General features: G+C 42.6%; 2 protein-coding genes across 9 annotated transcripts; both read left to right on the plus strand.

Moving 5' to 3' along the window:
* The first annotated feature begins 12,186 nt into the window (after positions 1 to 12,186).
* On the plus strand, positions 12,187 to 14,120 carry prmt6 (protein arginine methyltransferase 6). The gene has a single exon (XM_084034016.1). It carries the CDS (start codon positions 12,231 to 12,233, stop codon positions 13,284 to 13,286), a length of 1,056 nt encoding a protein of 351 aa, XP_083890142.1. The 5' UTR covers positions 12,187 to 12,230; the 3' UTR covers positions 13,287 to 14,120.
* A 10,479-nt stretch (positions 14,121 to 24,599) lies between these two features.
* ntng1a (netrin g1a) lies at positions 24,600 to 121,304 on the plus strand. 8 transcript variants are annotated; one of them, XM_084034082.1, is made up of 10 exons: positions 26,516 to 27,197; positions 34,159 to 34,817; positions 72,052 to 72,695; positions 94,218 to 94,390; positions 105,499 to 105,525; positions 109,221 to 109,265; positions 110,321 to 110,380; positions 111,885 to 112,052; positions 114,221 to 114,355; positions 119,631 to 121,304. In XM_084034082.1, exons 2-10 carry the CDS (start codon positions 34,569 to 34,571, stop codon positions 119,885 to 119,887), a joined length of 1,758 nt encoding a protein of 585 aa, XP_083890208.1. In that variant the 5' UTR covers positions 26,516 to 27,197; positions 34,159 to 34,568; the 3' UTR covers positions 119,888 to 121,304. The 8 variants fall into 8 exon arrangements, with proteins under 8 accessions (XP_083890209.1, XP_083890210.1, XP_083890211.1 ...); XM_084034084.1 differs by lacking the exons at positions 26,516 to 27,197; positions 111,885 to 112,052 and adding an exon at positions 24,603 to 24,836; XM_084034085.1 differs by lacking the exons at positions 26,516 to 27,197; positions 111,885 to 112,052 and adding an exon at positions 24,603 to 24,836 and having other exon boundaries at positions 110,324 to 110,380.
* The last annotated feature ends 592 nt before the right edge of the window (positions 121,305 to 121,896 follow it).

Below are 121,896 nucleotides of genomic sequence, written 5' to 3' on the forward strand. Positions count from 1 at the left end.
ATCAGCCGATTCCCCTTGTGGGACACGTCATGTTCACATGCCACAAAAATAAGAAACATAACATTTAACATGTGACCTAAAACCAAAGAGACAGTTGCTGGGAGGCTTCTTTTAAATGTGAAAACAAGTGTGTTTTGGGGTGGACAGTGGAACTTTGTTTACTCTGCCGGAGGACACTGGTTTATATTTGCCTGCGGCCCACATCGTGACCATGAAAGGTTCAAATAAGGACATCACAACCACCCGAGGCAAGACTGTACATTTTACTTTCTGTCTGCTTTGTGGAACAAAAAGCTCACATGCTGGGTTAACAACGCTCAAATACAAACACTGCAGAGGAAAAGAGAAGGTTTAGTTAATATGACTCGTCACTGATAATGTTTCATTAAGCTGAGTGATGCACTCCAATTAGAGTTCTTTGAGAATATTCTAAGGGGTCCTCTTCTATTATTACAAAAAGAGGGGTCATTGACAGCAGGGTATTGGACTGATTTTTAAATCTCATTTTAAAAATTCAACCACTTCACAATACTTTTCTCTATCGACAAATTGTTTTTCTACAAGATTGTAAGATTTTATTTGGAAATCTTACTTTATATGTCATTGTAGAAATTTGAAAAGAGTGTGGAAAAGACTCATTGGGACGAGACAAAGTGTAGGTTTGTCTGGTTTCACAGTAACGTGTGAAAAAGCTACAGACCTAAATCAGTTTGCATCTGGAAGTCAATAGCAATAATGGTATAAGGTGCAGGTTTGGGGCGTGTCAGCCTCGATTGACAGCTCTTAGCCTGTCAAGTCAAACTCGGCTGTCTGGGTTGGCTCTAGTCTGTCCCACCTCGACTTCTTCCAGGTATTAACCTGAGGCAGAAATTTAGATTGTTCTCATAAGATACATTTTCACAAGCTGTTTGTTGTTGGCCACATATGTTATGTAATGATGCATTGCAAACAGTTGAAGCTGAGTACCAGCAGCTAAAACATCACCATCAACACAAAACCAAGGAGACAAGTGATCCCTGCACCAACGTTGATCCCAACAGTGGAGACAGTACAGCAGCCGTGGATCACATACCGGCCCTCAAAATGCCTTGGTGGAAAAGGGGTATATTCCAAACCCTTTGTACTGGATCTGAAATGAAAATGGGATCAGTGAGGCTGGATTAACACATTAGTTCCAGTAGTATTTTTGGCTGCATGTGGACAGTGGATACAGTTAGAACAGGCTGTTTTTAAATAAGACGTCTAGTGCAGGAGTGATTTGATTATGCTGAATTCTGTGGAAATGGCACATTCATGTCCTTGGACTTGAATCATTTAAGCAGAAATTTAACAGCACATGTCACTCTAAAGCGATTTGATGCTCTAGGTGAACATTCAGGCTTCAGAGCCACTATTTCTATTCATCATCTCTGAAAATCATGTGGCACAAGATTCTTTATCTGTCCACTAAGTGTCTTTAATTTCACAATTCCATTTCAACTGGAGGAGGTTGTGGACAGATCAATGTGTGCAATGAGACACACAGAGCCTAGCAATTAGCAGTTGTGCTAATGTGCTTGAATGGATTTTCTGATTTGGTTGGAGGAGAGCAATACTGTAGAGCTCAATCTTTCGCCACTTGTCCTTAGTCAGTACAGCCAGAGCACCTCTGCCTCCCTACAGTAGTTTACCTTGAAGCATATATATATATATATATATATATATATATATATAATATCGAACACCATCCCGAACACCATCCAATATAAAATAAAGAATTTCCAAAGCATACAAAAGACACAGGAGAGACCAAATATAACTGCTGCGTTGTTGTTTTTTTGGGGGTCATTATTTCCTGCAGGCAGAGAAACGGGGATGCAGTCAATATAATTTAATTTGATCTAATAGAAAAGATAAGTGAGATTATACTGGTGCACAGGATGCCCAAAATGATTAACATAGCCTATACAGAAATTCAAGTCAATTAAATCCTTAACAGCTTTGTGAAATGGAGACAGTTAACAATATCAAACACATATTTACCTTTAACATGTCACATTTTAAATTCATCCAGAGTTACTGGATGATTTTTGGTCTTCATATTAACATCCATTCTAATAACTTTGTTAAGACGACTACTGGATCCCTGTTATCATTGGTTTCAGTATGACTTTTAAGGTGACTTTATATATATATATATACAGAATTATGGGATGCCAAAAGTCTCTATTCAAGCGTTTAGCTTTGAAGTCATTTAAAGCTGCTACTGAGGTTCTCTCGTGTGCATTAGCAGCTCCACAAGGCAGCAGGAGGCAGGTTTTATTTGAGATGGATGAAGCTAACTGCCTAATACCTGACTTTAAACAATATGCCACTATTGCTGAGCTATTCTCCAGCCTTAGCCTTTAATGTCCATGCCGGTGTCTCCGTGTGCACATGTCTGTGTCTATCTGTTCAGATAAAGCCTCCACTGACACGCCAAACACCACAGGCCTTCTCTCCCCCCGTCTCGCCTTGTGTGGAAGATGCACAGTGCCTTAACAGAAAGTGAATACTGCCTTCTGTCCTCCTGAAAGAGCATTGATTTTTACTTTGCAGCACCCAAGGTCAGTGCAAAGAACAAGCCGGGAGGATCTTATCACCTCAGAAGTACAGGCCTCTCTCTCAGTCTATTTATCGGAAGGGAAAATAAACACAAATGAAGTTGAGAACACAGCTGTCTGACTTATCGTGACCTTGCATAATGGCAAAGCAGAAAAAAACCCCTGCTAAACTGAGGCATTTTGAATTAAAAGAAAATTGATCAATGCATTACAATGCTACATATCTTTTCATTTTATGGCTTCCGCTGTAAGCCATGCGTCTCTGTGTTTTCAAATGTCTCTGTGCCTGTTTATCTACTCCTTCTCAGTCAGAAATGTACCCCATAACCTCAGACTTAGCATTTCCTCAGCCGTTTGTGATATCATGCTCGGGCTACAAAAGGCAACACACACTGCCTCGGAGGCAGTAAACAAGTAATGGGCCTAATCATGGCAGGTGACAGCAATTCCAAATGAATTCTTTCCCAGCGAATGACTTTAACTTGGAATAAAGAGCATGAGCAGAATTCAAACTGACAGCAGGACACGGGAGGTAACGTCGCATCAAAGAGGGAACGAAGGCGATGCAAATACAAACATTGCTCATTATATGATTGTGTTGTTGTTTTAATGGAAATGCGGCACACACGTGCAGTACCACTATGGGATGATGTACCGTGTGAAAACCGCTTGCTTTCTTTGATCTTTTTGTAGTAGAAATTAACACATGAATAACATGCTCATAATGGATTCCACAAATTATTACAATTCAAGTTGTATTCTTCACGAATATGATGCTCCGCATTTTTTCATTTGACAAGTTGACAGTCAACAATGCACACAAAACATGCTGCATATAATCATTTTCATAATTAAATGGATGTATTATCACATTTGATATGGTTTATGACAAAATATTACAACCACTCTAAAAAAGTTTTTTTTTTCTAAATCTGAGAGAGAGAGAGAGAGAGAGAGAGAGAGAGAGAGAGAGAGAGAGAGAGAGAGAGAGAGAGAGAGAGTGGAACTGGTAAGTGGATTTCTTTACCTTGAAACCGAGCCATGCTAGCAGTTTCCCCCTGTTTCCAGTCTTTATGCTAAGCTAACTGTTGTAACTTTATATTTACTGTAAGAAATCCCAAGTTGACTGAACTTAAAATAATGTGTAACCTCGCTGCCTTAAAATTTTGATTAAGGCTGACAAATTATTTAAGATTATTTCAACTCACAACTAAATTTCTCCAACTCCAACTTTATTCAACATCTACATGCTCCCACTAGGACAAATCATGCAAAATAATAACATTGACCACCATTGCTATGCCGATGACACCCAAATCTATGTAGCACTATCACCAAACGACTATCGCCCCATAGATCTTCTGTGCCAGTGCATTGAGCAAGTCAAAGACCGGATGTGCCAAAACTTCCTACAACTAAATGAGGACAAAACTGAGATAATTGTTTTTGGTGCTAAAAAAGAAAGGTTTAAAGTAATTCAACACCTTCACTCTCTGTCCCTGAAAACCTCAAACAAAGCCAGAAATCTTGGGGTTATTATGGATTCTGATTTACATTTCGACAGTCACGTTAAATCAGTAACAAAATCAGCCTACTATCACCTAAAAAATGTAGCAAGACTTAGAGGGCTCATGTCAGCTCAAGACTTAGAAAAACCTGTACATGCCTTTATTACTAGTAGGCTAGACTACTGTAATGGTCTCCTTGCAGGTCTTCCGAAAAAAACTGTCAGGCAGCTACAGCTTGTTCAGAACACTGCTGCTAGAGTTCTTACAAAGACCAAAAAATGTGAGCACATTACACCAATTCTTAAATCCTTACATTGGCTCCCTGTATGTCAGAGGACTGATTTCAAAATCCTCCTGCTCACATATAAATCACTACATGGTCTAGGACCGAAGTATATCACTGATATGCTCCCACTACATAAGCCTTCTAGACCACTAAGATCTTCTGAGACCAATCTGTTAGTGATTCCCAGAGTAAACAACAATCACGGGAGAGCATCATTTAGTCACTATGCAACAAATGGCTGGAATAAACTTCCTGAAGATGTAAGACTTGCCCCAACTCTGACCTCTTTTAAAACTAGACTGAAAACTGTTATGTTCACCATAGCTTTCTGCTAATTCTTTTAATGTCTGCACTGTTTTTAATTATTGCAAATATGTTTTTATTCTATTTTCTTTCTGTAATGCATTTTTAAAATTTGTATTATTTTCTTTTAATTCTTCTATTTTTTTTTCTTTTTTTTTCTTCTCACTTTGTTTTATGATGTGAAGCACTTTGAGTCTGCCTTGTGTATGAAATGTGCTATACAAATAAAGTTGCCTTGCCTTGCCTTGCCTTAAAACACCAAGTTTCCATGACCTTTTGCTTCGTTTTGGGTACTTTCTTTTTTTAGTCAAATGAAAAAAATGTTTTGTTGCATCAACAACAGAACTCAAATTATCCCAACTCACCTTTGATTAAGGCTTACAAATAATTTTATTTATTTTCAGCTCACAACTAAGTTTCTCCAACTTAAAACACCAAGTTCACATGACTTATTGCTTTGTTGTGGGAATTTAGTTAAATTAACAAATATTTTTCACCAACTGAACTGAGTAATCCCTATTCAATTTGATTAAGGCTAACAAATTATTTAAGGTAATTTCAATACACAACTACATTGAAATTACCTTCAATAATTTGTTAGCCTTAATCAACATTTTAAGGCAAACTTAGTCTTTATGCTAAGCTAACTCTTGTAACTTTATATTTAGCGTAGAGACATGAGAGTGGTATCAGTGTTATCTAACTCTTCGCATGAAAGTAAATAAATCCTATTCCTTGAATCAAGTTTACTGGTAAAAATGTGTTGATAGCTTGTGTTGATCCATTGGGAACACACCCCAGAGCTGGAGAGAATGAGCTCTTACAACACCTTACAACGTCCTCGTCATGACAACGTGTGTTAAAGCTGCAAGAAGCATTACAAACAATGTTATCCTCTTTGGCCAAATGGATTGATCCTCTCATGGCAAACACAGCATGCATTTGCATGAAGTTGACTGAGTTTTCAACTCATCTCTTGCCCTTTGCCTCGTGTTGCGTGCTCGCTTCACTCCACAAGTGAATTACTTGCTTCTCATAGAACGAGAGTGGAGGCAGAATTGATTTCTTAGTGTTCTGCAGTTGGAGTGGCTCTCTGGTGATCCATAGTCCTCGTCCTGACATTATTGTAGAAGTCGAGGAGTCAAAGTCTCACGTACAAAACAGGATTATCAGGTAATCCTGCCTTGTACAGAACACAACTGGTTCCTGAGCAGAAAATCCCAGACGCCTAACTACAAACCTGTGTCTGCATATATTAGTCCCAGCCAGATTTTACTTATCCGGTATTAGGAATTTACTGTAAAGGGCTGATCTGTTGTGGAATTATGAGTCCTCTGAAAGGAACAAGTTGTACAAAATGGTTTTACTTTTATATTCCTTTACCAATAGAAACCATCTGTTGATGTAGCAGGTTGTGTGTGGTGTTGCAGGTGTCTCATAAGTGGAGTGGTTATTGGTACACGTCTTCCAGCTGAGGAAAGGAATATTTTGTGAAAGAGTTGTGCAAAAGTCATTTTATACGTGTCTGGAATTACAAGTGCGTTCTACAGTGAGATTTTGGCATTTTGGTGTGACCATATTTGGACTGCGGCGGAGCGACGGGTGGATCTTACGAACACAAAAACTGCACCCCGAGCAGCAAGCTGAACAAGACCCGAAAAAAGAAATTGATACCATAAACTTGTGTTTACGATGTTCTAAGATTGAAGTGAGAAGTAGGGTCATTTTCACATAGACTTCCATGCAATCAGACTTTGTTTTACAACCAGAGGAGTCGCCCACTGATGGCCAGTCGAGAGAATGCAAGTTTAAGACACTTCCCCCTTGGCTTCACTTATCCCGACATGGTTCTGGACATGACAATGTCAGACGGTTCACTACTTTGGTTCAGACTGAAATCTCAACAACTATTGGATGGATAGGTGTTAAATTCTGTACAGACACTCATGGTGCCCAGAGGATGAAGTTTCTAATACTTTCTCAAAAAATTGGTTTATCTAAAAACTGCAGACTCTTGGTTATGATGTGGAATCAGCTTAGGGACCTTTTATATAAGCAAATATACATCCTGAAAAAGCTGTTGGGAATTAAGTTGGGGATAGCACACCTTGTTTTGTTTGTACGATATTGTAAAATGATTATTTTCAAGCAGCAGAGCTACCTCAGAATTTGGGATTGTTATTTCTGTCCTGATGGGACTATTGCAGTATCCCTTTATTTCTGTACTTATCAAATAACTTCCATTAACAAGCAGACAATATTTCCATTTTACAAATTGCGCAGTGGGTTTGTCATGGAGTCAGCATAAAACCCCCGATGCTGCCATAACGGCTGTCATATGCAGGTTGTTCTTAGTAATTTAATCTAATTGCAGTGTAATGTAACTGATACTGGGATGGCATGAGGAGTCTGCTGGGAGAAGGATGTAATTAATGAATTGATTACCAGGGCTCTGGATTGACAGAACACGATCCTTTTAAAGTGGTTGGTTAGGGCAACTGAACGAAGGAAGGCTTGGGAGTTGTGCATGTGTGCCTGTGGTGGTTTGTGGACCTTACAAACAAGGGGAATGAAAATGCCTGGGGCTGGAAATTTTGCTCTGGCCATTGTTATAACTTTTCTACTGATAAGTACTGGCACACACTGTGTCCATATAGGGAGATGTCGAGGCATGGAAACTGATAACACACTCTTGGAAAGGCATCCAGATGGATCCATGCGTGAAACTGTCTTTCGGGGCGAGATGAATAATGTTTGCTGTGAGAAACAGGTGAATAAGGAAGCAAATAAGAGAGGGAAAGTGTGTTATGACACAGCGGCATTCACAGATGTGTGTCCTTTCTCTGGGAGCGAGATATCAAAGTAGCCCGCTATTGATCCCCGCAAACAATCAATATGAAGCCATTGCACCTCTGTATGTGTTGCTCAGCAGGCTGCCTCCCTCTGAAATGGATGATCATGACACCAAAACTGGTGGCAGTGTGTGTGTGTGTGTGTGTGTGTGTGTGTGTTTTTGCACAGCATGTGTACGTGTGCATCCTGCTACTGTGGGTTGAAGTGGCCTCTGCGTGCTGTTTGTACAGGTTGCTCTGCATGCATGTAAGTATGCGATGTTGGGTTAGGTGTGTGTGTGTGTGTGTGTGTGTTGGTTGCAGAAGCTGACAGGTCCAGTAATACTGACAGGACGCAGGCAGTTCCCATGAGGCTGTGCATGCTGACAGCAGCTGGCCACGAAGAAGAGCAGCAGCTGCTGATGGGCTTCTAGTACAAAGAGCCCACACTGTGCTTCCCCTTTATCTCTCTCCTCTCTACATACATCTCTTTCTCTTCACAATATGAATGCATCCCTTCTTTCCATTTAAGACACACAGGGAAGTCATTCCTCGCGGAACATTTGAAGCTTGAGGGGGAAGATGAAAAAATGAATGCTGCTTATTGATTTTGCAGCGAGACCCCTCATTGTCCAAAGTGATCGGTCTTCGGCCCATCCCGCCATGCTTGACCAATCCCGGCCTTCGCTGCTTTCTCCACCATCTCTCCTGCATTATCTCTGGAAGTACACGTTTCAACCACAGATAGGGCACTGCATACAATAAGGACACACGCTCAAGCACTCCTTTACCCTTCCTTAGACCTGATGGTAGTCCACATCAGTCCTGTGTGTGTCTGTGTGTGTGTGTGTGTGTGTGTGGGGGGGGGGGGGGGGGGGGTCTCCTTATACGTAAAGGAAGACATGCTGTGTGATTTACATCGTACACAAATGGTGCCAATGCAGGAAGCAGTGTGCCCTTTATGTAGCGCGGCAGGACATGAGTGCGTGGCGTTTGAGCCTTTCTCAAGTCTAACTTGCGTGTAGAAGATTGGAGTTAATGATGTGAGCATACATTGCTATATCAGCTTTTATTGATTCAGGATATTTCTTTTTCATGAATCCTGACTAATAGTTAGAATCAAACAACAGCACACAGCAAAAAAATCTGAACAAAACCAAGGCAAAATAGAAATGTGACGAGGCGAAACATTTTTTTTTACAAATGACACAGTGAGTTTTGAGTTGAAACAGTGGTATTGATTGGATATTAACTGAAACTTAAATGAAGTAAAACCACACTGAATAAAAGAGTGTGATTTGAAAGGTTTGAAAAAAGCATCCCCCCCCTCCCCACACACACACCCACCCCTCCCCTCTGTGCTCCTCCGAGCTTGTATCGTTCTCCCCTCGCAGCCTCCCACCTCCCTCTTATTTTACACAAATAGTTCAATAGTTCAAAGGTGTTTCCGAAAACATTTCAGGCGAGAAATAAGCTATGCAGTTGCTGAATCTGTCTTTATTTTAGATCGACAACGCTCAGTTTGAAAGATTTTCGAGAGCTTGTGGGCGGCGGCGGTGTCTCTCGAAACTCGCCGCTGGGAACATTCCCTCCGCTATGAACTCAGGCAGGACGCCGTTTAGTTTCCCGGTGTGTCCGGGACTTCCACAACATGTACAAAGCATTAATAGTGTTTATTACGGCCACGAATGATGAAACATTATCGGTGTAAATGCAGCGCGCGCCACAATCCCCCCCCCCCCCCCCCCACCTCCCTCCATGCGGACCGGATGGCTACTATTGGCTAAAGTTTGGCTCAAGTGAAAAATCGTAGACTACGGCTTTAATTCTAATGAAAACATCATTTACAGTAAACTCCAGTTCTAGAAACTGGAACGACTATAGTCTGTATGTTGAGAATTCAAAAAGGACATGAGGACGACACACCAATCATTTTATTAATCAAAATGTACTTAAAAGGCCACGTGATTGGTGAAGGCCAGCTTACCTCAGCATGCAAGGTGCACCGTTGGACTGCAGCCTTTCATTGCAGAGGGATGCCTCTGATGTTTCTGTGCCATTGTAAAATGTACAATATGGGAAAGACGTCTTAACCTGGTTTCCCACAATAAGAGCGTGATCTTACCGTGTTATTGTGTCCGAGCCATGATGCACGTGCTAGCTGGGTGGATGGCTGACTTGTCTCTGCATGAATACAGACACGTTGTCATTTACTTAAAGGATAAAGGTAAAGCGTGCCAGGCGTCTCAGTGGGAGCTGGGTGTTAGCTGTGTCTGGGTCTGGCAGCAGTTCTATGTGAAGCTTGAGAGGAGAAGAGGACAACGTGGCCAACAGCTGCCTTTCTGTCTGTTATGTCTACTGGCTACATTACCACTTGCCAAGTGAATAGACTCACAATTTGAATTCTGTCTGTATTTCACGCTTCAGTAATCTATGCTATTGTATATTTCCTTTCCTCCTTTGCACTTAGTCCAATTTTGCTTTTGACCAGTCGGTTGTGGGTGTTCAGCTTTGATATTTGGCTGACTTTAGGATTACACTGCATCTTTAGATAATGTCTGGTGTTATTGTGATTCTGGTTTAACATAAATCAAATATATCCAAAAGGGAGAACTGGAGCTTTGAATATCAAGTCAGTGTTTACTACAAAGGTATGGCTCATTTCCCCTTGATGGCTGCCGTTTCCATTACTCAAGCTGAAAACATATCAGTTCATGCAGAATTATTTCCCTGCTTTATCCTCTATATCGTTTTGAAAAGACTGAATTATTAAATGCACACATTTTCCCAAGAGTGCTTGTTATTTAAAGGAGTCATCACCCGGAAATCGCAATTTCTCTTGTTAAAACATGCATATCTGTGTTTGACCTCAGTTGAAACTTGCCTGAAAGGCTGGAGTTTGAAAGTGGCGCCGTTTTTTCGCTTCTGCTCTTTTTCCGAACAGGAATAGCACACAAGGGTGTGCATTCCTAAAGCACGAGATTTTGATTCTGCGCCTTCGGTGACGTCACCGTGGCGGCTACTTGCATAAGCCCACCCCTCTTTCACCACCCAACCCCGCCCCGTCCGCTACCTGAAATCGCCGAAGCGCCGCCATTATGTTTTGGAGTCTGCATGCAGGCAAGCCCCCCCGGCTCTGTCCTTCCTGCGGCGAATCAACGCGTGCCTCATTACATATTATACAATGCACATCCGGACCAGTCAAAACCTCGCGCGTAATCTCGCGTGATAAAATCGCGGTACGAAAAAGGGTCAGAACAAGCTCAATGTTTGATTAAAATTTTTTTTTTTTTTTCTAATAAGTTTTACGAATTGATCCAAAGCGATCCAAGGGGGGCTGGATACGTATAAAACCAGGTGATGACTCCTTTAAAGGCAGCATTGGATTTTAGGAGAACCAGCCAAAGATACACAGACATTTGCAGCATTTTTCTTATTATTTTGTAGTGCTATATCATTTCACATATCTTGCGTTACACTGTGCTGTCTTCGTGCTTTAAAAGCTTGTCTCGAAAACAACAAAAAATACCTGGCATCTTGCTACATTTCTCATCTCAAACTACTGCTTTCTTCTCCCTTTTTTTGGCCCTCGTCTTTATGAAATGGGATACAGCTCCTGCTCATTTGTCCAGTATCTTTTGCCAAAGATCTCTGAAACAGAGTGCAGAGGGTCCCACAGGACCGCGAGGAAGAGAGGAGAGTTGAGACACAAGCAGCTGTGTTCTGCCTGCCATAACTTTGAGAAGAGCTCAGATGCCGTGTTGTGCAGTTCTTATGAGATAGACACTGTAAAGCAGATGTTTTATAGATGATTGGACCATATATTTATGATAGAGACTGAAAAGCTGACAATAATGTATTGCTTCTATGTTCTCTGAAATGTAAAACCTTGTAACGATAATATGACAAGAAGGTGATGTATCAACAATCTGATAAAGCGGCGATGCACGGTATGAATTCATAAATTAATTCATGAAAACAGGCTTCTGTAATGTTTAGATTACAGTATACAATGAGTTGGTGTATTGGCTAGCCCAAATGGAAGCGATAAAGTATAAATACATGTCTTCTTTTACGGTTGTGGTGATGTTCATGTGACTCCAGCTTTCTACGAGCTTGTTATTTAGGTGTTAGTGATATCTGGGTCTACAAATAATGATATATTTAACAGGGAAAGGCAGCTTTAGCACGTTTACGGGTCTGCTTCATTATATGGAAATTGCTTGTAGCCATATATATATATAGTAACAGTAAATTAATTAATTAATTAATTAATAAAGGCTTATAATAACGAAACAAACACATGCATAAAGGGAGTTTCCAATAGGTCTTAAGGAATTCCATAATTGGCATATTGTTTTCGAAGAAAATTCACGACTACCGGGGTATTTGTGCATATGATTGTTTTATTATGAAGACATTATAGGGGGCTTTATTCGGACCCATAAAAGCCCAATGAAGCGCGTGCCACATCTGATATGGCAAACAAGATAAAGACATTACATTACACGCTACTATACCCAGTAGAAGCCACGCTCTCCATCCTCGACAGTGAACGCAGCAATCCGACCACCGCGTCACTGTCGCTTAGTCGTGGGAATTGTAGTCTATTTGAAAATGTGTCTCTCGCGTTGGGTGCGTTGGAAAACTACATGTTCCAGATTTCCTAATGCGGAAGTCGCGCAACAAAACACTGTGAGGTGCAGCAGAACACGAGAAGATGTCCCATGTCGTTAAAAAAAGAAAATTGGATAAAACCCGGCAGGACCGGCTGTACTTCGACAGCTACACCGATGTGACTATCCACGAGGAAATGATAGCGGACCAGGTCCGGACGAACACGTACCGGATGGCGATACTACGGAACAGTGAGTCCATACGGGGTAAAGTTGTACTGGACGTCGGGGCAGGAACCGGCGTTTTAAGCATGTTCTGTGTTCAAGCCGGTGCCAAGAAGGTCTACGCCGTAGAAGCCTGCTCTATCGCCGAGCAGGCGGTGAAGATAGTGAAACAGAACAACATGGAGGACAAAATTGAAGTCATTCGAGGCACAGTGGAGACAGTGGACCTACCGGAGACGGTGGAGGTGATAGTGAGCGAGTGGATGGGTTATGCCCTCCTGCACGAGTCCATGCTCAACTCGGTGCTCTACGCGCGCGACAAGTGGCTGAAGCCGGGCGGCGTCATCCTGCCCAGCAAAGCCGAGCTCTACGTCGCGCCCGTCAGCGACCCGGTGGTGGAGGACCGCTTACATTTCTGGTACACCGTCAAAGACAACTACGGCGTCGACATGTCCAGCATGTCCGACTTCGCCAGGAGATGCATCATGAACTCCGACATCACTGTGAACTCGGTGACCGTCGAGGACGTGCTGTCCCACCCGGCCCGCTTCGCCGAGCTCGACCTGTACTCGGTCACCGTGGAGGAGCTGCGCTCGGTGAAGGGCAAGTTCAGCTGCGAGTCGTTCGGCTCGGCGGCGGTGAACGCCTTCTGCGTCTTCTTCACGGTGACGTTCCCCTGCCCGGACAAGCCGCAGGCGCTCGTGCTCTCCACGTCCCCGTTCAAACCGGAGACGCACTGGAAGCAGGCGGTGCTGTACCTCGACGCCCCGGTGGATGTGGTGCAAGACACTGTGGTTACCGGGGAGATCAGCATGTTCCCCTCGGAGGAGAGCGCCAGACATATATGTATCCACGTGGATTACACGATAGGAGACCAGAAAACACAGGCCAAGACTTTCTCCATCCCCGACTGGAGCAGTGAGGCTCAGTCATAGTGTGACATTAACTGTTACTGTTTCATCACCAACACACTCAACAGGCCTAAGTACTTGTGTAAATTATCTGTCAGATTCCCAAGCTGGAGGAAGTGGAGCAATCACATATGTTGGCCAGTGTGGTAAATAATCCATATTTTAAAAAACTATAGGGTCTCTTGGGAGAATGCATGATGCAAAGTTAGGTTTTTAAATTCTTCTAACATTGAGTGCATTGTTGAGTCCAGGTACACATCACTGCAGTATGTGAATTACAGCATGTGGTCTTAGTTTGGAGTTATGTTTGTTTGTTCCTGTTTTTACACGTAATAAATCATTTAAACACGAAATTATACCAGATAAAATGCAGATCCTTGACGCCCTTTTTCAATGTTTTTATTATCCTCATTTAACAGTCTGTGAAAGCAAACGCAGATGTGTTTTGTATTGCGTGCTGTATATTCAGTTTACAGCTTTTACGACCCATTTTATACCATATCATTGCTCTAGGGCAGTAAAGAACCAATACTTTCTCTATTAATCATTTGGTCATAAAAATGTCAGAACATGGAAAAATATGTTTTACCAAACATACAGTACAAATCCCAAAGAATGCTGATTTACTATTACTAATACTGTGCTTATTGCTATAATATTACAGACAGATCTGCAGTTCAGAAGCTGGAATGAGGAGCGTTACTGGAATGTTTCCTTCTAAGTCATCAATACATGTTGCCAATTGACTGATTTTTAATCAATATATTGACTTATCACTTCAGCTGTAGTTTTAAGGTTTTAACAGTTTTTTTTTTATTATCAGGGTGGAAAACATTTGAACCAATAAATATTTGACCATCACAATAACCTCAGTCTCCTCCTGACTGGCGTATAGCTGCAGGTGTGTGTGTGTGTGTGTGTGTGTGTGTGTGTGTGTGTGTGTGTGTGTGTGTGTGTGTGTGTGTGTGTGTGTGTGTGTGTGTGTGTGTGTGTGTGTGTGTGTGTGTGTGTGTGTGTGTGTGTGTGTGTGTGTGTGTGGCTCTGTAAAGCAGGGCGAGGCAGGTGTCATCTGAGGTTTAAGGAATTGCTGAATAAATTCAGCGGCGTGCTGCAGACATCTGATATTGTAATACATTTAATCATGTAAATTGTGTGGAATCTGATGAAAATGCTGCATTGAAATGAGGATTAGACCGATATATTGACTTGGACGACTGCAGTCCGACAGGAGCTGTTCTACATTGGCCGGTTGTCAGTTTTTAATCAAAACTAAATTGGCTCATTATTTTGGTTTCAAACTAGGACAAACTCCCGTCTGTTGCCAGAAACAACTGACTTACTCTCAAATTGTAATTCTACTGCAGTATTCTGCCAAATAGCAAAGACTATATTATTCTTCCTGAATGTTAAGGATCTCACTGTCTCTAAGTGAAAATGGGAACGGTTTTTAACAACAGCAGCAATCAAAGATACATCTTTTCTATGAAAGTTAATAGTTTGTTGGCCACATTTAATAATAAGTCACTCATTTATTGAACAGAATTGCTCAATCTGGTCACTGATCAGTCTTTGATTCACTTTTGGTCATTGAATTGATGCGTTTCAAAGAGAATTTATTACCAACTACGTTCATTATTGAAGAAATGTGAGCTAATCCTGTCCTGAGTCCTGACTGAAAACATGGCAGCTAAACCCGAGAAAGAATCCTGGCCATGTGTCAAATTTTACTATAGTTATTTTTGCACAGCTTCATTCATATATCCTGAACTCGCCACAAGGCATCTGCAGGTTGAAACATTCATATGACTGTACTGAGAGTGAACTGCCGGCTCTCAGGAGAACTGCACCTTTTTTCAATAAGCTGCATTTTTAGCATCTATTAGTATTGGAGAATGCAATTCATTTGCTGAACGACTTACCAATACACGTCTTTTTAAATGACATTATTACAAATACTGACTACTGTGTTCATAAAAATATGGATGTTGAGTTTTGTTAAAATGAGAAGGGCTGCCATAACTATATTGCTGAATGATTATAATAACATTGAAACATGTCAACCAAAAATAATAACAAAGATTATTATCTTTATATTATTAAGATTTCTTAGTCCACTTAAGTAAAATGAAAAAAAGATACCAATTATGTTTATACTGATGAATAGAATTGCTCTTTAGCAGTATTTGTTCCACTAGATTTGATACCAATATAACACCCACTACTACATTTTATGCACTATTTTTTCTGGTAAAAATCACTATTTCTGTAGGTGCAACACTTTGTATGTTTTGCGTGAAATATTGTCCCTCCCAGGTGAAACCAAGGACAATGTGTTGATTAAATCTCTACGCAGCTAAGGTTGACACGAGGACTGTGCTGAGTGAGTCGATCTCAGTGTGCATCGAGTTCAAGCCATCGCATGTGAATGAGTCTTAAAGCACAAATCACCTTACCTTCATTCTTATTATGCAGCAGATAATAAATACACAGAGATTCCTGAAAATGTTAGACGATAATCCAACTTTCACACCCCATCATCATTTGAAATATGGCGTTAATTTATTTCTGTGTCATCAGTACTTAAGAACCCACTCTGTAATGAACACACTGAAAATGAATAACAAGCTACACAGCAGTATAGCCTCTACAAATCAAAAGTATTGTCTGCCGGTTTGCCAAAGAGTGAGTAATGGCAGTAGTCGCATTTTGAACCACCGGTTTCATGTATCAGGATGACATGAAACCAGCTGATTAAATATTAGTTATGGTCATCATGAATAAGGAAAAGGTGACTGAAGTTATCCAACCCCCCAATCAAATCCTCTTGGAACAATCTGAAGTGTAAATCTGGCCTTAAGCTTTCTCTAGTGGATTTATTTGACCCTCGTTTTTCCTGAACATGAAAGATTTAGCAATTCAACTCCATTAATTCTCCATCTGAGTGTGCTGGTGATGTTTGTGTGTGAGACAGTGGGTCCATACAGAAATGTGCGTGATCAGCATTAAAACATGGAGACGTGCTTCCAAAGTTCTAGGAGAAAATCAATGGCGACTGCCTCCACGCCGATGACTGATTAAACAATACAACATCGTTCGGTATTTAATTTTCGACAGGACATCCTCCGTTACATAAGTGCAAAGTGACAGCAGCTGCAACTGCAAACGGTATACAGTACAGCAGTCAAACTCATGATGCATGTGATCAGTAAACAGTAAGAACACACAAAGTAGATGGTTGTCAGGGAGACAGCCGTCCTCTGTGAACTTTCTTCTGTCACTGAACATGAGTGTTTCTGTAGGGAACGTCAGCTATAGCATCCAGGAAGTGTTGGGACCGATCTTACAGTTCCATGTAAGACGTTGAGTACTGCTCAAGAGAACAGTGGAAAGGGTAATAGGCATGGTGATTTATTCCACACCATTAGGCATATGTTGGTGTCTTTGCAGTAGCAGTGATTGCTGGTTTTTTTTAAGTCGAGCTGAAATGGCGTTTAATGACTATTTAGTTTCTAGGGGTGGGAAAAATAGATTTTTCGATGCATCGCGATTCTCTCTAGAATGATTATGTCTCGATGCAGATGAGTTAATAATCTGAATTTTAAACCTAAAATGAGTTTGCCCACTGCAACATTCAGTCATACAGAAAGTGCCTGCTGATTCTCTGCTGTACATGCATGCGCACTAAACATATGTGCACGTTGTTAACACCGATAATGTTTCATCATTCACAGCTGAAATAAACACTTTTACTGCTTTGTACATGTTGTGGAAGTCCCAGATACACCGGGAAACTAAACGGCGTCCTGTCTGAGTTTATAGCTTTACCGGAGGGGGATCGGTGAATCTCATACAGCTGTATGCAGCGATTGCTATGCCCTGAAATAAAAAAACACGTTGTGATTTAACTGCAATACCCAGATAAAGAGTATGCCGAAGTAACAATGATTGGTAAAAAGTCCGGTCGTTAAGTCTGTCCGTTAAAAATGCGTAAAAATGCTTGTTTTGGCGTTCATCTCGCTCAGAGCTAAGCTAGGCTAACACGGTAGCTGCTACGTAAACACTGAACATAACGTCTTCTTGTCATAAATACAGCAGCCACGTTCTTTGTTCCTCAGAGACTCTCTGGTTTTACTCATAGTTTGTTCGTCTCTGGTTTGTACTCAGTTTGGTTTGGTCTCTGTAGCCTATGAAATGGAAGATACTGTCCCGCGGCTCCGGTAGACCACAGACCGCTACGCTGTGTTTCCTCCATTACCGATTCACTGATGAGAGCTGAATTCCAAACTATACTTTTTGCACAATGTGTTGAAATGCCAGCGGCATAAAGTAGCATAGCATGGGGATATGCTGCTTATTACCCATAACAGGAGGATTTTGTGATAAGAGAAGTCCTATTTGACTGAGAGCAGCTTTTGCTTTAATGCCACATAAGAAAAATGATTATCAATGACCAAAAGGAGCCATGTTTTAGTGTGAGAGCTGATACAAAGTTCCATATATGTTGAAATGCAAGCTGTATTGATTATTGCATTGAAAGATTTGATTTTTTTTTGTATATAGGCTACAGTATACTGTCTTCTCTCGGGGATATGCTGTAACAGGAGGACACTGTGTTCATAGAAAGTCATCACTTGGTGACAAAGAAATGCCTTATTAGAAAATGTACTTTTCTTTAATAATCATCACAAAAGTAGGAAGTGACTAGCAAACTCTGATAGCAAACTGATTTAATTATTTATTCTTTTAAAATCATGCATGGAAATGTACACCAATACATTTTTGCATCGAGATGCATCGATCATCGGATTAGAATCGAATCCTCTGAATGGCAATCAAATAGTGAGGTGCCAACAGATTCACACCCCTACTAGTTTCCGTACCGTGTAAAACCGGATCGGCATGCAGGACATAACGGAGGAATTTCATTTGATTGCTAAAAAGATCAGCTCACGACCTTCTCCAGCTCAGTGCAGAGCCGAAGCTGCAGATAGATTGATGGATGGATGTCATGAGATTATTGTTTGCTACCAGCTGATGTAAGCACGTGTCATATTTATTACAAAGAATGCATTTCTATTTAAACATATATATATATATATATATATATATATATATATATATATATATATATATATATATTTATGGTTAAATAGGTGTACAATATGACCCGGGATTTGATCTAAAAGAGTTAAAAGGCATTTATTTTTGTTCTTCAATTGAATTCAAGCATGTTTGAAATCAGGACCTTCACATTTTATGGCTGGGAGATACTGCAGTCACAGCGGTTCTACAGTGTGTGTGTGACCCATGTGCACTGACTCTTTCTTTTAAAAGTCAAGCAGTCAAAGGGACTTAAAGCCCTGGTTGTGACCACGTCTGAACAAGGTCAGATCCTTGTCGTCAAATGTCAAACAGGATATTTTCCCGGGTCACTGCGTGGCTGTGAAAAGGCTCTACAGTACGAGGTGGGTCTTTCAGTCTCTTTGTTGCCCAGGAAGCACTTTTTGGTTGGCGAGACAGAAATAAATTCCTCCTCTTTTCATTCAAATTAAATTCTACACTTGCAGCTGGCCTAATGTGCACGGACAGTGTCTGAATAACTCCTTCTACAGGTGCCTGGGAAAAAAAGAAGCCCCACAGACAGTACAAAGGAAGGTGAAGAAGGTGTTTGGAGAATGGAAATGTCAAATGCAGCGCAGGCAGCCAGTGTTATGCCCAGAATCAGGCTCATACATGCAGGGCCACTCTCGGCTGCTAAATGCTAAACTAATTGTGATCCGTTCCTGCCTGAAATGGTTTGGAAACAATTAGAAACAAGCATAGAAACTTGAAATGGGATTTTTTTGTCTTGTATCGTACAGCAATTTAGGAGCCAATCAATAGATAATGTGCTAAATCTAACTGATATTAAGAGTCGTTCAGTGTGGGAGTGGTGAACGAGACTGAGAGGCAGCCCAGTCCAGAGCCCTGGTGTAACAACATCAGTTGTCCCAGACTATGACTGTGGATGGAAATAAAGTGATAATAAATTACATCACAATTTCATATTCTGGTTGTATCTGGAGCTTCACTGTACGCAGATTGTGTCACCAAAGCATGTCATGAATACACTTAAACATGTTACAAAAGTGTATATTTAATATTCAGTTTGAATTAAGTAAAACAATACATTAAGCATTAAACACATTGAGCGAGGCCGCTGCTTCCCGATCCTTGAAAACAGACCTGAATTCCCCGACAGTAAGCAGCTTTGACGGTTTGAATTCCTTCTGTACATTGTCTCCACCGACGCTTCGGGAACTGACGTCTGCAGAACACCGAGAGCACACAGGCCATTGATTTTGCTTATTTCATATTCCTATTTTATGTACACAGGTGAGGAGGAAGCGGCCCGAGGAGAGATTCATATACAGCAGTCAACCACTGGGAACAGTGACAGTCACTCAGCAGAAGCACACACATACAGTGGTGCTCAGCATAACGCCAGCAGTAATAACAAGGCGAGCTCAGTGGTGTGCCACACAGCATCCAGCATGTGTGTGCAGGTGCATTGGTGAGAGCAGAGCGGGGATGAAGAGGAACTACTTTTTCTTGCTGATAGAGTTGTGATAGTCTACACAGGAGCCATTTCAAGTGACTCACTAGCGGCAATGTAACGAGTCAAAGCACTACACGACTGTCTGCTGCGTGTTTTTCACGCGGCCGCGGCGATATGTGTTTTGTCCTTGAGATGTCAGACTGTAGAGAGATGGGAACGCAGTGTACGGCTCGTCACATCTGCGTCGACCACAGACGCTCGGCTCGTTTTACACGGCCCCACTGTATCACCGCGGCAATTACAATATTTAGTCTGATGTCTATCTTCACAGCACTCCATTTAAAAATAACACAATAACAAACTGACTTTTGGGGTGGAAAAATATGGAAATATGTAAACCAGTTCCCAAATTGGAACATCAATGGTGCTCTAAGGTGATGGCTCTCAGGGCGTTTCACCATCATATTCAACACCTCGCTTGCTGTCACCTTGCTGTCTGTGATGGAGGTTATGAATTATGTATAAAACCGGGACAGGAAAAATTCCATAAAGCAGTTTGGTTTGATTTCAGATCATTGTCGGGAGTGTCTGCCCATTTAAATTCCTGCAGTAGTTAGTTCCTGTATGTAGATGTCCAATCATGGTTGATGGTAAATCTCAGCTTTCTCAGTCAATACAGCACACACTGGGGAATGTGTTGCTTCCATTAACCACATTCACCAGCACTGATTGGACATCCTCATAAAAGGTGGACATCCTTCCCTTCAGCATGCTTATGAGAACAGTCCACAGGTCACACAGTGTGAATCCTAAAGCTACTGAACGTGTTTCTACAGACCCGGCTGGACTCCGGTGGTGCACAGTGTCTAATCATGGCTGCTCATTCATCGTCGTGTGCTAATGGCACCACCAATAAGCCAATAGGATTCAATTCCCACACTCGGTTACAGTAAGCAATATTTCTGTCAGCATATCCGGTGAGGACAATTTGGGAACATGGTATTGACAAAAGCTAATTTGGTGAGCAGCCCCCAGAGAGGTGGACTTCATTTTCTTTGGCCCAGCAGGCCAGAGCATTTGTCATCATTATCATTAGCAACAGGAACTGACCCTTGTGCCCGCTGCTAAACCCCCAAAATAACTCCGGCTCATTGTATGTCTGCATTTTTTTTCTCAACAGTAATAAAACAGTACTCTTATTTAAATGAGGAACAGTATTTATTCAAGCCCTGAGCTGTAAATCTCGGCTGAAAGAAGAAAAAAAAAAGCCACTGCCTATCACAAATGCATCCAGCGGAAAGCACTGAGGCGTGACTTCATGGACGGACACACATCGTACAACAAGGACAGATCTGGACGGTGCCTGTTAAGAAAGTAAATCCCAAATCACTCGCAGGGGCACGTAAATCTGAACGGGATGGCCCCGATTCACAATCAGCCCGAGGCAGACGGCTCTCAGACTGTGAGCAAAGTACAAATCCACCAAACTGTGTGACCACATCCCCCCTCCCACAATCCCCTCCCCGCTAATCCTTTTTCAATCATGCACTTTTTGGATTATGCCTCTATGTAATTCTTCTCAGGTATTGTTTTATAACTTAATATGATATTTCAATGTGGGCGAGTCGGGTTATGGGTTTAGGACACAGTGCAGGATTGGATAAGCAGCACAGGTCTGCAGGCAGCAGATTGGAGCGGCCGGTTAGTGCCGGCCTGAAAGAAGCGGGATAAACCTTTGACACAAAGTCCAAATGTAGCAGGTGCATAAAGGTGCTGAGATTCAGTCCTCCGAAATCACCCCAGACTGCAATATGAACCTTGTACTTGTACTGATTCTTACTAAGTGTTGCACCTTCCGCCGCCAGGCAGTTTATGAAAGAAGCAAAGATAGCATCTTATTTCAACGTGTCCGATTCATGCAGGCGAAATGAAAAGCTCACAAAGTCAGTGGCGTAGACGTGAAAGAAGACACATCCCTTTCATTGTGAAATGTAGGATGAGATTCAAGCTGCTTAATACAATGCAATGTTTTTGTGACTTGAGTTTAAAATGAATAATTGAACAATTTTATTTTTACCCACCACCATTGTTTCATATAAGGAGTTAGGACCAACTGTGCCCAAGTCTGAATGTTGTACATGTTAAATGACTTGCTTTTAAGATTTCACATACAAAATGTATGATCAGTAGATTAAACTATACAATACAGTATATAGCTACAAAGGAAGCTCCAATTAGACCTGTAATACATATTTGCATCAGTATATAGAGAGCGTGATGTGGATAAAAAGTTTGTTCACTAATTGTGTATCATATGTATTTTCATGATGTAATGAATCTTTTAATTGAGATTACATAAATAAATCAAATATATATAGAATGACCAGATTGGAGTGTCAGTTTTACTTCCTTATCCAGCCAATTAAATACACAAACCAGGTGTCATAAAACCTCATTCAATCTCAAAAACAAGGCAGGCAATTGGCTCAAACTCATCATTTCATACATTCTGGCCAAAAACTAAATGAAACTAAGCCGATGAGATGCACTCAGCTGGGTTATCAATAACTTAAGAGTAGTGAGTGAGGTGTCAGCAGGCAGTATAAAACAGGCAATAAAATAAAAGGTATTTTTTGAGAAACAGTAACAGTAAGTCGAGGTCCTCGAGCATGCGGCCATAACTGGCCACACAACATAGCATGCAGTTTGCTGCAGCAGAATGCGAGATTATCTGTGGACAGACAGAGAGATGCACGGTCACGGTGTATCCACGCATGCCAGCCTTTGCTCAAATCTCCCAACAGACATACCGGTAATCATATTCCATAATACTTTCGGTACATTTCCCTGTTAACACTGAAGTAAACATGATGAATGACTTATGATGGAGTGTTTCATATGTTGTATTGTTACTTCGGAGGATCTGAATTCTGCATAAAGGTCACCGCTGTCTGTCCTGCAGATTTGCCTGAACTTGCATTTGTCGGCCCCGGCTCCCTGCACTCGCAAATTTATGTTGATGACACAGCTGTATCTTGCCACATAAAAGTGTATCGAGCACAAGCTTAAACACAATATGTATTTATGAATAACCTAACCCCGCCAATGAACACACCATCCTCCGGATGAAGGCAACATTACCCTTCATTGAACAGGCGTAAAAATCCAATACCTCTGTGCCTGGCGTCCGCCAGGCAGGGATGTGCAAAAACATCTCCACCCATCAATTTTCTAATAAGCATCATGAAATATGACAAGAATGGAAAAAAAAAAACAAAAAAAACCTAATGACACACAAGGGTGGAGGTGAGAAATCGGGCCTCGTGATTATCGGTCTGTCGAGTTAAGAGCCAAGTATTGAACCCAGTGATTGATTTGAAGACACACGTGTGTGTGTGTGTGTGTGTGTGTGTGTGTGTGTGTGTGTGTGTGTGTGTGTGTGTGTGTGTGTGTGTGTGTGTGTGTGTGTGTGTGTGTGTGGACTAACCCTCCGCATTCAAACACATCCTCCTCTCATTCTGACCTCCAGCACATCTTGTTTGACACATGTCATAAAGTGTTAGGCTAATATATTGGTGTTTAAACAGCATAACCTTTTATTAGTGCCCGGCTTCATTTAGAGCCACGGAGCAAACCCGGTCTGTCCGACCTTGTTTTTTTAAGGCCTTGAGGAAGAGACCGCAAACTGCTTAACATTCCGCCGGAAGAGCTTCAAAAATGTATTGTGAGTGAACACATTATACTGTGTCACTGTGTCGAGTCAATAAGAGGGAAATAAATGTGTTCTTTGGTAGCTTTCCACTGTGCACTCCTATTTCCTGTCGCTGAGTGAATTAGAAATAGAGCTCCATGTAAAGGCACGTTGCCCTTGGGCTCACAGCGAAGTAGAGAGGCAGCTGTGTGAAGAGCTGTCTCCAGAGTCGACACTGTATCCTTAAAACGTCCACTGATTCACTGGCCACGTTGGAGATGAGCTCTGGAGTGCCACATGAACCAAGACCACCACGTTCTCGTACTTTACATCTACGGGGGTTTGGTTGGCTTTGTTGAGAAACGGACTTACTGGTCATATCCTGCCACACTCTGGAAAAAGAAGTCAGCATTTCTATCCGTCTATTAAGAAGCAAATATATAGACAACGCCATCACTCTTTCTATTAGATTTCCCAACAGATCTGATTTTCTGCCTGAAACCCTCCACGGTCATTTTGTACAAGCTAGATAGCTGCAGTCTTCCTTCTCCAACACATTTCCTAGTCTGACTCTTGAAAACACTACATTTAGCACTTTTAGAAATTGTCATCAGTTGTTATAGCTCTGATTAATGACTCTAAACAACCAGAGGGAGAGTGGCAGACTCTTTACCATAACGCTCTTTGCTTTCTGCATCTTGGAGGGCTGGTTTTACATCAGTCCTTAGAGCCTTAACTTTTCGGTCTCCGCTTCATGCAAAACAACATTTTCATCCATCCATCCATCCATAGTTTCCCTACAAACCCATGCCACTAATGCTGACATTGCCTTTTAGCTTCAAATGAAAATGATGTGTTTGAGTCTTACAATGTACCTGAACGGTTAATAAACCAGTTCCAGCCGTGTGTGCTCATGTCTGCACTCTGCTCGCAGGCTTCAGTGAAGACAGAAACTTGAGGTGAAAGTCTGTTGTCAAAGACTCCGCGCCTCATTGTTTCTGAGAGCAGCGAGTCACTCTCTGGTCCGAGCCTCTTGGAATCTGATTTCTATCCTCCACTTCATTTCGACCAACTTTTGACATTTTTTTTTTGATTCACACTTGGCTTGGAGGATCTTCTCCTGTCGCCTCCGCTCGCGCGTCCGAGTGTAAGTGACGTCGCGCTGGTACCGGGAGCTCTCCTCCATTCCCCGGGAGCGGCGGAGACGAGCTGGTCGCTTCCACCGCGAGTCTCCTCTTCTCCGCGCGGCGCGCTAACATGTCCCGGTTTAAAGCGGATGTATTTGGCTGCAACAGGCGACACGAGTGGCTGCTGTCCGCGGCGGCATGAAGCACTGAGGACCAAGGTGAGACTCCGGCGGCTCTTTTCTTTCCCTTTCACTCCTCTCCGAGCGAGCGGCCGAGCGCGGAAACTTTTGACGCTCCGCCACGGAGCGCGGTGTGGGCGGCCAAATAGTGCGTCGTGATTAGAGAAAGTCAGCCGACTATTTAGAGAAAAATGTTCTGGTTATTTGTCTGCTTTGATGCACTACTCTGAATTGTATATGTGTTGGAATTTAATAATCAGCAAAGGCGACACGTGCGATACAATACATCGGAATGTGGTGAAGCTTTAATATTGTAGTCTCATATTTTGGCAATCTACCTCCACTGCTGTGCTATCACTATTCTGTGCATAACTCACCTGTGCGTGTGCGTGTGTGTGTGTGTGTGTGCGTGTGTGTGTGTGTGTGTGTGTGTGTGTGTGTGTGTGTGTGTGAGGCGGCAGGGCGCCGCGTTCCACATCCATTTGAAATGAATCAGTCATGCTCTGAGCAGATAATAACACACATGATTCCTTGTCATTTGCAGACAACACTGAGACAGCGCTCTTCTCATCCAATTGATTGTTGTTCTCTCACGCTGGATAACCACCTTTTTTTTTATATATATATTGTCTCATTGTTTTATAAAACACCTGTCCCTCGAGGCCCGGATCACTGGTCCTGTCTTCCTGGTCCCACCGGATGTTACAGGCAGGGGTTAAGGTGCTGTGTGCGGGGTGTGTGGGGCCTCTCAGGGCCCATCCAGGCTACGTTCAGCTACGTGGAGGCTTGTCTGCCTGCTGGGAGGTTAACGTGGGCGCCATGTGTCATGTACTGACTGCTGCTAACAACCTCTCTCTCGCCGGTAATCAATTAGAGGAGAAGACGGTTCTTTCTTGGTACAATTGGACTCTTTATAGATGATTTATTGTAGGGTGAAGGAGAAATTATGTTAAGCCATGTCGCCTTTAGTCAGTTGGGGGCCACGCGGTTATCTGTGAGTTTTCATGTGACTTTATAATATATCCATTTAGTTAGTTAGTTAGTGCTGCTTTTTTTAGAATGACACCTTCACGCTGAAGTGATACTTTCTTATTGGAATTCATCCATTAAAACCTTTTGTAAGCAATGATAGTAAACCTACACAAAACCAGAATCCTCATATTTATTTACAGAATAGTTTTTTTGACAAACACTTTTTTGGAACAATTACGCACCGTTATGAAATGTTACATCGACACATAAACCGATCAGCAATGAACGGGATTAAGCACTAGGATGTGGCATTTCGATCCAAACAGAATCACAAACGCATCAGCACTTTACATCTTATAGATGTTGCACACGCTCTCGGCTGGCAGCCCAGTAATAATCGAGTCTGAGATTTTCCTCCTACTATTTTACCCGGATGCAATCATTCCCTTGAGACTATTAACGCGCGCATCTCTTGGATAAGTAAACGGGATCGGACGACTTGGGTGAAGTCCGCCAGGAAGAGGTTCAACCACCGGCGATCCTCGTCCCTCCGGAGTTTCCAACGGGTCCCGAAAGAGCGCGGTGTGCGTGTGTGGGTGGGGGGGTTGAAGGCGAGGTGGAGACGGACTGGAAGGGTGGGGAGAGAAACTATAGGTGCGCAAGGGGGGGGGGGGGGAGCTGAGTGTGCGTCTCATCTAATAGAGCCTCGGAGCGCGTTATCGTCCCCGTCATCTCCGTCTGGGCGGTCGGCGCTGCGCCGTGCCGGGGAAGCGAGCAGAAGGAGATGCGCTGATGCGAGCGGATGTTCTCAGTCGCCGAGTGTAATTGGTGTGATTCTTGTCCCCGTCGGGTGGCTCAAACCTGATTCATAGCGCGGGAGAAAAGGGAGAGAGCGCGGGGGACGAGATCCGCAAGCAGGACTGTTTGGAAATGAAGGAATTATAAAAAACAGGAGGGACGCACGCCAGCTGCTCAAAGTTTCTTTTGCAGAAGTGGGTTGTTTTTCTCTTTCTGCAGACGTCCCAGCGCCTCAGACTGACTGCGTGGTGGAATGTCATTTGGAGAGAAGGATGATGGACACTTTGGCACCGGAGCTGCTGCTCAGAAATCCCCCCGTTTACGCAAGGCGCGGTGCTGACCGAGCCCCCAGGACGGCGATCAGTCATTTGTTTTGAAGTGGCAGGAAAATCCTCCTCTTGATCGTTTTCTCCCCCCCCCCCCCCCTCCTCCCCCCCTCCCGATCGCCACACAAGAGTGAGAGATGGTGCGCGCAGCGATTCCTCAGAGACTGACGTGCGTACTCATCACATTCCCGTTAAGGAGCGCATCTTAAAGAGCTTCTTTCTTCATCCATTCTCATTCTGCGGCTCTGAACTTGTTGAACGGCGTTAACGAGCCCGGGGACAGGAAGTACCCCGTCCGAGACATGTAAGTTTCGTCCTTTGCTTGTAAAGTTTACTTTCTATGTGTTGGGGGCGGGCTACGCTCCGCTCCTACGTTGAAGCGGCTGCTTGTTGTCTTGGGAAGTTACTTGGCTGTGGCCTGGCTGCGTTTATTTCCCGTAATGAACAGATAAGGAGCGTCCGGGGAGTTGTGGCTCTTTTCCTCCTCAACAGCGCAGACGACCTTTAAGCTTCTCGGAACCACAAAGGAAGACCTATTAATATTTACGAACGAGGCGACCGCGAACGCATCCAGGACTTCACAGCGCGTCCTCAGGTCATTTTAGAGGCGCCCCCTTGTGGAACGTGTTGCCTAATTGTTGCCGATCCATCACGCATAAGTACATTTGTGTCATGCTGCAGCCGGTCGGCCTACCTGTCGTGCGTCATCACAGGAGCAGCGTGTCGCGGTTCCGTTTGTTTTGGTGCGCGCTTTTCACGTTGCCTCACCATTGACTTCTCCTTTAATACAAAGTGCTTGATTCCAACGCTCCTTTGTGCTTTACAGCCCAGGTGGGAGCACTTGAGGCAAATATAATTACACAATAGTCTGCGGCTTTGCATGCTGTCCGGTTATGATGTTACTCATAATAGTTATACCCTGCAAGAGCCACATGATTTCACCTCGGCCTTGTATGGGATCACGGCGGCCATTATTTAAAGGGGCTCATAAACTTCATGTCTCAAGAGCGAAGGCACATGCTGAATGGACGTGAACACAGTGTGCATATGAAGCTTTAACCAAACTGGATGAGTTATTAGATTTCACGTTGCAACTCCCAGTCACAGTCAATGGTCAATTTAAGGCCTTTTTAATTGGGATTGCATGCTTTCTTACTCTTTACTCGCCCTACCCAATAATGACTAATAATGAGTCGTGCTCTGTGGTTGATGGCAGCTGCAGCTTTAAACCATGTGGCTATTCCTGCCTGTTTCCAGCATGAGAGAGCTACCTGGGCGAGCGCATGTGTTTGGAGCTAAAGTGGACGTTTTGAGTATCCAGACATGTCACTGTGGTTGCAGAATAATGTGCCAGTAGCCTTTTAGGAAAAGTGTCTTTAATAATGCATAAGGTGTTCCTGCGTCGCAAAGGGAAGCATGCTTGGTGGCGAGGCGAGGCAGGGAGACGGGGGGGGGGGATGCAGGGAGGGCGGGAGGAGGCGTGATCCCGTCTCACTGTCTCATTGGGCGCCCTGTGCACGCCGCGTATGTGGCGCTGGAGTAACTGACGCCCGGGGGGCGTTCAGCTCGACTCGGGTCGGCGTCGGCCAAAGCCGCCCTGTCAAAAGTGCTGCTCTCGCACACGCAGAGTGCATGTGGCAGCCTGGGCAGCTCGGGGGAGGGGGTGGACTGAGTTCGAAGGGGACCCGGGGAGCGATGGAGGATTGTGGCAGATGCGGCTGGTGGAGGCAAGTGGAGCACGTCTTCAGCAGTCTGGGACTCGCTGGCCTTCAGAGGCCTGACCTGTCTGGCTCCAGTAGACGCTGGATTTGAGGAGAGGCTGCAGCCACATCCCGTTAAAGGAACCACTACCTCAGTAGGGTTCAAGCATGGCTTCTTGATAGCCAGCACTAATGTGGCCCTTTTCCATTCGCTCTCCTGAGATTTTTTTTTTTTTTTGTGAGGGTGGAGAAAGCCTTGAACTCGAGAAATCCAACTAATGAAATTATTTCAGTGCGAGACGCTTGTTATGACTGAAATTTGTACGGCATGGTTTCACAGGCAGGGTCGTAGCTGATCACATCAGAGGTGGAACACAAGCCTCTGTACAAGGCTGTTTGTGCAACCGTAGAGCAGAGCCCCGGCTTTGATTCCTTCTAGAGCGGCCCACCCATCCCCGGAGCAGGGTCACTTAACCAGCTGTCAGTACTCCAGTCATTTGCTACCTGTCGTCATTATTAAAAGATCATAAGCCGGCCGATTGAAGGCGGCGACATTTTAAGAAGTGGAAAAGAGCGCTAAGTGATGGGCTGACTCGGAGGCAAGCCCCAGGGAAGCATTACAGGCGTGCTCGCTGTTCCACGGTAAAGCTGGCTGTCATGTTTGCGGGGCCATGCTCCACTCTCCGGATGTTTATTCATGAGGACGGCGGGCCTATTGGCAGGTTGTTAACAGGCAACATCAGGGATTCTGAAAAGGCAGGCAGAGAAATCTGGTGAGTCGAGCACAGAGAGCAGGCAGGTGGCTTTTTTTTTCTGAAGCAGGGCCAGCTTCTATCTCTATCTATCTTTCATCTGTTTCTGACTGTCTGCCCTCCCGTCTTTCTGCCCTTCTCTCTCCTTCACTCTTGTGGGGAATATGAAACAGGGAGAGTCAGAAAAGATGAAAGTAGGTAGAGACGGGACAGAAGCAGGGTCAGAAATTGCCCTTCAAAGTGCATAAAATGCGTGAAATTAAAAATGAAAGGGGGGCAACTAGCTGGGATATCGGCGCTAACCTTGTAATTATTCCACCTTATTCTGTGCTGAGCACAATTAAGCTTTTTGAAAGCTTAAGTGGACATTTCTTTTCCAATTTTGGGAAATACTGAATAATAGAATTTGTTGGTTTAAAAAAAAGAAAGAAAAAAAGACATGCAGGTGTGTACGTTCTCCCCCTTGTGGGCCATCGTAGGTGATTTATGTGAGATTATGACCTGACAGTTCTTTCCAGTGGGTCCTGGGGAAGAAAATGCACCTTTTTGATTAAATAACGACTAAAAGTGCAGTCTGGAGCAGTTTTCAATGTTGGCACCACGCAGCCAGCAGCAGGAGAAAACGCTGAACCGACACAAAACCACTGGTCAGTAAAAAATAAAATCATCAATATGGGCAATAATTGGAAAGTGGAAAGATTGGAGATCAAGTGGTTGTGGACAGAAGGAGGAAAACAATGTGGCTCAAAATCAACCAACTGAGAATTTGACACGATTTGATTTTGCAGTTTGATCAAATCATCGTCGAGAGAAAGTCCTCTGAGTAAGAAGTCGTGCAGAAGCTGTAGGGCAGATATGAGGGACGCGGGCCTTCATTTGATGATATGTTTGCCTTAAAAGTGACTCCCACTCGTAGTAAAGAGCGGCTCCGGGGACGTGCGTGGAACGGCTCCCTCGTGATTTGGAGAAACACTCCGTCACGCTCGAGTGGCCCCGGGGATGAAACAGAAGCGGACACCAAGAGGCTGTTCCTCCGCCCCAGAGACGGGGGAGCGGTCCCGTTCACGGGTGGCTGTTTGGGCGGGTGGGGTGGGGGCGGGGTGAACTCATCAGCCTTGTGAAACATTCATGTGGTCGGATATAAAATTGAGCATGCAGGGTGTGAGTGCACACCTCCCTGGTCTGCTGTATGTGGCTCACGGTGAATGTGGATATATTCTGTTTGAAACTTGATCAGATTGTCAAGCAGAAAAACATGCAAATATCCAAGTTTACGCTGTAATTATTATTTACATGAATAAGATATTTACCTCTCGACTAAAATGTTTTTTCCAATTAAAATATTTGAATGGTTTAATGGCTACCTCCCTTCATCTTCAGTTTCGTGTCTTTTATTAAAATATCTTCATAACATAGTCGAAAGTTTGTGTTTTAAAGATATTTTAATAACTTCAACTTGAATCTTCCCTCTTTGTTACTCCTCAAAATGACTGCTTTAATCTTTTATGTTTTTATATTTACATTTTTCATATATTTTTCATATTTTATTCATATGTCCTCCACTCATAAATGTGTTTTCCTTATTGTTCCTTCACTCAGATGTTTGAGCTCCACTGTGCAGAATGAAGTATGTGCAGTTTGACACTCGAAGCCTGTTTTCACATTCATCTGCTGAAGGGGGAAGTTTCTTTGTGCTCGCCTTGAATCTCAGTTTATCACACAAGTCAGCCTCTCGCAAGGAAAACATATTGCATATTATTCAATTTTGCATTTTCAATGAGGTAGAAGGCATTTGAAGAATTTAAACAGGTATTTGAATGTCGTTATGGGAAAACCATATCAGCGTACATTTTAATTATTTAAAGCGGAACATTTTTGTTGGTCTCCAAAAGTGTCTGGAAGGCAACTTCTGTTATTTTGTTTCTGATGGTTTAATACACAGGTGAATAACAATTTGGTTTACTCAACTTTCCTATAATTATATGCCAAAAGTGGTTCAAACCTTTTTTGTTTAACACAAATTTACATTTTTTATACCACCATGTCATTTATTTTTTTACATATTTAAGTTATTCCTAAAACACTGCAGCTAACGCCATTGATATAAAATAGACCAGATGAAAGCATTTCATTTTATTTATTTGTTTGTCTGGCAGTCCCACCGAGCGACCTCCCACCGTTACTGTAAGTGTTTATCCCTCCGTGCCTACGGTGCAGTATATATTCCTGTACATGGGAGAATTTCAGACTTCCTGCGAGCGCGCCTCCTCTGATGTCGTCGGGCCTTGATCGATGGTTGGAGGAAGCGACCTGCCCCAAAATAAACCCCTTTCTCGCTTAAAATGCACATCCACGCGTCTTCCATCTGCTCTCCTTTTCCCTCCCTCACCTCCTCTCCTCGGGCCGGCGGAGGGTTATAAGCAGGCTGTAATGAAAGGAAGGAGCCGCTGTGTGCAGGACGCTACAGTGATAATGACCCCGCTTTTGTGATCTCGACTGCTTGTTACGGTTAAGTCTCGCCACCGCTTGTTGTCTCATTACCCATGACTTGAACCTCTGCATGTGAAGCGCATTCACACACTCTCTCTCTCTCACACACACACACACACATCTCTTTAGTCTCCGCCATAACACGGTAATATTATGTCTGTTAATGGGAACAGGGAGCTCGGTGCCAAGAGTTCCTGTGGATAATTGGCTGCTTCCTCACCTGCTGACATCTCCCCCATTGACATTCTAACATTTTACATTTAAGGTGCTTCATTTCTTCCCGCCCCTTAACTTCTCCCTCCTTCCTCCGTCCTCATACTGGCGATACCTGCTCCTGTATTTTTTTCCCCTACTGATTGTTACAATATCTTTCTCCATCATCTTGTGTAAAATTGAATCCCAGTTCCCCTCTGTGTCTGTGGATGATGCTTATTTCTAGGTGATGGATCTTTATTTTGCACTAGAATTAAAAAAAAAAAAAGTTTAATAGAGCGTACGCCAAGTGTTTGATTGCAATATTTGTATTCAACTTGCATCCAGTTTTGGAGGCTATTTTTTCATCTTATTGTGCCATGTTCTTGAATACCTCAGCTTTACCAAGTTTTGCTGCAGACACCATCTTTTTTCCCGGTAGAATTAAAGGATATTTTTTATATGACATATTTGTAAGCTGCTGAGCCTTTGCCCTGACCTTGGCTGCTCCTTAAAACGATGCTTTAATTCCATCAGATTGAAATGGTTCTGAATGGCACAACATATCAGATACAGATGCAGATTTAGATCTACTATAATTTGGTATGACACATCAAATTTACACTTTGAAGCAATAAGAAAACACAGCTGATACCTCATTCCCATGCAGGTGTCTAACTGTAAATGTGCCTGAATATAATAAATGTTTCTTCAGCCTTCAGGTAGACCCACACAACACAATTCCTGTAGTGTAAACCGTACATTATTTTTACTGGACACCCAGACTTTTTATACACCTCAATAAACTGTTTTTGGTATGTTAATATAATCCAATTATGTCCCCCTTTTTTCCCCACACTCTTATTTATTCTATAGTTAATGCTGCTGTGACCCAGTGGCACAAATTTGATTTAATAAACTTTATTAATAACATTTTTAATAAACACACAATGTCTCTTCTCATTGATCACTGATGACTGGAAAGCGTATTGGTCAGCACACACACACACACACACACACACACACACACACACACACACACACACACACACACACACACACTGACTCAGCTGACTGATTAAGCAGCATTAAATGTCTACCAGTCTGTCCCTCCTGTCTGCGAGCATTGACCATCAATCACCTGCAGTTAGGCTGCTTGGAGGCCTGAAACATCCCACATACATGTATCAACGGGATCAGTAAACGGGCTTACTGCGACATCAAGATCTATGCAGGTTGTAGACAGTCTAAAGACAGACTTTATAAGGTCAATTCAAAAACAAGATAAAGAAAAGGAGAATGTTTTCTTAAAAAGGGCCTGATTACCTAAAGACTGTAGCCTACGGAGGAGCGGTAGCAGCAGGGCACAGCAAGTCTTCTTTCTCATGCCTGATGCTCAGCTCCAAAAACTTTAGACAAAAGGAAATGTGAGGCCACCGCTCCCAGTTGGCAGATATAAATGGGTGCTGTGTAGCCGGGCAGGTAAATCACTGGGTGTGATGTAGTGCGGTGGCTCCTGCTACGGGCAGCTCTGCCAGTTAAGAGGAGAAAGCAGCACCAGTCACAAGATATTTATCTTAACATACGTTTTTTTATCCACGGTTAGCAAAGTAGGACTCCGAGTGGCCACTTGATCTCGTTTAAGTGAAAGTCTGCTGTTGGCATTTTTACTCACTCATATCAGAAAGAAAATTAAAGCCACTTTGATCAATATTGTTGTATGAACGCGGATCAGATGACTGTGTGTAATGTGAAAGGTGTCAACACTTAATTAAAAGTCACCCATGAGTCTCTGCCGGTCCACCGACGCCTGTTCTCCATCATAGCACTTCATTTGAGAGATGGCAGCTGAATGTAACGCGGCCTGATCCCGCCGAGTGTGATGAGGGTTTGGCGTGAACGAAGCAGGATCCAATTTACCCTGATGGCCTCACTTCCTTAATGCCTCTGTTTTGATGGACAACCAACACCGACATGGCACCCCTGCCTTGCACCCGTCCAAAGTTCTCATCACACATACACCTTTCACCCGTGCCATGGCGCCAGCTAATGTTGCCTCACTGTCAAAATCGACTCCCATTAGGGAAGGTATATTCACCCCCTCCTTCTTCTGTTTCTCGTTTCTCCGCAGCACCAGATCACCACGCAGGAAGACGACCATGATTGACAGCCAGGCGAGCTGAGAAGACCTGCCACTCATCTTCCTATCAGCGTGTCAGAGGGCTATCTCCTTCTCGCCTTCCCCCTCTTCCTCCTCCTCCTCCACCACCACCATCCCTCCCTCAATCCTCTCCTCTTATCTTCTCAATGGACTGGTAACCTCACCGTCCCTTGTAGTTATCCACCGCTCCAGACTCCTGAAAGAGAGAAAATAGTCAGGAAAAACAAGGAGACACTTCTAAACCGACTCTCACTCCACCTGAGGGGAGTTTGGCATGCCTCCTCACTCCAGTTGAGTGAGTTGGAATAAGTGGAAGTAGAAGAGGGATCCCTTGTTAGCACACCTCCAGAAGGAGACACAGCTCCGAGAGAGGACCAGCCATGCGTTTCCATTTTGCGCTGACGCTGCAGGCGCTGTGGACCGGCGTCTGCCAGGCGGCCATGCAGCACTACCCGGCAGCATGGGGCCACTACGACGTGTGTAAGTCCCAGGTTTACTCAGACGAAGGCTTAACCTGGGACTACATGGCCTGCCAGCCAGAGGCCGCAGACATGACCCAGTACCTGAAGGTTACTCTGGATCCCCCCAACATCACCTGTGGAGACCCTCCGGAGAGATACTGTGCCCTGGTGAGTACATGCAAAAGTGAGAATGAAACTCCCAAATCTTCTGTTGCATACACACACACACACATGTAATACCAGGGCGGTCTCTGTCTGTGTGTGTCGTGTATCTACTCGGCTTGTTCTGACCCCACAGCCGTGACAGACACTTGCAAAGCCTGTGTGACTCAGACGCGATGCTGGCGCTGGAGAAAGTAGAGCTTTGTGCCCATTGACGTCACGTTCTGCCGCTTGGAAAGCTGCTTCTGGGTGTGCGTGGCAAACACAGTCTCATGTGCTGTTGCTCACTCGCAGAAAACACTGTTTAATGTGGCTCAACATTGAAGAGACGTCTTCATCTCACTCCCCGCGCACATCCGAGTCACATGAGAATACAGTTCTCTCATTCGTTGTGACTTCTGCTTCCTCGGTTGCGTCAGTGTTTGTCGAATCGGTGGGTGGCCTAAAAAATTCAAACAAATCTCTGGGTCCAATAGTGCACAGGTGGACTAAAAATACCACAGTGTACAGTATGAGAACTTAAGTTGAACGCTATTTTAAGTGTCGGCACGTAAGGTTTTTGCATTTCTTTTGCATACAGTGGCCCTGCAGTCACTGTCAGCGTTTGCTAGTTTCCTTATGGTCATGTTTCACCCGTAAAATGTATATTAGTGCCACCTTGCTTTCAGCATGTTTGAGAAACGACCGTCTGCCTGAGTCAGATTTGCTGCTGATAAACTTTTGAGGTAAAGATAGTCTTGCTATCATCTGTGAATTAGCATCCCTAAACTAAGATAACCTGATGACCATTATACCTGCACGTTAGCATCGCCGCTGCAAGCATGTTAGCATGTGGGTATTTGCATTTAGATCAAAGAGCTTGAGTGCAGCCTCACAGAGCCGGTAGCATGGCTGTAGACTCTTAGTCCAGTTCCCAAAGGGCTTGTCACTGAACAAATTGGCAATGATCGACTTGTTGATGAAGGGTTCCACATTGTTGCATGCTCGTTTAATCTTGATGGCGGAAAAAGTGGTATTTAGTTATTTCAGGGGGAGAGAGGTTTCATATCCAAGCGATAAAAAAGCAGCGATTGGTTGATTGCCTTACCCTTTGAAGTTCATGCGGCGCTGTTGATTTTGCAAATTACATCGCAATCATGAACTTCACAAATTCCTGGTAGAGCTGAAAGTAAAATGAGCAAAAGGATGCATATTAGGTCAAGTATTTAATTAGCAAACCGCCTCCCTCCTTATTCCGGGTCCTTTGCACTTTGAAAATCACAGCTGGTCGCCTCAGATTTATGCTAAATGATGAATCCATTTTGGGCCGTCGTGTGTTACCAAGTCATCAAAGATTCTCTTAGAACAAATGCACTCCTCAATGGCTTCAAGAGCACTTTAGATAAATAGCGAGATGTTCCAGGAAAATAGTAACTTGAGGGGTATAAATAGACAGTCTTCATCAGCAGAAAGTCAGCCGAGACGAGACACAGAGGAGCAGAGAGGGATTAACAAAATACAGATGACAAAGACAGTGAGGGAATGATCAAGAGAGGAGCGAGACGGAGCGAGCATGGGGGAGACGGAGACCCAGAGGACGATGTGCAAAGCATGCGGTGACTGAAGAACTAATATCTCCTGCGTGGGGCGGGATGGAGGCTCTGAAATGTGAATAATTCAACATGTTTTGTCGCTAATGTGTTTTATTCATAGGACATATTATTCAGCCCACAACATCTCTAAGGCACTTTTGAAAAAAAAAAAAAAAAAAAACGCTGACTCTCTTGATAGGACAAGGCTGGTTGAAGGCAAAGGAGGTTGGGAGAGGGGAGGGCGGTTGGCGGCGTAGGAAGCCGTAGCTGGAAGGTCATCATCAGAACGGGGTCACCCTCGGTCCTGCCTCTTGGCCCCCCCGTGACCTCCGATTGATCCGCATTTGAACCTGAAGTGCGTCTGGTTATTTTGCCGTGCAGCGACTGCGTTGTGGTTGAACTGGTCATCCGTGTCTGATGCCTGAGTGGAGCCGTTCTATTTCTGGACGCCGCGTTGAAAGTGAGTTTATTATTACTGTATTATTGCCAGCCTTTTAACCGTCTGATGAGCGCTTATTGAATTAGTGGGAGTTTGCGCCGCACTGTCGCCCTCATGTCTCCGGCAGTCAATGTGATGGGAGTGCTTCAATTAAACAGGCAGTGGTTAGCTCCCGCATAACCATTTCCTCTCTCTGCTCCGCTGTAATCACAAATCACATAAACATCAGTGAAATATGACCCCTGCCGTTTGCCGTAGAGCCCGATCCTCTGCAATTGGTTTATGTTTACCCCAGGCAGTAACGTGGCTCCAAATCAACATCGGAGCAATTATCATTGATATTCCAGCTACTCCGGCTGCCAATACGCTGCTGCAATGCCAATAGTGGTTTGTATTGTAAGTCAGATCACTGCAGTTTTCGGGGCAATTGTCATTAGGCCGCGTTATCGGAGAATTTCATCTCTCTGGTAATTGATTCTTTGCTGGTGGAGGCGGGTGTGTTTTAAAGCCTTGTGTCTGCTTCCTGGAGTGCTGAAGGTAACGGACACCAGGGAGAGAGAGAGAGAGAGAGGGAGAGAGAGAGGGAGAGAGAGCTGGAGGCCGTGGTGCTTATATGAGCTTGGCTACCTCAGGTCGCGGCCTTCATCACACACACACACACCCACACACACACCCACACACACACACACACACACACACACACACACACACACACACACACACACACACACACACACACACACACACACACCACTCTCCCCAGTAAAGGCTTTCTATTCTGCTCCTAGCCCAGTGACCTTTTCGATAGCAATAAGCTGGCATTCATTGAACGGTGGCACACAAATCTGTCATCGTATGAGATTTCTCTGTCCCCTCCAGTTTGACCCAGACTGGCCTTTAAAGGCGTGGACAGGTCGCAGGGCCTCGACCAGTTGATGATTGACTTCGTGCAGGAGAAGCAGATTCTCATGAAACAACTTTAAAAAAGACTAATTCACAACTCTGAGTATTGCATATTCTCAAAACATGTAAATGCAAATACTTGTTGTTGTGTTGCATTTAGACAGAATCTACACTGACAAGTACAGGTAGATTAAACTACTCATGTCTAGCTCCTGTGTGTGTGTGTGTGTGTGTGTGTGTGTGTAGTGTTTTATGTATTCTGCTGTACAGCTTTAAACTGAAGTTATATCCACTCAGTTATTCCAACACACAATCTATCAACCGGCATAACCTTGCATGTGTTGGTTCTTCTTTAATGCACATGGCATTAAACATAAAAGCTAACTATCTCCATAATTTATGCTAACCATGCTGTGTGCGTGTCAGTGTCCTTATGCATGCATAGAGGTACTGTATGTCTCCATTTGTGTCATCAATTTACAAGCAGGAAATGCTGATGAATGCTGAAACCTGAGTCCCGGCAGGCCGGTGCATTTCATAACCAATCAAATCTAAATTAGGAAACAAAGGAGATTATTAAGCACGTGGTGCAGCATGGGGCTTTTTTTTTTGTCAGCCCAGATGAAAGGTCATTAAAACTGTGCCATGATAGAAGACGTTAGCTGACAACTCGTGTCTGGAGCCAACGGAGCCCATGGAGCTGGGTTTACCAGGGGACCTCACGTGACTTAGAAATGAACCCCCACGTCTGCGTTTCGTGCAGCGCATTCTCACGGTAAGTGTCTGGAGTCTACTCACGTTAACTAACATTAAGATGCCAAGGCTCTGCATAACATCCACTTATCTGAACAATATTATACAATGCCACATTTATATTTCATATTTCAAATATGTTTAGATCATATAGAGCTATTTATGTTGATATAATACTCACAAAGACGTCTTTCTTTGAGCGAATGGGTCTTCTTGTTATGTAGCGAGCCTTGCCAGTTTGCTTTAAAACCTTTTAAAACGCAGCCTGTGTAGTTCTCGGACAAAAAAAGAGGAAGAAAAAACTAATAAAAAAACAACCCCAAATCACCTTCATGAGTCGATTCATATGGAATAATAATATCACCTAACCCCTGTGTTTGGGGTACAAATTAGGGACATCAGGGCAGATTCACATAGGATTGAAATTATTGTAATGAAAAATACTTAAGGTCCCTATAGGTAATATAAGTGTTCTGGGAATAGGACTTTAACCTCGTATGCTCATAGCTTTGAACTAAATCAAATCCAAAGCATGTATGCGGGAAGATGTAGAACATTTTTGAATGACTTTCGCCCTCGAATCCAACATTATCAGGTGTTTCATTTGATCCATGTACTTTGTCAGCTAAACTTTTAACTTATTGATGTTAAAAAAAAACACCAGGTTGTTTACATGGTGAAGTTTTGTGAAAAAGTACCACAGTGCAGAGCAGGTGTGTTTTTTTATCCTGCATGTGGCTCGTTTAGTGATAGTGGAAAGGTGTGCATCATTAAAATCCCTCATCAGTGACTGGGGAGGAGCTGCTGGGGGATTATAATGATGCAAACCTGCTACACATAAATACACTATTAAATGAGATGCACTCATTTATCCCCTTACTGTGAGCGTATAGCTAACACTAGATGTCAGAAATATGTATCATACCCTACAGTGTTTGAGTACTACCTGCTCAACTCACCCCCGTGCTTACCTGAGCAGATGGTACGGTCCACTTTAAATAGGACACGGATGGTAGCACTGCTAGTCACTTCTTTGAGGGAGGGCAGGTTGCAGCCTGACCTCTAGCTTTTGTTTGTTGATTTTAAGGTTTTGAACTTGGCCGAGGTGTCGTTTGGCTCATAGATCAGTTTGATATGTATTAATATTGCAACAGCGTCCGTCATTATATGTTTTCATATTTAACCGATGGTAAAGAAAACAAGGGAGTGAAAGATAGCTCTTAGCTCACAAAGGCTTGCATGCTTAAATATGTGTTGCACGTTCGCTAAGTAGACAAGCAACACTCCTGATGGTAATTAAGAGCCACAACATGTTCAATATTTGTTGGCTGTCTGCATGACCAGCATAATATCCAAGAACCCATCCAAGCAACACACGGGGGCTTTTCTCTGCGTTTTAGCTGATAAATGCAAGTGAGAGTTGCCCTGGGCTTCCTTGGATTTACATTGCGATAAACAAATGGGACCTTTTCCTAATCTGATCCTGATTAGAGGTTTCAGACCCCACACAACACTCCCAACAGGCTCTGTGCTGACATTTCCCTGAGAAGAGAGTGTGCCGTATGTCTCATTTCATATAGTAAAAGTCAGTGCTAGGGTTATTAGAGGGAGGAGAGAGTGCTACGCTGTTGTCTGTGACATTTTGTCTCATAAACTAACTTTGGCTATTGAGAAGACGGCAAAAACCAGCGCAAGCTAGCTCGTCAGACCTTCTGATTGACTTTAAAAGAAGGTCAGATTAACAAATGTTGTAGCAATTAACCGGCATTGAAAAAGCAAATGACTCATTCAATAGAGCTGTTTAAAATCAGAGGATTAAGTCGGCTCAATCCATTTTGTGTGTCTTCTCTCATGTTTACCAGAACAAACCAAAACAAAGGTTTATTGAAATTTGGGACAGAGGCAGAAGAAATGGACCGCAACAAGCTGAAAGGAAAGTTGTTCACTAATCCTGGCAGCATAAGTCATTGTTGGTTGTTTGATGCGAGATGGCTATCTGGAGTGCAAAACACGGCTGGAGTTATTATTTCTGTCTAATTCACCAACAGGCTGCGTTTAAGACTCGGCCCGATTGTTCGCTCATGATCTTAATCTGTGCTCCAGGGAATTCACTCTCTTTTCATGTGATTTAATTAGTCTAATCAACCCTCAACAACAGTTTAAATTTGAAGTTGAGGTAGCACACACAACGCTATTTTTCATTATTGTACTCGACGGATAACACTCTTCTTTATGGGTAAAGCACTTTTCATCATCTGAGGAGCCATAAAATACACTGCAGTATTTCAACAAGACTAAACCTGCAGTCACATGACACTGATGCAACACCAATGGGAGTGTAGATCATGCTTCAGGAACCTTAAACCTTAAAATACACAGTACTCTTCAGACCATCCAATAATAAACATTAGCAGAAATCTTTATAATAACATGATAGGTGGTGACCTTTAGTGAAATATTCACATAACCAGATACTCTTATTGGAATAATCAGCTTAAGTACACTCATTAAAAAAGGTGCGTGGATGCTGCAGGCAGAATAGACTCGTCCATGTTCTGGTTTTAGTCTCTAAGCATGAATTCATTTTGTTAACCAGCTTTGCTTATCTTATATGGATTTGATTCCCATAGTTCACACATTTGACCTCGAGTCTCAAGTGAAGCTTATGGATCAATAATGAGAGCTGGACCCTGTGATCAGGTAAATGTTGTTCACTGGCAGATCCTAGCACACAACATGAATGCAGTGACACCTCGAGACATTTACATTAGATGTCTGGGGGAAAGTCTTTTTGGGCCACAGTAGTCATGCTTCCATTCATATATTTGTGTGTGAATTTTGAATTATCGCATTAGAAGGCTCTATGGAAACAGCAACATTTGATAAAACTTCCTAAATTGCGAAAAAAAACAAGTTTATGCTTACTTTTTGTGTTTTTGCTTTTGTTGAAAAAGTAAATTGAAACAAATCCTCAATTCAATTGAAAAATGTCAAACGTGTCCAACTGTGGCCACTAGGCCAGAGCGGCTGCACAAACCAGGAATAGTCTTTGTTGCTGCGGAAGGTTCCTAAATGAGTAAAGTGACCCAGTGGCAGTCATGATAAGAGCTGGTCGAAAGCTCTAAATGGTAAGGAAAGGTGCTTAATGATTCCTTTGTTATCTGCTTCAGCGTCGGGAATACAGGACCATCCTTTTAGAAAGGAAGGAGATAATGCCTTCCCACAATTCCACAGTGACAACCATTTTGTTTCAATTTACGATTATTTATTTATTTAGAGCATGTAAAAAAACAAAACAAGTACCAACTTAAATGAGCAGTAAATATAGCAAACAGTAAATCATTTTCTTGAAAAATATAAATAATCAAGGATAATAAATATCGTGTCCAAAAAGGAGAAATACAATTATATGGTCCAACCTCTTCTCCATAACTCAAACTCATTATTTATCATATCGACGTTTGTTATGCATGAATTAATTGTCAGTTTGATATGTGTTGATTGTAAAGTGTGACAGCAGAAAGATGCGCTTTTTGTAGTCCATCTTCTGAACTTATTAAGCAGCACGTCAATAATATCTGCCGACTCGTCATAATTATAGTGCAGTCGGATTCTCTTATCTTTGATCCTAAATCTTTATGGATTCTCCTTCACATCTGTCCTTGACCTCGTGGCGTTTTTCATCGAGGTCAAAGAAAAGTGATTAGGAAAAGACTGCATCCTGGGAGTTCTTGTCTCTGTGGGGCCTGGAAAGAGTCACATTGGCATAAATGTTACAATACGAAACAATACGACAATATGAAAACAGCATTGTTATAACATGTATGCTACTTAAGTCCTCAGTGTAACTACATTCTACACAACTAAGTGATCATTGTAGCATATAAGAAAATATTTTGCAACGTAATCCTAATCAGAACCAATAACGATCTTTTATTTTGTAGTTTGATACATTTATCTGAAGCACTATACAGTGAGGTTAGGTCGACTGTTGTCCAACACAGCTCAGCTCTGTCTGGCTGTATCTTTCTGTCTGATGTCAAGGTTATTCCCACGGGAGGATCTCATCATATTCCCTCACACCCAACCTGCGACATGAACTTTGCACGAGCATCAGGCACCGTCCGAATTCTTATAATTGTCTTATTTCCTCCAAGCGCTCGTTGTTCCAGGTCTTCAGGTGCAGAGGCAGACTTGTCAGCCCGTCCAGACCCGGCTTAGGAGGAGTCCATTAAACAGGTGTCGGCAGAAAAAGCCACACTTCCTGTTCTGGGCATGTTGTGGCGCGGCCTCACACAGTCCAGTCTGATGAGGAAACCTCATGCGTGACATATTCTTTTACCACATTTATGCACTTTTGAGGTTGAATGTATTTTGGCAGGGTTTAGTTTTGAATACTATTACTGGGGCAGCAACAGTAACTAACTAGGGTGAGCTTTAGCAAACTCTCAATGTATGTATATTCCTGCAGTGAGTTTAGTGTTTTACTTTTTTTCTTTATTTTTTGTGCTTTTCTATTCTTTATCACCCATTGTGTGATTGTTGTGTGACATTTTCTGGTTTCCACCGGTATGGAAATGAGAGAGTATTGTTTTATTTTCTTTTAAAAAGTGCAAACAGAAAGAAATGTTTACTTCCAGGGAGAAAAGTTTGCAAAAGAAAAGTTTGTACGCAGACAACATCAGGTGCTGCTGTGATGTTGTGTGAGCGTGTTCCTCGTCTATCTGGGCTCCATCAAGGCGTTCAGTGTTGCCTCACCATTTATGCTGCCATAACAAGATAACAGGGGGCCTCCTTGACTTCAGCTCCCCACAGGGTTTTCTGTTGACTCTCTCTTTTTTTTTTTTTTTAAGTTTGGAGCAAAACATTTCTCCATTTGCCGTAAAGTATGGAGAGGGAAGCTTGGAGAAGCTATGCAAAGCTATAAATGATACTGTCGAAATGCCGACTGAAAAATATTCTCTTTCACATATGAGGACGTCAATAGGAGGAAGGCTAATGTTTCATTTTGGGAAAGAAAAACGTTATATTTCACATTCATTCCGCTTTGGTTTCCAGATACTGACATGATGAATTCCCAGAAAATTTGTATTGAATATAAGTCAAGGGAGGAATGATCCCTCATAGCTCAGATTTAGCCTCTGAATGTCTTCACGGCTCTTGCTATTGACTACAAGTCACCCAGAAGTATCACATTGTCTCATTGTTAAATGTTCGCTGCACTCACTGGGAGGACCCGTGCACAATGCCAACTACGCACATGGGCCTTCACAGTCTAAATTCTCGACACGGACATTTTTTTTTTCTTTCTCTCATGTATTTTATTTGATGAAGGCGGTTTACCCCTTTTCTCTTCAATTGCTCTGCAGGCTTTAAATCCCTCTTGCGGTAATGGAGGCTTTTGTTGCATTTCACAGTTCATCACTCATGGAAAATGATGGTCTGGAGCCCCCTCCATCATCCCCCTGTATTTCTTCCACCTCTGCGCTGTGAGAATAGGTGGAGGAACAGTCCGTGGCTGCTGGCGAGATCCGTTGACTTTTAATTGCTCTTTGAACCTCGGGGGTGGATTTCCCCTCAGAGCTCACTAGCTCCAACACAGATTTTCACAATAGCCCCATACGTCTCTGGCACACGGGTAACAAATGGCAAGCGCGGGCCAATACAGACAAGCTTACAGAGCCCAAAGCCTGACATACGGTGGCATTCATATTGAGAGGCACTCATGTTTTCATTTATTTGTGTTGGGGGGCTTTTAATGTTAGCAGCAGATAAGGGGGTGTGTTGTGATTCGAACAAACCCAGTGATCCCATCTCTCATTTTTATCCATGGTTGGGGGGGCAGAGCAGACGCTCTTCTTCCTCTACTCAGCATTTTAGAGCAGCAGGGCCTCCCATCCCTTATCAGCATATTAACACCCTTTCTTTTTCTGGTGCATCAGCCACATATGCATGTGTGCCTTCTACAATGTGGGGAAAAACAAGGATATTCAGAACAACATGTGCCTTCACATTCAAACTAAATTCGGTTATTTGCACCTATTCGGCTTTCTTAAAACCGTTGGGATCAGACAAACCGCAATGCTGCCATTTTACCAATGTTATGATCGTTGTCCCAGGTGACCAACATATCGGCTGCCGGGCTTGGGATCACTTTGCTATGACAAATCCATGTCATGCTTGGGTGTAAAAAATTACAGCTTCAGACTTTTTGTTTTAAATCGGCAAATCTGCATCAGAAGGAAGGGAAGTGTTACACCCTCACCATGCAGTTTATAAAGTTGTGTTGATTCTGTAGCTATGAAATTGAATGCATCGTGTCAAAACTAGACCGACTGCCAACAGAGGAAGAGAAAACCTGCCGAGGTAACATCAATAATTGACGGCTTTAATGGCAAAATGGTGTATGACCTGATGCTAAACTCTATATTTGTTGTTGTTGGCCCAAAGCATTAATGACTGCCCGTGTAACTGGGATACGTGAAGGGAAATCTAGTGATAGCCACGATAACAGAGGTTGCCTGTTTGGTCTTTCCTCTGAGGAGCGTTGCTTTCAGACCCGTCCTGTCGTGGGAAACGTGAGGCTGTTCGCTTCACCCTGACAGGCTTCGAAGAAGACGCCTGGATTACCTTGACTGACAGCTCCCAAACCCTAGGATCTGTTTTGTCTGGCCCACACCGAGCATAGGGCAAACTCTGAATCAATAGCAACGCTATCAGTGATGGAAATTGAATGCTGGATGTGAACGCTGAGTACCCCCTCATGAACTGCAGAAGAGCATTTTTCCGCTGCTCGTCTCAGGTATTTTTTTCTCCCTGACAGATACGAGTACTGCCCCAGCTAAGAGGAAGTGTAAAGTTTGTTAGGACGTGCACCTTTTTTGGAGCATCAAAAAATAGAATTGGGGGAGATGAGAGGCCACAGATGGAATTGTCTTCAAAGTACAGAGTCGGCAGTCTTTTAAAGTGATATTACACTCTCGCAGAACGTTTCCATTTTCCTGTGCGCTCAACTCGATCAGACACACAGAAGTAATTTGACATTCGCTGCCACACATCATTTTGGATGACGACTCATTGATAGTTGCAAACAGACTGAATTACTAGTTCATAAGACAGCAGACAACAAAACGAGTAAAACAAAGTGACGTTTCTGCTCGAAATTCTCCCATCAAACCGAAGCAGAAGTACAAAAGCTGTCACTGAGATTCTTAGCCATCTGAACTTTTAGGAGGCCACTAAAATGCCTGTGCACCGTCACACACATGGCTGCGTTGGTTTATAAGCAAAAATCTGCTCAGCAGAGGGAACAAGAGTGGTCGGCGCACAAGACGAAAGCCTGGAAAATGGTCTTGCTTAATTAAAGAAAGGCAAAGAACAAGTGCAGCTATTTACACGTAATTCTGACATAAATCTGTAGTTATCGCACTGGCAAGACTGTCCTCTCCCCAATTTAGGAAGTACCCGAGAGCTTTTCCTTAATAAGCAGTCCTCCTGATTAAGCCAGACAGGAGTTACGGTCTCTTTCTATGGGAGAGAAAAGGACAAGAGAGGCTGAATTTAACTAGAGGGGAAGTAGTTAGCAAAGTGCCGTCATGGATATTGAGATTGTTAGCATTTTATTAACCCCATTCAGGACAGAGAGAGTAATTGGTAAATTGAGTGTGGACTTGCAGTGTCTGCGGGGCTTGGCCTAAGGGTGCTGGGATACAGACACTTGGCATTTCAACCTTTCCATCTCCCGAGCCGTCCACTCAGACGATACTATCTGCCTCAGTCCATTGCTCCTCTAATTAGCAAGTTGTTTTATTTCCTCTGGCTGCTAAACTAGTTCCAGACATTCTTTTTTCAGTCTGGAACGAGAGGTCATGCAGTGAAAACGTACTCCCACAAGGTGCCAGGCACTTGTCGGGGAACGTGTCATGTGACGAGGGGTGCAAACGGCGATCCGTTCATTATGTTCGCAAGGACAGCGAGCGGTTGAGAGGCCTGGCGTGGAAATGCGTTTTACATTTCCCTCTGTCTGCACATTAGAGGCTCTAAATGAAATGATTTAGTTAGAGGCGCCAGGCATTAGCTGTTTTCTCCGGGACACACATTGTTGTCGCGTTGAAGGCTCTCTTTCAACGACATTCAGCATGGCTTCAGATTATTCCCCCGCCGTAAACACGAGGGAGATACGCCAAGCTGCAGACACTGTGGCAGCGAGCGTTGGCGTTTGATATGAGTCTGCTTCCCCCTCCTCGCCTGAATTCCCTTGGATCTCATCAAGGGCTTTCTTCTACACGTATTATTAGCTGGCTTGCTTTCTTGCCATCACCCCGTCCTCTTTAGAGAATGTGATGGTGATGATGAAGGAGACAATTACACATCAGGTGTGATTATATCAATACCTGGTTTTCTAAAGTTGACAGATCCTAATTTATTCATGTCTCACCTATCGCAGCTTTTCCATTTTTTCTTACCTGGCTTTGCACATAAATTATCATTTTATGCCAACGCAAACTGTATAATGATGTCTGGGTTTAACTCCATTATTGCACAACCATTTTAGAGTGTAGAATGATGTGTCAGTGTCTCTCACCTAAATTAATTAATAACATTAATGCTGGCTCTGGTATTGTAAATACGCTTACTTACATGGCTTACTGGAACACTGAATGGAATCGAGCCATTGCTATTAATTCCACATGTGCTTTTCCTGCTTTTAAAAGCCAAAATGTCTGCTGTGAAAGGGTCTGTGATTATAGACCTAAGCCGTGTTAACCGAAACTGTGTTTCATGTTTGAGCTGCTGATAAGATTTCACAACACGGTCATTTTCAATCACACACAGGTCCAGCATGTAGCAACAAGGTGCTTCTCACAACACATGCCGGCTGAAAAAAGTGCAAGTGAACTTTGGCTGTAATGCTGCACTCATTGTCAGCAATTTGTTTGTGTCATCTGAATAAAATATGCCCCACTAATAATCCTAATTAGCTCCACTAATGCACTCCCCCTCGTACTCTAAATACTCCCACTGGTGTGCCATTGAGGTTGGAACCCATTCAGCCCTGCCACTACGTGTCTGCTGGCTTACAGAAAAAAAGACTGCCTACCTATATATTTGGTTTATTACTAGCAGCATGCATTTTAAAATGCATTGGTCAACTGGGCTCTTTTCTTGAATCTAAGGGGTTTTGTTGCTAAATCTTACTTCCTTAAAGAGAGACAGTAGAGATATTATGAAAAGACAACGCTGTCCCTGCCACATCCACAACTGATCCTAGACGGGTACCTAGAGCGTCAGAATTTGACCAACTTGTCTTTCAGAATCAAAATGTCCAAAGCAGTTAAAAACTACAAAGGGAGGCAAACACCTGTATTGACAGAGGGTCTAGCTGCATTCTAGTCTAGATAACAGGAAGTGAAGGCTCGGGAGCAACACCCGGAGGAAGGAAGTCAAACTTTACTCCTCCCCTTCCGCTTTCTTTGTCTCCGTTCCCAAACTTCCTTCAAATGCTCAGAGCTAGCAACTTATACTTATGCCCGATGTTGATCCGTTTTCTGACACTGCCATCATCAGTTGGAGTTGTGTTGGTACATCTCCTAACTCTGGCAGCGCCATGCGGCAGTGACATTGACTTGAGCAGCATACTAATCCGTTCCACACAAGCTTCGCTGATATTGGTTTACGTTGATGGCGTACGTTTTTTAAGGTTTTTTGCGAGTTTCCTTTTGAATCAGCCATGTTAATGACAGGACTCGACGTTCCATCGAAACAAGTTTCCTCCCGACGTTGTTTTGCTGCTGCACCCCAGCGGCTTCCGAAGCTTAGCTCCGCCCAAGACCATTGTGATTGGTTGAAAGAAATACAAACGAGCCAGAGCATTTTTTCCCCTGATCCTGGAGATGCGATATACTGTAGCCAGACCCTTCTACTGTGGAGAAGGCAAAGAAAGACTATGTGTGACCACAATAACACAATCATATTTTTAGGGTGATGACATTATAGAATATGGCACAGCTCAAGAATTCTGCATCTAGGTTAATTCAATTCATTTTATATGGGTAAATTGCTGCTTCTCCAATTTAAAATCTGGTAACATGTGCCAAACGATTCCAGTCCGGGGATAATTACATCATTTTCACAGCTGGAAGGCAGATCTTGCACTGCTTTGTGATGGTGTTCCCATGTTGTGATTTCTATACAAAATAATTGTCTTTATTTGCATATTAGGTATTGAGGTAATCCAAAAGTAACAAAGTAATCAGATTACATTGCTTTTATATTGTGATACTCGGATTAGGTTGCTGCTTACATTTTTAATGGGAAATTACTATTCTTATATGATTACATTTTTTTTAAATAATCCTCACCCAATGAGTTGACAATGAGGAAACAAAACCCGATTTAGATCAGATAGCAGAACCAAGAAAAAGCAACTGTATTTCCAGTTTTTACCCTGATATAGCAGAGCAGAACCTGGCTCGAGCCCCTGAATCATTGCTACTGACTCTTTTTGAACCTGCGGAAGTGCTTTTGGGGAACAGATCATAAGAGCCAACGTGTGTCTATATGTGTGTTGGTGTGTGTGTCTGCATGTGTGTGACTGTGTCTCACTGTGTATCCGGGTGCCATGTGGCACCGAGCGACTCGGCTTTGCTCTGCCAAGAGATAAGAACACAGGGTAAGCAGCTCACTGCGCCAACCTACTGGATTTCACCTCCGAATCGTCTTTGTTGGAAGTTGTAGGGCTGCTCTATTTCTAAAGTGACATCTTGCTGAGCGCCATATTGACTTTATATGCTGTACATGCTCGATGCGAGAACCTATTCGAAATAGATTATCAATGACAAAGCACTTGAGGGAGAATGAAAAAGGAGTTAAAGCCTGCGAGGGCTGGGACAATGAAACGGTAATGGAGGATAGTTTCACATGGTGATTAGGAATATTAGCATGTAAGAGGCTGGTCTAATTGTTTTGATTATGTAAGTACTCTATAAGCGCTTTATTGTCACGGCACCACAACGATTATGTGAGAGCTGCCGTTTAATCCTCTGTGTTATCGCAGATCAGTGCTCGGTGAAATAAAGGCAGACTGGCTCCTGAAGTGAAGGTGTTAGACTGTTGAGCTGACTGGATGCATGTCTTGCAGGAGATTTCTGCCAGTGAAATGTTGGCAGCAGTCAGCAGCCAGGTCTGCAACAAGAGGGCAGAGCCTGCTGGGAAGTGTAGGTGGAGGCTGGCATATGGCTGATGGTGCTCACAGGCTTTTTCCTCACCAGTGCTTACTCTTGTTAGGCTGCCTTTTTAATTTGTTTAAAGTGTGCTGAACTGAGAAATTCAACCCCTTAGTAGTGTATCAGCATCTTATATCGGTAGACAAAGGTGTCAGAGAGCACACAGTGTCATGTCAGTGTGTCTTTCTGTCCTGTTGTCATATTCCAGATCAGAGAAGATCCAAGTTACTTCTATGTTCTAAGATCTGAGTTTGCTTTCAGTTATCACTATCGACCACCTCTCCGGTTCTGACCTTCCGACCACCTAGCCATTAGGTGCTCCATCACATGTGCTCCATCACTGTCTGTACCATCACGACCATCTGTCCCTGATCTCTGTCAGCCTGCCTCACTGAAAAATGATCCACCGTCACCCCCTCTATGAGCCCCTCCCCCACAGACCCGGTCAATCTCTTCAATAACATACTAACATGCATACTAACATACTACAGTTTGCCATCTTAAAACCAGAAGTGTCTCTCTCACCCACATAACTCCCTGGATTACCTCTAAACTCCATCTGATGAAATCCCAGAACATGCAGCAATACAAAGCAATCCATTCCAGTTCTGCTAACCCTCCACAATAAGAAAAATCTATGACTAAAATAGTCAAACACAGCCCCAGTCTCTCAAGGTGTTCCCCAAGGTTCCGTGCTCGGCCTCCTCCTTTTCATCCTCCACCATGGCCTGGTGTTGTATGACGTTGTGCCTACGACACCCAGCTCTACATCTCCACCAAATCCATTACTGCCACCTCTCACTCCACCGTTTCAAGCTTCAAGTCAACCTCCCCAAGCCCAACACTGAATCACGGTTTCTCCCTCTGCCTTGATGGCTCCACGGTTCCTGCTTTCGCACACATCCGTAACCGTGGTGTCATCTTTGATCAAACCTCTCCTTCGAACTCCATGTCAACCACCTTACAAAACAGCCTTCTTTCATTTCAAAAACATTGCCCGTCTTTCTTCTCCACCACAGCCACTCATCCGTGCCTTCATCCCCTCACAATACGTCTACTGCAATAGCATCCTGTATGACACATTACTCCCCTCTTTCAAAACTTTCCTCAAAACCCACCTAATTTAATAACCCACTCATCCCCCTGTGTATTAATTAATACAAATGAATGTAAGTCAACTGGCTTTACACTGTTATATCATTTGTTGAGACTGTATGAAGACTGAAATAATTACTTGCAGTCACTATACTCACTTCATTTATTGGTTAATATTTTTTTTATTTACAGTTAATATTCTCCTAATGATGACAGCATTCAACAGAGTTGAATATAATATAAATATCTTGGTTTGGTCCAAAGCTGTGTTGTCTTGGTTACATGCATATTAAGGGTAGAATGACTAATTGGCAAATCCAACACTTCCTTAAGACCTTGTGTTCCTCCAGCCACAGCTGCTGTCTGACCTCTGGGTATCGACATCTGTGGTTGAAGAAGCACATTGTGAGACCACAAACAAATAGGCTTCTCACACTGTGGTTCATTGGCGAAGCTCATTATCTGATTGCTTGACTGCCTTGCTCTGGTCCTGGTAAAATCTCAAAGCATTTACTCATAGACCCTCTTTAACCAACATGGCTGCTCCCTGAAGAAAGTACCGTAGCTGTGAATGTTTAAACAATGAACCAGTGTTTACCTTTGTTATAAAATAGATTATGGCATAGTTCGCATTTGTTGCCCTTTTTTTCTGGGCCATTGTAAGTTCTACTTTATGAATATGTAGCACAGAAACTTTTACATAAAGGCCTAGTAAAAATACGATATATGTTTGAGTGACAGCCACTAAACATCCCCCCTCCTCCCAAACCTTGTCTTTCCAAATCCCTTCTGGACACCGCCTGGCTGCCTCCAGCATAACAATTTAAATCCCACCTGATAATACCTCTTGTCACACTGACAGCTGTCATCAAGTCAGCCGTGTTCACTGTTTAGTTTGCTTTTCAAATTAGCAAGTGGATATTCTCACAGTGGTCTTTGTTTTTCCTTTTCTGCAAAATGAAAAATGCACCCTCAGGGAATGCAACCAGGCATGGAGCGGGTTTTGTTCGTGTTGCTGCGAATTGACGGCGGGTTTGATTTGACATTTGCTGCAGTTTGCTGCCGCAATTATTGAAGTTGGGAGTGTTTCAGTTTGGATTTTGTCTGGGGTTGGTCTCTTGTACACTGTATAAACTGCCTGCTGCTATAACTGAATTCATCCATTTCGTTATGGAAACTCTCAAGTTTTCAATGTCATTCTGAAACACAACCCAGTGAGTTGTTGACAAGTTTTACTTCTGGATTGCTGCTTTCAAAACAACTTTGTGAAAATGTCCACATCTGAATTGACGCAGATAGTAAAACTGTGCAAAAAGCATGAATTTTACGATGTTGGATTAGGATACTTACTTTGATTTAGGTCAGTAAGACAGGTGTAGTTTTGCATTCCCCCCCCCCCCCCCCCCCCCCCCCCCAAAAAAAAAAAAAAATATTTGGAACCAAGTTGACTTGACATATCGGCATCTGCTCAGCATCAAAATCCTCACAGGGGAGTGTGATACCTCAGCTGCATGTAAAATTGCAAAACAATCATTAGGTTGAATTACACCGGCATTATGGCAATGATTTAAGCTTATTGTCGGCCATAAAACACAGCATAAGTGGAGCCCGTGGAGTAATCAGCTAATGTTCTGAAAGCAACAAACAATAATATTTAATCGGCTGACAGAGCTACAGGGCTGAGGCGAGCCCGATGCCAACTCCTAATCACTCCCCCAACCGTGCCTGCAGCGTTTGGATTGTAACAGCAGCCGTGACCCATGTGCACAATGCAAAGGTGACAGTGTGTCACCGTGTCTGGTGGTACAATGCAGAAGGCTGAGCATTTGGGAGTGTGCTGGTTGGTGAGGAGCAGACCAGCCTGAATAATTGAGATCCAGCCTGGCTGCTGATCACACCCTGCCTCCTCCCCTGGTTGTCATATCCCACTGTGAGGAGATCCAGGTTGAGGTAACACGACAGGGTTTCTCTGTAGCACTCCTGTCCACCTCTCTTCCTCTGCATCTCTTTGTTCTTGCTCAGAGTAGAGGGTGGAGGATTTTTAGGCTGTAGTTGAAGACATTAGAGTTGTGGGAAGGAAATGTTTTTCTTCCTGTTTAACTTAACACTAGCTCCAAGCAGATCATTTAATTATAACTTCTAATGCCAGGATATGTTTTATCAATGAAGTACAATCTTTTTGTTTACTCATCATTTGAATTGGATCGTAAAAGCATAGTGTAGAGCCTTGTGTAATACCCGCTATAACAAAACAATCATTGACAATCAGCAATTAGTAACAACGGCAAAAAAGCAAAAACATGACCACGGCATCAGTAAAGATTTAGACTTATATTTGCTCCCTTTTTTCTGCTGATCCGATGAGAGACTCAAAACTGTGATATTAACCGAAACGTGACTTTTACAATGAACAAGTGTTTGCAATCCGTATCAAGACACTATGTGTTTCTGCTAGTTCCCGTCTCCTTGACGGGACTATGACATTTTGTCTCCATGTGTCACATACCAAGTGCATAACATAGCTGTTTACAATGGGCTTCAAGGCCTTTACACTAAATTGGAGATGGATGATACACCACATGTACACAGCAGCCTTTGTTCCCCCCACATGAAAGTGCTTGGCTGCGTTTGAAGCCATTCAAGTTCCTCTACAGAGCTCAGGCCCAAGGTCAATACACAACATACTTCCACCCTGAAGATTCTCATCCTCTCTATTCAAGAATGCTTCAGAAGAATCTCCACGATAGAAGCTTATCAAATGCCCTTTCGTCTGAGTCTACAGAGTGCAAACATCAGCTCGGCAATTGCTTAGCTTGAAAGGCCTCATGGATTACTGTTTGTTTACGCAGCATCGATGGTTTAATTGCTGGAGAAAATATTAAAAATGGAATGCTGTTTAACCAACCTGGAAAGTTTGGTTGCGTGACCATCCCTATCAATACTTGAAAACAATACAAATTATTACACGTTAAAAACATTTGGACAGACTCAGAATATCACCAGTTGTATGTTACTACTGGAACTGTACTGTGGCACTCTATGCCAATAGAACCATCTGAATGAAATTGACACTTACATTCTCCAATTATGTTAAATTTCCACACTGCACCTCGGCTTGTTTTCAGGGTTTTATTGATATTTAGGAGGTTTATTAATTCAGGTAGATTGGCTGTCATATCCCCATTAAGAAGGTAAAACTGGGAGGAGGTCTGGCAAGGCTGCTTAGCCTCGCTGCCAACAGACTCTCTCCAAGGGTTTCAGTCTGAGTGTGTGTGTGTGTGTGTGTGTGTGTGTGTGTGTGTGTGTGTGTGTGTGTGTGTGTGTGTGTGTGTGTGTGTGTGTGTATGTGTGTGTGTGTGTGTGTGTGTGTGTGTGTGCCTGCAGTTTCACAGTGTAGACTTGCTGAAACAAGACTGCTTTCACTCTTTGTCTGTGCAGCCTCATCATAGTTTTATGGATTGGTGGAGTAATATTACAGCACAACATTTTTAGTGAGTTGCCAATGAATGTCCATTAGCAATGTTTTTTTTCCATCACTTACTGAAAAGAATCATTCAATAAACCACATTTCCTAGACGTAATGCCTTTGTGCCTTGACAAATGTTCCCAAGGCAACGAACAAGAAGAGAGAAAAAAAATATATAGCAATGCTATGCTGACATACGTAGGAAGTCAGAATGTCTGTAACCATAGCTTTAGTCCTGAATCTGTGCATGCCAGTCAAGTTCTTCTACACTCAACTCAGAAAGACAGTTTTTATGGACTTGGCTTTGTAACTCTTTTTGGAAAGAAAGTGCTTTTCTCAATTTGCTGCCAAAACACGCTATTGAAGAAAATATTGTTGAACACTTTCTCATTAACATTTAGTTTATTCTACGCTAAAGGGCTCTGCCCAAGTAAGGAAAAACTGCCCTGGACCAAAGTAAGCAAATGTGAAGAAAACTGTCCAGATCCAATATCAACTTTCTTTGTTTGTTTGTTCGTCAGTGCATCAAACTGAAGCTAAACCAAAATGTGAATTACAAGTGATCACACACACACACACACACACACACACACACACACACACACACACACACACACACACACACACACTCTCACACACACACACACACACACACACACACACACAGATATTTTACAAATCCAGGCAGTAGTCTGATAATGCCGCAGAGATTAGATCTATAAGGAAGGCTGAATTACAGCCAGCCCTCATTCCTGCCGGTGCTGTTGAGTCAGAGCAAAGATTGAAGTTTGATACTCCGCAGTGATATGCATTAGGCTAACGTTATTTTTTTTCCACCACCGCTTCAGTGATTCCTTATTTACGTTGAAATGAAACGCCAGTTTGAGTGGTATTGACATTGTCGATCCAGGCTGCTGCATCATAAAAAGCTGCTGTTATTTGCTCCATAGTGTGTCTTGTTTGTAGGAGGCGTTTTAGTGTTTCACTCCAAACATACAAAAGGTCTGTTTAACCAAATACTGAACCGTGTTTACTTTGTTTATGCATCATTTGAACCAGGAATGCTTTCCCTCGGGGCATCCGGCGCTCGTCTTTTCCTTTTCCATTTTCCTTGCCACCACTTCCCAGCCAGTGGGCTCTCCCTCCCCAGTATCAAAACTAGGCCAGCCGAACAGGATAGGCACACAACAGTTTGCCAGTGTAGCTGAAATGAGAGATACAGGCTGAAGTTAAACAGGCGGTGGCAAGGCAGAGCATCGCCGCCGATTTCCCAAGTTGCATCCGAGAGCTGTCGAGGCGTTTGCTTCCTGCCATGTTAAGCGTAGTGACAGAGCATTTGTAACACCTCCGCCCATGGCTTCCACAACTCTTGTCATGTCAGATGAAATCAACTTTCAGAGAGGGGAAGCAAAGGAAGAGGCGGTGGTGGGGAGACGGGGAGAGGCGCACACAAGAGGAAGACAGCGATCTTTTTCTGCTTAGCGAGGAGGGGTTTGAGATGTTGTTGGGCCTGGAAACACAGCCGCTACACACTAGTTTCACTATGCATTTTTATTGTTGTCACTCACAGGCAAGAAAATCTCACCTCTTGGTGTGTGGATGCAGGGATGCTATAGAATAGATGAACAGGAAGCCAAGGGTGAGAAAGAAGGGGAAAAGCACATTGAGTGGTTTATCCAAGCATGTGTAATCCAAGTTGTTTGTGTGTGTGTGTGTGTGTGTGTGTGTGTGTGTGTGTGTGTGTGTGTGTGTGTGTGTGTGTGTGTATGAAAGTTCATTAAACGTGCATGTACGACTCTCACCGCACTTACAAGCCCATTTACACTCATTAATGACCAACAAATGTGGCAACCATCAAAGAAAGTGCTGCTCTCTCTCATGGACGGCATTTGGAATGAAATCCAAAAAGTCGGCACAACAATTCCCCCAACATCTTCCTTAATAAGCAAACCTTTCTTGGAGTTTTAAATACAAGGTGAAACCTCACCGTGCTTGCACAAATTACATTTTGATTGCACATATCTCTGTGGGAGTTCATAAATAGTCAAGTATCAAAACAAATCTGTTGGTTTCCCATACACACTACTTCTAACACCTCTTCCTATAAAGAAATAGGTAGATAGATCCAGGGAATACCACTTCACTCTGTGATCATACTGTACACCGTAATGTACCCAGGACATCCATCTTTAAACAGAGAATATCCTTCTGAATGTTTCAGTTATTTACTTCTCTTAAATTATGTTCGTCACACCGTTTCCCCAGAGTCACCAACTAGAAAAACACATTTGAAGAAACCATTCTGAGTTCTAGCGTCTTTCAAGACATTCAACGTGCTTGAAATCTACCAACTGGCTTTACCGCCGTGTGTCTTCTCCTATGACTATCCAGCAGAGCAGCAGCTCATTAGCAGAGAAGCTGCTTTCATGAGACAACAAAATGGTATCTAAATGATATCACCTCAACTTTTACTTCCTGAACTTCAAAGGTACTTTTCCTCCGGTCATGTTGGAGTGATACGCTATTTCTATATGTAAATGAAAACAAGGACATATGATGTGCTCTAAACGGATACGAACACCATCCGATCGAGGAGTTGCAGTCTGACGTTTGAGGCAAATCGTGTCCGTCATAACTCATTTAAATCAAACACCTCGCACACACTGCTGCAATCAGCGAGTGGTGATTCACCAATGATTCACACCCACTGTGGTAGAAGGGGCTCTGGTATCTGTCATGGATCAGAAGTATCAAAAGTATTCCAGGTGTTTCTTGTCTGTACACTGTGAACATGAAGTCCAACACAGCATGAATGTTCACAATGCAGATTTTCCAAAATATAAAGTCGTAGATTGTTAGTTTTTAGGTCAATATTCAGACATTTAACGAGGTTGATCTGCCAGTCAACTTCATCCTGCACTGCACATGAATCTGGTGGAAACTCATTAAAAGTGATGATGTTGCACAGGTGTTATTTTTAATGATCCCATACCGGAGCCTGGGCAGTGTGCACCTCTTGACAGTAGATGGAAACGCACTGAAGTTAGGGGCCAAACGGCCAAGTGAGTCTTTCTGATTTTAGTCAACGGCTCTATATCTCTATATCTGGCTTTTATTTAAACTCAGTTTATGCTTTAGTTTTTCATTAATTAAGTTGTTATTCTGTTTATTTTGTCAGCTCAACTTAAACACATGTGCTAAATAAATGGCAGTGAAAAACAGTTTTACATGGAAAATGAGCTGTCAAAATTCTGTGGCAGCTTTTTTTGAGCTTCGCCCACATATGGCATCAATCTCAATACAGATACGAATACATATTTATTATGAAAAGAAATACTTGGTAGCTTTGCGTAACAGCCCTTATACATATGTAGATTCAGCTTTACATGAAATAAGTACAGAACATGAAATCTACATCCATGAAAACCTTCATCGTGCTACTTTTTCTTCTCCTGCTCTTTCTACATGACCATCAAACCCCTTCCATCACAAAAATACATGAGTGAATTCCCGAGTAAGCCTCCCTTCTTTATAGGTCAAATATGGACATCAAATATTAAAATGTACGTAGAAAAACATCCTTTATGGTAATTTTACATTTTAATTGTCCTATGAGTGTAAACAAAGAGGTTCTACAGCTTCACTATTTGCACATAGCCCTTTGTGTCAGCTGTTTGAAGCTAACCTGTTGGCTACTTAAAAGCACAGCCTGTGTGCAGCGATCACCAGATACACCGCTGCATCCAATCCCTCTTTAGAAGTGGGCTGCAGCTGGAAACATGTGTGCTTCTGCTCTGCTTGTTGCCAGAAATGTACACAAAAGTTTTAACAGGCCAACCCCCCCAGTCACACACACACACACACACACACTGATCCGTGTGGTCTCATTAGTTTGAATCTCTTGGTTTAATTAATCACTAACAGAGTGCTTAATTCATCTATAATTTCAGCAGAGTGGAGTTGATTAGTGTAGTATTTCCCTCTGGCCCTGTTAAAGTTTTTGATTTTCTTTTTTTTTTGTTCACCCCCCCCGCACACCCTCCCCTCACTCTCCTCTCCTCTTTCATAATGGAGGCTCATCAAGAGCTCAGAGACAATCAGCTGGTGGAGGGTGGAGCACCCTTGAGTCCCTTTTTTCTTTCATCACGATGGCGGCGGATTTCTTCTGTTGGAGTAATCGTCTTGGAATCAAGTGGATTCACTTGTGTTTCATTGTTGCTGCCTGTGCACTATTAGTCTCACCCTTTCAGCTTTTATTTTATGGACGCTGCCTTTTTTTTTTCTTTTTTTTTAGCCTGACAGGTGGTGACGGGGACGACTGCGGCGAGCTTTCAGAGGATCAATGTATTAAGTGTCTCTCGACATGGCGCATTGTTGCTGCTGGTATTGACACGTTTCTTTAACTCAGTTTTAATGATTGAGGATGAAAGAGAAATACATTCAGAATGATTCAGTGTTGTTTAAACAGCTGCCTTTATATTAACTGTTGTGTTTCTATAGCTTTTTTAAACTAAAGAAATAATTTTTCATGTAGTCACGGATCATAGGAATAGTGCAAAGTTGTGTGTGTATGTGTGTGTGTGTATATTGACTGTACATATATCACTTTATTGATTTTGTTTTAAATGCTGTATGCAAAATATGTGAAAATCTGTCAAAATAACGTCTGTATCAAACTGTCCTCACACCAAAATGTTATGGTGCTTTTGTTTTGAAAGAGGATGTACAATGTAGTCCCGCTCTTCAGCATTTGGTAACTTGACGCAGCCCGTATATCATGAAAAGCACATTATGTTGTCACCATCCCTGCAGTGTTTCATACTGAAATAAATAACTCTACTTCCTCACATAACCTGTCAAGCAATCATCGCATGAAGCCATTCATGCTAGATTCATCGATCGGTGTGCAACGCCGCACGTACGAAGCTCTACCTTAACAGTCTTCGTAAAAGGCTGAGAGACAACGTTATCAGGAAACTGACCCCGCACCGCTGCCCTCCCTCTATTCATCATTTTCATGATCAGGATAACTGTAATGTAAACTCTCCCCAAGCGAGATCTCATAGATTAAATCTGTGGTGTCATGGCTGATTTCATACTGGTGATATTCATGCTGGCCTAAATACACAAGGTGATCGTTACTGACAACTTCATCCAGAAAGCCTGCGCTGTGGTTTTCTTCTAGTCTAAAATATGAAACGGTTAATTACAGCTGGACGATGTAGGTCCATCCACTACAGAGTCACATACGCCTGAATAAAACCCATTATGAACCCTGGACAGTTTACCTTCCTTCCTACATTAATCATAATTCATCAACACATATCCCCACTGGTATGTATCCGGGCCCGGCTTAACTGCTTGCCTGGTTCCTGTTTTTCTTAAGGGTTCTGTGTGACTTGCCTTTGAAACCAATGTGTGTGTCTGTGTGTGCCCATTTTTCCTGTCAGTATGTTTGAGTGTCGTGATCCTGAAGGCTCAGAGAGAGGAAAAGGCCCAAGCTCTTTTTCCCAGGAGTCATCTGCCAATCATTTCCTCAGATTCAGTGGTAAGAAGAAATGGAGGGGAGGGAAGGCGACGGAGAGAGAAGAATAAAGGGCGTAAAGAAAAAGAAGAAAGTCTCCCTGTAGAATGACTAAATAGACCTTCAGTGATCTGACAGAGAGACCTGGAGCTGAATTCCAACTACGCTCTGAACAGTTAAATATCCACACTGGGAATGCCAAGCTTTACCACGCTATTGATTTTAATCATCATTTAAAAGCTCCGGCTTAAAATAAAATAAAATAAGAAACCCTAAAGACCGGAGTAAGGAAAATAGAAATCCTGTGAATCCGGGAGATGATGGCTGATTGGATTTTTTGACATCTTCCACACCCTCAGCTCCCGCACCTCGTCCTGCAGACCCCTTTGAGATAATTGTAAGGTGCTAAATTTACCCCCTGCTCTGGCCGCTGCTGACCGAGTCACAGAAGTGCTCATTAACAGGAATAGATTCTCCGTGTTCTCACGGCGGTCTGTCGAGCCACTAATGAGGGGTGAAGCTCGATGACGGGAGCTTGATTTGAAAAGGCATCGCCAGGAGTGAAATGTGAGGGCTCGGGCTATAAGAGCAGACATTGCATTGTGGACGCGACGCTTCTGTGCTTCTTCTTAAATGGCAGCAGGAACTCTACTTATTGCATTTAACGTATATCTGTTTCTTGGCAGTTCCAAAACTGCGTCAATCTGCCAAAAAAATCAGCTATTGGTTAAAGTAAAACACTCAACGGGCCTTTTTTTGTCACAGTCCACCCATTGACACTTAAAAAGCGTAAAATGCTTCACAGTGATACCGGAAAACATATTTCCTATTAAAGCAACACTTAAGAAGTTTTCCTCTTCGGTCCCCCTACAGGTTGGAAGCGGAATTGTCCATTACTGCCGTCGTAAATAATTTACCGCAGCCTACCGTCGCACGCACGTTATTTGTTTGTATTCAGAACCGGCTCTGGAAACGATGAACGATTTGAACGATGTCCAGTGACAAGGTAGACTAGCTAACGCCTTAGCTAAGATAAGCTAACATGAGCCATAGCGATAGTTACATATATATTAGCACAATATCTAACACCTAAGCTAAGATTAGCTAACATGAGCCATAGCGATAGTTACATATATATTAGCACAATATCTAACACCTAAGCTAAGATTAGCTAACATGAGCCATAGCGATAGTTACATATATATTAGCACAATAGCTAACGCCTTAGCTAAGATTAGCTAACATGAGCCATAGCGATAGTTACATATATATTAGCACAATAGCTAACGCCTTAGCTAACATGAGCCAAAAAAATAATCGGCAATGTATTGTACACAGATGCACACTGTTGAAAAAAAAATGATTACCGGTATTATTTACAAGTCCAGCAGCAACAAAGCCAAGTCACCATCCGTCTTGCATTTTGTAGCCTCCTTCAGCTCTCGCCGACGAGTGTGAGCCGGTCCGATATTCACTCTCGTTCGAGCTCTTTCTTTGTCATGCTCCCATTTTCTTTTCTTCGCCTCATCGGACATTATACTCCTCCTTTTCTTTGCAGGCTCTGCCATGACGCCAATTTAAAAACTACTAGCTGCAAGGTATCTTCCACGTACCTGCCGGGTGTTCTCCCACTGATCTCTATGCGGAGCCTCCATCTACCGGCTTTTGTAACGCTTGCCGTAAAGCAGGTCAAATTTGTAGTCTCATTAGAACTACAAAACCGCTACCCGACGAGGCAAAGTTACATAGTGCGGTTACAGCCGATAGACGGCCGCGGAGCGAATGTGGAAGTGCCGTTCACCCAGTTTTGAGGTGATGAACCACTGAAACTATTTTGGAAACATTATTTTAAGGCACTAAAAACTCTTTAGTGTTGCTTTAAGAACATTATATATTCCATCTTTAACACAAAGCACAGCTGACAGGATTGTTATGAGTGGTGCAGGTATCTGGTCATAAAGCAAAGTACTTGAGAGTTACAAGTTTGGGCTGATGGCGGGAAGATGAAACATTAACGGATCACCAAACTTGATACGATTCATCCTGAGGGAGACGCCAGTGTGTGTACCAAAATGCTTGACAATCCATTCAATACTTGTCAAGACACGTCGCTTTAATCCACAACCTCATTCCTCATCCGGCACAAGAAGAAAAGTCTATCTATATTTCAGTCTGGAGCGAAATGAACCAATATGTGATCAACATGAACTCATATATACTGAGAAAGTAAATATAAAGAGAACAATGAGTTTTTGAATGAGGTGGAATCGTATTATCATCTTTCAAGACAATTGCTATGAAACATAATTAAGCAGAAGATAACCATTCATGAATTTTCCCTGCAAACATTATCCCCAAAAATGTAATTGTCTATAATTATTGACTGCAGAGCAGCATTTTTGTAATAGTTATCCTTAATATCCTATGAACTATTGTGTAGTAAATTGCTATAAAAACTAATAGAAACTCAAGCTTTTCTTTTGCCGACTACATATAATTACATTATGGATAAATGGAGATATTTTGATAGAATAGAATATCTGTTATGTTTCATGCAAATGAGCCTATTTTGTACACTAAACCATTATGTTCCTTATTTATCATATTTACTGTGTATATGCCTTTAAAAGTCCAGCTCTTAACAACATGGATCAAAGAATTCTGGCAATGCTTTCATTGTTAAACATACATTCATCCTCTTCATAATATTGTGTTATATTTTATATAGAGTGCCTGTCGCAGCAACAGATATTTATTTCCTTATTTAGATGAACTAAACACATATTAGGAATATAAAGGGTTACTGTCTCGTCTGAAGAAATTTGACTTAACTCATTAAATTAAATGAATTAATTAAGTGACATATTAACAGCTGAGCTCAAAATCTCACATTCACATAATCCACATACTATGTGAACGCACTACATATATTTACATAATACTTAATATGAATAGTAAGTATGCAATTTCCATCTCAGCCAATGTCTCCCTAGACGTCACGAGAATGATGTGACATAATAACCTTCTCCACGAGGAGGTGCTGAAAAAAGGTAAACATAAGAAACAATAAAAATGGAACCAGCCAGGATGTGTAATTGCACCATTTTATCTTCTTATTTTTACTGCTCCCATAATTGTGATTCCAGTCTTTGTATTTCTCGCTACAATATCTGTATCGCTTGTTTCATGTATTTTATTTCCCAACTGAAGCCTGCTTCATTTAAAAAGTGATTTCCCCTTCAGAATCAATTCCATTTTCTAGTTAAAATATGAAATGTAACTTTTTAAGGCTAAGGCATGGCAACTGTAGCTCAAATATTTCTGTGTCATACTTTTTCCCCTCTGACATCAGGAGAGCAAATGATCTCGCACTAATTTATGAGGCAGCCATATTGTAGCAGGCGGGTCCGGGTGTGTATCCATGGGGAAGAACCAGGGCAGCTCCCTGCACTGGGGTTAGTCTCTCAGCCTGGTCAAGGTGACAGTGATCCATGTCTCTCTGGAGGGCTTCTATACAGGATATGTAGCTTTATTATACCATTAAAAACACCCGTGAATTAAAGGATGGTGGATGGATGGGGGGGGGGGGGGGGGTGGAGCAGTGTGATGTAGCCTCTCTGCCACACATTTCAACTCCAGAGGGATTTCTCAGCTTATAGATGAGGGGTGATCATGGCTACAGGCTTGTTTTCAAGTCTTAATGTATAGTGAAAAATGCTTCTTGTTATCCGAGCGGACAGTTTGATTGAGAGATGCAGCAGCCAGCGGATCGATTATGCCCTGGTGTATTGGCTCGCTGTCGAAATGTCATCTTAATAAACGATGAATGGCACCGTCTTGAAAATGGTGGAAAATAACAGCGAACAGCGATCCATCCCTGGTTTGGTGAGGGCAGCAGAGTATAACATTTAAAATACATGGAGCCAAATTTCTGTTTACCTGGAAGCTGAGCAGCTGTCCTTGTTATTGTTAACAAACATGCAGAATCCAGCACTCAAACAAAACGTTTTACTGTTTCCAAACTTTTCAATTTAAGCTATTTGTACATTAGTAATGTCCAAGTTTCATTTTGAACATTTATATATATTTATATAAATATTTTTTTCTCTTCCTATTTCAATGCACTGCACTTGTTATTCTTTGAATAATTGTCCCCCAATCAGGATACTGTTGAAGGTACCCAGGGGTGAAAGAATAATAGCGTAGCTTGACTAATTTGGAAGAAAAATGAATTACAATATGCTTTTGTTATATTTTTGAATACATACACATATTAAGTCAGAAGCTAAAAGTAAGTGCTAAATGGTTGAAATAGCTTCTCCAATAGTATTGTTACCACTTTATACCAAGACATTCTTTCAAATTAAATAAGTTTATGAAATCACACAGTGAGGTATTGATCTGCAGATGGTTCAGCATTTAATTTCCATGCTGCCAGACGTCATTCACCTTTTACTCCCTTTACATTGAAATCCTGAGGTCTTTGCGCAAACAACTTATGTTACCCTAAAGAACACTGTAAGCTGGCTTAAATCCAGATGCAGTGAGTTGAACGCTTTGTGCTGAGTATGTATGACATCACGTCCTGTCCTGTCCCGTTCTCTGGTCAGGTTAACTGCCTGTGTTTAAGGCGTACGACGTACAGCCATCAAACAAGCCTCTTGATGCACTCGCTCTCACAAATACAGGCCATCTGTTAAGCAGAGGATATCGTCCTGTCCTCCAAAGCATATCGCAGTGGCACCCGGTGGGGCTGGCGCTGCCATATAAAAGATAATGGAATATAAAATTGTTTTTATATCCTCTGAATGTGTGGAGGCTGCGTGCTGAAGGCTTTCCCCACCATTGTTTTAAGGCTCATGAATCTTCTAAAGCGGCACCACCGATCGCGATGAGCGCAACATGAGGACATTTACACATCGTCTCGCCTCATAACCTCCCCTCAGTCGACCGGACGGCCCGCACTGTGGTGCTTAAGTGGTTGAACGGTGCAGCGTGTTGCCTTATATCACTATTGGATTTCCCCCACCGGTGCCACAAGACAGCATCTTTCATTTGTTGGACCCTTTGAGCCGTCGGCCTGCGGTCCACTTCCAGCTCCTGAGGGTTGGTGGAGCACCGCTCTCTGTTTGTGTGGACGGGAGACACACTTCCCCATGTAGTATTCATTTTTCATTGACTTGAACCAAAAGTCCAACTATTCAATTCACAAAGAAAGGGAAAAAAAAACAAGCAATTAATGGATAAAATGCAACTAATTGGGAATAAATGTTTTAATGTAAACGATGAGCTCAATGTTGCCTCCTAATGAAAAGATGATCTGTTTGAGAGGATGTGTAACATGGATGTAATCAGTGTTAAATCTACAACCCATTCCTTTAGCTTAGTATAAAAAACATCACTCGTTTTGTCAGATAGCTGTGTTAAAATCTATGAAAATGATGCTGAAGCCTTGCCTGCTGTGAGGCTGTTGGCAAGCTGAACCAGGTGTTTGTTGGGGTGTGTACATGTGTGTGTGATTTCAGGCCCCCATGGTCCAGGCTGGTTGACCTCCAGCCGACCCTGAGCCATTTGAAAATATGATTGTAATCCTTGTGACGATTCGGCCTGGGTGTCTATTACCACTGTAATCTGTCACACTGGCATCCAATATTCATTTCACGTCCAGGTTAAGCCCCTCTTTCTGTCTGCACCACCCATCACCATGTGTGCAAGAGGGAGAGAGAGGGAATCCAGTAAAGGTGTTGGCATGACTGGAGAGAGAGAGAGAGGGAGAGAGCCAGACAGAGAGAGAGAGACAGAGAGAGGGAGAGAGAGAGAGAGGGAGGGAGAGAGAGAGGGAGGGAGGGAGGTTTTGAAATTGAGAAAGCACTGCTTCAATCAAGCTCCTGGGTCGGGGTGAAGAAATCTATTGTGGAACACAAGGTCTCATTAATGCAGCAGGGATAGCTTTAACCCCCACCCATGGCTTACACACACACACACACACACACACACACACACACACACACACACACACACACGCATGCACACACACACTGTGTTGAAGAAAGAGAGGTAAAGACATGGGAGAGAGATGGATAGATGTTAGAGAAGAGATTATGCATGTCTGGTGAGAAGGTGGGATATGTTCACACGATGTTCACACACATGTTCACTAGCATGTACACAGTTGTAAATATAGAAATTACGTCACCAATGCATGCTTCCATTGAAAATGTATGTAAAACTGAAGTTGAACATTTTAGTAGTCTTTACTCACCTATAAGTCGATGTGAGTGAATTGATATTCATCCATTCTGATATTATGGTGAGTTATGGGCAGCCGTACAAGACACCGGAGACCTGCAGGGTGGCGTGGGCATTTTGTCCAATGCATGCTGGGATGGACTCAGTCCTCCATGACCTTGGAGATGACCACCAAGATGGATGGATGGATGGATGGATGGATGGATGGGAGTTTACCTACAGTGAAACAACATGATTGTGTACAATACACTACCTTAAACCAGACACTTTGGAATAAGTTCAACAAAAGGAAAATACTTTTTCCTTTAAATGACTTGTAATGATTTATGAATCATCCAACTGCAGAACATGCTCTTTAATCTTAATGTCTTGTTAACCTCTGTTGCAATTAAAACCCTCTCCTAGCAGACACGTCTTTAAAGACAGTTGTGAAGAGGCAAAGTAAAGAGTGGGGATGTGATTTGGAAATGAATGTAGTCTATTTCTAATGGACGTGTTTCTTCCCAAACCAGCGGAGGCTGGATCATGTGGTGAGGAAGCAATCTGTAGCCCTCATTAGGAGTTGCTGGGCTCTGGTGTTGAAATGTGTTAAGAGAGGAACTCTACCTGTAACTCTGTCTTTGTCTCTCTGTCTTTGTCTCTCTGTCTTTGTCTCTGCTGTGCTACGATACCAGCAAGGCAGGATTGCTTGTGTGTTGGATGTTTGGTTAGTTGGTTGATTGGATGGATGTTTGTCTAAGCCTCCTGCATTGTCTGAGTCCAAATGGAATATTTAATATCTTAAATCAGAAGGAACAATATGAGTTGCCGACCCAATATGTATATGATTTGTGGACAGTTCATAGAACGTTTAAGTGGAAAAATCCTTAAAATAAATAGCCAGCGCTTGAAGGCGATATGATTGACAGTTGACTAAATATTAGAAATGGCAATATCCGTGTCAGGATCATAAATAGTGTACAATACTGGGAAATCTTTAACTATATTTTAGAAAAGCCACGGAAATCACATTATTCAGGGATGCCATACCATTGTTTGCAGGATTATTATAAGAGTCAGATGGACACAGAAGCTCTTTGAAGCTTAATGTGTCATTTTCATGGAAGTCACACACATTTAGTAACACTGTTGAAACTAGTTTAAAGGTTTGCATCTTGTTTTACATTCCCAGATTTGAGTTTATTTAACGGCCTGACTCTTGATGCCGGTGTGGTCTTTTATCCAGAATGCTCTAAAGGTTCTGCTCCGTCATTTTCTCCAAGGTTAGGAGGCCAGAATGATGAGAGACAGCTGATAAATAAAGTTGTTCGACAAAAACCAAAGCTTGTTATTTCAACAAATATCGCTTGCGAGTCAAATGTCAAGTCAAAAAGGACATCACGTTTGGATGTATTTCTCTTGAACTGATCACTGATGAAATGTATCCTTACAAGAAGGGAAGAGGTAGAGGAAACTGAAACGAGGGAAAGGCAGAAAGAGGAAAGGATGTAGGGTGGATTCAATTTGCTCTCCGGGTTACAAGTCCAAGACATCTGTCACACCAACGGGCGTGTTTGATTGGTGGGAGACCATCCATCTAAAGTGCTTGTCGGCAGTTCGTAAATTTATATTCCCCCAAGTCCCATCCTCCATCAGCGGTAACGGCGTGTCCGGGGCCAACATTGCCAGCCGCCATCGTCATATCTAATTTTAAAACTAGGCACGGTCAGAATGTCGGTAAATAATCTGCTCTACATTTCATTTCTATACGTAAACCCATATCTGCTTCTCACGGATCACAACTTTGACCTCTGCATCCGTGTGGTTTTCATCATCAGTTATTGTATTTGCACTCTCCAGCCTCTTTGTAAGAACGTTTTACAGAAAGGTTTTTCCTTTTTTCAAAGGTAAATCACATAAGATGAAACACCTCTTATCATTTATATAGAGCCATTATGACAAAATAAGAATGAATGCAGCACAGGTTGTTTGCCAGGAATGTGCAGTATTTATTCTGATAGTCAGGTTGAGTAATAAATCATAAAAATGTGAGCATTTCGATGGAAGTGAAACTAATTTCTGAGAGGATAAATTTCAGGTGCTTTCTCTTATTTCCATTCTAATGGGATTCTGAAGTTTAGATTTATAATTTACCAGCCAGAGCTTCACACAAGTAACATGTAGGCAAATTGTTCTATCTGCAACAACTTGATTGGCAAAACAAGGGAAAAAATAGTTGCTGGTATTTGGAGTGCAGCTGAATGGAATTATTATTATTTTCTTGCTCCATTGTTGGTTTTTATTCCTCTCATCAGCTGGTAAAAATAGCAGGTTGACAATAAAAGACACAATCCACCCACAACCACATGTTGAACACCCACCTGCACACAAGAACACACACTTAGCCTCTCACTCTGTCTCACTCTGTCATGGCGTCACACTGTTAATAATCGGATTACGCCGCTGTGTTTTGGGTGGATCGACGCCATCTCTATTATTACCAATTTAGCGTGACCTATCCGCTCCAGCAACCTCAGCGCTGGCTTTGTAGTCTGCGATGGCTGTCCCCCATCCTGGCCGCTCTTCATCACCCCGGGATTAATAGAAACATCTTCTGTAATTACAGGAATGCTGCACCGCCGCGCCGGCCGCTGTCAGTTATTTTAATGTGCGCCAAGCCATTAATCGGCTAACGGAGCCCTCAGCGGTGCCCTGCAGTACAACACTGTGATCCGTCATGGATTTTCATTAGGCCCTACTCAGCATTTTATCTCCTTTCTCTTCTGACCGGCGAGGTTATTGATCTTCATAAAGGCAGTATTTTGTCGCCGGGCGAGGAGCGGGGCAGACAGCAGGGAAAGGTTTTGAACCTGTGTGTTCGGAGCGCTGGACGACTGGCCGAGGTGGCCCGGTGCTACACGCTGCACATTCTCAGCACCACAGGGATCGATAGGGATTCATCTTTTTACAGAGATGTGCTGTGAGGTTGGCAGCGTGTGTGTGTGTGTGTGTGTGTTACAGTAATAGCTGATTCACTGGATCTGCCTGATTTAGACATAAAGGAACAAAAAGCTCAGACTTGATGCAACTGCTCGCATAAAGAGGTTTTTTTTTTCTTATTTTAACTTTTCAAGCCAAAGGTAGAGGTGTCTGCTCAACTTTTTGTGGCAGAGTTTTGGGCGTTTTATAAATACATCTCCTATTTATAAGCCATGGGGAAAAGTACATTTCTACTTCTGTGTGTGAGTGAGACTATGAGATTATTTCCCTTTACTTTGGTATTTGCGTGTTCTGCAACTTTATAATTCTTTATACTTCAACGTCATTACATTTATCTGACAGCTACATATGATAAAATGTGTAAGATTAATTCCCCATCCGCATATATAGAAGTTAAAACGAGTGAAGTGAATGAACTGAATACTATTTAAGTAAGAATCGAGCAAAACTAGAAAAGTCACGCATGAGAGTCGGGAGCTAATTGCTTGATGTAAAAATAGAATATTGTGTAACTAAGAACTATATTTCAAGGCAGAGATTTGATTAAAATATAAATGTCTCTCACAAATTTTAACAAGATTTCAGGCATAAAGGAGCAGTATTTGAGAGGGTAAGTGCTTGCCACAAAAAATATGTGTGTGAGTCAGAGTGTAGAGTCCTGAGATCCGTTTGATTTGTTTCCAAATTAGTTTTTTCTAGTCTGTGTTTTCTGTTTTATTCTTCTGAATTCAGTCACATTTTATTATTAGAATGAGGATCTATCCATGTGTTGGGTGAAATCAATTTCAACAATGTATTATTATTATTTTTTTTTATCAATAATGAATGAATGTGATAGCATTATGTGGGTGCGGTAACGGTAGGGAAAACCCTGATTTTAATCAAATTCTGCAATTCACATCGCAGAAGGACCATAAGAAAGAGTACTCCTGGTGTCGTTCACTGAGCATGACACACTAGAAATACACTGTAATTGACAATAATTAATGGGGCAATAAAAGGAGCGTGTTCGTCTCTCCGCTCCGAGCGGAGCGCACGGCCGTCGCTGAATAGCAGTTTTAGGTCTCCCTCGATGAACGCACATCTCCAACAAACCCCAGCATCCCACTCAGCCGTCCTGCATGCCAAGTGTGTGTTTTAGAGACTGTGCACACCCCCTCAGCAGGCATAACTGTCGCTTATGAGTTATAACACATCTGTCCATGGATACGCGGCGCACCAGATGCTACCGTTAATGGCACACCCAACCTCCCACCATGAGACGGCACACTAAAACCTGAGTGGAATTTTCCACTGCCAGTCTGCCTTTGTCCTCCCAGCCGCCGCTGTCCGGTTCTGGGAGAAGCCATCGGGGACGATCCAGACAGGTCCCGGGTCTTGTCTGTACCTGGGTCCTGATGGACCTGACAGAGCCCCGTTTCAGCGTCACATTGCTTTGGAAGACGAGGAAAAACGTTCAACTCTTATTATCCGAATGGAGCTGTTTCTCCTTCGATCTTTGTCTTAATGTCTTACATCAGAGGCCTGCTCCCCTCCCTGTTTTCTCACCACACTGCCACACACTCTTCAACACACACACACACACACGCTGGCACACACGGGGTGACATCTCCCACCTAATCAAGTAGTGGATTATCTTGTCCTGATAAATTGGAGCTTGTAGCACTTGAAAGGTCCTCCTGGAGGAGTGCCTCCTCCCCCTGACAGCTAGATGGAGCCCCCAGGGAGCCAGGAGAGAGAACATCGGCTGGTAATGATTTGTGCTAAATCGGACAAATGTTTTTGGAAAGACCTCTTTCAAGCAAAGGACGTGATGAATTAAAAGCTTGGAAGAATCTCTGAAAAGCACAAGTCAAATTCAGACACAAGGGATAAAATTAGCCCTCTATGAATGGAGGTATTATTGAGATGATTGAATGGCCCCAGACGGTGAAGTCAGGTGAACAACCTGCGAGGTGTCAATGTTCTCAGTGTTAATGAGGCAAGTTGGAAAAATATAAAATATACAAGAGCGTCCTAAGAGACTTGCAGAAAAAGTGACGAGCCGATGAGCTCGCTCTTTGCTCTTCATTTCATCAAATCGGTCTGTGAATGAATTTGTGTTACTCTGGGCTAGGGCTGTTCGATTAATCGATTTTAAATCGTAATCGCGATTATGTATTAAGAACGATGTTAAAACGTGAAACTCGTAAAATCGATTTTTCACACACCTCTACCTCCTTCATGGGTTACATTATTATTTAGCATGCAAAGACCCAGTTTAGTTTAATTAGAAAATGTCTTGTTTTATTTAATTGGAAATATAACTTACTGTATGTTTGCAAGTGCTGATTTGCTGATTTTTTTCTTATATTTTTTCAAACTTTATTTATTTTACAAAAAGAGTTTTGCACTTTATTCATTCATTTTTTGTTTAATAAGAGCAAATTGCATTTAAAGCCCAATGGGGGAAATGTTCAATAAAAAAGCAGCATATTTGAAATAATTTCTTTGCCTTTTGTCATTTCACAAAATAATCGTAATCGTAATCGAAAATCGGATTTTGAGAGAACAAAATCGAGATTTTATTTTTAGGCAAAATCGAACAGCCCTACTCTGGGCCACTTCACACACGCACGCCGTCAATTCTTGTGATTCCAACATGGAGAAACAGACATCTTAATTTCAGGGCTGGGAATGATGTGACATTTGTAATGGCATGATGTATGAATGCAACAGAGAGGTGTTACCAGTGGTGTTGGCACACTCTTTAAAGATAAATGTGCAATATAAAGCTACGTGTCTTCAAATATTCATATATGTGACTGCACACTATGCCCAGCGGAGCATGCGTATGCACACGATGCCCTCATTGGGATTCAGTTCAACGCTTCACAAATCCTTAAATGACTCTCCTACACATAGCGGTGTGTGAGAGGTGCCACGCCATACATTAAGTTCTCTTCATAATTTGATTTCTCTGCAAATCTAACAACCTGTCATCACTTTTTTCCCCCCTCCTGTTTTGTTTCCACTCCTCTCTCTCTCTCTCTGTAGGAGAACCCCTACATGTGTAATAATGAATGTGACGCCAGCACAGAGGAACTCGCCCACCCTCCGGAGCTCATGTTTGACATCGAGGGCCGTAACCCTACAACCTTCTGGCAGTCCAGTTCCTGGAAGAAGTACCCAAAGGCCCTCCTGGTCAACATCACGCTCTCCTGGAACAAGACCATCGAGCTCACCGACGACATCGTCCTCACCTTCGAGTCCGGCCGGCCCGAGCAGATGGTCCTGGAAAAGTCTCTGGATTATGGACGAAGCTGGCAGCCCTACCAGTTCTATGCTACTGACTGCCTGGACGCCTTCACCATGGAGCCCAAGACGGTGCAGGACCTGACTCAGCACACCCTGCTGGACATCATCTGCACTGAGGACTACTCACGCGGCTACGTGTGGAAGTATGACAAAACAGTGCGCTTTGAGATCAAGGACCGCTTTGCACTGTTTGCCGGGCCCCGGCTCCACAATATGGCTTCGCTTTATGGCCAACTGGACACGACCAAGAACCTGCGGGACTTCTTTACCATCACAGACCTGAGGATTCGTCTGCTGCGGCCCGCTACAGGAGCTACGATGGTGGACGAGAACAACCTGTCCAGATACTTCTATGCCATCTCTGACATCAAAGTCCAGGGCAGGTAAGACCTGAATTGTTGCGTCCATGTAAACCCTAACCCTGTCAGCTTTATACAGAAAAGACTTACACAGTGTCTTTTCTGTGGTTTTACTGCAGCGACAGCACAGCTACCCGCTAGTGAAGAAAAATGCGTTCACCGTTACCATTCCATCCAATTAGACAGCGGATCCATAATGATGTGCGGGGTTCACTAGTTGTCAGCATGCCTTAATTAACCAAGCTGCTTACGGTTTGCTGAAGCACTCTATTCTAGAAGGCAAATCCACTCAGCTGTCTATTAGCCCGTGGAAGACAACGGAGGTAGCATTTCAGCCGTCAGGTCACCGCATGTCGTAATTAGTGTTTGATTTACAGGATCCACGGAGGGTCATATAACATGAAAACAAGACGGCGTTATAATGTTAGAGGGGGGAAAAAAAACAACAAACCAACCCCCCTCCCGTTTCTTGACGCGACTACAAGAGTCAGTGGGGCATTGACTTAAGTGGATCTGTTTTACACTGTGTGGTTTTTCAATTTAACAGATGTGAATATGGCTGTAGGGGCGAAGGAATGAAGATTTAATTACTCTTGTTTTGCTTTTCACACATGAGAGGCTCGCAGTACAGAAGCGCAGAGTGGCGGAACGTCACAACAATTGGAAGTTGGGAATATGACATGCTCAGTCACACTAACACCGCTCGCTCTCACCAGCGTGGTCGTGTGAAAAAGGAAAAAACACGAGTTTGCTCGGCTGAGTGCAACGATTAGCATCCGGCAATTATTTAAAGACCCCAATTGCTGTCATTCTCATGCGCTGTTAAAATATGTCCGCTGCTCTGACGTTATATGCGTTGATATCCCCAGGTGCCTTCAAGCTATTTAATAAATCTAATTTGTTGATTTCCTTAATATGTTATTCAAATAGAGTAGAGGCATACTACGGTACCCGTGGCTCTAATGCACTGTAAATGGGCAGGTACCCTTGAGCACAATGACTATGATAATGAATGCCTCGCTCAGAAATTGAATTTTTGACTTTTCTCATGATTGAGAAGGTCATTCAGCAAAAACAACTGGAGGGAATTTACTAACACAAAAGAGTCGGACGGAGCTTCCATTCAGTACTCGGAAATGAAAGGGGCTGTCACAGGTGCAGATTATTTATTCTATCTGACTAATTCATGACCAAGCTCATGCATCCCTGTGGGGCCGTGAATGTGAGCGATGGCTGCGGGCCGCCATCGGGCCGCCGTCGTTTACCAGCCCGCTGCTTTTAGAGTGACGCTCGCCTGAGAAATGTTCCTCACTGTTTACCAAAGGTAACACACAGTTCAGCCATAATGAGACACTCTCTACACGGAGAGGCTTCACTCTTCTGTGCTCCCCCCCACCTCCATGGCGAATCACTGCACAGCCCCCTTTCTCCATGCGTCGTATACGAGACGTAAGCTCCTTAACCCCCAGAATGCAGTTGTGTGAGACTCGACGGGAGCCATTCTGCAGGGGCAGGGAGGTTGAGTCTGGCATATTTCACTGCGCTGGTCTCGGCTGCCGTCCCTCCTGGATCAGGAGTGAGAGGGGGGGTGGAGGGAAATACAGTAGGAGAGCTGGCAGATTTCCTGCCCTTGCCACAACAGTGTGAGAAACAAAGAGAGGAACCTAAGCTCTCTGCCAAAGTAGGTCAACCTAGGAACGATAGAAAAGGAAGGGAAGAAGCGCAAGTTTGCAGAAGTAAACCTATTTGCACCGGTACCATGTAGCCAAAGTTGCTACCGGGGAGCCAGAGGTGTCGTGCATGGCCGGTTTCTTACGGCTGAGTACAAGGGAGAACTGGTCCAAAGGCACTGGGGAGAAAATAATCGATGTAAAGAGTTTCAAATCAAACCAAGCATGGAGCTGTGAGCTGGACGTGAACAATGCACACTGCCCGGCGACTTAAATTAATTTCACACGTCTGTGTTTTATTGTATCACCGAGGCTCAATGAGTATGTGGAGAGTGAAAACGTCGATTGTTCGGAGGATTTTCTAATTTTCTACCGTATGACTTTGGCATAATTGCTGTGCCTCTCTTTCATTACAAGCTTTACAGTAACCAAAGCCTGTCATTTGGTCAACTCTCTCCCCTTCTTTGCTCGATCTCCCCCTCGTCTCCCTCCCTCCCCCCCGCCTGTAATCAATACAGTGTAATTAAAGCTGGGGAAGATTCAGGCTACTAAAGGATCTCTTTCTGGCTCTGAGTTTCTCTCGTTCGGCCTCTGTCCTCTGCTCCCTGTCTCGCTCTACTTCTCCTGCAGAGTGGGCTTGTCTCTGAAGGGGCTCTGGGTCTCTGAATTCTATACAAAGACCCAGCTCCATGCTATTCCTGCAAAACCACTCGAGGGATAAACAGCAAGTAAAAACACTACTCGCCAAAGAGTACAGCTAATAAGAAGAGCTATATGTGACACCACGCCACCGTCATGGTGTTTAAAATAATGTACGGCCCATACGTTGAACTACATTTCCAGCTTGTTTGTGTTCACCCTTGCACAACGCATGTATGTGGCACGGGGCATTTAGAGGGAACTCAAAGGTTCACAGTCACTTTGACTCGAGGGTCGACACTGGAAACTCACTTGAAGTAGCGACCTGGTTAGGGGTGGGAATTGATACGTTTTTATCAATATCAATGCCATTGTCGATTCTGCCTATCGATCCAATTCCTTATCAATTCTCTTACCGATTCCTGAGTAGTTCAATAAATACTTATATACACTATAATAGGGGGTTTTAGCCCATAAATTAAAAATAAATAAAAAATGCACCTTGAATTTTTACACATTTTATTAATAAAAGCACTGCAAACCATTATAACGAAAGAAAAGCTCAACATAGAAAGTTGCACACACTTGTTTGGATTATGCTAGAAGTTATTTGAAGCTTAGGGCTGCTTGTGTCCATAAAATATGGATATTCTTTTGGGTAGTGTCTATGGGTGTTATTTTTATTTTTTCCAGGAATGGTCCTTTCCTCTCCCTGCCCTAAATATGTGTGTATATAGTGAGTTTCTTCTGTGCAATTCATGTATTTAACTTTCTCTATCACTACAATAACTCTTTGACCGTCATTTGCTCTGATTTGAACTCCTCTGTGTCTCCCGTTTGGGCAAAAACACTCAGGCTTTCCGATTGGCTGTAAAAGCCGATACGGGAGCCAATACGAGCGCCCGATGCATAAACGTAACCCTATACGTCACTAGCAAGATGGCGGATGAGAAGTTGATCGATATACATAAACAAACGGAGAAATGCGCCACGGAGACGAGGAGAAATCTAGTCACATCTTTACAACTTTACGCATTTAGTTAAAGAGGGCAAAACCGCACCGTAATGACGCTCTAAAGACAACATGATCTTTTGTAGCGTATACACTACAATGGGTCTATGCCTCCACTGATTACAGAACGGCAGCATTTTCATCGCGTTTGGTGAAATGTAGCCAGACTTTCGATCGCTTCCTCCTCTCCATGATGCTGCCTCGTTGTTTATAGGTTGTCGGCGCACGCAGGGTCGTCGCAGAGAGAGTGACGCAATGTACCACGACGCAAAATTTCGAGTAAACCGGAAAACGTGGTGCGAAATCGTTAAGAAGAATCGATAACGTTGGAGGCGTAGGATTCCGATGGAATTGGTTAGTTGGAGCCGGTTCTGAGTAGGAACCGGTTCTCGATTCCCACCCCTAGACCTGGTCATGAGATGCTTCTGGTCTGGCCTCATGGAGAGAATCCTGTTCAGTGACTGTGAACACATCTCTGGATATCGCCACAGACAATTCCCAGTCTGCTTTTAATTCTCCACGGGTCTGCGATGGTTGAGTTCACATGCAGGATAACTTTAACAATTTAAAACTCTTGGAAAGATCATTTGGATGTTAAACAAAGGGAGGAGTGGCCTCAGCTCCCTGCCTTTATATTTAGTCCTCTGAAATGCTTTAGTGTGCTCCCAACCTGCAGCAAAAGTGAATCCACAGAGAATATTGAAACATTTTCTTCTTATCTTTTAAGAATAAATCATTAGCAGTGGTCCGCTACACACACAGCATTTCCCCACCCTGGATCACAACACACGCCAATATCCGGAAATAACAGATTTGTACTCGGCTGATATCAGTGATAATGTAGAAGCATCCGTTTTTCTTTTTAGAATGACACAGTAGACTTTGTAGATTATATCTGAGCTCATCTCATTTCATTGCATGTTTATTTATTTGTGTGTGTGTGTGTGTGTGTGTGTGTGTGTGTGTGCGTGTGTGTGTGTGTGTGTACAGCTTATGTATGGTATTTCAGGATGTGACAGTGGTTTGATCTCATTGGCCTTTTGGCCAATGTTTTATTCAATAATGCAATAATTGTCTAAGCTCTTAAGGTTAAATCACTGATGAACAAATCATTGAGTGTGTCATACAGTACCGATTCATCTAAATGTGTAAAGATTTGACTTTTGTGGGTAATGTGTGCGGCAGGTACAGGGCAACTTTAGATCGACTTTGAATTATCAAACATTGTGGACGTGTTTCTACATAATATAAGAAACCATTTGGATTTTACATCAAGGGCAATATTTAGATTGAGTTGAGTTATAAAACAGTTCAATAACAAAAATATATGAAATAATATTTGAAAAGGTATTGAAATATGTACTAAAATGGTATGAAAGCCATCCGTAGCAATCATTATGTTATGCCCATTGCCATTCGCCCACAGAATGTATGTGTCACTCTTTAGTCATCATTCCCACTCACGTAAAATATGTTTTTTTTTTGGCACAACACAATGGCATGTTGGGCAACAAGAGCACTGCACATACATATAGTGTGTCAAGTAGAACAAGCACATTATTGGGAATAAATAACAAACTAAGCTAACTAATCTGCTGCTGCTAAATTGTATTGATCCTCTCATTCAAGCCTTTGCAAGAAGGCAAATAAGCGTGTTGCCCAAAATGTCAAACTATGGTTGAAGCATTCCAGCGAGTGGGTCGTAGTAGACGTGTTCCAATAATATGAGTGTGATAAAGCAAAGCTGAGGCGATGCACAGATTAGACAGCTCCTCTCTCCCACAGTGAATGGGTCATACCATTGTGCATTCTAATTGCCGTGTAGTTCAGTGTATGTGTGCTTTGGATACAGCTGTTTCAACTACAGATCAGCAATTTGGTGAGTGATGGCTCTATCGGATCTCCCCTTAGGGACGAACAAACAAGAAGTCAATCTACTTTTCCCCCCCTCGCCCTCCACAGTGCTTGGCTTGCTCTTAGGCCTGCCTGTAGTCGACAGATAATCTATTTGTGCTAATTTCATGTTTCTCCCTGCCCACTTCCCCCTTGAATAAGTCATTCCTCTTGTCTACCCTCCTTAGACTCTCTCTTTCTCTGTGCCATTATACGCATCTATTTACCTTCCGCTGCGCTCTGCATTTCAGCCTTTAAAAAAAAAGAAATAAATATCAGCAGTCTGCATTAGTCATCGTGTGGGAGAATGCCACGTTTGTGGGACAGGCGGAGCCGAGATGTCCAGACAACTCGGACCATCTGTTAACGTCCACGCCACATGTTCCTTTTATGGCTGTAATCAAATAACCCACGGGCGTGTGTTAGGCCAGCAAACATGAGTATAGTGAGGTATTTGAGATGTCAATGAGGCTGTAAGTCAAATTGTCCAATGTGTGTCCCTGTCATACTTACTGAAGCATGATGGGAATGGAAGCGGAGCATCCAGGGATGACTCATGGCTTCTACGCCCAATGGCCACAGATGTAGAGTGGTTGTAATCACACACCCAAGTCATCCGGCTCCCCATTTATCAATCTGTCACTTTGCTGTTCACACTGCCATGTCTTCCATACACTCTTCTGGCTCATGCAAAGATGACTTTGCCATGATTGGACCATGATGACCTACACCACCAGATTGACCATTGTCCATTGGAGGTGCAGCTGGTCTTTTGTTGTTTATATACAAATAGATAATTTAGTCTTTCACAAGGTTAATATAGCAGGTTGTGAATAAAGTAGCTAGATAAAGATAAATTGTATGAAATATAAGTAAACTATTAGAAAAAAAGTGGAATATAAAAGTATAAAATACCTTTACATGTGTACCTAAATTCTCCTTTTTTAAATTAACTTTGTAACTTTCACTGCTATTTAGCACATACAGTACAAAAACATGAATTCTGTCTCTCGTTTTAATTTTAACAATCACTCCATACTGTATTACTGTAGCGATCCTCATTCATTGTGTGATTACATTACAAAGTCACATTGTGCAAAAGTTCCGTTCCCTGAGTCTTATCCTTTGACCTATATTTGCCTCCTCCTCTGCCTGCTCTTGTTTATCCACCTTCTGACTTCAAAGTGTGCACGGAAATGTTTCTTTTATTCATTTCTGCTGCGTTTGGAGTCGGTTCAGTTTGAAGTTGTGGGGAGCAGACGGGTAGGATGGTTTATTAACTGGTGACCTCTAGTTGGCAACTGAAACTTCTCTCATTGAAGGTCCGTGGTTACCTGTAAAGATCTTGTGTTCTTCGTTTGAAGATGCATTTATCTTTGATTGGAATAACTTGAAACTATTGTCCTGATTAGACATTTGAGACCTTGGTTGACGTCATTGGGGGTTTATAAACCTTATCTTTTCTTCAATCTCTTCTTTTGACGGAGCTCAATCAGCCAGTGTCTTCCTCAGAGGGAAGACACCTCTGTTTCTCTTTTTCTTCCTTCTCCCATCAACACCTATGACCTTTCAACTTCCTTCCAGGCCATTCCCCCACCTCTCCATCCTCCTCCCTCTGTCCGTCTCTTGCTGTAGCCCTCACTCCTTGAATCTACCAGGTTGAGATGCTCTTGAGATTTTTTTTCAGTTGTTGCAGAAACTTTGTAATCACTTCCTGTGGTCTGAAAGTGGCTGCTTGGTACGGCTTTGAATAGCATGCATTGGTCTTTGCACAACATTGCCTCACAGTTCCTGGGACCGACCTCCAGCTGCAAAGAAGCATGGCCGAACTGAAAAACAAATGCAAAAAAATTAATGTTGATGTGATGTATTCATTCCGTTTGTCCTTGGAGAGTTGTGACTGGATTTATTTCCAGTGGCTTTCTTGTGTGGAGCATTTAGCACTCAATAGCATTTCCTCAAACATGTCCCATCCAGAGGCAGCTGTAGTGGGTGTGTTTCTGTGCGTGGCGGTATTAATATAGAAGCTGGTCCCCCTGTCCAATTAATTGGATATTCCCAGCTGCAAAAACCTCCCCAAGCAGTACACACGTGAACCGTGAAGGTAGAAAAGAAAGAATATGAGGAGAGGGCGGTTTTGAAAAATGCGATAGGCGGAGGCAGAATTGGAGGTGCGTGGCGTTGGCAGCAGCAGACCGTGGTGCACCGTATCTAGAGGCCACAGCTGCCTGTGTCATCTGCAACTGGCTGCTGGCGACGTCAGACCGCCGTCGCCTTGTCCTCTATGGCGATGCACGTACATATTCCTGGGTGGTGGGACAGAAATAATCTGTGATGATGCCTTTCCTGTCAATCAAACCTCAGTTCAGATGCTTAATTAGCTCTCATTAAAGAGAGAGGCCATATTTTCGGCATGCCAGCAGTGTCCTTCTGTCAGATCGGTCATTTAAAAAGACAATTTAAAAATATTGACTTTATATGTAGAATACTGTGATATAAAATAGAATTGTCTGGAATATCGCTGTTTGAAATGACATTAATTACATGTTCCATAAATTGCTATTTCCCTTCAAGAGATTTTAAACAGGCCATTGTAGCTTTGCTTTCTAGCCGCAGGTTTAAACCTGGTCCTGTTGCTGTTCAGCTGTTCAACTCCCACAGGGTTACATCAAAGCCAAGGTGACATCAGTGGAGCTTGTTTTGGAATTACATTGATTTAATATAGAAAGATAAGCGCATCGTTTCAAGAAAGTTTCATGTACCTGCCAGATAATTTGTCAGAGTTATCTAAAGTATATTTTGTTGTGACATGCGCAATAAAAAAATCAAGCTTGAGAACCGAATATCTCTGAAACCCAAACAGGGATAATGAATCAGGCAAGGTAAAATCTGCAATTCATTTTACTCTCCGAGAGGAACAATAAATCACAGAGGAACAATAAAATTAGGCCCTTTTTTCAAATGTTGTTGAATAGCAATATGTTATTTCAAAGTACTGCAATAATATTAAGCTGGAGAACGCAGTTTGTCAAAAACCCACGTGGGGCTTCAGACTCATTATTAAAAGACACATGTATTAAAGAGCTAAAAGCTCCATAAAGCACCGATACGCATACGTAGGTAAGACGGTGGTGTGACTGCATACACACACATAGTATTTATATAACATTCAGACGCTGTCCAAACGATATCCAAAGGCTCCCTGTTCAGAAACAAGTTCTCTGTGAAGGAAAACAAGTGTTCATGGTGTTGCTGCAGTTATGAGAAAAAAAGAAATCACTTGTTTCAATTTTGAATGTGTTTTTTTACAGCAAACAAAACGTTATTCTCATTGTTCAAGGCCATCTGTCTCTGTAGCACATTTATTCATTCGGTGTGTATTTAGGAGGCAAATATGAGTTCGTGTGGACTTTAGAGTCCCACGATATTTCCACATATAAACCACCTTTTTCCAAACACAGAGCGTTCTCTCTGCCTTTTAAAGCTCCTCCGTCTTTCCCTGCGCTGCCTACCACTCTCACATACAAATGGCCGATGGATGAAAGAAAGATGGATTTTGGCTGCTTAGCCTCTATTTGCTGAATTGTCCTTTTTCAAAGACAATCCAGCTTAAACCTATTGTATTGTACTTTCATAAGGCGCATCCTTTTTCATTTTTTAATATTCAGAACACAAACAGCAGAGTGTTCGCTTTCAGCTGTTTCCTGTTTGAATGAGTTTGGATACATTGATAAAGGAGGCTGCCTATAGAAACCCCTGTATGTGTACAGTAGTGTGAGTGAGGAAATCCAGGTGCAATCGTTGATGTTTGCTTTTGAAATAGACATTGCTGTAAATGTTTACTACTACTGAATGTCATTTTTTCTTATAATAGCTGTTTTAAGTACGCTACTTCTCAAAACGTAAAATGAACAGTGATTTAATCTGTTTTATCACGAAAACAATTATTAAAAACAATATATTTTGTTTTGTTTGATATGTTTGTAAATACTCAGTTTAACAAAACATTCATTGTCCTTCATAAGAAATAAATGTATTACTGTAAATGAAGTGTGATACTATCAACCACCAAAAAAAGTAGCATAAATGACAAAGAAATGTAAACTTTTGTTGGAAATTAAATTTCAGCTTATACAAAAGACACTTTCTCCATATTTGAAATTAGAGCCCGACCGATAAAGGATAAAAATCCGATATTCCGATTTATCGGCCGATATTTTTTTTTCAGAAAAGAACAGATTTCCCTTCACTAAAATAATATGATATTGCAGTTTAAAAACAAACTTTATTTAATTGTCACAACGGAACAGAGGAACATCAAAATATATTATAGTTCTGATGAATAAAATGTATAAAAATACAAACTTATAAGTCCTTTGAACAAAAACACAATAACAACAACAACCAAACACAAAGTCACAGTAGTAAAAGACTTGGTAAGCTTCATAAATATAACTTCAAACAAGACTGGAGACAAATTCGGTTAAGTTCTATAAGGGTGTTTCGTCCGTTTTTATTTTATTTTTAAAATATTCATTTATCGGCCATTATAAATGCCGATACGGATAGTTTGGAAAATGTCTAATATCGGCTGATAATATCGGCCCACCGATATATCGGTCAGGCTCTATTTGAAATTGTCCCATCTATGTTTGCTAGCTTTGTTAGCACACTGCTCTGCTTGTTTGAAAGTTCCCGTCAACATTCATATTCACTTGCTGCTCCCTCCCTCACTACAAACAACAGTGGCGACCGACATGAAAAATAAATGTAAATGGTACAGAAAAGCTCTGTGGTGAGATAAAACCAAGTACACGGGGAGCTTTATGTGCAAATAAAGTGAAATAAAGTCACTGACATTGAACCCACAGAAGATGTACAAGCCAATCCCCTCGCATTTATCACAGGCCAGAGGAATCGACCGAGTCCAGAGATATGAGCAGCAACGCTACAAGTGACATGAAGATTTTATCAGTGGAGCTGAGGACAGGAGGTGCGTCGCCTCAGCAAATCCCTCTCCCGTTCTCAGGGATGAAGCAACATTCATTTTTCACTTCAGAAGCCCGACTTTACTTCTCAACTCATTTCCTTCAAGGGTGCTGCATTGCTGATAATACAGATCTTGTATTTTGTGCATTGATTTCCGTCCCAATGGGTTTAACATTATTAGTAGCCAGCACGACAGATTGTTCTCATGAACTGAAAGACTGCACCACTGATGTTCCATACACGACGAGACCACTCACGCTTCACTGCTATATATGTGGGGCATCATATACGGTATTTCCACAACTAAGCCTAATGTGTGTGTGCATGCTCCTCCAGGCAATATCCATCCCATAGTTATTACATAAATCCAAATCTAGTTCCGCAGCAATTCAATCGTTTTTTTCACACACAAGATAATGCTGACAGCATCTTTGATGTCCATCTTAATCCATACGTTAATACGCCCATACAAACCAAATGATTCATTCCTAAGTGTTTACCATGGAGTTACATTAAAATCGTGACAATCTCAATGGGCACAATGAGCGATTTTCCGATCTGATTCTGCATAAAGCTTGGTGTAGCCAATTTCCCAGCATTGTGTCACAAAGAGGTCTCCGGCACAGAAACCAGCCACATCAGATGCATTTCCTCTTCCTCACTGTCGACAGACCGCATTCAACATTCATGGGATGACCCATTTCGTTAATGGAGAGGCCTTTTTTAACGTGTCTTCCCCCTGTCTTTGTCGGCTACCGCCGCCCTGTTAATGGGCCCTCCTGTCAGGGTTCCATGACTAATCCCCTCATTGACCTCTCCTTCACTTGCAGCCCCCCCCCCCAACTGGTAACTGGTAGAGAGTATGGGGAGATGTTGGTAACACATAGTCAATGCCAAATATGATATTCTTTTACTTTTTACTCATGTTTATGGTTGTGTCAGTGTAATATTTGGATTTGGCAGCATTTGTAAGATACTAATATATACTAATTTAGAATGTCATGTGTGCTCAATTCAAACATGATTGGGAGCAAACAAACAAAATTAATAGAAGAAATTAAATTAATAAAGAAAGTAGGAAAAATTGGCAATAGGGCTTCCTGTTCTGTGCCATAAATCAATCTCCTTTTGTGCCATCAAGCAATACAGCGTGTTAAAATACTGTGTAGAGGCTAACAAAAATAAAAACATAGCTATCAACTATGATCTCAAAATTAAAATTAAGGTTATAATGCCTTTCTGATGTGAAAACTCGGGCTAATGAACTCCAAAAAATTAAGTGAAAGACTATGATGATGAGTTGTTGTTAAGTAGTACATAAACAAAAATACCAAAATGAGTTGGCCACCCTCCCATCAGTCAGACGTCCCACTGAGTTAGCCATATCGGCATGGGTGGTGTTAGAAGAGAGCCTCGTCAGTGAAGAAAACACCATATGGCAGCATTTCCCTCTCATAAGCTGGAGCAGATCTTTCTAACAGAGGGAGAAGTGTTGACAGCGTCATCATACTGTTCCTGTTTGTCTCATCCGCCCCGTGTGCACACAAATGCGTCCGCACACACACACAGTGACATCACGGATGTGGTACGATCCCAAACCTACCCGAGCGAGATATTTGATTCTGATCTGAAGACGGCAGGGAGTGATGAATAAAAAACGGCTTGATAATGGGATCATTGAGTCATAAAAAGCGATTGTGAGCGAGTTATCTTTTGGGGAGTCCAATGAATGCAGACGCTCATTATGTATGGCCGTTCGACGGTGCTTTAGCCTTCAAGCAGAACAGGAGCATACAATAGAGCTGCACCTGACAAAGAGGGCAAGACTAACAATGAAACAACAACAAAAAAAGCGCTGTACTGATTTTTCCAGACCTTTGCTCTTTTAGAAAGCTTTTGTAATTTGCTGGAGCAGGAAGGCTCAGCGGTGATGTCGGGTGATTATAGTGCTGGGTGATGGTGATTGGAGGGTCTGAAGAGCCTCATAGGTCACTGCTTGTTGTGTTTACGGACAATACAGTGCAGTCCCTGCAAACACTGGTGGTGACTGGTAGTAATGCTTCAAATGACTTCATAATAGGAGTCCCAGATATCAATCATTGGGGACAGGAAACTACCAGATTATTATTATTATTATTTGACAAATGCACGCAATCACATGCAAAGTCGTTATTGTCTTCTGGATTTCATACAACACATTCATGTTTCATTTTCTGTGAATCCCTGGTGAACGTGCACACAATTTGAATCCAGCATGTATGTAAATGGTGGACTCAGTGCTCTGGACTATATGAACCTCTATAATCAAAGGTAGCAAATTACAATACATATATTTAATGGCTATAGAATTAGAAGGCTGGTAATAACTATCAGAAGATGTGTGTATATGTGGGAGGAAACTGAGCAATAATGATTTCTGCTGAAATTGACATTAAAAAAACACATTTTCAGGCACATATGTTTAGTGCAGGAAGGGAGATTGTTGGCAGTTGAGACTTTATGTCGTTATTTAGGCACATATTTATGTTAAATTATCACATTTCTCTGTATTCATCGGCTCCCCCTCTCCATTGTTCCTCGCATTATCACTGACCCGGTTGGGAAGTCATTTCCTACAATACTGTCCAATAGCATTCAGGGAAAAAGGTCAGTGACTGAATGGAAAAGCCTTTCTTGAATGACAAAAGAAAAAAGATTTTTGTGATACATAAAAAAAAATGTTTTAGACTGCATGGTTGTGTCCCTGGTTTGACAACAATCTGCTGTGAAAAGGGAGATCACACTGCTGTTCGGCTTCGCTGTGGTGCTGAACGGACAGCTCCCATAAATTGCACCATTTGCATCTTTTGCAGCAAATGTCTTTGATTCTGTCTCTCAGGTGTTTTTTATTGCATTATAGTTGGTTTATATTACGGAAGCGTTGATGATGAGAAGGGCAATCGTCTGTCTGTCTGTCTGCCTGCCTGTCTGTCTGTCTGTCTGTCTGTCTGCCTGTCTGTCTCTGCACAATATAACACCTACATGTCACAAATTTCACACCCGCATTTCCCAGATCTTATATCACACATCTGTGATGATGAATCAATAAAGGGACATTCAATTCACATTTCCCACCATTTGACTATAATGCATTTTTGGTCCGCTGGTCTGTGTTGTGGTTTGTGGTGCTGAACGGACAGCTCCCGTCAAGTGCATTTAGTGTGCGTGTTTCCCTTTGCTTCATCTTCTGTGTTTCTGTGACTTAGTCTGCGATTCATAATGTGCCGAAGTGTTGAACGTCCACTTCTGTATCTCTTTGCTTCCCTGTTTGCTCAATAAGATAACGGTGCCACACATTTTCCACCTGCGTTACCCAGACGTTGAATCATAAATACATTTCCCCCGCTGCAGCAGTCAATCTGCAACAATAAATCAGTTTCAGTAACTACTTCTAGGAAATGTATTTTTTCCTGACATCATTGCAGCCTGTATGAATATCCTCCATAACAGTACATATTACATTAAAAAGGCCCCCTCTGTTTCTATCAGGGGCTTTGTTTTCAGCACAACAGTGAGCACTGTTACCAGCCGAGCTATTCGACCCTTGCCCAGGGTTTAAGACAGAAAAGAGATGCTAAGATTTAGCTCATGTGCTAGCTGGAAAGCTGCCAACATTTTCTGTAATTACACCCGCTCTTTGGGTCCGACCCTGGTTTCGGATTCTGGTCCCTGGTGGGTGTAGCCATGGGAAATGTCTGCTCCAGACTTCGGGATTCTGTAACAAGGAAGAGGGTTGCCAAAGTTTAATGGCTGGTGACATCAGCAAGCAGCAACACGGTAACAGAAGACAATTAAAGCTAGGCTTATCTTGTTTTTTTTATGTCAAAAAATAAATGTAGTAATAATGTTGAAATTCTCTTTATATCCTGACAGCAATCAAAAAGCCTGTCCAATTATTATTATTAGTAGTATTAGTATTAGTATTAGTATTAGTAGTAGTAGTAGTATTAGTATTAGTATTAGTATTATTTATTTATTTTAATGATTAGACCTTCTTCCCAAGCTGTTAGCTTGACAACTGTGAGTCATTTATGTTCATAATAATAATTTTTGGGGTGGCTTTTGAAAGGAGAAGCCAGAAGGGACGGCTGTCACTGTTGCTGACTTTGCGAAAAGAGTTGGCAAAACTGGGCTGTTTTTTTTTTTGGTTGGATCATTTTAAAAATCTAACTTACTCTTGCAAATTTTCAGATCATAATCATTAACAACGTTGCTTTTAAGAAGTCTCTTTAAAATGATTTTGCACATTGTCTATTGAATTAATTCAGTATTTCTCTGTTCTTTACTGAGATTGCTTATCATTTACACCAATAATCTACTGTTTTTAAACATAATATGATTAAAAAAAAGTTAAAATATATTATATTTGTTAAATTTGTGATGCTGGCTACAACATGTAAACGTATTTCTACTAAAGATTATCAGTGAGAACGTGTGACTGAATGAGTCTTTTTCAGCTATGACATTACTCTGGCTTTCTCTTTCTTTCTACACTTTCTCACAGACACACAACACAGACACACAAACACAGACACACAAACACACACACACACATACACACACACACACCCACCCACACACACACACACAGGTCAAATGCAGTCTAACCTCCTGTGGACTAGCTACCCAAACGGATCAATGCTGCAGGATCTTTGGGGAGTTACTTCTTTTAAGGCTCCAGTCAGCGACGTCGCTTATGAAATGACAAGATCGCTTAATATCCGTCTCAACCTGGCCTCGCCCTGAATCTGTATGGCACCGTTCTCCCAGTGATGGAGCTCTCTCCCTCCTCTGCAGTGCATTCTCTGTCGCCGGGTCCACAGCCAATAGTATTTAGCTGAGAGCAGTATCAGTGAGGCACAGCATGTCGATTCTATTGAACTGGCTTGGCATGTCACAAGCAGTAAAGACCTCCTGATTGACTCCTGCTTGGATAGCATGTCCAACTGCATACATTAGTAATGCTGGGGATTCGATAGATGGATTGCCTGGACGGATTGATGCAGGCAGATGGCACATTTACCTCAATTCAGGGAACCAGAGATGGACTGAACTTGCGAATTGCCTGCATCACTACATATATTGTTCAGCTTGTAGTTAATCCTTCACGCCATTTTAGTTATGCGAGATCTTGTTATGTTTTAGATTTAAAATGAAATATTCTGAGAGGAACATGAAGCAGAAATTAGCTCACCAAAACAATCATTTTTTCATCAAATCATAAAATCTCATTATCATCACATGTCACAGCTGCATAGCCTGGCTGCTCTTAGCTCTGATCTTTCTTCCTTGTTTTACTGCAAGTATTTTTTTTCTATCATCAGTTCCAGCTGTTACAAGCAGCCTTATCACACCACTTACAAATCATGGAGATGTTCCCTTATGATTTCTTGCTCAGTCTGTCTTTCAGCCACTTTCTTTATCAGTGTAAGTTTTATTTTCTGTTCAAAATGAAGTAACTTTGTTCAGAAGGAATGCAAAGCTTATTTTCTGCATTGCATCATGTTTTGTAAATCTGACCGTTTATTAGGCCCAAAATCCAATTTACCAACTGTACTATGTGTTTGTGTTCACTCAACTCCAAAGTCATTAAATTCTAAATGTAAATGGTTATTACAAATACATATAAAATGAATAAATAATAATAATAATAATTGGAGAAGGAGGCTGGAGGACAAGATCAAAGCAATATGGAGACCAAAGTAGACCAAACTGAAGAGGTACACTAGAAAAGGAGAAGCACGGAGAATAAATAGGAATTTCCGAACCATCCAAAATGTACTGCCAGGAGCAGAAAAACTTGTAACGGCATCAGTGGTACCGGTGGTAATCGCACCCTCGGGGCTCTGACCCCCAAACTGAGACCGTAGATCCAGCAGATTCAGGGAACATCTGAGATCTCGGTCCAGAAGAGCGCAGTCCTGGGAACAGCTAAGATACTGAAGAACCCTCAGGTCCCCAGCTCAGGACCCAAGCTTGAATTCAGTATGTATTTATACTGACAAGACTGTCTCAAGCCAATAAATTGAACAAAATATTTAACAGAAGTCATACAGAGCCATGATTTTTCTCATAACCTCCACTTTTCTCTAAACGCCTATACTTTCTGGTGAGAGGAGGAGGAGGGCTGGCGAAGAAGGACATAATTAGGGGTGGGTTGGGGTCTGAGGTCCATCCCAGGAGAACCAGTGCTGATATCTCACTCTTTCCTCTTCCCACAATGCACTGCGGGCCGGGGGACGAGAGGTAGCAGAGGTAATTAGCAGGTAACATGTTAGCAGAGGGGCTGATCCGTTTTCAGCCAATTACAGACATCAGCTGCAAGCTGCATGTCGGTGTGTACGAGCTATATCACTATCACACATGAGTGTGTGTGTTTGGGGAGTTCAGCTGGAGCAAATATATTACACAATAGATTTTGCTTTGTGTGTACTGTGCAATTATCTATTCTGGGGGCAACAACTCGCCCACACCCACCCACTCACACACCTCAAGGCCTTTTTAACAGCCACTCCTGATATATTTCATTTTCGTCATTAAGCCGGAGCGTTCTCTGATCCTTCCAGCTTAAAAAAAAAACTGTTTATTAACAAAGTGTCTGACCCAATTGGCTTGCGTATGAAAACACCTGGGTGTTAGATTGAAATTTAATTGCTTCACTTAGTTAACCCACTTAAGGACCATGTTGAGTTGAGTCTGCTCAATTTGTTGGGGATCAGCTGCTTTGTGCGTCGGGGATGTTGTAGGCTTGGATTATGGATAATTACTATCAATTAGTGGCTGATACTTTTGGCTTTGAAGGCGAAACGAGCAAAATGAGGCAATGTCGGGACTGAACTTGGCTGAATGGAATTAGGCAGATAATAGCTGAAGTGATTGAACGGAAAAGGGTCATTTTTTTTTCTTCTGAGGAACACGCCATTGTGCCGCTGTGTTTTTGTTGCTGGCATCATCAGTCGGAAAGGCGCAATATGTCGTCTGCACCCACGGTGTCAATCAGAATCCCATTACTGCAGAGGTCATAGACACACTGCTCCAGGTAAGCCAAAGTCTCAACGGGCTCACATTTCCACCAGGATAAAGGAAAAATAATAAATTTGCTCCCAACAATCTCTTCTGTCTCCCACATTTCAAGGAGAACTTTATACTCCTGTCAGATATGAGAATATGTTTACTGCCTTCCCTCAGACAAAATGGAATCAAAACAAAAAAAAAACAAAAAAAATGCCCTCTCTTTTTTTTATGCCAGTCTAGCAATTTGAGCTCATAGCCTCATGGGTAATTTTATGAATACATATCAGGACCTTTAGCTCACAGGCGGTGGCTGGCTCTCCCAATAATGCCTCAAGCAATATCACTTTGAGAGCACCACACAAAAACAAAGATGCCTTAGCTCCATGAATATTTATTCATAGGAGATACTGGAGTTAACAATGACAGGCTAATAGGTGGATGGAGAAGGGGATGATACAAAGACTGATGGGAAGTCAGGGGCAGACAACCCACAGAGCTTTCAAAGTGAAATGAAGACACAACTCTGTACTCAGGGGGACCCCGGAGGACGTTTGCTATTAAAATGCTGTTAAATGCACGTTTACTCGGCTCCTTCTCTGAAGCTGCTGTTGCTGGTGCAGCAGGAAGGGAGCGTCCCCCGGTATCCACATTCAGGAGCCGCTGCTGATTGGCAGCACAACAACACTGATAGGGATGAGACCCCGAGGGCCTCACTGGTGGTCTCCATCATTATGCCGACGGCGCTATCATTTCTGGACGCTGATTAAAATGTTGTCGATGTTAAAAGAAACGGAAGGTTAAACCACAAAGGGCTCCATGTGAAGCTGTTTCACACCACATCCTCTACTTACTACTCTCTCCGACACACACACACACACACACACACACACACACACACACACACACACACACACACACACACACACACACACACACACACACACTAACAAGGCACTTTTAGAAAGAACAGATAAGGAAAGAAAGCGCTTTGAACAGGGACTCGATTCTGATCTTGACTAGATTTTAGCTGCTAATGGACACTGACTCAACTCAGTCAGTTTCACTACAGTACGTCTCAGTGTGGATTTAATCCTGTTTTACAGAAGGATGTCTCTGTCAAGCTCCTCAAATGGACTCCAGAGATTCCAAAGAGAGAGAGTTTAGTCCACTAGTATATATACCAGTGCCATTATTTATTATATATATATATATATAAATATATATAACTACAGATTAGGATGCCAAAAGAGGTTCTGTTCTGGTTAAATACAGAATTAATAAAAACTTATATAATAAACTATTTTTTTTTATTTTTTTTTTATTAAAAAAAAATAGTTTTTTTTTATCAAAGAGTGTATTTTATAAAATCCGATTCCTTGAGAATCCTTTATCTGATCCATTCAGGGTCGGCAAACTATAATTATTTTTATTTGAAAAGAAGACAAACGCTACATTCTGTGTGAGCCTTATTCACATCCTGTAGCTTCACCCTGGAAATGACATGAGCAGAAGAAATGCTGATTAAAAATGCGTCTGCATTGATGAAATAACAGGTGTAGCCTACTTCCTCATGCACACCTTATATTTCATGAGCTACTTACTCCAAATACGACGTGCCCTAAATACAAGCCATAAGCTTAAAAAATGAATGTGATATTGCAAAAAGCACACAGAGTGCACTAATGGCCAAACAGTGACGTTAAAGAGTACTGGAACAGGATTTAAAACGTAACCAGGTGTCAGACCCCAACGCAAATCAGCACACAGCCCTTGAATTTGGGGCAAATAGCAGGTCCATTTAAGGTCAGGGTCAAGGAGTGATGAGTGGTTAAAGACTGTGCTTTTCCTCCGAATGATTATATTCCTGCGGGGATGAAGCTAAGCTGTGGTGAAACAGAATGGACATGGTGACAGAGGCCAGCTGTCACTGAGTTTCTAACACAGACGTAGGCAAACACAACTGTGGGGCTGTTTGAGTCAACACCTCAACACCTCTCTCTCTCTCTCTCTCTCTCTCTCTCTCTCTCTCTCTCTCTCTCTCTCCCTCTCTCTCTCTCTCTGGAAACATGCCCTTCACCTTCCTCCCAGTTATAAATGTTACTACAAAACAGCATTTCTTTGTATGTTTAAAAAGAAATTGTTAATATCATTTTACCATACTAATAGAAAAAGTTCTACCATATTTCTCTGTTTAATTCTGGCAACCACAGGTGTCAGCTTGTTTTAACATTAAAAAAAACACTGTTTGTTTTTTCTCACAGTGATTTTTTGTTGTCAGCATTTTATCCTAAAATAAACGAATGCAGTCCCATAATTTCTGGATGAGTCATGTATTATGAAAGTCATATTTTCAGTTTTTGTTGTAAGCGGCAGCCAGTGTTGACATTGGCAGATGGATGTAAAGGAATAGGGAGTTTTGTTCTTGTTTAAACCCTTTAGTACGGGGACAGCAGAACCTTAAATAAATAGCAGTTGGACAAAATGTGGGAGAAATTGTGTGAACAAAATTCACTTTAATGTTACTTCCTAACAATAATAAAAGGAAACATCCACTGAACATACAATGTTTTTTAGAAAATATATTGAAAACCCATTGAATATCTTAAAAACCATTGTCCAAAGCTCCATCGCTTCATCAAGCTCTCAGGACTTTTATCATTTTACTGTTGCTAAGGTCAGAACAGAAATGGGGAAGAACGCTTTTAGATTTTCTGCTCCGAGTACATGGAACATTTTGCAGTCAGAGCTCAATCTCCAAAGTCTGGTATCTCTCAATGTATTCAAGTCCATGATAAATTCCATTACATTCAGGCTTCAGGAGTGTAAATGTTTTATTTGAGTGCAAATGTTTGACCAATCTTGTACATTCTTTTAACTAATTTTGAAAATGCAATTGTTATTTGTATGTTTGTTTCTTTTTTGTCTATGATTAATGTGACGATGTGTTTGTAACTTTACGTGCTGCCATTCTTGGCCAGGTCTCTCTTGCAAAAGAGATCTTGGTTAAATAAACCTGGTTAAATAAAGGTTATAATAACAATAATCACAACCATAGCAGAGATGTTATAAGATTCCCTCATATTATTTTTAGTTGCAACAACCTGTTATCATGAAGCACCAAGGCACCCTTTAAAGTCTGTGAGACACAAGCCAGGCTTTCAACTAACTCCCATGTAAACACATCCATGGCATTATTAGATGTTCAGAGCAACTGTCATATTTTAAAGAGTATAAAATGCACATAGGGCAGATAACAAAAAATACAGGACTTTCACTCAGGTGAGCACTGTGTGTGTGTGTTAATGTAACTTATTTTACCTCAGTTTGTAATGTAAATGTTACGTACCTAACTAACAGCAGTAACAAGCCTACATATTCCACCATCAGAGGGGCCTCGAGGTACCTAGAGTGTCGTAGTTGGAAGTGTGGGGCTGCTGACCAAGCCTCCCTATTTGATGAGTTGGGAGTACGAATGTGTTAATTGCAAAGTTCTTCAAAAAGCCGTCTTACAATTCCTCATATTCCTCAGAGTGCTTTATGCTGCATGAGGATCATTAATTAATTTAACAGATAGATATCCCCTCAATGCTCATCTAGCCACAGCAGAAAATGAATTTGCTGAGTTTATTGTTAAATGGAGGTTCTGGTGAGCAGGATGTGAGTGAGGATTTAGTGCACCTTAAGGGAGTACCTCCTTCCAAGCTGAATATATGCTTCTGAGATTTCATCTCATATTAATTTGTCACTGCGAACGTAGCCGTGCTGTTGCTCCATGCCGCCCTCTGGCTTACTCTGAGCTATTCATCGTCTCGCAGAGCTACAGGCCTCAGTGCTTTCATTCTCCCAGTGCTTGTTCCACAATTTAACTTGGCTGGTTTCCCTCAGCCTCCCCTCACACCTCTTTGTCCGTCTCTCGCTCCTGATCTTCCCCAGCACATCGACTGTGACCTTACTACAATTATGCATCCTCCAGTGGGACAATTAAAACTGAACAACCTTCCCGGGTGGAGGAGGAGGAGGGGGGGTGGAAGAAAGGGAGGAAATAATGATGCCAGATTTGCTTTTTGCAACCGCTTGCCTCCATTGAACTAGCTCCTCTTGAAGTTGAGGAAGCAACTGTTTCAGCCGCTCCGACTGTGTTCCGATGCCACGGCCAGTCAAGGACACGCCGCCCTTCAGCCGCCTTGTCCAACAAAATAAAAGCTTTCTGTTGTTCGCTCAGCACCGGAACATTCACTCATGTTGACGTGGTTGTCCCCCCCTCTGACCACCCTTCTCCCTCTCTGACAGGTGCAAGTGCAACCTCCACGCCAACAGCTGTGTATATGACAAAGAGAAGTTGAGCTGCGAGTGTGAACACAACACCACCGGGCCTGACTGTGGCCGCTGTAAGAAGAGTTACCAGGGGCGAGCGTGGAGTGCTGGCTCCTACCTGCCCATCCCCAAGGGCACAGCTAATATCTGTGAGTACACACACACACACAGATGATTTTACCAGAGCAAATACGTGAATTGTGGAGATTTCAAAATAGCAAAGGCATCTATCACAGTTCTAATTGTTGAATCCCAATTAGCAGCATCCTGGATGCCATCGACGAGAGCTCTGACAATCATCACCACGTTAACAGTGAGGTATTGTGTTCGAGGCTTCAGAGCGACGTGAAGGAATCATCCATGTTTTAATGAGATAAAAGGTGGAGAAGCAAAGACACTGAGGAGACTCACTCATCACCAAAATGTAAATGCAGTTTAGTCAGCGAGTTAACAGGGTGTTCTGTGGCCCCATGTTGTGATTTAGATTTATTCTGTCTTGACATGAAACTCTTCTCAAGAGTAGCTGGAATTCAATTTGCACAATCGTGTCAAATTATGCTAAATATGGACAACCTGCATTAGCAAGGAGAGCCCTGTTGGCAGGTCATACTGTAAGTCACTGCTACTGAAACCACACACAGCACAGTCACTATACATCAAGCCTATACACAGATTTACAAAGTGTCTAACTCATACCAAAACAGTCAAAAGCCCTGCTCTGTATTAGCAACTTGATATCCACAAAAACCTCTCATTTATCAGTGGTGGATTGCAGTGTGCTGTGGATTCATAAGCTTATTGCATCAGTGAGCCACTGAGTCCTCCTACGCGACCTGCATGTCATCACCAGTGGAAGAAAAGGCTGCCCAGAAGCAGTAGCAGCAGATGCCCTGTGTCTGATTTCATTCATCGCTTCCACCTCCCGTTCCTTTACCAAACACCCACAGCATCACGCCAGGGATCGACTGAAAAGACCATGCACGCTCCCTTATGTATGTACCAACTGTGCAGGCTCAGGATTTATCTATGTTATCCTTATTTAAGGTGAGGTTATTGCAGACATTAAGGAATAAAAAACGTGTTGTATGAGATATTATGATAAACAAAGTAATATTATACATCATTTGTAGAGGAAGTGATCTCCCCTTTTCTCCTGACTCAATCAAACGTCTTGGAATCCTGAAGGTTTAAATGCAAATGTACTGCATGAAGATGTTAATATCAACACGCTGCTGCATGTGATCTGTGATGGACAGTGTGTTGCAAATATGTGGCATGTTTGTTTTGCCTCCAAGTCAAACAACAGTTGGGGGAGTTGGACTTAGTTTGCTGCTTTAGACTCTTTCATGTACAAAATGCTTGTGATTTCAGACGTTTAGGTGACAAATATCCATATATTTGACTCCTGGAAGAAACAAGACATGACTTAAGCCCAAGTTATGCTTCCGCGTCGACACAACGCAAGGGGGCTTGCGGACCCCTTACGTCCTTGCGGACCCCCCTTACGTCCAACGCAAGGGCCTGACGTGTACCTCCCAAAAATCCTAGACGCGCGTCGAGGCGACGCAACACCAACGCAGCGGCATTGGCTGTGATTGGTCCGCTAACTACATCCGCTGGAGACCGCTATCCGGTTTCCACTCATAAACACCGCCATTTAACCTTTTAAAAGGCTACTTTTATTGTTTTCACCTTGTTTTATTGTTTGCACCTTGTCGCTTTTGCACAAAGAAATAAAACACCAAGTTCTGAAAAATTGTGGATGTTTAAAGCCGGAAAGTAAACAAACACGCTATAACGAGGCTAACGACGATATACTTCAAGAGTCTCGGTCTGTCGGTCAGTCTTTACAAAAAACATAGCGCCCTTTACCGGTGTGGCATTGAATTGCATTTCGACACGTAAACCCAACGCAGAACCATCACGGTCTCCAAGCAACTGCGTGGCCGTTGCGTGGCCATTGCGTGATCACTACGCGGAAGCATAATCAGGGCTTTAGAAACACATACCAGTAGAAGGCTTCCCCACTTCGAGTCCTGGTATCCACTCTTGGCCCACGGTCTTTTCATGAAAGAATGGCATGTTGAAACAGGTTCCCAACTGTGATCATTAACAGAGTAATCTATCATAAAAACATACTCGGCTACATCCATGTACAGTTATAGTGACCAATTACCATCGTTCAATGGATGGTCCATTCATTCAGTAGACTGGACTCAAGCATAATACACTTAATGTATAAGAGTTAATAAATAATGGGTTAAACCCAATGAGACGGACGAACCACTCGTATGAACAGAGTTGTTCTTAAGTGGTACGTACATGTGATGAACCTGTATTAATAATACTTTTAGTCTGCTGACGCTGCAGAAATGATTCTGGTTTTATCTGCTGATTCCTGACTTGAAGTTCCTCTTTGTACTCTGACATTTTTGAGAATGAAATTTCGTCAGAGTGGAAGGAGTGCAGTTATGGAGAGGGCTGAATCTGACAAACTTCACAGAAAAAAAGGAAGATATAAGATAAGAATGTAAGACTGTTCTTGCATGAGGCCTTTCCTTTGTGATATTGGGCTCTGCAGATAAACTTACCTCGACTAGAGGAAGCCATGCAGCATTTGGCATCTATTGTATTCTCAATTTCCTCTTTTTTTCAAAGGTACCCTCTCCAACACACACTCGTGCTGTGTATTATTTATTTGGATCCCCAATAGAAGAAAGCCAGTTTCTCTTCCTGTGGTACGAACAAAACAAGGACCCAGTGTCACACAGCACACCAAATCCGGTGGTTCAGCGGCACTGAAGTGAGGAGCTGAGCTGTGATCCAGGTCCTTCAGTGTCGACTCTTAATGGCCACTGTGGGCCAGAAAAGCTGTGGGTGTAAATGACTGGATGATGGACCTGTGATTGAGAACTAGTATTTACGTTTACTCTAAAAATGTACGTCACGTACCTACATGTACAAGTACATAATAAAGGTTCTCATATATTATCTCAATAAAGCATCAAACAACTTTTTGTATTGGATTGATGTCTACCTGAGCAGAGTCACTCTCCCTCTCTGTGTGTTGTTGACATAACTTTTGACATAAAAGTGCAGGTTTATGCAGGTTAGCTTGCGCCACCGGCTAGCTCACAGGTGCAGCACTGCACTACGTTAGCCCGACTGATGGCGTCATCGCAGAACCGTAGCACCCCCCCACCGGTTCCCCCTCATGTAAACAGCACCACTAGCACCGTTAGCTGTGAGTCGCAGGCTCAGATATAGCCAAGTCGAAAGTCGGGTAGAGGTCATAGATATGCTCTGAATTTTTAATTTAGCGCCTTTGAGTTAAGTAACAAACATGCTTATTTTAACCAAAAAAGTGGTTTTGTTACCTAAACCAAAGTAACGCTGAGGGGTCCGGACGAAGCGTCCGCATGTGGCGAGCTCAAGTTGTGTTGACTTTCATTTGGAAGCCCAAGTTTGATCCTGCCCCGTCCCCTTATTGCCTCCGCTGCGATTCCTTCCTTCCTCTGCGGTGCTCGAGGACTCTCGGCCACCAGCTGATGACTTATTCTCCCTCCCAGAGGATCCCTGTTATGAGACTGAGGGAGGGTTAGTGAAATGGCCATTCCCAGAGCCCAGATTGACAGCACATTATTAAAAAAGGCGACACACACACTCACACACACACTCGGTGCTCATCCAGACCTCCACTCCTCAAAGCATTCACACATGCATTCATAACTACAAAAGGACAGACACACACTCCCTTTGCCCTGCAAGTGATGAAAAACTGTCTTAGTATAAAGTGCATTATTATACTTTGTCTTGGAGGGGAAAAAATCCATAATGTAATAACGCAGTGAAAAATCTATAGGAATGCAAGGCTATCCCTCCTGAATAGAAAAGACTGCACAAGGCTGACAGGAAAATGCACCTTGTGCCGTTTTGTAATTTTCAAGTCCATTCAACTCCAATTCCAAAAGTCTCCAAGTCTCCTTCCATCTCAATGTTTTCCCCCAAACCCAGCGAGCATATGGCAGCTCTTCAGAGACAAATTTGTCAAAGATGAAAATTTAATTAAGATTTAATTTCTTTTTACTATGCCCATCAAGACGTCCGATGCGATAAGGAGATCGATGAATCATCATCCGGCGGGGGTGTGGAGTTATAGGGGAGGGGGAGTTGGTGTGGGGGGGGGGGAGGGAGGGGGACGAAAAAAGAAGAACAGGATTTAAAAAGTGATGAAGAGAGAAAAGGATGGTGGAGATAGAAGGAGGGGAAGTGGGCATCACTCTCTGTCACAGCTAACTCAGCCTTCTGGGGTGGCTCTGTCTTTCTCACTTTCCCTGTCTCCATCTATGTCTCTCAACACCCCCCCACACCCCCCCACCCCACCCGTCTCAGCTCTCGCTTTCTCCCTCTGTGGAGACAGAAGGAGAGGGATCAGTTGGAGAATTAACCATGGCAGTTCATTTCACTCTAGGGCTGAGGATACTGAGGGAGATAGAAGCCGGCGGTGGAGGGGGGGGGCACAAACGGTTGGCCTTTTGAAAAAGTACATTTCAAATAGTAAAAATGTATCCTGAATGTGATATTGAAGGAACAATCCTTTAATGCACTTTAAACTGAAGACTGCGACCTGTATGTGTCTGCATGTGTGGTATGTTGAAAGAAGAGATTAGCCTAGTTTAGCTTTACTGTTGGATATCTATGGGATCAGGAGCATCTCTGCATAAAGTATCAGTCACCTTCGTTCCAAACAAGTACCGACACAGACTCAAACAAGCTAATGGTCACTCAACAGAACAGATAGTGGGGAAGCAATGCCAGAGGATACATGTAGCTAGACTGTGACCTCACCACTCCCCCACAGGTAGGATTACATGAGATATAAGGGAGTGATGATGAAACATATCCCCCCCGTCCCCCATCCCCGTCCCCCGCTGGAGCCTGCAGGCGGATGCTGGGGTGGTGGTGGGGCTCAAAGAGCAGGTAGCATCCATACATGCAGGGCAGCGGAGGCATTGGCAAGGCAGAGGGAGAGACGGGAACTCTTGGGGTGTAAATAGACCACCAGATTGGGAGGGCATGTTCTGTAATATGGAGAGTAAGGCATGTCGTAGCATTACTGTAGCAGTGCAGCTGGAGCGGGCTGAGCTAGCATCCACGTTAACATTGAAATAAGGGATGAAATAATGATCTGCCTACCATCACGACTTGGGACAAGCATGAGCTAAGAGCTGCGACTTCCTCCAGTCTTGTCCTCAGTAAGGCTAGCAGGCTTAGCAACTGCTTCAGTCTCGATGCTCAACTTTAGAATCATCCAATTAAACATGCATCGTTACCTCACACACGGTAAAGTTGCAAATGTGCAAATGAAAAAGTTGTCATCAGGTAACGATAAACTGAGAGTGTGAGAAGGATTGAGTGAAGGTCGTGACTCACCCATACATTGTGACATAAGCATTTATATAAGAGCAGCACAGCCAGCGAGGCACAGCATGGCAGCAGCCTTGTAAATGTTCAAGAGTTGAGTTTGAAGATGGCTAGAAGCTTTTTCTGATCATCACATTCTTTGGTGCCGGGATTTGGACTCTTGAATTGAGTATAAATATCTATTTAACCAAATAAGTATAAAAAAAAAGGTGTTTTTTTTTTGCAAACAAGCATTTTCATACAAAAATATATCTTTTTAATTAGTATTTCAGAAACTTTTTCTTTAGTTCTGTCTGCAGCTTGATAAAATGAATAGATTTCCTTGTGAGGACAGGATTAGGAGGCACTTGTTCAGATTTAGCTGAAGCCAGCCTCGGAGTTTACAGATCTCCTTTGATCAAAGCAGTAAAAGGCGTGGACATGCAGTGGATTTCTCTGCAATGATTCATCGCCCGCCTGGCGAGAAGATCCACATTAGCTCTCCCCACAGTCCGACTGAAACAGCTCTTCCTCCTGGATGACAATGAAAAGAAAGGCACCATCATGTCAGGAGATTGCAGTCACAATGACAGCAAATGTTATTTTATATGAAATACTGTAAAAATTTCATTTTTCTGCCATCGTTCTCTCATTAGCGTATTAAATGCAGAGCTACTACGTCCTTATTACTAGTCCTCTAGTCCAACTGGGAGGTGATGATCTTGCACACACACATTTGTTCAGACATATATTCACAAATTCAGATTCATCGTCTCTCTTGTATACAGGAAGTAGGTGTATTTACATATTTCAATGACAAGAACGGATCCCACAGGAACTGATAACGTGCCAAATCTCATTCTTGTGTGAGTTCAAACAAACAACAGCTGTATGTGGGTCTGAGGTGGCATATTTGACTGGAACTGTGTGGTTTGCACAAGCATAGAAAACTGCCTTCAAAAATGAGTATATATTATAGGAATTAAATAGGAGCCATGGGTAGCGCATTGCTAACTAAGGCATTTGTGTAATTATGTTAACACTCGTGTAATCACATTGTGCCTTTATGGCAAAACATGTGTTCCATTTACAATCTCAACAAAATTAATGTTTGATGGTGATTTTTTCCCCCCTAGCCATTGATGATAATAAAAGAAAGTATTAATTTCCATTTGAGTGCAGCTCTTTGAATCTAAATACAGTGAGCCTTGTGAGACGGACTGCTCTGTGTGAAATAGGAGGTTTTTTCATCACAGCTCTACATTTAGTGCCATGCCTTCATGCATCTCCACACAAACATGTTTGCATGTTTCACTCCCATCTTCTCCCTCTGTCGCACACACAACACCCACTCATTTATGCTTTTATTCCCTTTTCCACAGCTATTTGAATTTCCATTTTACCCCCATCCGCTTCCTTTTTTTCTCTGTAAAACTCATCGCCTGTTGTTTCGCATCCCCTCATTCTTCTGCTCTGTCTGCCACCACCACCTCCTCCTCCTTTCTTTTTCATCTTCTGTTTCTTCTTTTCCTACTTCTGCTTATTCTTTTTCTTCTTCTGCTTCTTCATTTTCTTCTCCGTCTTCTTCTGCCTCCGCCTTTTCTCGCCCCTTCTCTTGGTTTTGTTTTAATGCCTGTGTTTTCTCTCTCTCTCTCCCCCACAACACCCCCAACCACCCCAGAGACCAAGCTTGTTTACTCTGTCTTTTCCACATCTCAGCTCTGTGCAGCTGTGACGGTAATCTTTCTTTCAAATATTTGTTTCTTCCATCTCCAGATTTTTTTTTTTTCATTCCTTCCCCCATAGCTCCACCGACGTACGCCTCATTCCTTCCCTGAAATCGTAAACTGTTCTTCTTCCAACTTGGCTCCTGGGCACTTTAAGACTTGCCACCTTCAATTCAGATTTACACATTGAGAGGGAGCGAGCGAGCCGGGCACTCCGGCGAGGCAAACCATAATTTTGCTCCTGAGGAATTCAATCACGTTGCATGCTGGGTGCTTGTGTTTTGGCAGTCTTTTCCACTGCTAACTAGTTAGCAGTGCCTGTCACCATCACTGGACTCTACATAGCCAAAGAGCTCGAGATGATGATGGATTGCTATAAAATGATGGCAGCCAGGGAAAGTAATTACCAACTTTGCCTGCGGTGGAAATGCAGCAGATAAGCTCCTTTCCAGGTAGCGCCATGGCAAACACGTGAGACACATCATGGGTCAGAGCTGAATGGATGCTGACAAACAATGTAATGACCCCCTCCCAGTCACACACACACACACACACACACACACACACACACACACACACACACACACACACACACACACAATCTTATGACTGAATGTGCTTTTGACAGTAGAATCTTATCCTCCTTTTATACATGTGACACATCGAGGGTGAACAAATGACAGATTAGCTTGTTCAGTGAGGAAATAGGATGTATGCCAACGACTGAGAGCCCGTAGACCCACGGGGGAACATTTTAATATTGGTTTCTGATAATTCATTAGCAAGGTTACAGTGATGGTCTTGGATGGATGACAACATGACTGGAACAGAACCAGTGAAGGATGAACATCAAGCACTGGGACTTGTAACCGTGCAGCTCTCTGATGTGAGACTTATTGTAAATCAGTTGATGCCCCACAGGACTCGGGGCTCTCTACTGTATTGTGTGTGTGTGTGTGTGTGTGTGTGTGTTCTGGCACATGTGCCGAGCCCACGTGTGCCCAGATCGTGTTCAGTGAATCGCACACCCCTCGGAGATCATGTTCGCCACCGAGTGGCTCGCGACCAGGATCCCTGCACGGCTCATAAAAATCAATGGAGCACACCGTCAACATAAGCAGCCTCTAATGCTCTTCCTGTGCGATAGGACCAAATTAGATTGCAGCCGTGCCTCGTAATGGCGGAGCCAGGCAGGTGAAGGGGATTGGAAATGATGGTGATTGAAAATTAATCGAATGACCCGACATGGGATCCTGGACATCTGCTCGGACCCCACAGGTTGTTCATAAAGCAGCGAATAATTGCACTGACAGGCCACCGGTGTTCCAAAGCATGACCTGGAGGAAAAGGTTATCAGGCGCTGAACTACAATAATTGATGAAGGGTCATCCGTCAAATGTGGAGCCATTTTGACTGGATGACATGACTTTTCTAATAGTTGTGTGATGGGTTTAAAACGTCTTTGACATTTAGCTGAAAGCAAACAGAGTTCATGTACACTTGGTGCAGTGCAGCACAGTCTTTTCTCTCTATAAACTTGGTTATGAAGTATTTTCTCAGCTCAAATTGTCAACTTCCAGTTTGCTGGTGCACACTAACGCAAGTCACTTCGCTCTCTTTTTTTCTGGTTTTATATTCATATCACTTTCCATTTAATGCAGTGGGTCCCCTGCTAATCTACCAGACTAGATGTAGATAGTGCTTGCGTATTATTGCACTGTCAGCTACTGAACCGGGCCCTTTTTAGCACTGCCTTACTGTTTTTTTTTCTTTTTCACAGCTCGGTTAAACAGCTCAAACACTTGCAGTCTCACATTTTTGACTTTGTGAGAACCTGGAGAAACCTTGTATAATGCATGTTTGGCTCAGCAGTGTTCATACACAGTGTTTGCTTTACCCTTCGTGGGTTTTGCATTTTACTGTAAAAATTGCATATTACATCCCATACACATGATGATGATCCTGTAATATGAACCTGGTGGCTTCATACATCCCTAGAATGATTTTAGGGTGAAGGTTTGGAAGCAGTGGTTGGTTAGCTAGTTAGCCGGACACGCTTACAACTGCAGTTTATGTTAGATGAGCTAAAATAATAATAGTTCAATCCACTGATAACACTTTTGTTTGTGTTTTTCTGGTTTAAAAAAGACTAAAAGAAAAACACAATCCACTTTTATGGTTGCTTAGCTCTGATTGGACGATCATTGTTTAGGGGTCTTTTACACAGTAACATAGGAACATGCTAGCTTCTTATTCGTAACATTAGCATCAAAGTAATATTTATACTTTCTTGGGTATTAGACAGATTTTAAAGAAGTACAGGTGCTTGTCCACACTGAAAGAAATACTATTAGTATTGCTATTATTCTTTGAAAGCCCTTGAACACTATATGATCTTTGGAAATCAACATAGAATGAGATTTAGTTTCATTGTTCCGTGGTGTCAGTTTCTATTATGACACCCCAACGCTGCCAAATTAAACTGTACTTTGTGAATAAAGTGATTGTGATTCTTATTGTCCTTGCCACCGTCCTTCCCGTCTGCTGGTTAGCATCTGCCCACCCCCCTTGAGGTTTGACATCCATTACACTCCTCCTCCATATGTCAGCATAGCACTTCACAGCTCTCAGACGGGTCACAGATTTGGCTCCTGAATACAGCTTGCAGGCAGAGATCAGAGGAAGAGTGATTGAATGACAGGAGTTTGATCAAAGTCCGCGTACACAAACACACACTCAGGAAAATCCTCATGTTTCTCCCGAGCACCTGAAGATATTTTGTGACGGCTCCATTTGATAAAAGGCCCCGCCAAAAATCCTGCACAGATTCCTCTTTGCCTCCTCAGCCAAAGTTGTGTTGGTAAGCGGGCGACGTGAGAGACGGGGCCCAGAGAGGAAAAAAGCACCCTTTTCATTTCATTTCTTTCTCTAGTTTACGTGGGCACATTTCTCCCATTTCCCAGCATGCCTCGCCTTCCCATGGTGAGGGGGTTGTTTGTTTTTGTGGGCAAGCTGCCTTATTGAGGGCAGGGGGTAGAGCCAATGGGAAGGAGGGCCTCCATTCAAACGGATGATTAGAAAAAAGTGGAGCTGGCCGTCGATGTCCTGAAAGCAAATTCCTCTAAAACGAAAGCCGACCAAAAATACACTGCCAGTGTGTTCACATTCCTTTGAAGCATACAGATGCGAACAGAGAAAAAAATGGCAAAGAGCTTTCTCACGCCACCTGCGCTTCGTGGTGTCTGAAGTTGCCGCGGTCCTAATTAATTCCCAAACCCGAGATGTCAGTGGTTAGATCAGATGGCGAAATGAACAACGCGAGGAGCCAGTGAACGTCTCAATCTCCTCAGATCGACAGCCAGCCAATGTCCTGGTGTGGGAGAGATCTGGTCACCATGGGGATGAGTCAGACTGTATTATCTGCTCAGTGGCCGTCTGGCACAAGGTGGTGCTTGGTGGCAGGACGGACACACGTGCAGCAGGATAAGACATGGCTGCTATGGCATCAGAGGCAGAGTTTGCCATCTACGATGTCATTTGATATGTTGTGTGTGTGTGTGTGTGTGTATGCAACTTTGTTAAGATGCTATATAGTTTGAGCTTGGAAGCATTTCTATTGCCTCGCAATGGCTTTCAACAAATCGTTGTTTGCTGATATATTGATGCTCTGTATATTTATATCATTTAGCACCTTAAACTTAAATATCTAAACTATTCGTCCCTCTGTGAGCCTGTGGTATTAAAGGAAATTGTATTGGGGCATTTTCAGGTGTGTACTTCTGCAGTGGGAGAGGGCAGCAGTGACCTTTCCTGGCAACAACAGGGACATCAAAGCAGAAATGATGGAGGAAACCAAAGAAGCGTGAAGCTAAACCTCCAGCAGGCAACGCTATCAAATCATGGCGAAGACTAGCGTTGCTTTAGATGCCACGCTCAGATTGCCATTTCTAGTGTATACAGCTCATCAAGATGAATGGCGAGTATTGGGGTGGCAACCCAATCAGCTGTGAGGGAGGATAGCAGAACTACCGATACATTGCTAGTCTCGTGGAGAAATGTTGCAGTGGTTGACTTAAAGCCAATGTTGTGCCTTAAATGTGTTTTTTTTTCTCTTCCCTCTCTTGCAGGTATTCCCAATAACATTGGTCCAGTTAGTAAGTACAAGTTACAATGGAACTATGTGAATGCTTGATGCTTTGCTTTGCCTATTGTGCCACCCTTCACCATACAACCTTCAACTTGGTGCCAAGTGTTCATTTCTGATTCCAATCCTTCCAAGGATCACTCAGTTGTTGACTAACCTTGTTTTTTTGGGAGACAGAGAAGCAATAGCTGGGGGCTCTATCCTCATGATGTGGGCATATTCATTTACTTTATCCAGACTCAACTCAACCAGATAACACTTGCCTGGCTCTGCATGCAGAATGTCATTTGTTTTTTTTCCCTCTTCTCTCCCATGCATTATAAATAAATGGCATCTAGACTTTATTAAAGCGCCAAGACCTCCCTGGCAGTATAATGTCACAGGAGGTCATTTTAATATGAGCCGCAAGCGCCTCGGCTGGTATTATCTTCGTCAAGCAGTAGCCCCTTAGGAGGGGGAGGAAGAAGAGAGGTGCCATGTCTCAAGTTACCGCTGCCTGGAAGAGCGTGTGATGCAGGAACCATGGGATTGTATTGAACAAGTCAAAGTGCATTCACAGCCTGGCTCAATTCTCTTCGTCTTTTCTCTCATTGCTCTGTTCTTAGTGAGCATCCTCTGGTCCCTGGAGATCAGATTGATTATCAAATTGCCCCCTCCTTGTCTGATCCTGGACCCACATGGACTGGCTGAGGGAAAAGGAGACATGCAAGTTTTTGATAAATTGCCCCCAGTGATCAACTTATCTGTGAAATGATGATAAAGACAGCACAACGGCACAGAAGTCATTTATAGTGCAGCTGCAATATTGTTGGCTCCACGCTAACACTTAAGCATCGACTGAAATGACACATGATGTCTATTATCTTTATCCAAATTTAGACAATTGACCTTTAGAAGTAAGACGTTACCGGCTTTCATGAAATTGTCTGTATGTGTGTATATATATACATATATATACTATACAGTATATAAGATATATAAAGGTCAATTATTAAGTCAGTATCTCTTTGGGGCATATTTTGTGTTTTTTACTTATTACTTATTTTTACAAATCCATATACTCTGCACTGTTAGATCCACATCATTTCAAATGAATTAGCATTTAGATTAAAGGAAAAGTCAATTCTCAAAATGTTGAGCTTGTTTTAAAGCCTTCTTATAAGTGCTTATTTTCAATATAATATAAGTGTCTTATTCCCAGTCAATGCTTAAGTGTTCCCAATCCAAGTTATACACACCAAGGGACACATGGACGACACATCAGCACTTGTTTACATCATTTAATGGCTAAGATAATCGCTGGGCAAGTTTCCCGAAACGTGCCTTGTGAGACACAGGGTGAAAACAGATTATTTCCAGGTGGTTGTTAATCTTAGAGATTTAGAGGGGAAGTGAACATTGGTTGTAAAGTCTGATGCTATGTCATGAGTCAGAAATGGACATGTGGCCAAGAAGACCCCATCCCCCCCCACACACTGCTTACCTCCCTCACCCTCTACCCTTTACAAATTGTGCCTCCACTCCATGCATGGCCTGGCGAGAGCTTAGTGTGTATGTGCATGCTCCTCATATTTGCTGTATATACATGCATACATATCCACATCAGTCCTCTCCGTCTCATCCAAATACCAGGCCGGACCATGTCCGAAGGCTGCCCTCAGATCCTTCACGGGAACAGTGTGCATGCTGATAAGTGTGTGTGTGTGTGTGTGTGTGTGTTGGGGCGGTGTACACTCTGACAAAACAAAGTCTGCACTTCTCATCCAGATTGGCCTATAGGGATTTAGAGTTTTCACGAATGGCTGCCTTGTCACAGCAGGCTCCCAAAGAACCGGCATGACACCAACAAACTGAACACTGAAGAAGACGAGGCTGTTTTCAGTGCAAACACCAGTGTTTTTTATGTCTGCGTTATTAATCAAGCAGGAATAACGTGGACCAAAAAAGGTTAGGAGGTCCTTGAGGTTGTTAAATGGACTAGAAGCAAAGCTATTGTGGAAAAAAAGAAAGAAAGCACTTTTCATGTTGTTGTTTGAAGGTAATTGAATTCCTTATTGACTTTTTCTCAATTCTATTTCAAGTTGATTAAGCCGGGCAGAATTGCCTAATGCGGACCATTAAAGTGAAATTAATATTTTAAAAAACAATTCTGTCTCCGCAAGATTGCATTTCATTATGAGTATGGCATTGATTAAAATTCGTCACCACTCATTTAGCTTGCCTTACCTGAATATTCCCCATAACAAAGTAATTAATGGAACCCAGATGTGTATTACATCTAATCAATTGCCAACATAGAATCATTAAAAATGAACTTATTTTACCAATTAGACGTTATGGATCCAGACAGTGCAGTTAGCTCATGTGTGTTTTATTTTTTTCTCAGATTATGCATACTTTGTGTTGTTAATTGCTCGTGTCCTCAAAGCTGGTTTGGTTTTTGAGCAAACAGCTCCAACACTTAACCTAAATTCAGATTAAAACAAAACAAAAGGCACAATTTGAATTTTGACAATTTAGGAGATAAAACACCTGAGTTTGAGTGACAATAAGGTGTGCCCCCTTTTCTCTTTAGTCATTAATCTGTCAGTTTCAAAGAGCCTCTCATCGTGGGACTCAAGTACCTTTAACCCACTGGAGATGTCGCAGTCATCTCTGATGCCAGAACTCCCCAGCAGGATCCATTGTGAAACACTTCTGGGGGAGATAAAGAAATTAAAGAAAACGATGAGACAGGGGACACTGCATGATAGTCTTTTGTTCATGCAGTTTTCAAATCAATGACTGGTAATGTAAGGTTGGCTTAAAAGTGATTTTCACAGTGTTTAGACATGCCACACTCAAAGCTAATGTTTTATTTAATAAAAAGAAAAGAAAAAAGAAACAATTATTTTGTGTGAAAAAGGCATTTCTAACAGCAGTCTTGTGTTTGATACACATAGTCAGGTTGATCGGCTCCTTGCCAAGACACCGCTGGATGTTAATTACCCAAGATTGCATGATTCATAGAGTCAATAGCAAAAGGACAGAAAGATCAAGTGAGGAGATGAAGGGGCGCGATGAGGAAACTTATCCGTATTCCTCCCCTTGCTTGTGTCCTCTCCATTTCCAACCGCAAAGTATTTCCCTGACACGGAAATACGGACTTGTATGTAATTATGAGGTTATGCTACCCACAGCAGTCCGTCATTCCAAGTCCCAACACCTGCCATTATTTATTCATTGTTATTCCTCCACCAGAAATACACTGTAATTAGATATTGATTGCATAGTCAATGCGATGAATTAAACAAAATGCCCCCTAACTTCTTAATTTGCTATACATAGCTTAGACCCGCTTGCAGAAACCATGACTTAAATACTAAGTTTAGGAGGGTTTTTATCTTTTTTCTTCTTCAGTTTTTCACTCATCATTGCCATTGCCATGAACATCCGCAGTAAAGAGTCACACAAATTACATACAACGTCTCTCCAATGTCCTCATTTGGATCTTTGGATGCATTCTCGTTGCTCGTCCATGTCAGCCCTGCCCCATTGTATTTGCCGTCTCCTGATTTACAGATTTGAGTCATGCCGGACATGTCCGTGTCTCCAGTTGTGTGTGTGCACTACCACGTAGCCCCCCCCCTCCCCCCATAGAATACCTGTAAAGTGCATCACACAAGTGCACATGAATAACTCCTGGTTTCTCTCAATTGCACGCAGTTCGGCCGAATGTGTCATCCCTAGGTGTCGCTAACCGAAAAGAAGGTAGGCATCTAAGAATAATGCAACAACTATGTTTTTTCACAGATTTATTTATCTCCGGGTGTTTGCATAGAAGCAAAAAAAGAAAGAAAAAGACGCTTTGGTAGCCCGTTTCCAATCAAATTATTTTCCTGACAAACCAAAAAAGAAAACTATCCTCAGCCTGCTTCTCTTGCCCATGTAAAAGGATTTTTGACTTCTCAGTGGAGGCTTGTGCATTCATGGGGCAACATGCTGCAGCGGCGAACATTATCCTCTCAATGTGTGAACTGTGAACTGTGCATTTATCCATACACACTTGATATGAATTAGGGCTCCTCGGTCCCATCTTAGCGTATCGGGGAGAACGGCAGCGAGAGGTTTTTATGCAGATTGATGTTCGGCTCATCTCAGCTTAATCCATAGTGCAAATGTGATACGCAGCCACCTCGCAAACAACTAGCACGCAACCACTCAGCTCTGCGTTTCCACGACTGCAGCCAAGCGCACACGCTGTATGTGTCAGGGGCTTATGTCACCCAGCACAATGGCGGAGGCTGGCACTATTATTTCTTTTTTTCCCCACTGTTTGTTTTATGACCGTAAAGGAATGGAGGGATTGATGTGTTCACTGTGAGCCAGTTTCCCTGCCCACGCTCCTGTGCACAAATTTATAGGGTGAAAATTCTTGGCTGGCCTCCACCGAGGTGGAGAGTAGTTTGTCAGGGGATAGTTTCTGTCTGGGGAAACACACACAGAGGCTTTTGAATTATACAAAGCACTTGTTAATGAAATGAAGCATAAAAGAAGGACCATAACATTTGAATTGTTCGGCATCCAAGGCATTTGTAACAGATGCTTCTACATGCAGCCAACTTCACTTGGCAATGTCACTCCTGATTTCCCAATGCCATCGTTCATATATTTCTTTCTTTTCTTTTTCTTTTTTACAGTTACATTTATTATTAAGCATGCTCAGTATTCTTAAGTCTCTGACGTTACATGTTTTTTATGTTTAATTGCAATATCATGTTTTTTTGTTGTTTTGTTTCGTTTGTTTCTTCTTTTAATTTGTCTAGTAGCTCCTCAGGTTGCGTTGTCCACTGCCCCCTCCGTCCACGTTGCAAACAGCAAGCGAGGTAGGAGCTGGAATTCATACATTGCCCCCCCCAGATGATACCCAAGCCTTCTCACTGTATGAACCGATGTTTCTGTTTAACTGTAAGCCCCCCAACCCTTGCAGCACTAACCCAATGCTAGAGCACTGTGTATTCCCATCTCCAGCTCAGATCTGGACTGATGCCTTTCACTGTACATTACACATCGAGGATTCATTCGTCCACGGAATCGTTTCTAAATACTATAAATGTCCCTTGGAATCGGATCTTTTTCAGTGCAAATAAAGTGGGTGCTTGAGACTCAACTATTTTTGGGAAATGTGTTTCCGAGACTCGAGAATTTTTATTCCCCACGCGTGCATGATTTATGACCTTAGCCTATTTCTGGAAAAGAGAGATTATTTGTCTTCTGAGAGGATGTCCGTGAGAGTGAGGCATCTAATGTAGAAGATCTCAGCTTACACTCGGACAAGACTTTCTGCTTTAGGTGAAAGGTAGAGAGGAGTCGACTGGCTGCTCCTTCCTTCATTTCCAAGCCTTGTCGGGTTGTTAGCAGCCGGACAGAGAGACCTGACCTCAATACAGATCCTTAATAACCACAATCCCTTGGACGAAAGCCCCGTCCGCCAAGCCCCCTCCCTGGATCCGCAGGCTTTCTGTCCAAGTGGCTGCCAGTGAGGCTTAAGGGTCACATCTGTCTACGCCGTGACATGTGGTGTCAGTGGTCACTCAGCGTGGCAGACTGATCCTCACTTAGAGAGAACCGAGCTGGGGCTACACCCCTCCCATCATGCACCCCTTAAGGCCAGTGCTGCCAGTGAGTATCACAGACTACAACTCCATATATCTAATTTAGCATGACTCTGCCAGTGTCTACTCTTAGTATAAGTTGGGTTGTATGAGCCTTTAAAAACAACACATCGGCCAATTTGGAAATATGTGTGGATGACCAAAGGGTTCCTCAAATGTGTAATTGTATTTCAATACTTAGGGTATATGAAGCGCCATTGAAAGTGTCATCCCTTACCTCCAACCATATGGTCCATGACGTTCAGGAGATCAACTACACAACAATTACCAAACTTCCCAACACCATTCCCTGTGAAGATCCATTTCATTCATGGTTTGACCCACCTGGCGCTGTGTGGTGTTCCCGTTGTGACCGTGTCTCTGTGTCATCATGCCGGAGTCTTCCTCGCCTCGTCTTGTGGTGTGTTTGAAGTGATGTGACCTCTTTGACTCCGACTAACGCCGTGCTTTTTTATGTGATGTCTTCTAACTCTGGCTGTGCCCATGTCAGACTAATCATGAGTTACCCTAACCCGCTCATTACTTTCCCAACATGTCCTCCCTCACAACGCAGTCTCCATGTTTAAGCTTGCATGCCATGGTGCCTCGCTCAAACTCTTGCTAACCCCACCGCCGTAGCACTCGCAGCAACAATGCCAACCCTCCCTACCGCGTCTCTCCCTTTCTTTCTTTTCCTCTCTCTCTCTCTTTCTCCCCCTCACACTTTCTTTGCAAGACTGCGAATGCTTCGGCCACTCCAACCGATGCAGCTACATCGAGCTGCTAAACACCGTCATTTGCGTGAGCTGTAAGCACAACACTAGGGGCCAACACTGCCAGCTATGCAAGCTGGGCTTCTACCGCAATACCTCGGCAGAGCTGGAAGATGAAAATGTGTGCATAGGTCAGTCCCCCATCTGGCCCCGGTCACCGACACCTTGCTTTCACATACCTTTCCTCGCCTCACCTCCTGTCTTGACTTGTCACCAGAGAAAATCTCATCTTCACCCCCCCATCACTGCTTCATCACCCTCCATGTATTTCAGTGGTGTCCGCATCTTCCTGTTTCGCTTCTTCTGCTTTTTACACAATGTTTTATGGAGGACACCCGTCCTTCAGCATTAGTCAGACACACGCTATCATAATGATTGATCATAGTCGAGTCATGGTTTTAATAACTGTAGACTGATTTGGGGTTGATATACTATTACAGTTAGCTAGCTGCTAGCTCATATTTATTAATATAGTGACTAACAGTTAGTTTCTAGCTACTAGAGTGTATTTAAGGGGCATAGCCTAGCATTGGTTTAAAGCTGTAATATGTGATTTGGAAATAGATTTGAAGAGTTAAAACGTGCACAAACTAAGGGAAACACCTTAAATAGTCTCATGTCAGTGTTTGGACACAAGGGAAACCGCTATCCTGGATCCACAGGTAACAAAATCTGCTCACCAGCACTTAGTTTCTTAATTCACACATTACATGTCCTCTGTTTAATCTGTACAAACACTGAATTGTACAAGTGATCTGATAGTGCCATGCTAGCCTTCTGTTTCCCATCTTTATGCTAATATTTCCTAAAATACCATCCTCAGTAACAATACCATTCTTGAGGGACATGTCATTTTACTGACTAGCTTGTAACCTCATTAATATGACTCACCTGTGAAGGTAGATCACCTTTCTGATGTCAAAGTTAAAAGGCCATTTCCATCAGGTGTTTCTGTTATTTTGTCCATGACCTTTATGAAGGCATTCATACACTGCATCATCTGTTTTTCTTACATTTAAAAGTGTGTAAAAAAAAAGAGAGAATTGCATTTCACATAGTTCCTAAGGCGATAGTTTGGTTCCCATTTGGATTCTTTAGCAAGAATTTGTAGTGAGTTCTCAGTGCTCGGTGCCAGGTGCATGTGTGAGTCCTGAGGGGCGAGTCTGACAAGCAACAGGAGTTCTGAGCGAAATGTCGCAGGGAAGTCACACCACCAGTCAGAAGTGCCACGCAAGTGCATATGTCATATACGTGAAATGGCCTCAAGAGTAGCAGCTGAATCCCGTCACAAGGCAGTAAGAGTCATTGAGGCATTACCTTGTGCCACACTCGCCGCGCCGTCACCCTGCCTCCCTCTGACCCCAACCCCCTCCCCCGTTTGTCACTTGCCGTCACCTCTCTCCTCCTGCCTGACCCCCCCGATGTCACTCGGGTGCAGCCGCGTGCAGCCAGCACAGCCACAGAAGGTGCAATGTGATGGTCAGGGACTGTCAAAATAGGTGTCACTTTGACTGCAGAGTGCTCCAGTTGCTGTGGAAAGCTGGAAGGTCAGTTGAGCGTAGGACACCAGAGACTTGACAGGTTGGACTTTTTATAGAGAAGGTTTTTAAAGGATTTTCATACTTTAATTGTGGCTAATGGCCATTCTCTTCTGTGATAAATAGGCCTTTGAAGATTATGATAAATTGTTAGACAGTATTTACATCCATTTGAAAATCAGAGAGAATTAAAGAACATATTACAACAATGCCCATTTCAATGTGCTCTACTCTCATTCTTCTGAAACATTCACCCTTTGTCTTTGTTTCTCGCTATTATCCATCTGATACCCACGCACCACATTTCCTCTCTCTTCTTTTCATCTTTTTCTATCTGTACCTGTGTGAATGAATCAGATATTAGAAAGGCATGTGCAGATTAGCTTACTTTGTTCATCTTAAATCAAAGCTATTGATAATGCCTTGCATATTTGCTCATTGCACGTTGTATAGCTATATAACATTCAAATAATTTCTATAATATTAACAGATATGCTGTAATGAATACAAAACTTTCATGCATCTAGCGTCAGCCATTCTTTTCTCATTCCGTCTCCATTAAAGTTGAAATGGTAGCATCTTTTTCTGTATGAGTCTTTAAATCTATCTATATTTGTGAGCAGGTAAAACAAATAAGCACGCAGCTTGTTGTAATAGTTCAGCTTATAATGGAGCTCGAGGAACGTGGTCCGAGTTGTGAAAATCCCAGACGAAACCCTGTTTCCAGCCTGTGTGTGTATGTGTGTGTCTTGTTTTTCCAGAGTGTAATTGTAATCCCTATGGCTCAGTCAGTGATCGCTGTAATGGCACAGGATTTTGTATATGTAAGGAGGGCACTACAGGGCCTAAGTGTCAGCAGTGTCTACCCGGCTATTTGTGGGACGATGGCTGCAAATGTAAGTAGAACCACAAACCTCCCCACGCAGCTCACAACTGTTCTCTCTCTCTCTCTCTCTCTCTCTCTCTCTCTCTCTCTCTCTCTCTCTCTCTCTCTCTCTCTCTCTCTCTCTCTCTCTCCCTTTGAGTGATTCCTGAGCTTTGCCTGGAAGAATGTGCTTCACATGCCCAGCACCGTCCAGCTGCCTTGACAAATACAGATCTAACCCATGACATGAGCTAACTCAACCCACGAAGAGCTAACTCACTAACGGAACCTGCATTTCGCACTTGCTGCAGCCGAGTTAACGATGTTGTATCAGCAGGTGCTCTGCATATGGCTCCAATAGAGAGAAGGCAATGGCACGGCAGCAGCATGCAGCTCGGTAACTCAGTTATCCAGCTCAGTTACGTTGTACCCCAACCAAACAACAGCTGAGTCAATAGTGACTGCTTGACAGGCTGCCTGTGATCTGTTTGAGTAACATCACCCCCTCGCCAGTCCACAACGGGACAATGTCATCCAACACTAACATTTTTCAAAGGAGAATGCAGGTCATTTTGATTTCACGCCCATTTATTTCTGTCTAACGTTTATATTTCCCCTGGTCATTTTGCAATGCACCCCATGTAGTCATTTGTTTCCAAATGTCACCCAATCTTTCAGTTTTTTTCTCTCAAGTCAAACTTGGCTGACAAAGGAGGTAGTCGTAATAAAGTACACACTTCACGTGGAAGGATAAAAGAAAGAACTTTCAGATCCAAAATGACTGTTGAAAATGCTGTTTATGCTGCATATTGTTTGACTAATGCACTTGCAGTTTGGTTACAGATGAGTTGGCCTTTTCATCGTTGTCTTGTGCTGGCTGAAAAATGATGTAACTTATCGTCAAACCAGCTAATAATTGCTGCTGATTAGCATTTTAGCAACCATGGTCAAAGATCTTAGTGCCACTGTGATTACAATGCGTCTGATTTATAGACCTTTTCCATGCGGTGGGGACATCTGTTTGCCTTCCTCCTGTAGCCCAACATTAATCTCTGTTCTGGCTAACGAAGGCGTCTAAGTAAGGTGCCTCAACATTGCAACATCTCACAATTGGTGTTATATCTGCTTCCTATGACGCATTCATCCAATCAGCTTCAAATACTTTCTTGGCCATTGGCACAAAACAATGAGGGCTTCCGTAATTTAGCTAGAATATTAGTCGATGTTAAAAAAATAATAAATAAAATACCACATTTTATTTAAAATGTGGTATTTCACTAAAGGTGAAACAGTCACATGCCATTATATGATAAATACATATAACTCGCTGCTCAGTGGAACAGTGACAGTGATGAGCAGTACGACAGCAGTTGTTCAATGTAAAAAAGAAAACGTCATCCATGCATGGCCGACTAAAAACAGATGGGAAGTCACAGAGCACGGAGTAGATTATTTGTCGGATTAGTAATGATTAGAAAATCAAACAAGCATTGTTGTGTGAAGTATTTGTATGTTCTCAGAACTTTTAAGCCTCAAGCTTTCCGTCGTCACAACGACAGCTTTAAGAAAACACTTGATAATGTAAAATGTAAAAGGACGTGATTACATGGACGACTTCACACAAGTTGAAATATTTCAACGACAGTGAGACATTCGTGTGGCTCTGTGTCTCGAAGATTCTCCTCTTGTCGTCACTGACTTCCCGACGTTGTTGAGTGAGAAATGGAGGAAGTAAATATTATAGTTGTGTGCTCTATGATAGGACCTCCTACTAGCAACTATTTCTGCCTCTGTCCATGTATTGTTGTAGATGGCAATAACTTAAGAAGCCAGTTTTCCATGGGAATAAAAAAAGAAATAACTTTAACAACACTTGGGTCCAAAGTGGAAGATAGCCATAGCTGTTTTGAGGTGAATTTGATCTTATATTAGCTGCATGACAGGTTCCTACACAAAGTTTAGAATGGCAAACCCCTGAAATATCGCCTGCCAAAGGAACTATTCATTCTTGAGTTATTCCTCGACAGAAATAGTTTGAAAACTTCTCAGTCTTGACCTCCCCTTGCCTCGCCGCTGCCGTCGTATTTATGTGGACAAGACTCCATCTGCATGCACACAGAAGAATGCAATTAAAACTCAAATCTCTCGTCAAACACATCACAGTCCCAGACAGGCACACCTAGTTCATTGGTCCCCTCTCTAAATATTATCACTCATATCAAAAGCAAACGCTACAAATCTTGTCATTTACTGCCTGTGCCGGCTCTGTTTACATGCTGGAGAAATGGTTAATGTGAGAGATTGGAGAGAGATAAAGGTGCTAGCTCGGAGAAGATTTCATCCTCCCTCAAATGAGTTTTCAGGCTTCCAACACAAGTCTCAGCTTTAGCATACCCATCTTTAGTGTCTAAAAACATAAAGGCCTTTACCCATCAGTGTTACAGTACTTTTCATCTCATGGACCTTGTTAAAGCCTACAGATTTGACAAACATGCTACTGATGTTGGTTTTAAAAATCTACATCTCTGTTTCATTTTAGACTTTAGCTTTGCTTAACGGGCAGCGAATGAAGCACTTTGGGTTCAACTTTAAGGCTGGGGGTCAGCTAGAATCTGAATTTTATGTTGAAGTCAACTGAATTTGCAGTGCCGTGTTGCATCATGCATTATTAATATTTAGAGCAGTGTTTTTTTTATTGCTATTTAAACACAATACTTACCAAGCTAGCAAGGGCGGCTTCTCCTGACTGGAACCTGCTGACACAGTTTCATTTCTAAAAGAGCCATGCCTTAAAAACTACCTCTTTCTCTCCACTTCTAAAAGAAATAAGCCTTTTTTCCACTTTCAATGTGTTGCTGTATTTGGGCTTAGCCTACTTTCTGGAAGACAGTGAACCAGTTCTAAATTGAGGCTAAATGCGACCTGAGGAGAGCTGCCGAAGATAGCTATTAGCATTCAGACATCACACACAGCTATTGTTGGTCATAACTGACGTTATGCACTTGCTTGACACTGGAGTTATTGTTCGTTGGCTACCAGCTAAAGTGAGCAGTCGGTGGATTTAGCTGGTAAAGATGAAAAGTATTGCTTAAAGTAGTTGTAGCTAAAACAACACAATTCAACCAACTTGGTTTGGAGATGAACAAACTGACTTCTGTTATTACCCAATAATATGGACTAGTATAATTGCTGAAAGCTCCTTTTCAAGCGCTTTTAGATTGTAACAAATAAGTCAGGTTGTATTGTCTTCCAAGTACATCTCCTTTAGTTTGAGGTGCAGGAGAAGGCTGTGCATAGCTTTAGCATAGCCTTAGCATAGCTTCCAGTTCCCTTGTGAATATCCTTAGAAACAAACAACATGTTAGCATGTTGTCATGAAAGCAAGGAGAGATACGAGGGAAGATCAAAGGTTATCGTCTAATTAAAGGAGTCTCTCCAGTGTGCTGATCATATCAAGGCCTCGCAGGGACGAACACCATTCTTTAATTAATACATTGATCTTCCTTGTCATCTTGAAGGAGACATTTTTTTACCAAGTTTGGCTGCCTCCCCACGAGTAGAAAACCAAGTGAACAGTAGCTTTACAAAGAACAAAACCGCCATTGTAGTTTTATATATTGACACATTACTTTAGGTTCTGCTGAGTGGTTGAATTGCTCGTGAAATTGATGTCAGTTGGAGATAAAGAAAAAATGAAAAAAAAAAGTTCAGATGTCTTATTTGGATCTAGTTGTGCATGGTAATTGGTGAGCTGTGAACTGAAGCAGAACTTACTGAGCCAAACAGCGGGTCCCTTTTTCTCCTACAAAACAGACGGGGCACAAATAGGATTCACAGAGTCAATGTTTCTTAACAAGCATCCCATCAAAGCCCTATTTGGCTATTCCTGGGAGACAGCATGCATCCAATCCTGAGTATTAGGAAAGAGGCCTGATATTTGTTATTGTGATATTTACGTCCCGTAGAGTTCATAGATTGCTCACCACATTGTTTTCCACTCCTATAAAGGAGTGAAACGGGCAGGAGTGGCCCCTGTGTTTATCACTGTTTATTTGTCTCTGTTGGTTTATTAGTTTGTGCGCCGCTGCTTTGTTTGCCTCCAGCTTGCCTGACAGCTTGCCTCCACTGGGAATAGAGTGGCCTCGGTGTCCCAGCTCTAAATATACACCAATTTTCACCTGACGTTCAGTTTGTGGAAAGACAGTGCTGTTTGGGGGGAAGCCTGTCAGGCTTTGAGGATTTCTGTGCAGCAACATTGCTGATGGGACGGCACTCTAATCAACATTGTTATTAATGAAATCTTAAGGATAAATAGGGAACAAAAGATGATCTTCTTCTGTTACTTTTAAACATGCCTTTGTCTTCAATTGCATCTCATGTATTATTATAGGAGGATGTGAAGTTTTAGAGGATTTATCTTTTGTTTTTATGAGAAAAAATCTGCACATAAAAATGTGAACATATGTAAGGTGGTACTAAATTCTTGAAGTTGAAGTATAGAAGTTTTGTCATCACCACAAACTAGAATATTAGATGTGATGAGGACCATTTGAAGCCACTATGTTGGAATGTTGTATGTAATCATGCCATCATCCAAAAATTATCATGATGGCACACATTTTTAGTTGGAAAAAAAATGAGACGATCCTCGTGAAAATAAATGTATTTTTACTACCACGGGGGGGGGCAATAATATAAAAAAAAAAAACAAACAGTGGCTTTAACGTGTGCTTTTACCCAAAGGTTTATACTAACATTACTAACTTTATATAGGCTGATTTTACCTGATGTAATTAGGATGCATGCACTGTTTCCCTTAAAGATTAGTTGATTTATATGTCTTATGTTTTGTTTTTTGTTTGTTTTTTGCAAATTCACATAATAACATGTTGAAGCAATAGTTCAACATTTTGAGAAATCTTTGCTTTTTACATCTGTAATGTTTATATGAAGCTGTTGGCAAATAGCAGAAGATAAGTTATTATCTAACTAATCGAATAAGCCCATTTCCTAAAATGTTCAACTATTCCTCTGAAAGTAAAGCTAAATCAAATCTGGAATGAAATGCGGTGACACTTTACTTGAAAACATTTTGTGAGTTTTTCATTTGACAGAATCCCCGCAGGGATCGTCTTCATTTTAAAGTTGCAGCTGAGAAGATAAATTAATATTGTGAAATGAATTAAATTTGATCACGATATGCATTTGATGCAGCACAATACACTTCAAGTAATGTGTCACCCAAAAACGTATTGCATGTTTGATTCTCACTCCTCTCTCCTGTCTTTGCATTGCTCCCACCGCAGCTCGGGTGTGTGACAGCGAGCTGTTGCGCTGCCAAAATGGCGGAGTGTGTGTCAACAATGTCCGCTGCAGCTGCACCCCAGACTTCTCAGGTCTGCTGTGTGAGAACCCCCGCTGCAAGTCGGAGCTGGGTGGCTGCAGGGGCCCCGATTCGGGCCAGGCCCCCCTGACGCCTCCATCACCCCCCAGGCTGCTGCTGCTGCTGCTGCTGGGGTCAGCGCTGCTGAGAGAGGCCTCCTGCTGGCCCGCCGTGCTCTAAAGAGACCCATGACCTGGTGGGAGGGAGAGACTCCCCACCTCCTCCACTCTAACCTCCCCATCCCCCCTTTCAAATAATCAACAACCATTAAAAAAGAACAACCATGAGCTTTCGGGACTGTACTGTACTGAGCTTCTCCGCCGCCAGACTCAATGGACACTCGCGCTGACGATAAAGGGAATGTGCCCGACAAATGAGTGCAAAAACTTTTCATTTAATTTCAAAGAATATATAGAAATGAAAAAAAAAACATATACTTCTAAAAATGCCAGATACTATGAAAAAAAGAGCCTAATAAGAGTAAAATGTGCAAAGAACAATGAGACCCCCCCCTCCCCTTCTAAGCCATACCAGGTACTTGAGCTCCTTCCAGTTTGTGAAGGGATAACCGAAGATGACAGACTCGTTCACTTCCCCTCTTATTGCCACGGCAACAACAACTGCGACCAATCAGCTCTCGAACCAGCCGGCGGTGGCCGCCGATCCCCCCCGGGACGCTTCTGCGAGTTAATGTTGGCTGGACTGACGCTGAAGGAATCTCAAAGAAACCGTCCCCGCTGAATGGCCGAGCGATCGGCCTCTGAAACACAACCGCTACACTTCAACACGACGACAAACACAGAGAGGAGCAAACACAGGAAGCATTCTTTGCTGTCAGTGCATTGTGGATGGAAGGAAATCTGTCCGGACTGCCACTTTGTGACACAAAACCCCCTTGCACACGTCGACCCCTCTCTAGCTTTCTGTCTCCCCTTCGAGCTCTATCTCATCCTCCCTCCTGTTCATCCTCCTCCCCTTCCCTCCGATCCCGACCCCCCCTCACCATGCTTCCACAGACCTGTGCTTTCGTGAACGTTACTCTGTAAACCCTTGTTGGTTGAAAGATTCTTTTGTCCGATGTTAGTGATGCACATGTGTAAGACCCCTCTTCCCGTCCCCTTCCTTTCCACTCTTGCAAAAAGATACTCCAATAAAGCCGTCTGATTCTTTTCTATCTCCGCGCCGCCACGCTCCCTACGATCATGGTCCGAGGATAGTTTTCACCTAAGCGGAGGAGAAGTGCATAGAAAACCATCGGTGTATTTGCAAGTTCTTTTCTCGACTGAGCAAACAAAAAAAAAAGAGTCATGTAGTCCTTTTGTATCTTTGCCGAACTGTGATTGAAAAAAGGCAACCTTTAATGTACCTATTTAAAACATCCAAATGCAGAAGCAATTTCTTTCGTTCAATTATTTTATTTGTTAATATTTCTTTTAGTTGTGCAGTTGATTTTCCTTTGTATTGGCAACGTGCTGGCATCAAAGAATATCAGTTTACATATACAGTATTAATAAAGTGTAATAAAAATCCCACCAAAGGACATTATAAATGTTTTTGTTCTTGCTTTAACACTTGAGAATTTAAGTGAATAAAAGTTTAAAAATAAAAATGTGTGTGATCATTTGTTGATGGAGGTAGGTATGTAATGTAATTTAGTTTGAACTGATGTGTGAATGGTCACAGATGGAAGAAGGAATGTCCTGATTGGGTTAAGGAGTTTTCATTTTAAGTATCTGCAAACCAAATTCAATACATGTTCTACCAGTGATACCAACTAAAGTGATAACAGAGACATGTTCATGATGGAGTAACCTAGAGTCATTTAGTTGGTATATAGCAGGTCAGCCCAACATGCAGAAATGTATTATTGTCTATTGGCACCATTCAATTCAACATATAGAGAATAAAGTTTCAATGAATAAATAAATAAATAATAAACCTGGGTTTAGATGCAGCTTTTCTCAAAAGGACATTCTTATTATCTATCATTTGCCCCAATTGACATACTGTAGTTAATTCCAGGAAACGTTTATTTCTATTATGAGTAGTAGTAGTGGTAGTTGTTGTTGTAGTGAAATGAGTACTAGAAGAAGTTAAAGTAGTAGTAGTCAGAGTTGTACAGAAAGTTTATTTATGCAGCACATTTCAGCATCAAGGCAATTCAAAACGCTTAACATAAAACACCATAA

Source organism: Eutrigla gurnardus (assembly GCF_963514095.1).
Source record: "Eutrigla gurnardus genome assembly, chromosome: 18".
NCBI lineage: Eukaryota > Metazoa > Chordata > Actinopteri > Perciformes > Triglidae > Eutrigla > Eutrigla gurnardus.

What these genes read in the sequence shown, in the direction of transcription:
- prmt6 (XM_084034016.1), top strand. Translation starts at nt 12,231, where the DNA reads ATGTCCCATGTCGTTAAAAAAAGAAAATTGGATAAAACCCGGCAGGAC.
- ntng1a (XM_084034082.1), top strand. Translation starts at nt 34,569, where the DNA reads ATGCGTTTCCATTTTGCGCTGACGCTGCAGGCGCTGTGGACCGGCGTC. An exon ending in CAATAACATTGGTCCAGTTA is followed by an intron (nt 105,526 to 109,220) that starts GTAAGTACAAGT and finishes AATTGCACGCAG; the next exon opens with TTCGGCCGAATGTGTCATCC. An exon ending in AGATGAAAATGTGTGCATAG is followed by an intron (nt 112,053 to 114,220) that starts GTCAGTCCCCCA and finishes TTGTTTTTCCAG; the next exon opens with AGTGTAATTGTAATCCCTAT.